Source organism: Benincasa hispida, chromosome 5 (assembly GCF_027475165.1).
Source record: "Benincasa hispida cultivar pf3 chromosome 5, pf3_genome.v1.1, whole genome shotgun sequence".
NCBI lineage: Eukaryota > Viridiplantae > Streptophyta > Magnoliopsida > Cucurbitales > Cucurbitaceae > Benincasa > Benincasa hispida.
The window spans coordinates 46,445,545-46,589,723 of record NC_143482.1 but is presented as its reverse complement, the minus strand read 5'-3'; the positions used below and the strand labels follow the sequence as shown (position 1 = coordinate 46,589,723).

General features: G+C 36.9%; 4 protein-coding genes and 2 non-coding genes across 7 annotated transcripts; 4 read left to right on the top strand and 2 right to left on the bottom strand.

Moving 5' to 3' along the window:
* Positions 1-15,150: 15,150 nt before the first annotated feature.
* On the bottom strand, positions 15,151-15,257 carry LOC120078831 (small nucleolar RNA R71). The gene has a single exon (XR_005482113.1). It is a non-coding gene; the product is annotated as a small nucleolar RNA R71 (small nucleolar RNA).
* Positions 15,258-85,679: 70,422 nt separating this feature from the next.
* EMB1273 (embryo defective 1273) lies at positions 85,680-90,022 on the top strand. The gene is made up of 4 exons (XM_039033136.2): positions 85,680-85,972; positions 87,245-87,664; positions 88,541-88,795; positions 89,630-90,022. Exons 1-3 carry the CDS (start codon positions 85,886-85,888, stop codon positions 88,763-88,765), a joined length of 732 nt encoding a protein of 243 aa, XP_038889064.1. The 5' UTR covers positions 85,680-85,885; the 3' UTR covers positions 88,766-88,795; positions 89,630-90,022.
* A 775-nt stretch (positions 90,023-90,797) lies between these two features.
* On the top strand, positions 90,798-97,509 carry LOC120077735 (uncharacterized). Its single transcript, XM_039031708.2, has 7 exons — positions 90,798-91,228; positions 94,525-94,601; positions 94,691-94,876; positions 94,957-95,052; positions 95,125-95,196; positions 95,917-96,033; positions 96,546-97,509. Exons 1-7 carry the CDS (start codon positions 91,018-91,020, stop codon positions 97,350-97,352), a joined length of 1,566 nt encoding a protein of 521 aa, XP_038887636.1. The 5' UTR covers positions 90,798-91,017; the 3' UTR covers positions 97,353-97,509.
* Positions 93,384-93,484, top strand: LOC120078859 (U6 spliceosomal RNA). The gene has a single exon (XR_005482139.1). It is a non-coding gene; the product is annotated as a U6 spliceosomal RNA (small nuclear RNA).
* Positions 97,510-97,528: 19 nt separating the features above from the next.
* Positions 97,529-101,245, bottom strand: OST1 (Protein kinase superfamily protein). 2 transcript variants are annotated; one of them, XM_039031710.2, is made up of 9 exons: positions 100,515-101,245; positions 99,559-99,633; positions 99,381-99,482; positions 99,252-99,305; positions 99,041-99,133; positions 98,651-98,743; positions 98,409-98,513; positions 98,223-98,321; positions 97,529-98,126 (listed from the first exon to the last, which is right to left on the bottom strand). In XM_039031710.2, the coding sequence occupies exons 1-9, from the start codon at positions 100,689-100,691 to the stop codon at positions 97,827-97,829; spliced, it is 1,098 nt and encodes a 365-aa protein (XP_038887638.1). In that variant the 5' UTR covers positions 100,692-101,245; the 3' UTR covers positions 97,529-97,826. The 2 variants fall into 2 exon arrangements, with proteins under 2 accessions (XP_038887638.1, XP_038887637.1); XM_039031709.1 differs by having other exon boundaries at positions 99,252-99,482; positions 100,515-101,187.
* Positions 101,246-118,396: 17,151 nt separating this feature from the next.
* Positions 118,397-120,833, top strand: LOC120077584 (transcription factor HHO6). The gene is made up of 5 exons (XM_039031522.2): positions 118,397-118,867; positions 118,996-119,207; positions 119,365-119,758; positions 120,022-120,098; positions 120,223-120,833. The coding sequence occupies exons 1-5, from the start codon at positions 118,687-118,689 to the stop codon at positions 120,511-120,513; spliced, it is 1,155 nt and encodes a 384-aa protein (XP_038887450.1). The 5' UTR covers positions 118,397-118,686; the 3' UTR covers positions 120,514-120,833.
* The last annotated feature ends 23,346 nt before the right edge of the window (positions 120,834-144,179 follow it).

The following is a 144,179-nucleotide window of genomic DNA, read 5'->3' as shown; positions in this document are numbered from 1 at the left end:
ATATTTTCTCCAATTCTATTTGATTCGAATTTGAACGTTTTAAATTAACTTATCACGCTACTCTAGAGCTAATCCATTTTCGAGCTAATAGGGGGACCTCATGGACCTACAGATCATGGGTTCCAACGATCCGAGATTAATCGGCTAAAGTCATTAGACCGATCTAACCCTCATTCGTTAACTAATGGGTCACTCCACTAAAGCCCATAGTTGAACTCCCCTTACTATAGATTTATTGTCTCCACTCGATATAACCATTATTAGTAAGTTAACCCTTTACAGGTTGTTCGTAATAACGGCTGGGGCAAATCTCTGTTTTACCCCCGAAATTACCTCATGTTCCTTAAGTCTCCACTGATCTCCTAATGAACAATTGTTTTGTGATCTGTTCAACAAAATCGAGTCCCTCACATGCCAAATGAGAGGGCGTGATCCCTTGTTCAAGCCCCAGAATCAGTACTTAAAGGAACAACCTATCTATTATCCCTAAAGCGGGTAGGAGTGAATTCCCTCTTGCATCCTATGTCCCCATCTATCTATCCAGTCTTACCCCTGAAATGGGAGTCTTATTGAGCCGGTACTGTTGAGCCAACCCTCACCTATACAAATCTAAGGGTAATTGATAACTTGTAGAAATACAAGTTATTTATGCTGTTTTATTTAGATATTTCAACAAAAAGAGAAGAAAGTTGCGTCGATAGTATAAGAATTGGCTGAGAAATACGAAAAATTATGAAATGTCGTAAACGCACTCACTAACACCATTGCGATGGTGAAATGGAATGTTTCAGTCTCTGTTTTGCAGGAAATAGATCACCACATGAGTTAATGGCTCAAAGACAAAATGTACAATGCATCTACATCGCATACGCCCATCAATCAAGAACGAAGAGATGATCAACGCAATGATTGCGTATGCGACAATCGATCATGAGCTTTAGCGATCAACGCATTTCAACCGCATGCGGTAATAAAAAACAAAACCGCATGTGGCGATAGATCGGAGATGTGAAGAGCAACGCATTCGCGAACGATTCTGACAAGTGTACAGCTTTTTGTTGTGCAATTCTGACATATTGATCGTGGAAAAGAAAGGAATTTTCCATTACGCCATCGTAGGAATTACTATAATTAACAGTGGGGACCACAAATTCAAAGAGCCAAGGTCTTGTCTATAAATAGCTTCCTCAAATTCGCTGAAAAATATACTAAAATAGGGAAAGAGGCTGGTCTGAAGAGACCTTACAGAGTAAATTTGGGAGAATTACGAGACAAGGCTGAAAGGTGAGTCTCCGAGCAAAGAATTCTTCCGATTCGCGAGGTTGAAGCTCTGTGCAAAAGGTCAATTCTACTGGGAAAGCAAGCCTGAGAGGGAAGCTTTCCTCTCCACCACATCCATACGTCTTCAAGCACAAGTCTCCAATCGGGATCTATGTCAAGACATTGACACTCTTTCCGTATTTTTTTCTATTCTCTAATTCATCTTCTGTGTTCATCTTCTTTAATCCCTCATTTAATAACAGGTATCAAACGCTTAATTTTAGAATTAAATGTTATCATTGTCATCGTTATCATCTCTTTATCTCTTTCCATACATTTATCATCCATTTTCTCCATGATGTGTTCTTAATCCCCGGGGTAAATAGCGAGAATTAAGCAAGTGAGTTAATCTGTGTCAAGGAATCAATTAAGTTTAGGTAAAGCATGCTCGATGGCATCTTCACCTGTGAGAGTAGAAGTGAAGATGTTATTCCGCCTATCGAGAAAAGGTTGGAAGAATGCGTTAACTAATGCGAGAAGTATTTCAAGAGATGGAAACAAGCGTTCATCACGTTCATCTCTGTTTCACCATAGATGTATGGGAACGCGGCCGATCACTGAAAGGTGTACACCAAGGGAAAGCGGAACCTTAGTTGCGTCCTTAACACGATTGACGAAATTGCGATGTTTTACTTTTTACTCATTCTATTTCTACTTCATTCATAAGACTTTTCATCGCATTCATTGATTCTTTTGTACAACTTCATAGCCAGTCCTTGACCCCTGTATCATGTATCATAATAGTTTAGGAATTTACTTTATCAATGCATTTTATTTACGACGCATTTTACTTTCAACGCAATTTTACTTCAGTGCAATTTATATTTCTGTACAAACCAAAATTCTTTATTTGTTATTATAACCGGTCACATGTATCATATAAGTATCGCATTTAACGACAATAATCCCCGTGTTTGACCTCGGATCATTCTGAGAAACTTGCATTGAAATTATACTTGGTTTCAACGCAAGGAAACTTGTGACACGCACTACTTCATCGCATACTACGAGCATATCACTATCAATACATACACTTAGAATGTAGTATCGCATAAAATGTCTTTATCGAAAGCACTTGAGTGCATACAGAGCATCATTCATTCATTCATCAGCGTAATAGATAGATAATTCATCATTGTCTATATGCTTTAAAGAACATTATTACATATTATTATAAATTTTAGTCAACAAGTTTATGGCGCCGTTGCCGGGGACATGAACTTGTATTATACATATTAAATTTTATCCTCACAAGGTTATGTCACCCCCAAATTTAGATATATGCTTGTCCTCAAGCATATCTTCAACTAAGGCAATTTCACTCAATTCCTATCCTAACTTTGCGTCGATTGGTTGCTCCGAATGCTCCACCTCTACAACATTACTTAACAATGCATTTTCCTTCTATCCTTTAGCAATTCATCAACATGCTCTACTTTATTCTTTTATACAACAAATCTCTACCCAAAAATTCCCTTCTTGTTTTGAGAAGAATGTTTACCTCTTCTTGTAAAAACAACTAGTTGCGTCTTTATGCGGTGGTCTGGTTTGCATCATTTTATTAGAGACTGTTGATCATGGTTACACCCTTCTTTTTGGCTTGCTCCCAGGGGTGTCATGCGAGCATCCAACTACGGTTGTGTACCAATCTCAACTTCAACTCTTGATTTTCAGCTAAGTTTTATTTTTGCTGGTCAGAGGAGTTGTCTCTTGTATTCTTATTCTCTCTTTTTTTTTTCTTTTCATATTGCGTCGATCTTGGAAACCTACCTTCGTTTTGACTTTCTCCCATGGGTGGCATGTGAACATCCAATTACGAGCAGGTTTCTTTCACGATTTAACTCTTATCAGGTTGGGATTTTCCCTTGCGTTGACATTGGAGTTTTTATGATTTTTTTTTTTTTTTTTTTTTGATAATGAACGCATTTTCCTGATAATGACCGCATCTGCTTGATAACATCTGCTCAGACCTTCCCCACCCCCAAATTTAGAGATGCGCAAGGTTCTTATTGCGTTGTCTTGGACAGAAAAGACAAAACACTTAGTCAAAATTTTGAAAAGAAGGTTTGAGCAGAGTCTTGAAATAGAAAAGGTAAAGTAGTACTATTGCTATGAATTATCTAAGTGTTAGTCAGAAAGTGCAAAGTGTAAGAAATGTTGCTAAGGGTATGCATACTACTCATCATGGCAGTGCAATTAATAACGCAAAATAAAAGACAAGGAATATCGCAATAATTGACAAAGGATGATAAGTAAACAGGCTAACACATAGTGAAAGAATAGTTACTCAGTTGTATTAAAATTAACTAAGTATACAAAGAATTACTCGCAACACAAAATTTAAGCATGTACAAAAAATCAAGGTATAGCTTCTATACATAAAAAAAATAATAATGAATGAAATAAAAGAATGGCCGCAACAAAAAATTACAGATTTATTGAGAAGGTGGCACACCCTAAAATTTAGAGTTGCGGCGGGGACTCTGGAGAAGGATTTTGTGGAGGAACTCGAGGAGCTTCTTCAAAATGCAGAGGTTGCTATAAATGGGAGGCACCGTGAGACCATGTAAATAGGCTGTTAAAAAGTTAAAGTACTCGTGGTTGTGCTCCGCCATTTGTCTTTAGTTCAGGTGGATCGTGAAGATATTGCGTTGAATATTGATCAGCACCTACTGCGTCATCGCAATACTGCGTTGCACCTCTGTGTGGCTCTCTTGTAACTTCTTTATTCTTTGGCAGAAGAATTCTTGTTGTTGAGAGAGAAGAGAATGCATCTCTGCTAGGTCAGCAGCCAGGGTTGTGGTGGTGGGATGCGCCTGCGATGTTTCACCATCAACAATTTGAGGTTGAGCAAAAGTGCCTTCACCCAAACCGTGTGGGTCGTCAACATGCTGCAATGGAGGAGAAAAATGCGGTGGAGATGGAGGGGAGGAAGATGCTGCTGGGAGTGCATTGGGTGAATCGGGAGCAAGGAGGAGATTTGTAAAGTGTTTATGGAGTGGGGAAAGGGATTCCGTAGGTGGGCTTGGAGGGCAAATAACAAAAGGTAAGGGTCCAAGGGTATTTGGTCTTGCATTGATTGCTCTTGGACTTTTCCCTTGCCTTTGTCATCTTGCGCGGCTTCTTTTCTTTGGCTGTTGCGGCACATTCAAATCGATAAGGGGCCGTTTAAGTGGAAGCTCGAGACAATGAGGAGAGTCCTTGAGAAGCATTCTCGAGATCTTTGTGTTGATGAGATCGTGGACTTTCGGCATTGGCTCTTCTTCAATACCTACATCCACAGAGAGGCATAAGCTCGAAACCGTCCAAGGAAAGAAATACTGGCCTCTCACACGCCCACAAAACCTCGAATTTTCTTTGTAATCAGTTGACCCACGTCAATAGGAATACCACACGCTATGCAATATGTGGCCATTACTCGATCCCTTGAAACTGTTTTGTTATGCGATGTAGGGATGAGTTGTCTTTTCACCAAATAAACCCAAAGACGCGCTTTTGGAAGCAGTTTGTTGGACGCAAGGGTCTTGATGCCTTTCAAGGATACCGACCACTGAGTGTCCGGTTGCGTTAATGTTCTCAGCGCATCCTCCATTTGCTCTTCTTCAAGATCATCAATAATTTTGTTACCCAATGCATTCGGGATGTCCTTCATCTTATATAATTCATTGATGTCCCTTGCGTTGAATGGCACTGTACACCCTTTCATGATCACTGCATCTTTGGTGCCATGAAGTCGTCCATTGTAAAAAGCTCTCACTACCGTTGGAATTATGATGGATGGGCACTGGCAGAATGTTTCCCACCCATTCTCCAGCACAACACTTGTAATTAAATCTGGTAGCGGCGTTGACGCAGGAAAGAACCTCATTTCCATCATCATGTCATCATTTTCCTTCTTCTTTGATGGGCCCTCTTTGGTCAACGCAGGCTCACTACTTTCAACTTTTGCTTTGCCCTTATATTTTGCCAACGCAAGGTGGGATCTTTGTCTTTGTTTGCGTTCTCATTCCTTGTGCTAATCTTCTTCTTCCCTTTTTCACTCCGCAACTTCTTTTCTTTTAGTCTCTCTAATGCGTTGCACGTTTGCTTTGTGCCATTTCTCCTTCTCTTCCTTCTTTTTCTTTCTTCCTCTTCTTCTTCTCTCATTTCTTTTTCAAATTGCTTCGAGGCCAGCAATATGTGCTATTCATCCTCGAGCCTCTTTCTCTCTTCTTTTTTCGAAATTGTGTTGTTACGGCGCACTTCCTCATCTTGGAGTTTTCTTTTCAAATTGCCTGCTGCGATGATTTGTTGCACTCGTAACATCTTTTCTTGTTTTTCCTCTTCTTTTCTTTTTCTCCTTTCCTTCTGTTCTGCTCGACTTTGCCAAAATTGTGGGTCGCTTGTTGAACCTTGCGGCGCATTCTTCTTGTGAGGCTGCATTAGAGGGGTGATGCTGGATCCTCTCGATCTTCAGTCGCAACCATTCTGATATGCGTTGTTGCCTCTTGAGGTTGTGCTGATTCTTTTTCTTGCATTGACACCCCCTCTTCCACGGGTGTGGTGGATTCTCCGTTAACATCTGGGCTTTTTGCCCTCTTCCTTTTTTCTTCCTTCTTTGGACATTCTCTTCTTGCCTGTACTCCCTTTTCTCACTCGACTTCTTTTCTTTCTTCTCCTTCTTTGGCGGGCCTCTTCATCTTCTCCTGCCCACTTACCTTTGCTTTTTCTTTTCTTCTTCCCTTCAGCCATCTCAGGCTTCTTCTTCGCTTCCACCTCCTCCAAAGAGACCTTGATGGGTCCCTCATAGGATTCTGTTTGAACAATTTCCTTAGGATCTACAACGGCCAAGGCGCTTCTCCGCGAAGCTTCCGACATCTCCTCCTTCGAAGGCAAAGGCTGATTAACAACTCCGGCTTCAGGTAGCCCTCCCTCTTTCCCCATGTTGCTTAGAATGCTCTGGAATACTTCTTTGTCATCTCTTCTTTTCTTCTAACTTTTCGATGACGGTACTGGGAGTGGGGCACTCTCCATGCTCGGCTCCTCTCGAATTTGGAGTGGTTTGGCTACAAAAGGTTTTCACCGTGGTTTTCTGGCGATTCTTTGGATGGGCTTCGGCTGGGCGGTGAGGTGGCGGCTTGTTGCGAGGAATGCCACCTCCATTGCGATGACTTGGGCTAGGGAAAGTGATGAAGGTAGGGAAGATGAATGTGAGGATTGCTCGGCCATGGTTTCGGTGAGTGATAGAGTTAGGAAAGTTCTTAGGACTTAGGAAGAAATTTCGAAGGTTGGGTATGTAGAGGATTTTCTTAGGGTTTTCTTTTTTGAAAAAGATTCAAATAGACTTCCTCAGATGAAGGAGGAGGGAATTTATAGATTGGGCCTTGATGGGCCCAATGCAAATTCTTCGTGGCAGGCTTCGAGATACTCAAAAATCCTGCCCGCCGTGCTCCTCGCATTTATGAATTAGCAGAAAAGGTGCCCTTTCATCTGCTAAGTCATCATTTCCTTGGAAGCCTAAGCGATTGGACTACTCTCTTGCAAAAAGAATTTATCTTTTGTATTTTATTCGGACGGGCTCAAGGTTAAAGATTAATGCAATGTATCCGTTAACGCAAATGCATATTTGCAGAGGACGGGCAACAACACATGCATTAGCGCAACACACCCCTCAACTCAGCGCATTTCTGGAGAATGAGCACACGGTATTTCTAATGGCGCAACATTACCTCGACATAGTGCGTTTTCACTAAGGACGGGCACAGAATACAAACGCACGCAACACACCCCTCAGCGCAATACATTTGTGTAAGATGGACGCAAAGTGTATCTTATCAGTGCAAGATGCACCCATCATCACAATGCATACCGGATGTTTATTAAAGTTTATTATTATTTTATTATTATTATTATTATTATTATTATTATTTTTTATTATTATTATTATTATTATTATTATTATTATTATTATTATTATTATTATTATTATTATTATTATTATTATTATTTTCATCAACAACGCAAGTTGCTAAGACTTTGCAGTGTTCATTTTCTTTTAGTCGGTCATTCACAGAGATTTAAAAACAACGCAAGTAATGCAGAAAAGTATGTAAATTGAACAAGGCATGGAAATAACGTAATTGAATTAAATTGAAAGTAAATTCATAAAGTAGTAAAGGTTAAATTTAGTAAACAGTAAATAACGCAATGCATAAAGCAGTAAAGGAAAGCTATAAAGAAAGCGATTAAGAAAGAGATAAAGATAGTTGTAGGGGTGCTGATTGAAAGAGGTTCTTCAGAGTTACTGCAATAGCATCCCTGCAAGAGGTCAATCCTGCTTGCCTAAGTCGATGGTCTCCATGCGTTGATTTCATTTGGTTCTAGTGACTGAGCCCACCTCCTTGCCTCATTCAGCAGTGTTTACAGGAAGAGATACAACCTAATTCCTTCGGGAGTCACACCAGGTATGGAGAATGTGTTGCACATTTCTACGAAGCTAGTCAAATGAGCATGTGGGTCTTCTCCTTGTAGACCTCCAAATTGCCCCGCGTTTTGTATCATCTGGATCATGACTGGTTTAATTTCAAAATGTGCATTCTCCTCAACCATTGGTCTTGAAATTCCGGGCGAGAAGTCATAAAGATTCGGTGCCGCATAGTTCCTCATTGGGATGTTGCGGTCGGCAGCAAGAAAAACAGGGTCTTGCGCTGGCCAATTTACCCCTTGATTCCCATCGGGCCTCTCATTATTATTTGCCATGTTTCTTCTTCGCTTAATTTGGTTCCGATGCAAATCTAAGGGTAATCCCGAATAAACAGGAGTTCATAGTTAGCTAAGGATTAAGGTCAAGTTACCTAGGTCATCGCTTTGAAATAGTTAGTCTTAAATAGTAAACAGCATTATAAAGTAAGAGTGACTCATTTCGTGGTCCGATCTTGTACAAACTCTTTTGCAATGGGAAACCCCCACTTTTCATGTCCAACATGAGCGAATTAGGATCACTTCGTTTGTAGCACTTTACAATTTCTTGTAACAACTACAGAGCAGGTCGTATCCAATAGTGTTACCAGAATAAGGTCCCCAACCTTATCCATATAATATAGATCATTTTGAAAATTTACTCGAAACTGATCCACCTTTATGTCTCCACATAAAGTTCAAGTACTCATCCAATAGTCAAGGGTCTTTTTCAAGCAATAGATTTATTCAATAACACCTTTATTGAATTTTCAGAATAAGTTCCATTGTTTACATATCACGAGTTTTAGGACATAAAACTCAACAGTAAGTCTCTAGTATCAACTGCGTTATATACAGACTCTAGTCATCTCGTGGACCAGTCTTGTACAAAGTCTTTGTATAGAACACCCCCACTCGCACATCTCCACATGAATGGTCAGGATCTACCTCTACAAAGCGGGCCGTATCCGTAGTGTCACTAGGATCAGGTATCCCACCTTAATCCTTATACTACAAACCTATTTAATTTATTAACTCGTAATGACATTTTGGGCTTCAGTCAAACCCATGTAGCGATCTGGTGGGTTCATAACCCTCACACTACATCGAGGCAGTCTCAACTCTTGAGTTGGTTGATTAGACGTTCCAGCCTCAACAACTCTTGTTGATCTATCGGCCTGTTCAACAACTCTTGTTGAACCCTCAGCAGTCTCAGTGTCACTAAATATCTCACGAAAAACATGCTTACTTCGTGGCTTATGATCCCTTATGTGATCTTCTTCCAAGAAGATAGCATTAGTGGAAACAAACACTTTGTTCTCACTTGGATCATAGAAGTATTCTCCTCTCATTTCCTTTGGGGTAGTCTACAAAGAGGCAAACCTTCGAACGCGGTTCCAACTTCTTTTGGTTAGTCGCTAGCACATGTGCCAGACAACCCTAAATCCTGAAGTGGCATAAACTACCTTTACGACATCTCCATAACTCAAATGGTGTATCAGAAACACTTTTCGAGGGAACGTTGTTTAAGATATAACAGGCAGTTTGCACTATATAACCCCAAAACGAGTCTGGAAGATGAGCATAACTCATCATAGTGATAACGGGCAAAAATGCACGTTATTACAACGGAAAGATATAAAACAATGTAGGATTGTGATGCGTTATTTTTTTTATGTGAAAATGTGGATGAAATGCGACGGTGAAAAATGCATTGAGCACTCAAGTTTTCTCAGCGGAATCCAAGTGTAAACTCCACTGAGTTTCTTGGTAAGTCTAGGATCGAACTCAGGGACTTTGGAAAATAGGTTGCGATGGTAATTTTTATGGTAACTTTTAGGAAAACTTTGCAGTAACCAAATAAATAAATAGTTGTTGAGGTTGTTGTTTGCGGTAATGGAAAATAAACAAATGCGGTGGAGTTTGAAAAGAGTTGAATAAACGGAAGATGTGATGAGTCTGCGGTGAATGGGTTGAGAAAAGTTTTGGCTAACACTTCATAAGATGCGTTCATGCTATACGATCATGCAACATGCATACAACAGTAAACCACCTCTCGGTGTGAATGCCATTTCTTCTAAGGCTAGAATGCATGCGATATATGCGATAAGTCTATAGGACCTACACATAAGCCTCTATTCTTATTTATGCGATGACAAAATGACACACACACAAATAAGGCGACCACATAATATCATTCCCATCTCTAGAATGCATGCAATGTAGGTTGACAAACAGAGCTTATCTCTAAGTCTCTATCACTTGTTTATGCGGTTCTAATCTTGCTCTCTCGAGTCTAGATTCTAACCTAGCTCTCTTGAGTCATTAGGTTCTTTCTTTAGACTCTCTCTCGAGTAGCTCTAAAGGGGTGTTAAGCACAACATAAAACAAGACAATCGCAAGCAATGAACTTCTTAAGTCATGTTAGCTTAGTTCTTCTCAACCCATTCGACTAGTTTAGTTACACATGCGTGCTAAGAGAGTGAACAGATGTAGAATAAGAACTTCCATTGTATAAATATAAAGATGAAGTGCAAAATAACAATGCAAGGATAGAATAAAGAGCATGGTAGCAATCTCTTACTGCCCAGGCTTTTACACTATTTTTCTACTAGAGTTCAAAAGATAATCTCGCTCTCGCGAGAGTCGGTCTGCTCTCTGCTTCTTCGCCTTAAGGTTCTCTCTCGAGTTGATCTGAGTGATCTCCGACGTTTTTATTCTTCTCGTGCTCCGCCTTAAAATAAAAAGGAAAAAAACTATGGATTGAGGCGTGCTAAGCTAACTGATGAATTTTCTAACTGGTGTACCCCTTTTCTGAAGAATGCCTTTGGTATTTATAGAGCTTCGGGGTGAAGGTGGCTTCTCTCTTATGATTGCACAGATGGGATGGCTTTAATTCTCTGATTGATGCGCCGATCATTTGTCACCAAAAAGCTGAATGTACTTGTTATCGTTAGCGGCTGTCAGCTTAATTCGGATTCGACCGTCATCAGCTTTCTGTCCCATTGCAATTAATTATGCTTTTCACCCAGATGCGCCCACCAAGTTGCAGCAATCCTTCTTGAGCAAATGTTTGCAAACACAATCACCGCAAAGTCTTGCGGTAATGTTGCGCTAGACCAATGATTTCCTATGATCACAATTTCCTCCTTGCGTCACGCATATTCTGCATAAAAACACAAAAATCAACTATTTATATGCGATGAACGCATGCGACCGTAATATTATGAAATTGATGCTTTTTGGACGCAATCTAACATCTTTTATCAAACAAAGCCAACATTGTTTAAGAACTTAGCACTATGATAACATGCATTTCTGCCCGTTATCAGATTGTGACAATAAAAATGTGTACAATCATGTCCAAAAGCAGTAAGTTAAGAACATTGTGATCGCATGCACCCATCGCATTAAAGCAGCTAATTTACATATTTTGTGCAGGAAAATGTGTTGGCGCAAGGCAGAATTGCGATCCAAGGAATTCAGCGTTTGAGCGCATTAGAAGATTGTGACCACAAAGCCATGCGATCGTATGCGTTCACGAAGATCTGCTCAAGAAGGTGGCCACATAGAGACGGCGCATCAAGGTGAAAGCTTAATAAATCACGATGGGACAGAAAGCTGATGACGATTGAATCCGAATTTAGTTGACAAGCCGTTAACGACACACTGTAACAAGTACACTCAACTTTTTGGTGACAATTAATCGGCGCATCAGACAGAGATTTAATGACATCCCATCAGTGCAATCATTTGAGAGAAAAGCCCTTCACCCTGAAACTCTATAGGCCACCTTCGTTGAGAGAGGTCAACAGTTGAGCAGTTCAGAATTTTGGAGTTCTTTTTCACCATATACATAGATAGCCGTAGTCTGTAATTTTTATATTTAAAAGGCGGAGGCGGGTGAAGAGAGAAGATGCCGAAAGTTCGTTCCTAGTTAGCTCAAGAGAGTGCCAGGAAGCGTTGAGAACGGAGAGAGGGCCGACTCTTGCGAAAGAAAGAACATTCTTTTCGGCAGAGTAGAGAAAAACATAGTGTAGAAGCCTTGGGAAGCAAGACATTGCTACTAGGCTTACTATCCCTACTTTTCATTGTCATTCCGTATTCTGATTTTATTTATAAAATGGAATTTGCATCTCTACATCTGTTCAATCTCTTTACATTACGCATGAGTAACTAAACTTTCGAATGGGTTGAGAAGCACTTAGCTAGCATGACCTAAGATCTTCATTTTATGCGATCATCTTGTCTTATATATGCATCCATCATCCTTTAGAGATAATTGAGAGAGAGTCTAAAGAAAGAACCTAGACTTGAGAGAGCTAGGTTAGAATCTAGGCTTGAGAAAGTCATATTAGAACCGCATAAGCAAGAGATAAAAACTTAGAGATAAGATCTGTTTGCTAACATGCATCGCATGCACCCTAGAAATAAAATATGATAGTATGCGGTCACCTTATGTATGTGTGTGTCATTCATCATTGCATAGACAAGAATAGAGGCTTAGACATAAGTCCTATAGATATCATCGTATACATCGCATGCGTCCTAAAATTAGGAGTGATAACTTGTAGAAATACAAGTTATTTATACTCTTTTATTTAAATATTGCGGCAAAAAGAAAGAAAAGTTGCATCGATAATATAGAAATTGGCTAAGAAATGCAAAAATTATAAATTGTCGTCAATACACCCACTAACACCATTGCGATGGTAGAATAGAATGCTTCAGCTTCTGTTTTGTAGGAAATCAGTCACCGCATGCGTTCATGGCTCAAAGATAAAATAAACAACGCATCTTGTCGCATTGCGCCCATTTCAGGAACTACCATAACCATACAGTGGGGACCAAAAAGTCAAAGAGCCAAGCTTCGCCTATAAATAGCCTCTGCAAATTCACTGAAAGATATACATGAATACATAGAGACGTGCATATATTGATACAAAGAGAGAGACTGGTCTGAAACGACTGTCCAGAGTAAATTCGAGAGAACCACGAGACAAGGCCGAGGGGTGAGTCTCCGAGTAGAGAATCATTCCGATCCCCGTAGCTAAAGCTCTGTGCAAAGGTCAATTCTACCGGGAAAGCAAGCTTGAGAGGGAAGCTTTCCTCTCCACTACTTCCACACGCCGACAAGCACAACCTCCATTCAGAATCTGTGTCAAGATGTTGACACTCTTTCTGTATTCGTTTCTAATCTCTATTTTCATTATCTGTATTCATCCTTTTTACTCTTTCATTCACAACATGTATCAGATGCTTAATCTTAGTATTAAATGCTATGATCATTGCCATTATCATCTCTTTATCTCTTTCCGTTCATCCATAATCCATTTTCTCCATGATGTTTTCCTAATTCCCTGGGTAAATAGCAAGAGTTAAGTGAGTAAGTTAATTTATGTTAAGAAAATAATTAAGTTTAGCTAAAGCATGCTCGATGGCATCTTCTCCTGTGAGAGCAAAAGTGAAGATGTTATTCCGCCTATCGAGAGAAGGTTAGAAGAATGTGTTAACTAAAGCAAGAAGTATTTTCAGAGATGGAAACAACCTTGCGTTCATCACGTTCATCCCTGTTTCACCATAGAGATATGAGAACGCGACCGATCACCGAGAGGTGTACGCCAAGGGAAAGCGGAACCTTAGTTGTATCTTTAATGCAATTGGCAAAGTTGCGTTGTTTTTACTATTTGCTCTTCCTCTTTCTGATTCATTCATAAAGACTTGCCATCGCATACACCGAATCTTTGTACAACTTCACAGTCAGTCTCGACCTCAGTATCATGTATCATGTATCTTGTATCTTGTATCTTGTATCTTGTATCATATTAGTTTAGGGTTTTATTTTATCAACGTAACTTTATTTTATCAACGCAATTTTATTTCATCACAATTTATATTCCTGTATAAACCCAATTCTTTATTCATTGTAAACACCGGTCGCATGTATCACAAAAGTAACACATTAATGAAAACAATCCCTGTGTTCGACCTCGGATTATTCTGAGAAACTTGAGTTGGAATTATACATGGTTTCAGCGCAAGGAAACTTGTGACACGCACTACTACATCGTATACTACGAGCATATCATTAACAATGCATATATTTAGACGTAGTATCGCATAAAATTGTCTTTATCGCAAAAGGATTGTTCATTCATTCACATTCATATTTGTTCACATGCTTAAAGATAAAGACTAAAATTATGTCATCAAGTTTACGGCACCGTTGTCGGGGACATGAGCTTGTAGCACATTATCTATCATCACAGTGCATGCATAACAAGGAATCTAATTTTTACCGTTACAAGGAGCTATAGCATTTGCATTGAGAGATGACCTACTATTGTATGTGTGTAGCATGATCACATAACTTGAACGCAATCTTAGGAAGTGTTAGCTAAATCCCTTCTCAACCCGTTCCTCGCATACTCATTGTAACCTTCGCTATTATTAACTCTTTTCTCAATTCCACCGCATAGGATTTACACTTTAACCAAAAATACCAACCAACTTATTGTTTTGTTTGTCACTGCAAAGGAATCTAAAATTACCGTCGCATATTGTCTCCACAGTCACTGTGTTCGACCCTGGGTTACCAGGCAACCTAGTAGGATATATACTTGGATTTTACTAGGAAAACTTGCTGTGCAACGCATACACAACCATCGTAATATACACCATTATTTCATCATATTCGCAACGCATCAAGTTTTTGGCACCGTTGCCCGGGACTACGGCAGTACATATTGTGCTAACGGTAACTTTTTTATTTTCTTTGTAGCTTTCCATCTCTGTGCACTGCCTCTCCTTTGGTAAGGGAAAATGCGGGCGTCGTATGACCGAAGGACAAATTCCTAAGCCTAATTACGACATAGAGATTGAGAGAACTTTCCGAAGAAGAAGAAAAGACAACCGCCTACATCAACAACAAGAGAGAATTCCAACATGGCGGAGCAAACAAAAGACAGAGCACCGAATGCAAATAATATCATGGCGAACCCCATTCTCTTGGTGAACGACTACAATAGACCCATCCGGGACTATGCGCCGCCCAACCTTTACGATTTCTCACCAGGAATCATGAGGCCAGCCTTAGACGGATTGAGGTTCGAGATGAAGCCGGTGATGCTGTAGATGATTCAAACTGCCGGACAATTTGGCGGTAGGCATGGAGAGGATCCGCACACCCACCTCCGGAGTTTTATTGAAATCTGCAATATGTTTGTGTTCCCAAACATCTCCGTTGAGGAGGTTCAACTAACGCTGTTCCCATTTTCATTGTGTGACCAAGCACAGAAATGGGCTTATTCTCTCGAACCAAGGGAGATTACATCGTGGGAACAGTTAGTTAAAAAGTTCATGAAGAAGTACTTCCCCCCGAAAGAAAACGAAAGACGGAGGAAGTTGATCACTAATTTTGAACAAGATATCGACGAATTGTTCTGTGACGACTGGGCGAGGTTTAAAAGACTGGTGCGAGATTGTCCGCACAATGGCTTACCCGATTGTCTCTAAATGGAAAATGTTTACCATGGTTTGAACCCTACATGGCAGACGGCTACCAATGCGGCAACAGCTGGAGGTCTACTCGACAAAACTTACGACGAGGCTAAGAATACACTTGATCGCATTTCAAAGAATCATGAAGACTAGAGAGAAAGCGATCAACGACTGAGAATTAAAGACAGTGACGCAAGCAATGAGACCATCACATCCCTACAAAACCAAATGAATGCGATGATGAATTTAATACAAGAAATCGCAATCAGTAGCCCAGGAACGCATAGGGGGCAGGTCAACGCAATCGATCAAACGAGTGCAAGTTGTGCCACTTGCGAAGAAGGCCATCCAATGGAAGAGTGTCCGAGGAACCCACAGTCTGTTTATTTCATGTAGAATGATCCTTTTTCCAATACTTACCACCCTGGGTGGAGAAACCACCCCAACTTCACATGGAAAAATCAACAACAAAATTTTCAACCAATGGCGCAAAAGGAAGGGCCACCAGGATTTTTCCTGCGAACAAATGGTCAACCACAAAATCAAGCTAGCAGTTCGCAGGCACCGCAATCTTCATCTTTGGAGAGCTTACCAAAGCAGTATATTGAGAAGAATGAAACAGTACTCCAGAATCAAGCAACGTCCATCTGCAATCTTGAAATTCAGATAGGACATACAACTCAGGGAGTACGAGAAAGGAGCAATGTCAAATTGTGACTTTGTGAAGTGGAAAGATAGTGGCGGGAGAGAAAAATGAGTCAAGCCGGACTATTCCAGTTACGATGGAAACACAGACCCCGTTGACTAAAGAAGAACTAGAAGAACAGAAGACAATGAAACCAGATATTGTGTCCACTTCTAAGTCGATAGAGCAGGAAACCATCAAAATACAACTGCCACCATTCCCTTAGAGACTTAAGAAGAAGAAAAATGATGAAGTGCAACATCATTGCTTCATGAACATGCTGAAACAATTACATATAAACATCCCTTTCACTGAAGCGATTGAACAAATGCCAAAGTATGCAAAGTTTCTGAAGGACATGGTGACGAAGAAAAAGAGCATAGGTAAGTTTGCAACGGTGGCGTTAACACAAAAGGCAAAAACCATTATTCCACCAAAAATGTGTGACCCCGGAAGTTTCACAATACCCTGCTCAATCGGCGGGTTATACATTGGTCAAACGCTTTGCGATCTCGGGGCCAGTATCAACTTAATGCCCCTTTCAATTTTTAAGCAGCTGAATGTGGGGTAGCTGGCGCCCACGATGGTAACTCTCCAGCTAGCTGACAGGTCTCTTGTTCATCTAGAAGGGAAGGTGAAAGACTTCCTGGTCTCGATTGACAAATTTATCTTACCTGCAGACTTCATCATCGATGATTATGAAGCGAATAAGGATGTACCCATCATTCTAGGACGACCATTTTTATCCACTGGTTACGCTCAGATTGATGTGTACAAGGAAGAGATCACATTGAGCGTGAATAGAAAGAGATCAGGTTTGATATTATTAGAGCCATGAAATAGCCGGAAGAAGAAGACCTCACAAATTCCGACAATGAACCTAGTGTGTATGAAGAAGAAAAGTCTGAAGATGAAGATGAAGGAGAGGATGTGACTGCATCCATAGTAACCTGCAATGCGATCGTAGAAACAACAACCAAAGAAGAAAAACTGACGATGAATGAAGAGAGAAAAGCATAAAAACCATCCTTGGAACAACCACCCACAGTAGAACTGAAAACCTTGCCAAACCACCTAAAGTATGCTTATTTGGGGCAAAATGAAACGCTGCCAGTGATAATTTCCTTTGCATTTCAAGAAGATCGAGAGAATGTGCTACTGAGCATCCTGAAAAAGTACATAAAAGCACTAGGCTAGACGCTAGCAGACATTAAAGGAATCAGCCCTGCATATTGCATGCATAGGATACGTCTCGAGGAAAATAAAAAAAGGAATCGATCGAACATCAACCCAGACTAAACTTTGCGATGAAGGAGGTCGTGAAGAAGAAGATGATCAAATGGTTGGATGCAGGGATTATCTATCCAATCGCCGACAGCACGTGGGTTAGCCCCGTGCAATGCATGCCGAAGAAATGAGGGATGACCGTAGTCCCAAATGCAAATAATGAACTAATACTAATGAGGATCGTTGATGACATGCAGAAATGCATGTCATCTTAGACCTTTTATTTAGAATTATGAGGGCTGTTAAGCAGAATATGCGGCAATTATGTTAGGAATTCATGAGAAAATGAGCTTGCGACGTTCAACATTGAGAATCTCGGCTAACCCATTATTATGCGTCATTATGCGTTCAATTGTCTATTTTTTAGCTAAAGCAGGAAGTGGATGCAAACGTGGAAGTCGAGTTACCGCATAGACGACCGCATGCGGAGAAACTCTCCATCGCAAAGGCGAACGCATACTATCAATGCATGGGTGTTGTGGTAATCAGGTGCATGCGTCCATCGCATAGGAGTTGCGATCGTCAAGGGATTGCGATCATCATGTAGAGTTGCGGTATTAAGTGAAGGCAGTCACTACACGATTGCAGCTACACGATAACGCATAGTAGTGGGATCAATGCAAGGTTGGTGGAATAAACGCATCAATGTATATCTAGGGAAAACCAAAAGATGATGTTCACATTTCACCTACCATGCCGTTAGCAGTAGAGATTCAGAAAAGGACTAACGTGCCACAAATGTTAGAATCAGGGCAGTCCATAAATGTTGTCGACGATCCAAGCTCTATATAAAAAAGCCGATGAGCAGAATTTCAACTTATCCAACGTTTTTTCCTGAGGTTTGCCTTAGGACGGATCCTTGTGATCTAGAAAAATGCATGAGAAGAAAGCTTGAGAGTTCTTCATTTCCTTCTTCCATTCCGAGTGACGACCAGAGCCTTTGACTGGAGTTAGATCTCGAGAGAGTCAGTTCCACCGCCTATCCATGGCACCACCGGCAGCCTTGACACACATTTGCTGGAAGCAAGACATTGCTTCCAGCTGATCATTTCATTTTCTCTTCTTTTCTTATATTGTATTGTATTACATTTTGGGATTAAGAAATTAATACATTATGTGTTCAATGCATTTCTGTGTTTCCTTCGATTCCATCTCCATCTTAACTTTCATTGCATCACTGAGTGAGATTGCTAGAGTATCGCATACTTAGTCATGTGGATTAGAGATATGAAGCATGTAGCAAACCACCGAGAGGTGTGTGTTGCGTGAGTGTGTGAAAAAACCTTATTTGCTTAGTGTGAAGTTGTAGCAACGCTTGTCTATAGGTGGACACAACACTTGTCTATGAGAAAAGTCAGCAATAACTAACTGCCTAGAAGGGTAAGTGGTTGGTCGCATTAAGTAATGTAAGCAAGTATTCACTAAAGATAGGAATAATCTTACGTCAGCCAAGTTTATGTGGTTACCTTGTCTTATGAGCGCATCATTCATCATTTAGGCATACTTGAGAGAGTAGTCTAAAATCCAAATCTAAGACTTGAGAGATCGGATTGGAACGCATAAGCAAGAATGGGGAACTTAGAGATAAGCTTCGTTTGCTATAACACAGTGTATTTTCCCTACGGATAGGATATTGCACGCATCCAGGAAGTAGATATAGTGGTATGCGGCCATCATGCTCATACGGCGAGAGCACGTGAGCGGGTTATGGAGGTTTAGACTGGCATGGGCTTCTCGACACTATCACATATACATCGCATACGTCCTAAGATTAGGCTCAAGTGTGTGAAGCATGATAGCATAGTTTACGTTGGCTGAGGTTGCCCTTGCGGTCAAGCTCAGTGTTGCAATGAAGACATCTCCACATTTTATCTATTTTCCATCCATTTACTTCCTTTCAATAGTTATCGTATCTCTATCTCTCATTCATATTCTCATTGCGTTGTCTGTTAGTTAGGAATAGAAGTAGTGTTATCTTAACAACCCTTCCATCATTCTTTTATTCAACCACCGCATGCACATTACTGCATACGTCTAGCTACAAGTCCCTGAGTTGAACCTCGAATCTCCCGAAAAACTTGTGTTCGCGTTATACTTGGCGTGAGCAAAAGAAAACTTGTGACAGGAACGCATGGTCATCGCATACATTTGTTAACGCATAGCCATTCCAACACATGACCACCGACACATGATAATCAATGCATACTTTAAGAACATGCATCGCATATTTCGTCCATGGAACTTTAGTTATTAAGTCCTCAATGATTTGGTAATCTAAATTTTCGTCATCAAGTTTTTGGCGTCGTTGCTGGGGACTTGGTAGCTAATTGTTTGTTGAGTTTTGTATCTCTGTAGGTAACCTTTTTATCTTGCGAGTATTGTAGCTTGTGCGACCAAGTTGCAACCAATATTGAAGTGTAGGCGATGCACCGAAAGCCAGTATTGACCCCAAGGTAGAAGGGAAATCAGTCGCAAAAGCTGAAGGTAATTCTAAGCACATGGTGGCCAACATGCACCCAACAATTGCCAGAAGTTCCAATGGTCAAGGCAACTTGACCTAAGCAGTTGAGAGTAATCTTCTGCATGGGAGACTCCTTGCGGTGACAACACTCCTATTTTTCTAAGGACGTCTTCTACTCTATCTTTACCTTGCTTTCATAGTTTAGTTTATTTTTATTGTTATTTTGGATATGCAGCTGCTTCCTTGGTTGTGGTGCATTTGCTCTTTGTAGGTGCAACAATAAGTCTCCTTGGTATGCAATGCAATGGAAGAATTCCTTTCATCCTTCAACGCATGGCTTCGATCGCGTGGATTCCAACGCATGATTGGTGACAGGAAATTAGTTGTCAAATTTACTCGACAACTAAAATTCCTTGGACTCGATATGCGATACATGTTCCTAAGATATGCGTTGATAGTCATGCGTCGATGGTCATGCATTGGAATGAATATGCATTAATAAATGTATGCGATGACCATACGTCCTGTCACAAGTTTTCTTGCACTCACGCTAAGTATACGCGAACGCAAGTTTCTCGGGTAATCCGAGGTCGAACATAGGGACTTGTAGCAAAATGAATGTGGTAATGTGCATGCGGCGGTTTAAATAAAATAGTGGAAGGGAGGTTGCTAAGTTAATCCTACTCCTACTCCTATCTAACAGACAATGTAATGAGAATATGCATGAGAGGTAGAGATACGACAACACTTGACATGAAATAAATGTATGGGTAAAGAGATAAAATGTGGAGATGATTTCATTGCAACCCTTAAGAGTGACTGCAAGGGCAACCTTAGTCAACGCAAACCATGCGATCATGCAACACACATACAATAGTAAACTACCTCTCGGTGCAAATGTTATGACTTCTAATGCTAGAACGCATGCGATATATGTGATAAGTCTATAGGACCTACACATAAGCCTCTATTCTTATTTATGTGATGACAAAATGACACACACAAATAAGACGACGACATAATATCATTCCTATTCCTAGAGTGCATGCGATGTAGGTTAACAAACGGAGCTTATCTCTAAGTTCCCTGTTCTTGTCTATGCGTTCCAATCCGCTCTCTTGAGTCTTAGATTTGGGTTTTAGACTACTCTCCCGAGTATGTCTAAATGATGAATGATGCGCTCATAGGACAAGGTAACCACATGAACTTGGTTGATGCAAGATTATTCATATCTCCAGTGAACAATGCATACATTGCTTAATGCGACCAGCCACTTACCCTGTCGGGCAGTTGGTTGTTGCTGACTTTGCTCATAGACAAGCAATGCATTAGCCTATAGACAGTCGTTGCCGCAGCTTCACACTAAGAAAATAAGGTTACTCACACACTTACGCAACGCACACCTCTCGGTAAATTGCTACATGCTTCATATCCCTAATCCATATGACTAAGTATGCAATACCCAAGCAATCTCACTAAGTGTTACAATGAAAGTAAAGATGCTAAGCGAAGAAAATGGAGATGGAGTCGAAGGAGACAGAGAAATGAATTGAAAACAAATTGTATTAATTCCTTAATCACAAAATGTCATACAATACAATATGAGAAAAGAAAGGGAAATGAAGTGACCGGTTGAAAGCAAAGACGTGCTTCCAATAGATGTGCGTCAAGGCTGCCGGTGGTGCCATGGATGGGCGGAGGCTAACTCTCTCGAGATGTAGCTCTGGTCGAGGGCTCTTGTCATCACTCGGAATGGATGAAGAAGGTGAAGAACTCTCAAACATCTTCTCACGCAGTTTGTCTGGATCATGGGGCGAATCCTCGGTTCACAAGGATCATCCCTGGATCACAAGGATCATCCCCGGATAGCTTGAATTTCTGCTCATCGGCTTCTATTTATAGAGCTTTTGGTTTTTCTCGAGGTAGATGCGTTGATGCGTTCATTCCACCAACCTTGCATTAAGCCCATTAGTATGCATTGTTGTGTAGCCGCAATCATTCAATGACCGCATTCGCTTAATACTACAACTCTACATGATGACCACAATCTCTTAACGAGCACAACTCCCATGTGATGGACGCATACGGCTAATTACCGCAACATCCATGCATTGATTGATGCGTTTTCCTTTGCGATGGAGAGTTTCTCCTCATGCGGTGGTCCGGTTTGCGCGTTTGCATCCATCTCTTGTTTTAGCTACAAAAATAGAACATTGAACGCATAATAACGGGTTAGCTTAGATTCAACATGCTGATCAACGCAAGCTCATTTTCTCATGAATTCCTATCATGATTGCCGCATATTTTGCCTAACAACCTTTATAATTTTAAGTGAAAGGCCTAAGATGACATGCATTTCTGCATGTCATCACACCCCTGACCATTACCGCAATGCTTTCCTCCACTGTGGCTGCTTCTTCAAAAAGATATTTTCTAAGTTTAGATCCAGCAAGCCTTTGCTCAAAAACTTTTATTCATTCACTGCAATTTTGTGTTTAGCTTTTGAGAATGCGTTCGTCAAAAATACTCCAAAACTTTGCGATGTCTTATTCAAATGCAGGGTTGAACCTGGTTACGCCCTTCATTTTGGTTTACCCCCACGTGTGTCATACGGGCATCCAACTTAGGTTGTGTTCCATATTCAACTCAACTCTTGTCTCGTTTGATTTGCCTTGCACCAGATAGAGGAGTTGTGTTAATGCGCTGATCCTGACGACTTGCCTTCGTTTTGGCTTGCCCCCACATGTGTCATACGGGCATCCCCGTGTGCCAGACGGTTTTGAGAATAGAGCTCGTTTTGTACCCCAATCGTCCCCCAAGGCAACGCAGGCTACCCTGAGGCATAATTTTTGTCTGCGAACCTTTCGGTGAGAAAAAGCGCGAAAACAGACCCAGGGGTTAAGAACTATGAAAGAAAGTTGTGCGCTTGACGGTTTTGGGAACAAAACTCGTTTGGTGCCCCAAACGACCTCGAGGGCCTACGGGTGTGCCATGGGGCCTCGCGACGCTGCCACAAGGCCCAAGTTGTGTGCGTGAACTTTTCGGCACGAAAAAATAGAAAACGGACACAGGGGTTAAGAAGTATGAAAAAAAAGGCTGTGTGCCAAATGGTTTTGGGAACGGAGCCTCTTTGGTGCCCCAAACGGCCCCTGAGGCCCAGTTTTTGTGTGTGAACCTTCTGCCATGAAAAAGCACGAAAACGGACCCAAGGGTTAAGAATTATGAAAAGAAGTTGTGTACTAGATTGTTTTGGGAACGGAGCTCGTTTGGTACCTCAAATGGACCCCGGGGCCCCGCAGGCTGCCCTTGGGCCCAATTTTTGTGTGTGAACCTTTCGGCACAAAAAAATGCAAAAACGAACCCAGGGGTTAAGAACAATGAAAAAATGTTGGGATTAATGTTCTAATTCTCTCGGAGTCTCGTTGTTTTTAATGATACACATTGTTTTATGAATAAAATAACTGTTATTTCATTCTGGCATTTACTCATATCCAATAAACAAAGCTCCATGGTTATCTTATGTAAAGTTAAGCATGTATATGTGATATACAAGTGGATCATGACTTAAGTGATGACCTAAATAGATTTGTAGTATAAGAATTAAGGTAGGATACCTGATCCTGATGACACTACAGATACGACCCGCTTTGTAGAAGTTTGCAAGTATTGTAAACTACTACAGATGATAAATCCTGACTATTCATGTGGAGACATGTGAGTGGGGGTGTCCTATACAAAGAGTTTTTATAAGACCGAACCACGAGATGACTAGACTCTGTATATAACGTCATTGATACTGGAGACTTACATCTCACCTAAATGACTATAGGTGACACAACCTCAATCCTGAGTGTTTTGGGAACTCTTGCCATTGAGGGCGGTCCTTTGATTAGTATGGGTGAGAGTGACCAGATTTTCAACTCAACATACCTACCTTTTTGGGGACCTATCTGATTCAGAGTTGGGAACTCAATACACAAGATGGAATTCACTCCTTCACTGAAACAAGGGTAAGTAAAGAGATTGCTCCCTTAAGGGCTGATTTCGGGGCTTGAACATAGTGGCCACAACTTCTCTTTGGAAGAGAGGACTCAGTCATAGTAGGACTATGACTTATGTTCATTAAAGGAATCAGTGGTACTTAAGGAGTTAGATGTAACTACAAGGGCATAACAACTATCGGCCGAGCAGTACTTACGATCGATCTGTGAAAGGTTATCCCACTACTGATTAATTAAGATGGACACATATTATATCTATGGTAAGGAGAGTTCAGTTGTTGATCTTTAGTGGAGTGCCTGACAGTTAACGGATGGTGGATCCCGTGACTAAAGAGTTTAGTCAATTATTCACGTACCGTGGGAGCTTCGAGCTATAGGTTCATAAGGTCCCCTTGGTAGCTCAATGGATTTAGTTGAGGATCAATTCTTGGTGTTGATTTGAAATGTTCAAATTGACAAGAGGTAATTTGATTATATATGATATGATCGGTATGATGTATGAGATACATCTAGTGGAGGATTAATGTAAATGAGATTTATATTAAATGCCATGGAATAGAAAAAGAGCTATGGTTTATATGTTTCATGACATGAAATATTTAAACTATTGGTTATAAATATATTATGGTAAGTTAGTTATCATTTATATTTATAATAATATTAATTATTGGATAATTAACTCTTTTTCTCAAATAACCAATTAAGTGGGACGTTATTGGTGGTTTCATGGTAACCGTGAGATAAAAAGGAAAAATGATTTCCTAATTTTAATAATGTTAAGTTTTGCAAAATTGTGTTTTGAGATTTTTTCTCTCTCGGAATCTCACGGAAGTTGTCATGTAAATAGGATTTACTAACGAAAGCTTGGATAAGGTAAACAATCGTGGAGTGTTTGAAGGCGACAAACACTTAGCTAAGCGATGAGCTAAACGATCGCATAGCTTTTGCTAGACGATCGTTTAGCTTTTGCTAAATGGTTGGGCATCGACCTATACGATAGGTTCTGCCATCTCCCACTTGTTCAATCGTTTACATGATTGTGTTTCCTCCGGTCTTCTTCCTCAAACCAAGTCCACACAGAGCCCACCCTCTGAATTCTCACACCGAGAATACCAAGGTAGCCTTCTTTATGGTGTCATACTTAACTCGACACTGTCGAGGTTCTGTGGAGGCCATTCACTGTGTTCGAGCGTCTGTGATCATGGAGCATGGCGATAATTCTACAAAAGTGTGTAGCTTTTGTCCTTGATCTTTTGTGTTACATGTTGTAATTTCTGTATTGAATGCATAATCATATGTTTCTGTTTATGACTGTAATTGTAAAGTTCATATATGATTGTAATTTGGAATGATCTTTCCACTGCTCATGGAAATCCTCGTTTCGATTTCCTTCAAAAAAGCTGTGTGCTAAACGGTTTTGAGAACGGAGCTCGTTTGGTATCCCAAATGGCCCCCGGGGCCCCGTGGGCTGCCCCGAGGCTCAATATTTGTGTACGGACCTTCCAGCTGGAAAAAGCGTGAAAACAGACCTAGGGGTTAAGAACTATGAAATTTTTTTTGTGCCAGACGGTTTTAGGAACGGAGCTCGTTTGGTGCCCGAAACGACCCCCAGGGCCCAATTTTTGTGTGCGAACCTTTCGCCGCAAAAAAGCACAAAAACGGTCCCAGGGTTAAGAACTATGAAAAAAAGCTATGCGCCAAACAATTTTGAGAACGGAGCTAGTTTGGTGCCCCAAACGGCCCCCGGGGCCCAATTTTTATGTGCAAACCCTACGGCGCAAAAAAAGCACGAAAACATACCAAGGGGTTAAGAACTATGACAAAAGCTTTGTGCCAGACGGTTTTGGGAACGGGGCTCGTTTGGTTCCCAAACGGCTCTCGGGGCCCCGCAGGCTGCCCTGGGAGCCCAATTTTTGTGCGCGAACCTTCCGGCACGAAAAAATGCGAAAACGGACCCAAGGTTAAGAACTATGAAAAAAAGTTGTGTGCCATACGGTTTTGGGAATGGAGCTCGTTTGGTGTCTTAAACAACCCCCAGGGCCCCGCGGGTTGCCTGAGGCCCAATTCTTGTGCGCGGATGTTCTGGTGCAAAAAAGCGTGAACATGAACCCAGGGGTTAAGAACTATGAAAAAAAGTTGTCTGCCAGACGGTTTTGGGAACGAAGCTCGTTTGGTGCCCCAAACAGCCCCTAGGGCCCCACGAGCTGCCATGGGGCCCAATTATTGTGTGCGAACCTTCCAACGTGAAAAAATGTGAAAACGTACCTAGGGGTTAAGAACTATGAAAAAAGTTGTGTGCCAGACGATTTTGGGAACAGAGCTTGTTCGGTGGCCAAAATGGCCCCTAGGGCCTCGCGGGGCTGCCACGGGACGTCGCGACGCTTCCATGGGGCCCCACAAGGCTACCCCGGGGCCCCGTGGTGTTGCCGCAGGGCCCAAGTTGTGCGGGCAAACCTTCCGGCGTGAAAAAGCTCAAAAATGGACCTAGGGGTTAAGAACTATGAAAAAAAGTTGTGTGCCAGACAATTTTGGGAATGGAGCTCGTTTGGTGGCCCAAACGTCCCCTAGGGCCCCGCGGGCCAAATTTTTGTGTGCGAACCTTCCGACGGAAAAAAGCGCGAAAATGGATGCAGGGGTTAAGAACTATGAAAAATAGTTGTGTGCCAGACGATTTTGGGAATGGAGCTCGTTCGGTGTCCCAAACAGCCCTCGGGGCCCAATTTTTGTGCGCTAACCTTCCGGCGCGAAAACAGACACAGGGGTTAAGAATGGAACAATCGCGGTAAAACGACTTTCCTCATTCACCTTCATCCATTCCGAGTCACAAGTTTTCTTGCGTTTACGCCAAGTATAACATGAACACAAGTTTCTCGGGTAATCCAAGGTCAAACACAGGGACTTGTAGCTATATGTATACGGAAATGTGCATGCGGCGGTTTGAATAAAAGAATGGAGGGGATGTTGCTAAGTTAATCCTACTCCTATCTAATAGACAACGTAATTAGAATATGCATGAGAGGTAGAGATACGACAACACTTGGCATGAAATAAATGTATGGGAAAATAGATAAAATGCGGAGATGAATTCATTGCAACCCTTAAGAGTGACCGCAAGGACAACCTTAGTCAACGCAAACCATGCGATTATGCGACACACACATGAACCTAACTTTAGGACGTATGCAGTGTATCTGCGATATTGCCGAGAAGCCTATGCCTACCTAGACCTCCATAACCAGCTCACTAGCTCTCGTCGCATGAGCATGGCTGCCGCATAACCCCTTATCCTACTTTCTGGATGCATGCAAATCCAATCTGTAGGGTGCATACATTGTGTGAAGCAAACAGAGCTTATCTCTAAGATCCCCATTTTTGCCTATGCGTTCCAATCCGTTCTCTCGAGTCTTAGATTTGGGTTTTAGACTACTCTCTCTAGTATGCCTAAAAGATGAAAGATGCGCTCATAGAAAAAGGTAATCGCATGAACTTGGCTGACCTAAGATTATTCCTATCTCTAGTGAACAATGCATACATTGCTTAATGCGATCAACCACTTACTCTCTCGGGCAGTTGGTTATTGCTGACTTTACTCATAGACAAGCAATGCGTTAGCCTATAGACAGGCGTTGCCACAACTTCATACTAAGTAAATAAGGTTACTCACACACTTACGCAACACACACCTCTCGGTGGGTTGCTACATGCTTCATATCCCTAATCCACATGACTAAGTATGCAATACCCAAGCAATCTCACTAAGTGTTGGAATGAAAGTAAAGATGTTAAGCAAAGAATATGGAGATGGAGTCGAAGGAACAGAGAAATGCATTGAAAAAAATTTGTATTAATTTCTTAATTCTAAAATGTCATACAATATAATATGAGAAAAGAAAGGAAAAGGAAATGACCGGCTGGAAGCAAAGATTTTCTCCCAACGGTTGTGCGTCAAGGCTGTTGGTGGTGCCATGGATGGGTGGAGGAACTGACTCTCTCGAGATCTAGCTTCGGTCGAAGGCTTCGGTCGTCACTCGGAATGGATGAAGGAAGTGAAGAACTCTCAGTCGTATTCTAACGCATTTTTCTGGATTGCGGGGAAAATTCCCAGATCACAAGGATCATCACCAGATCACTTGAATTTCTACTCATCGGCTTCTATTTATAGAGCTTGGGTTGGCGACAGCATTAATTGGACTGCTCTGAGTCTGACGTTCGGCACGTTAGTCCTTTCTGAACCTTTGCCACTATCGGCGTGGTAGGTGAAATGTCAGCATCATCTTTTGTTTTTTCTCGAGGTAGATGCGTTGATGCGTTCATTCCACCAATCTTGCGTTGATCCCATTAGCATGCGTTGTCGCGTAACTGCAATCATTCAATGACCGCATTCGCTTAATACCGTAACTCTACATGATGACCGCAATTGCTTGACGAGCGTAACTCTCATGCGATGGACGCATACGGCTGATTACCGAAATATCCATGTGTTGATTGATGCGTTTGCCTTTGCGATGGAGTGTTTCTCCACATGCGGTCGCCTATGCGGTGGTCCAGTTTTCGCATTTGCGTCCATTTCCTGTTTAGCTACAAAAATAGAACATTGAACGCATAATAACGTAAAATAACAGGTTAACTGAGATTCAACATGCTGATCGACGCAAACTCTTTTTCTCGTGAATTCCTAACATGATTGACGCATATTCTGCCTAACAACCTTCATAATTCTAAGTAAAAGGCCTAAGATGACATGCATTTCTACATATCATTAATCGCTTAGCTTTTCCTAAACGATTGGGCATCGACCTATACGATAGGTTCTTCCATCTCCCACTTGCTCAATCATTTACACGATTGTTGTTTCTTCTTCTTTCTGCCTCAAACCAAGTCCACATAGAGCCCACTCTCTGGATTCTCACATCGAGAATACCAAGGTAACCTTCTTGGTAGTGTCATACTCAACTCGACACTATTGAGGTTCTGTGGAGGCTGTTCGTGGTGTTCGGGGTGTTGTGACCTTGGCAATCTCTTAGTTCGAGCATGTGGTGTTCGTGCAATGTAGCAATCATGTTGGACGACCGTTCGTGTGTTGTTGTGTTGCAGTGATCGAGCGTTCATGATCAAGGAGCTTGAAGATGAGTCTGCAAAAGTGTGTTGCTCTTGTCCTTGATCTGTTGTACAACATGTTGTAATTTATGTATTTTATGCATAACCGTATGTTTCCGTTTGTGAATGTAATTGTAAAGTTCATATACGATTGTAATTTGGAATGATCCTTCCACTGCTCATGGAAATCCTCGTGTTCGATTTCCTTCAATTGGTATCAGAGCCAGGTTGTTCTGATATTCCAAATTTCAATTCTGTTTTGAACTTCTTTTACAGTCTTGGTGGGTTTTCTGCATTTGTGTTTAATTGTTAAGTGCATTTATGGATGGAGTTGATGAATGTTTTTGGATTTAATTGCCTTTGATTAAAGCTTTCTTCAATTACAAAGTGTTAATTTGTAAGGGTCCCTGTGTTTTTTGGCGTAATTAACTTGAAATCAATTCTATAATTCAAAGAGTTTGAGTTAGTCGAGTCGTTCATGATGAAGTTTCAAAGCATGGTGATGCGGTTCTCAATGAGGAAAAAGACCAAGAGTTGGTTGTATCAAGTAGCCTAAGGTAAACGATCGCTTGGATATATCTAAGCAATCGTGTAGATTTTTCTATACGATCGTGTAATATTTACTAAACCATCGTTTAGTAGACCAAGAGTTGGTCGTATCATGTAGCCTAAGGTAAACGATCGTTTGGATTTATCTAAGCGATCATATAGATTTTTTTATACGATCGTGTAGTATTTACTAAACCATCGTTTAGCAATGCTAAATGATGGGGTAAATCGTTTACTCTATCGCATAGCATTGGTTGCCCGATCACATAGACGCTGGAGGTAGAAAATCGTACTAGGAGCATTTGATGCTCATCATTTAGTAAAAGGCGCGTGCCAAACGATCGTGTAGTTAGCTTGCTTTATCGTTTAGTTACTACCTACACGATCTCGCGGTATACGATACGAAGGTGCTAGCTAAGCGATCATGTAGCCGATGGTGCTTTGCCGCATCGTAATCGTTTAGACGATCGTATAAGGCTGGCATTGTGCAGAGCGTGCTAGGCGATCGCATACCTCGGGCTTCATCGCTTAGTAAAAGGTACACAATCATTGGTATACAATCGTTTAGCTCTAGAAGCATTGGTAAACGATAGAGCGAAGTGTTTGTTCTTTCGTGTAGGCGATCGCAAGGAGTTTGGTACACGATGGTTAGAGACACGCTGCTTCGCCCAGACGGTTCAAAACCCGGTTCGCCTATTTGAATTGAAGACTCCTTGTTTTTGTAATAGTTAGCTTTATTTTTGTGAATTTGAGGCAATTCTACCCGGTTCATCAACACTTTATTTATTATACATGTGATGTATGGTGCTTATAGGGCAAAGTGTTTGACATATAGTTTAAAAACCCACCTTAGGTTGTGCAATTATTCATGCATCATGTATTATAAATGTTATAATCTAGCATGAAGAAATTACATGAAAGTATGCACATGCATCATGAAATATAAGAGTTATATTTTGCATACAGTGAGCATATTCATGCATCATCCTTTTATTATAAGTGTTAGTCTAAGGGTGAATGAAAGCATTTTTTGCTTGTTTCATTGCTGTTATATAAAAGAAGTCGCAATGAATGGACAATGCATTGAGCATGACACTTAGGCTGTTTATAATCGTTATGAATGCCTTGCACGTGTTAGCTTAGCATTGTGGTTTTAGTTGTTTCTGTTTATAAGTGTGATAAAGGAGATTAGACCTAAAATCGATAAGAAAGAGTTACATGCGGACTTAGGGTGAACTCAAGTTTTTTAAAAAGGTTTTAAAATTGGATTGAGATAGACCTATGTTCAAATGGTTCTAAAGAGTTTAGTAACCTAGATTAATCTTTTAAAATCAGTTTAATAGGATTAAATTGGATGGCATAAAAGATTAAATTTGTTTTAAATCTATCTATAAGGGACCTTTTGTCTAAGGCAGGTTCTGACTAGGTTGGGGTTCTTAAGCTGACGGAAATGGAACACCCCTATCTGGGAACCTACCTGGAAAGGTGAATTAGATAGATTTTCTACAAGCATGCGACAATTTGGTCAAAAACTCCGTTAAGAAGTTTAATGGATGATGATCAAAAGTTGTTTAACTGTCTAAGGTAAAAGTTACTCTTGGGCAAAATTAAAAATCACTTAGTTAAAATCCTTAGCCATGTTTTTTCTAAGTAAACTAAACCTTAGGTTATAAAATACTCAGTGAGAAGAAGAGATGTATCTGAAATGTCTATGATTCCACTCACGTTTCTCCCTGAATATTCACATCGTGAGATTCATGCTTGGCCTCGTGGTGCCCTGGGAGCATCTCCCTTCGGATAGTTTTTGTATGAGTCAATATCAAGGTGGACCAAGAGAATGTTTATAGTAAGTGGGTGAAGGGTTTGTGTCAACACGTCCTATGATCTCTGTCATTGGTTCACACTGTGAGATCATTTTGTACTCCCTCATGGCGCCCTAGAAGCGTCCCCCTTCGGATGGGTTTTGTGCAATTGGTCAAGATCAAGGTGAACTTCAGAAATGGATAGGGTCGCTTTAGGTTTTGCCCCAATTGGATTTTTCCCTTCGGATTGGCTGCTTGGGGCGGATCTCTAGGGCCTAAGCTAGCGGGTCACACTTACGGGAGATTATTAAGTAAGTTAATGATCTCTTGGCTAAATCAATTATGGCTAGTCGTTATAGGAGCAAGAGTTATTCTGGTATTAATGACTGGTTGAGAACTTCTCAATTCAAATAAGGGATAATTGACCTCCCTTCAATAGCTTTTGTCCTAAACCTTTGAAACGTCATTGCGAAACTAGATGTCAGACGGAGTTCATATTAGTTTTGCTAAAATCTTATTGGATGTTGTTTTGTTTTACAATGGGTATTTGCTTAAAACCTAACGTAGGTTAATGTGTCTTTCTTTTCAGTAACTCATTAGTATTTCCGTTTAGTGCTTTTACTATGACCGGTTACATACAGTGGAAAGAATCGTGTAAAACGTATTTTGTGGCAAACAACCTCGATTTTGTCATGGTCGAGGAGTGTCTTCAAATCCCGACTCTTGATGCACCACGAAGTGTTTGTAATGCATATGAGGTGTTGATGAAGACTAATTCATTGGCCCGTCTTCACATTTTGGCTAACATACCTGATGTTTTGGCCAAAAGGGTTGAGAACATGGTCATTGCACGCGAGATCATGGACTCGTTGCAAGAGATGTTTGAATGTCAGTTCTTACTTGTCGAGCACAAAGGGATGGATGATAAAACCAGTAGTGTTAGTTGTTCTGACACTAATCCCACAACTCTCCAAAAGAGGAGGAAAGACAGTAAATTTAATTTATTGGTCTTGGAGACGTGTTTAGTAGAGAATGATGATTCTGCCTGGATCCTTGATTCGGGTGCTACCAACCATGTCAGTTCCTCTTACCAAGGATTTAGTTCCTGGCAAATGTTACCACAGGGAGAGATGACTCTACGAGTCGGTACTAGTGAGGTAGTTTCAACTGTTACTGTAGGCAGGCAGGCTGAAGTTATTTGTTGACGAGAAATGTTATCTATTACTGGATAATGTTTTCGTAGTTCCTCATATTAAGAGGAACTTAATCTTGATTTCTTGTCTCATTGAGCAAGGGTATACTGTCTCCTTTTCTGAAAATAAAGTGTTTATTTTCAAGAATGGAACGGAGATTGGTTATGGTTCAATGGAAAGTAACTTATATGTACTAAGGCCGTTAGTCATAAAAGCCTTGTTTAGCACTGAAATGTTCAGTATGGCAATAACAGCTAAAAGACCAAAAGGTTTCTCCTAAGAAAAACGCTCATCTTTGGCATCTAAGGTTAGGTCACATCAACCTCAATGGGATTGAGAAGTTGGTGAAAAGTAGACTTCTAAAGAGTTTAGAAGAAAAATCCTTGCCGGCGTGTGAATCATGCCTCGAAGGCAAGATGACCAAACGACCTTTTACTGGAAAAGGTTACAGAGCTAAGAAAGCCTTGGAGCTTATACATTCAGACCTCTGTGGTTCGATGAATGTTAGAGCTTGAGGTGGGAAGGAATATTTCATCTCTTTCATAGATGATTATTCAAGGTTATGGTATCTCTACCTAATGCTACGTAAGTCTAAAGCCCTTGACAAGTACAAGGAGTATAAGGCTGAAGATGAAAACTTGTTAGGTAAGAAGATAAAAACACTACGATCTGATCATAGTAGAGAGTGTTGGGAATGTCCTAGAACTTGTAGTTCGTGTTAAACATTCTATTTTATCAATAATATTGACTTGTTGATTTTGCATCTTATTATGAAAATCCAATAAATGCATCATTGGCTATAGTCTGAATGTTGTAACTTTATGTAGTGACATAAACAGGATCAAGTTAACAGTATATAGCCTAAATGGTCTAATAAGTATACGGATGAAATTGGGTATCTCATCCTGGTAACACTATTAGATGCGGCCTACTCTATAGTTGTTACAAGAAATTGTAAGGTGCTACAAACGATGTGATCCATAAATCGTTCATGTTGATACATGAGAGTGGGGGCATCCTCTACAATGAGTTTTCATATAGACTGGACCACAAAAATAGTCACTTTTCTTTATAACGACCGTTTACTGTTAAAACTGACAATTTCATTTATTATGTTACCTAGGTTAACTCGATCTTAATCCTGAGCTAGCTATGAACTCCTGTTTGTTCAAGATTATCCTTTGATCTGCAAATGGTGAGAGTAGTCCAACAACACTGCTCAATAAGCTTACCTTTTTGGGGATAAGACCGGATGAATAGCTGGGGACATAGCCGTGCAAGATGGAATTCACTCCTACCCTATTTAGGGTTAGCAGATAGGTTGTTCTCTTAAGTACTAATTCCAAGTCTTGAACAATCGGGGCCCCGCCTTCTCATGATAGAGAAAGGATTTGATTCATAAAGATTATGAATTAGAATTTTTCATTAGAGTATCAGTAGGAACTTAAGGAATAAGTTGTATTCACAGAGGTAAAACGGTATTTTTGACCTAGTTGTGATTACGAACAACTTGTGAAGTATTGACTTACTGATTATGGTTATTAAGTGGACATAATATATCTACAGTGGAGGGAGTTCAACTATGGGCTATAGTGGAGTGTCCCATTAGTTAACGAATGAGGGTTAGATCGAGCTAATGAGTTTAGCCGATTAATCTCGAATCATTGGAGCCCATGATCTGTAGGTCCACGAGGTCCCCAACTAGCTCGTAAATGGATAAGCTTTAGAGTTGCTTGAGAAATTAATTTGAAACGTTCAAATTAAACGGAACATGAGAATATATATTTAAATATGATTTAAATATATGAAGATTATTATTGTGCAAAAATTGATTTAATATTTTATATTAAATTAATTAATTCTTTAAATTAATTTAAGAAATCATTTTTCAATTTTATTATTCAAAATGGTTTTGAAATCATTTTGTGTTTTTAAAAGAAAAATGAAAATCAGATTTTTCATGTTGAACAAAATGGAGAATGCATTTTTTCCATTATCTTTATCTTCTTGCTCACACAAAAGCCAGTAACTTCTCTTCATTAATTCTCTAAACATGAGCTACAAGCTATACATTTCACTTCTTTGCATGTTCATCTGCTATATATAAAGAAGTTTGGAGTCATTTGAGAAAAATTAATGCAGAAATTTTGAGAGAAAAATCTCTGTGAGAAGAAATTGTTCTTCTTGTTCGGCTGCTGTGTGTTCTTCATTGTTCTTCACCTTTTCAAGCTGTTCTTGAGTCCCACAACTCTGTCTAAAGCTCCAAGAGGATAGTAGGGAAGACTTTGAGGTGATTCACAGTGATTTCTAGTGAAGACAGCTGCTGTACGTTCGGATTCGTGGAGAGTTCATGAAAGGTATGATCTTGAAACCCTCTTTTTAGAAGAGCATGCTTTAGTTTCTGCCAAAATTAGTGAGTTTGAATGCTTATGGATCTTTGATACTTTCGTTGCATGTTATTTAACTCTTTCAAAGAGTATATGTGTTGGGTTTTATGTCCTAAAACTCGTGGTATGTAAACAATGGAACTTATTATGAAAATTCAATAAAGGTGTTATTGAATAGATCTATTACTTGAATAGAAATCCAATAAACCTAAAAGTCCCTTGACTATTGGATGAGTACTTGAACTTTATGTGGAGACACAAAAGGTGGATCAAGTTCGAGTAAATAGTCAAAATGATCTATAGTACATGGATAAGGTTGGGTACCTTATTCTGGTAACACTATTGGATACGGCTTGCTCTGTAGTTATTACAAGGAGTTGTAAAGTGCTACAAACGAAGTGATCCTAATTCGTTCATGTTGGACATGAGGAGTGGGGGTGTCCGTGTGCAAAATAGTTTGTACAAGATCGGGCCACGAAATGAGCCAGTCTTACTTTATAACGTTGTTTACTGTTTAAGACTAGTTATTTCAAAGCGATGACCTAGGTAACTTGACTTTAATCCTGAGCTAACTATGAACTCCTGTTTATTCGGGATTGCCCTTAGATTTGTATAGGTGAGGGTTGGCTCAACAGCGCTGGCCCAATATGACTGCCATTTCAGGGATGAGACTGGATAGATAGCTGGGAACATAGGGTGCAAGAGGGAATTCATTCCTACCCGCTTTAAGGATAGTAGAGAGGTTGTTCTCTTAAGTGCTGATTCTAGGGCTCGAATAAGGGATCCCGCCCTCTCATTTGGTATGAGAGGGACTCGGTTTTGTGATTGGATCACAAAACAATTGTTCATTAGGGGATCAGTGGGAGCTTAAGGAACAAGAGGTAATTTCAGGGGTAAAACAAAGATTTGACCCAGCTGTTATTACGAACAACCTGTGAAGGGTTAACTTACTAATCATGATTATATCGAGTGGACATAATATATCTACAGTGAGGGAAGTTTAACTATGGGCTTTAGTGGAGTGACCCATTAGTTAACAAATGGGGGTTAGATCGGTCTAATGAGTTTAGCTCTAGAGTAGCGTGATAAGTTAATTTGAAACGTTCAAATTAGAATCAAACGGAATTGAGAAAAATATATTTAAATGTGGTTTAAATATGTGAAGATGAATTTGTGTAAAAAAATAATTTAATATTATATATTAAATTAATTAGAATTATTTAAATTGTTTAAATAATTATTTATTAATTTTACTAGAAAATTAATTTTTGAAATTAATTTGTAAAATTAATAAATTTTGATTTTAGAAATAAAATATTATTTTAAAATCAATTTTGGTTTTTTGGAAAATGGAAAAATTACACAAACCTGAAAAAATGGGTTTTTCATCTTCAACTAGCTTACTTGGAACCCACCTCCTTTGCTTTACTCCAAGCATGAGCTGCATCCCATGTATCACATCTCTTTGTATGATAGTCTGCAATATATTGAAGAGATTGGAGTGAAGAAAGGCATGAGAACCGACTGAATTTTTGCTAAAAAATTCGGATGAAGAAGGTGTTCTTCAATGGGTTCTGTTCAGTGAGCTTTCTCCATATTCCCTTTGATTCTAGCTTATTTTGAGTCCCACAACTCAATCTAGAGGACCAACAAGATAGTAGAAAAGATCTTGTGGTGGTCTACACAAGGATTCGGAGGATTTTGTAGTTGGAAATGGAGATTTCATTGGTTTGGCCAAGGTATGTTCATGAAACCCTTTATACTCTATTTTTAGCATGTTTCTTTTCAACCAAAATTAATGAACTAGAGTGCTTATGGATCCTGATTTCTTCCGTTGCGTGTTGATCCAACTATTGGTATTAGAACATCTTATAAGCATTTAGTTCGGATTAATTCTGGTTTGGTGGGTGTTTTGTATGAAAATATGAAATTGTTGTAATGATATGGTTTTCTAAGTTTTGGCCTTTAATTTCTCTTTGATTTACCATTTAGATTTGTAATTGGCTCTTGCTTGATGAGCTTTAATGTCCCAAGAGTCTGTAATTTATTTGGAGTCATTAGAGTTGAAATTAAGCTGTAATTCAAAGAAACAAACGAAGGGGTCGAGTTGCAGATTCCAGACGATCAGCCTCTGTGTTGGATTTTATGTCCTAAAACTCGTAGTTTGTAACCTAATAAACATATTCTGTTTTGTTTTTTGATAAAGTTGTTATTGAAATTGTAATCTTGAATCCAATAAACTAAGGTCCCGAGGCTATTTAATGTAGTTTGAACTTTATGTAGTGACATAAATGTGGATCAAGTTCAAATATATAGCCAAAATGGTCTATAGTATATGAATAAAGTTGAGCGCCTTATTCTGGGGACATTATGAATGCGACCCACTTTGTAGTTAGTACAAACGATGTGATCCTAAATCGTTCATGTGGAGACATTAAAGTGGGGGCATCCTATGTAAAGAGTTTACATAAGACTGAACCATGAAATAGTCACTTTTTACGTTCTGAATGTCATTTTATGTATAAAACTAACTATTTCGTTAATTGATAACCTAGGTAACTTAATCTTAATTCTGAGCTAACTATGAACTCCTGTTCACTCAGAATTATCCTTAGATCTGCATAGATGAGGGCAACTCATTATTACTGGTCCAATAAGCCTCCCATTTCAGGGGTAAGATCAGGTGGATAGCTGGAAACATAGAGTGCAAGACAGAATTCACTCTTACTCGTTATAGGGATAGTAGATAGGTCGTTCCCTTTAGTACTGAATCCATGTCTTGAACAAAGGGGCCCCACCCTTTCCTTGGCCCGAGAGGGGTTAGGTTTATATGTTGGACCTTAAACTAATTGTTCATTAGAGGATCAGTGGAACTTAAGCAACAAGATGTAGTCTCGGGGGTAAAATGGTTTTTATGACCCAGCCGAGATTACGAACAACCTGTTAAGGATTAGCTTACTAATCATGGTTATATCAAATGGACACAAATATATCTATAGTGAGGGGAGTGCAACTACGGGACTATAGTGGAATGACTCATTAGTTAACGAATGTTGATTAGCTTCGTCTAAAAGAGTTTTAGCCAGCTAATCTCGGATCGTTGGAGCCCATGATCTATAGGTCCATTAGGTTCCTCTACTAGCTCATATGGAATAAACTTAGAAAAGTATGATAGAATAATTTGAATTGTTCGAACTAGGTGAAGAGAGAGAAACCGACAAGTATATATGATATAGTGGTCAGGTTTTCAGTTTAGAGATACAGTTTTAATGTTTAAATGTGATTTAAATATCAAGAATATGAATACGTTCATATTCGGAAGCTCGAAAATAATGGAAATGGTCAAAGATGTAAAACGTCAAAGAGTTGACTTTTGACTTTGAAAAGTCAAACTTTGACCAACCTTATATTCAAATGCGATTTGAATTTCGAGAAAATGAATGCAGATTCATGCTCAGGAGGTCAAAATTAGTCAACACGGAAAAAATCATAAAAATTCAAAATGTTGACTTTTTGGTCAAAGTTTGACTTTAACCAAATGACTATTTTGCCCTTTGACTAAAGTTAGTGGGAAAATCCAAACTTTTGTTGGATAATTCCACTAACAAAATAGAGGGCTAGGTGTTGGCTTATAGTGGAGACATTAAGCTCACTAAGATAGTGGATTATAGGTGTTGGGTTTTTATGGATTTGTTTCATGTAAATGTTGCATTATTTTTTTCTATAAAATGGGCTTTTCAATTTGGTTTAAAAACTTTTGTCAATTTTGTCAAATTTAGTTTGTCAAAATTGGGCTGAAAAAAGGAAAATCCAAAACCAAAATTCCATCTTTTTTTTCTCATCTCTTTCCCTCTCTCAGTTTTCTTCATCCATCGGGTCCCACAACCCGGTTCTGAGTCCAGAGGATAGTAGGTCAACTTTAGTGGTGGTCCGAAAGAATTCAGGTCGAGATTCAGCAAGGAAAAGTGGTTTTTGGGAGCTTCAAAGGTAATTCTAATTTCCTATTTTTCCTTCAAATTGCATGCTAATTTCCTTTAAATTAAAAGAAATTAGAGTATAATTAGATCCTTATTCCATTGCGTATGTCTCATGTTCTATCATTAGTGCCCCAAATGGCTATCGAGCCCAGCAGGGCTGCCCGGGGCCCAATTTTTTGTGCGCGAACTTTCCGGCGGGCGAAAACAGACCCAAGGGTTAAGAACGATGAAAAAAAACTGTGCGCCATACGGTTTTGCGAACAGAGCTGATTTTGTGCCTTAAATGGCTATCAGGCCCAGGCGGCTGTCCCTGGGTCCAATTTTTTGTGCTCGAACTTTTTGGCGGGCAAAAACGCGAAAATCGACCCAGGGGTTAAGAACGATGAAAAAAAGCTGTGCGCCATACGGTTTTGCAAACAAAACTCATTTGGTGCCCCAAATGGCTATCGGGCCCGACAAGGCTACTACGGGGAACAATTTTTTGCGAGTGAACTTTCCGTCGGGTGAAAATGCGAAAACGGACCCAGGGATTAAGAACGATGAAAAAAAGGTTTTCACCAGACGGTTTTGCAAACGTAGCTCATTTGGTGCCCCAAATGGCTATCGGGCCCGACGGGATGCCCTTAGGCCCAATTTTTTTTGTGCGAATCTTCTAGTGGACAAAAACGCGAAAACAGACCCAGGAGTTATGAACGATGAAAAAAAGCTATGCACAAGACGGTTTTGTGAACGGAGCTCATTTGGTGCCCTAAATGGCTATCGAGCCCAGCGGGGCTGCCCCAGGGACCAATTTTTTGTGTGCGAACTTTATGGCAAGCGAAAACGTGAAAACAGAGCTAGGGGTTAAGAACGATGAAAAAAAGCTGTGCGCCGGACGGTTTAGCGAACGGAGCTCATTTAGTGCTCAGAATGGCTATCGGGCATGGCGGGGCTACCCCGGGGCCCAATTTTTTCTGCGCGAACTTTCCAACGGGGCGAAAATATGAAAACGGACCCAGAAGTTGAGAACGATGAAAAAAAGTTGTGCGCCAGACTGTTTTGCGAACGACACTCATTTGGTGCACCAAATGGCTATCGGGCTCGACGCGGCTGCCCCGGGGCCAAATTTTTTGTGCGCTAACTTTCCGGCGAGCGAAAACACGAAAACGGACCCAGGGGTTAAGATCGATGAAAATAAGCTATACGCCAGGCGATTTCGTGAACGGAGTTCATTTGGTGCCCCAAATGGTTATCGAGCCCAGCGGGGCTGCCCCGGGGACCAATTTTTTGTGTGCGAACTTTGTGGCAGGAAAAAATGCGAAAATGATGCTAGGGGTTAAGAACGATGAAAAAAAGCTATGCGCTAGACGATTTTGCGAACGGAGCTCATTTGGTGCCCCAAATGGCTATCAGGCACGACGGGCTGTCCTAAGGCCCAATTTTTTATGCGCGAACTTTCCAGGGGGCAAAAATGCAAAAAAGGTCCCAGGAGTTAAAAACGATGAAAAAAAGTTGTGCACCAAACGATTTTGCGAACGGAGCTCATTTGGTACACCAAATGGCTATTGGGCCCGGCGGGGCTGCCTCGGGGCCAAATTTTTTATGTGCGAACTTTCTGGCGAGCATAAACGCGAAAATGGACCCAGGGGTTAAGAACGATGAAAAAAAGATGTGTACCATACGGTTTTGGGAACCGAGCTCATTTGGTGTCCCAAATGGCTATCGGGGCCCAATTTTTTGTGCGACAACTTTCCGGCGGGCGAAAATGCGAAAACTGACCCAGGGGTGAAGAACGATGAAAAAAAGTTATGTGTCAGATGGTTTTGCGAATGAAGCTCATTTGGTGCCCCAAATTGCTATCGGGCCCGGCGGGGCTGGCCCAAGGCCCAATTTTTTGTGCGCGAACTTTCCGGTGGGTGAAAACGCGAAAACGAACACAGGGGTTAAGAACGATGAAAAAAAGTTGTGTGCTAAACGGTTTTACGAACGAAACTCAATTGGTGGCCCAAATGGCTATTGAGCCCGACGGGGCTGCCCTGAGGCCCAATTGTTTTTTAGCAAAATTTTCGGCGGGCAAAAACGCAAAAAAAGACTCAGGGGTTAAGAACGATGGAAAAAAAGCTATGCGCCAGACGGTTTTGCGAACAGAGCTCATTTGGTGCTCCAAATGGCTATCGGACCTGACGGGGCTACCCCGGGGACCAATTTTTTGTGGGCAAACATTTTGGCAGGCTAAAGCATGAAAACGATGCTAGGGTTAAGAACGATGAAAAAAGGCTGTGCGCCGGACGGTTTTGCGAATGGAGCTCATTTGGTGCTCTAAATGCCTATCAAGCATGGCGGGGCTGCCCTAGAGCCAAATTTTTTGTGCACGAAAATGCAAAAACGGACCCAAGAGTTAAGAATGATGAAAAAAAGCTGTGGCTAGATGGTTTTGTGAACGGAGCTCATTTGGTTCCCCAAATGGCTATCGGGCCTAGGGGGCTATACCGGGGCCCAATTTTTTGTGCGCGAACTTTCCGACAGGCGAAAACGCAAAAATCGATCTAGGGGTTAAGAACAATGAAAAAAAGTTATGCGCCAGACGGTTATGCGAACGGAGCTCATTTGGTGCCCCAAATGGCTATCGGGCCTGGCAGGGCTGCTACGGGGACCCATTTTTTGAGCACGAACTTTCCGGCAGGCTAAAATGCGAAAACGAACCCAGTGGTTAAGAACGGAAAAAAAAGGTTTTCGCCAGACGGTTTTGCGAACGTAGCTCATTTGGTGCCCCAAATGGCTATCGGACCTGGCGGGGATGCCCCTAGGCCCAATTTCTTATGCGCGAACTTTCTAGCGGGCGAAAACGCGAATATGGTCCCAGGGGTTAAGAATGATGAAAAAAAACTGTGCGCAAGACGGTTTTGCAAATGGAGCTCATTTGGTGCCACAAATGGCTATCGGGCTAGCGGGGATGCCCCGGGGCCCAATTTTTTGTGCACAAACTTTTCGACGGACGAAAACGCGAAAACATGCCTAGGGGTTAAGAACGATAAAAAAAAAGGTTGTGCGCAAAATAGTTTTGTGAATGGAGCTCATTTGGTGACCCAAATGGCTATCGGGCACGGCGGGGCTACCCCGAGGCCCAATTTTTTTTTCTGCGAACTTTCCAGCGGATGAAAACGAGAAAACGGACCTAAAGTTTACGAACAATGGAATAAAAGCTGAGCGGTAGACAGTTTTGCGAACGGGGATTTTTTGGTGCCCCAAATGGCTATCGGGCATGGCGGGGCTGCCCTGGGGCCCAATTTTTTGTGCGCGAACTTTCCGGCGGGCAAAAATGTGTAAATGGACCCAGGGGTTAAGAACGATGAAAAAAAGGTTTTTCCTAGAGGGTTTGGCAAACGGAGCTCATTTCGGGCCCTGCGGGGCTGCTCCAAAGCCCAATTTTTTCTACGCAAACTTTCCCGCGAGCGAAAATGCGAAAACGGACCTAGGGGTTAAGAACGCTGAAAAAAGGCTGTGCGCTAGACTATTTTGAGAATAGAGCTCATTTGGTGCCCCAAATGGCTATCGAGCCCGGCGAGGTAGCCCCAGGTCCCAAATTTTTGTGCGCAAACTTTCCGACGAGCGAATACGCGAAAACGGACCCAGGGGTTAAGAATGATGAAAAAAAGCTGTGCGCCATACGGTTTTGCGAACGGAGCTCATTGGGTACCTCAAATGGATATCGAGCCCAGGGGGCTGTCCCGAGGCCCAATTTTTTATGCGCGAACTTCTCGGCGGGTGAAAACGCGAAAAGGGACCCAGGGATGAAGAATGATGAAAAAAAACTGTGCACCAGACAGTTCTGCGAACGGAGCTCATTTGGTGCTTCAAATGGCTATCGAGCCTGGCAGGGCTACCGCAGGGACCAATTTTTTGTGTGCGAACTTTTTGGCGGGCAAAAATGCGAAAATGGACCCAAGGGTTAAGAACAATGAAAAAAAGGTTTTCGCCAGACGGTTTTGCGAACGTAGCTCATTTGGTGCCCCAAATGGCTATCGGGCCCAGTGGGGCTGCCCTTGGGCTAAATTTTTTATTCTCGAACTTTCCGGCGGAAAAATGCAAAAATGGACCAAGGGGTTAAGAACGATGAAAAAAACTTTGTGCAAGACGGTTTTGAGAACGAAGCTCATTTATTACCCAAAATGGCTATCGGGGCCGACGGGGCTTCCCCCAGGGCCAAATTTTTTGTACGCGAACTTTTCGGCAGGCGAAAACGCGAAAACAGGCCTAGGGCTTAAGAACGATAAAAAAAAAAAAAAAAAAAAAAAGGTTGTGCATAAGAAGGTTTAGCGAATGGAGCTCATTTAGTGCCCCAAATGGCTATCGGGCCCAGTGGGGCTGCCCTTGGGCCCAATATTTTGTTTGCGAACTTTCCGGTTGGCAAAAACGCAAAAACGAACCCAAGGGTTAAGAACGATGAAAAAAATCTGTGCGTCAAATGGTTTTGTGAATGAAACTCGTTTGGTGCCTCAAATGGCTATCAGGCCCGGCGGGGCTACCCCGAGGCCCAAACTTTTGTGCGCGAAATTTTCAACGGGCAAAAACGTGAAAACAGACCCAGGGGTTAAGAACAATGAAAAAAAGTTGTGTGCCAAACGGTTTTGCGAACGGAGTTCATTTGGTGTCCCAAATGGCTATCTGGTCTAGCGAGGTTGCCCCATGGCCCAATTTTTAGTGCAGGAACTTTCTGGCCGGCGAAAATGCGAAAATGGACCCAGAGTTTAAGAACGATGAAAAAAAAGTTGTGCCTAGACAGTTTTGCGAACAGGGCTCATTTGGTGCCCCAAATGGCTATCGGGCTCGGCGAGGTTGCCACGGAGCCCAATTTATTGTGCGCGAACTTTCCGACGGACGATAACGCGAAAAAAAACTCAGGGGTTAAGAACGATGAAAAAAAGCTCTGCAACAAATGGTTTTGCGAACGGAGCTCATTTGGTGCCCCAAATGGCTATCATGCCTAGCAGGGCTGCCCCGGGGCCGAATCTTTTGTGCGCGAACATTCCGACGGGCAAAAATGCGAAAACGGACCCAAGGGTTAAGAACGATGAAAAAAAGTTGTGCGTCAGACGGCTTTGCGAAGGAAGCTCATTTGGTGCTCCAAATGGCTATTGGGTCGGCGAGGCTGCCCTGGGGCCTAATCTTTTGTACACAAACTTTCCGGCGGGCGAAAACACAAAAACGGTCCCAATGGTTAAGAACGATGAAAAAAAGCTGTGTGCCAGACGGTTTTGTGAACGGAGCTCATTTGGCGCCTTAAATGGCTATCAAGACCGGCGGGGCTGCCTTGAGGCCCAATCTTTTGTGTGCGACCTTTCCAACGGGCAAAAATGCGAAAACGGACCCAGGGGTTAAGAACGATGAAAAACAGCTATGCGCCAGACGGTTTTGCGAACGGAGCTCATTTGGTGCCCCAAATTGCTATCAGGCCTAGTGGGCTACCCCGGGGCCCAGTCTTTTAGGCGCAAACTTTCTGGCGGTCGAAAACGCGAAAATGGATCCAAGGGTTAAGAACGATGAAAAAAAGTTGGGCACCAGACGGTTTTGCGAATGAAGCTCATTTAGTGCCCCAAATGGCTATCGATTCCGACGAGGCTACCCCGGGGCCGAATCTTTTGTGCCTGAACTTTCTGGAAGGCGAAAATGCGAAAACGAAAAAACTTTGCACCAGGCGGTTTTGCGAACGGAGCTCAATTGGTACCCCACATGGCTATCGAACTTTCCGACGGACGAAAATGCGAAAATAGGCCTAGGGGTTAAGGACGATAAAAAAAGGTTGTGCACAAGACGGTTTTGCGAATGGAGCTCATTTGGTGACCCAAATGGCTATCGGGCCCGGCAGGGCTGCCCTAGGGCCCAATTTTTTTTGCACGAACTTTCCGACAGGCAAAAACGCGAAAACGGACCCAGGGGTTATGAACAATGGAAAAAAAGCTGAACGCCAGACAGTTTTGCGAATGAGGATCTTTTGGTGCCCCAAATGGCTATCGGGCACGACGAGGCTGCCCTTGGGCCAAATTTTTTGTGCACGAACTTTTCGGCGGGCAAAAATGCGAAAACGGACCCAGGGGTTAAGAACAATAAAAAAAAGGTTTTTGCCAGACGGTTTTGCGAACGGAGCTCATTTGGTGCCCATAATGGCTATCGGGCCCTGCGGGGCTGCCTCGAAGCCCAATTTTTTCTATGCAAACTTTCTGGCGGGCGAAAATTCGAAAACGGACCCAGGGGTTTAGAACACTGAAAAAAGGCTGTGCGCTAGACTATTTTGCGAATGGAGTTCATTTGGTGCCCCAAATAGCTATCGAGCCCAGCGGGGTAGCCCCAGGTCCCAATTTTTTCTACGTGAACTTTCCAGCGAGCGAATACGCGAAAACGGACCCAAGGGTTAAGAACGATAAAAAAAAAGTTGTGCGCCAGATGGTTTTGCGAACGGAGCTCATTTGGTGCCTCAAATAGCTATCGGGCCCAGTAGGGCTGCTCGGGGCCCAATTTTTTGTGGGCGAACTTTCCGGTAGGCGAAACACGAAAACGGACCCGAGAATTAAGAACGATGAAAAAAACTTGTGCGCTAGACGATTTTGGAAAACGGAGATCATTTGGTATCCCAAATGGCTATCGGGCTCGACGGGGCTGCTCCGGGGCCCAATTTTTTGTGCGTGAACTTTCTAGCGAGTGAAAACGCGAAAATGGACCTAGTGGTTAGGAACGATAAAAGAAAGTTGTGTGGCAGACAATTTTTCGAACGGAGCTCATTTGGTGCCCCAAATGGCTATCGAACCCGGCGAGGCTGCCCTGGGGCCCAATCTTTTGTGCGCGAACTTTTCGGCAGGCGAAAATGGACCCAGGGGTTAAGAACGATGAAAAAAAGTTGTGCGCCAGATGGTTTTGTGAACGCAGCTCATTTGGTGCCCCAAATGGCTATCTGGCCCGGTAGGGCTGCCCTGGGGCCGAATCTTTTATGCGCGAATTTTTCGACGGGTGAAAATGCGAAAACATACCCAGGGGTTAAGAACGATGAAAAAAAGCTGTGTGTCAGACGATTTTGCAAACAAAGCTCATTTGGTGCCCCAAATGGCTATCGGGACCGGCCAGGCTTCCTCGAGGCCCAATCTTTTGTGCATGACCTTTCCGGCAGGCGAAAACGGACCCAGTGTAAAGAACGATGAAAAAAAGTTGTGCGCCAGACGATTTTGCGAATGGAGCTCAATTGGTGCCCCAAATGGCTATCGGGCCTGGCGGGGCTACCTCGGGTCTCAATCTTTTGTGCGCGAACTTTCCAGCAGGCAAAAATGTGAAAATGGACCCAAGGGTTAAGAACAATGAAAAAAAGCTGTGTGCCATACGGTTTTACGAACGGAGCTCATTTGGTGCCTCAATTGCCTATCGGTTCCTACGGGGTTGCCCCGGAGCCAAATCTTTTGTGCACGAACTTTCCGGCGAGCGAAAATGTGAAAACGGACCCGGGAGTTAAGGACAATGAAAAAAGCTTTACGGCAGATGGATTTGCGAACGGAGCTCATTTGGTGCCCCAAATGGCTATCGGGCCCGGCGAGGTTGCCCCAAGGCCCAATCTTTTGTGCGCGAACTTTCCGGCGGGCGAAAATGCGAAAATAGACCTAGAGGTTAAGAACGTTGAAAAAAAGTTGTGCGCTAGACGGTTTTGCAAACAAAGCTCATTTGGTGGCCTAACTGGTTATCGGGTCCGGCAGGGCTACCCCAAAGCCCAATCTTTTGTGTGCAAACTTTCCGGCGGGCGAAAACGCGAAAATGGACCCAGAAGTTAAGAACGATGAAAAAAAGCTGTGCGACAGACGATTTTGCCAATAGAGCTCATTTGGTGCCCCAAATGTCTATGGGGCCCGTTGAAGCTGCTCCGAGGCCCAATTTCTTGTGCGCGAACCTTCCAAGATGAAAACACAAAAATGGACCCAGGGGTTAAGAACGATGAAAAAAAGTTGTGCGCTAGACGATTTTGCGAACAGAGTTGATTAGGTGCCCCAAATGGCTATTGGGCCTGGCGGGGCTGCCCCGAGGCCCAATTTTTTGTGAACGAACTTTCCGGCAAGCAAAAACGCGAAACGCGAAAATGGCCCCAGGGGTTAAGAACGATGAAAGAAAGTTGTGCGCCAGACGATTTTATGAACGGAGCTCAATTGGTGCCTCAAATGGCTATCAGGCCCGGTAGGCTGCCCCCGAGCCCAATTTTTGTGCGCAAACTTTACGACAAGCGAAAACACGAAAATAGACCCACGGGTTAAGAACGATGAAAAAAAGCTGTACGCCAGACTGTTTTGCAAATGGAGCTCATTTGGTTCCCCAGATGCCTATTGGGCCCAGCGGGGTTACCCCGGGGCCCAACTTTTGTGCGTGAACTTTCCGACAGGCGAAAATGCGAAAATGGACTCAGGGGTTAAGAACGATGAAAAAAGGTTGTGCGCCAGACTGTTTTTCAATTGGAGCTCATTTGGTGCCCCAAATGGACATTGGGCCCGACGGGGTTGCCCCGGGGCCCAATTTTTGTGCACAAACTTTCCGGTGGGTGAAAATGCGAAAACGGACCCAAGGGTTTGATGACGGACAAAAATGTACGTTATTATAGGACTTTTATTTAAAATTATGAGGGCTGATAAAAAGAATATACGACGATTATTCTAAGAATTTATCATAAAATGAGCTTGTGTCGATCAGAAATGAGAATCTCGGCTAACCCACTATTATGCGTTATTTTGCGTGTTATTGTCTATTTTGGTAGCTAACGTAGGAAACGATTGTATGCAGTGAATCTCGCCATCGCAGAGGCATCGCATATGCAATCGCATACATTCGACGTATGGATGTTGCGGCCATTAACTGCATGCGTCCATCACATAGAGGTTGCGGCTACAGAGTATAACCATAATAGAGGGATGATCACAAGGGTGGTGGAATGCGATGATACTCTGGTACCCAAGCATGAATGCATACCTCGGGAGTTTCAAAAGGCAATGTTGACATTTCACCTACCGCGCCGTTAGCAGCAAAGATTTAGAGTAGGTCCATCACGCGTTAGCAGCAGAAATTCAGGGAAGGACCATTAATGTTGTCGGCGATCAAGCTCTATAAATAGAAGCCTTAGAGCTCAACTTCAAATCATCTGGAGTTCTCTGCCTAAAGGCATCCGAGTTTCTGCCTTCGAGCAGATCCTTGTGATCCAGATGAAAACATGAGAAGATAGTCTTTAGAGTTCTTCATTCCTCCTACCATTCCGAGTGACGACTGGAGCTTCGCCGAAGATAAAACTCGAGAGAGACTACTCCACCGCCCATCCATGGCACTACCGGCAGCCTTGACATATATCTTATGGATGCAAGACATTGCTTCCATCTGGCCCTCCGTATCTCTTCTATCTCTATATTGTATTACATTGTGGCTTAAGAGATTAATACATTTTGTGATCAATGCATTTCTCTACTTCTTTCGATTCCATCTTCATTTTCTTATCATTCTTTACTTTCATCGGAAAGACCAAGTAAGATTGCTAGAGTATCGCATACTTAACCATGCGGCATAGACATATGAAGCATGTAGCAAACCACTAAGAGGTGTGTGTTGTGCGAGTGTTGTGAGAAAATCCTATTTGCTTAATGTGATGCTATAGCAATGCTTGTCTATGAGCTGATCAGCGATAGCTAACTGCCCAGGAGGGTAAGTGGTGGAAAGCATTAAGCAAAATAAGCAGTGTTCCTAGAGATAGGAATAATCTTATGTCAACCATGTTTATGTGATTACCTTGTCTTATGAGCGCATCATTCATCATTTAGGCATACTTGAGAGAGTATTCTAAAAACCAAATCTAGGCTTGAGAGAGTCAGATTACATCACATAGGCAAGAATAGAGGCTTAGAGATAAGCTCTGTTTGCAATTACATAGCGTATGCTCCCTATATATAGGATATGAAAGTATGCAATCACATCGCATGCGTCTAGAAGTAGGATACGGTGGTATGCGATCATCTTGTTTATGTGTGAGAGCATGTGAGCAAGAATAGAGACTTAGACATAAGGCCTCTCAACACTATCGCATATACATCGCATGCGTCTTTGTCAAGTGTGTGTAGCATAATCACATAGCTTGCATTGGCTGGGGTTACCCTTGTGATCAAGCTTATTGATGCGGTGAAGTCATCCCCACCATTTTATCTATTTTCCCATGCATCTTATTACGAGTGAACAGTTGTCGTGTCTCTATCTCTCACAGTCATACTTCCACTACTTAATCTGTTAGTTAGGAGTAGGAGTAGCACATAGCCTATAACCTTCAAATTCTTTTATTCTTTGCCACAAACACTTTACTTCAAAACATTTAACTACAAGTCCCAGAGTTCGACCTTGGATCACCCAAGAAACTTGCGATCTCGTTATACTTGGTGAGAAAGCAAGAAAACTTGTGGCAGGAACACATGGTCATCAAACACATATTGCATATTTCTTAGTCCAACGCATGACCAGTGATGCATGGAAAGTGAACAATGAACGCATATTTAGTTACCATTTTCCAGCCCATCAAGTTTTTGGCACCGTTGCCGGGGACTTGGCAGCTAATAGTTTATTGAGTTTTATGTTTTCGCAAGCACCCTTTTTACCTTGGGAGTATTGTAGCTTGTGTGACCAAGTTGCAAACAATATTTGAAGGTAAGTAATGCGCCGAAAGCCAGTATTGACCCCAAGATAGAAAGGCAATCAGTCGCATGATCTGAAAGCAGTTATAAGCTTGTGAAGGCCAACATGCGACCAACAATACTTGAAAGTTCCAATGGTCAGAGTGAGCCTCTTAAGTTAAGCAATTGAGATCAATCTCTTGCATGGAAGACTCCTTGTGGTGGCTTCACTCTAATTTCTCCAGGGACTTCTTCTACTCTATCTTTACCTTGCTTTCCTAGTTAGTTTTTTTTTATTATTATTTTGGATATGTTGTCACACCCTGCCCCAAACCACTCTCTTAGCCTAGGAAAGGGCGTGACTACAGCAGTTATCAACCTTGTGGCTAACACTTACTGCCTACTAACTGTTGTAGAATAACTCTGATACCAATATAAAACTCATATACAGCGGAATATCTTTAGGCCAAAATTTATTAATTCAGAAACATAACATATTTAGAGTCATTACAACACTAGATTCACAAGTCCCAAAACCCACAAACCCTAGTCTCTATATGAACAACAGTAACATGTGTACAATATTAACAGTAACCACCTAAACAGATGGGTACAAATCTTTTTATCTTTTAGTGGCAGAGTAGATGCAGAGCTATCTTCGGAGGATTTGACCGCTACCTGTGGGGGGGAAGAAAACATTTGAAAACGGGGTGAGCTTGCGCCCAGTGAGTGACTTAAGAAAGATAATTGATTCTCATGCAAAATCTCAATAAAGAGTTTAACTGAAATATAAGCTTCTACAGTACTTGTACTGCAGTATAAACATTTTCCAAGCATAAAACATATAAAGCCGTTTTAATCATAAAATAGTAAAACTATTTCTCAGTTGAACCCTTATTGTATATAAAACAATCCCAACACTAACTGCTAGTCAAGATAAGAATGAAATATCCTATTTATCAAGTCCATAAATACCGCAGGAGCATTTGTCAATCCAAACAGCATTACTAGGAACTCAAAATGTCCATATCTAGTTCTGAATGGAGTCTTTGGAACATCTATGTCCTTCACCTTCAATTGGTGATAACCCGATCTCAAATCTATCTTAGAGAACATTGTGGCTCCCTTTAACTGATCGAAGAGATCATCTATATGAGGCAATAGGTACTTATTCTTAATGGTCACCTTATTCAATTGTCTATAGTCTATGTATAATCTAAGAGTACCGTCTTTCTTCTTACAAACAAGACTAGCGCTCCCCAAGGCGACACATTGGGTGTAATGTACCCCTTATTCACAAGTTCCTATAACTAAACTTTTAACTCTTTCAGTTCCGTTGGTGCCATCCTATATGGTGCCTGGGATATAGGTGCTGTACCCGGAACCAACTCAATAGTAAACTCTATTTCCCTGTCAGGTGGTAAGCCTGATAATTCTTTAAGGAACACATCTAAGAATTCTTGTACCACATGTACATCCTCAGGCTTCAGTTTCTTATCTTGTGAAACTGTTACATAGGCTAAATAGGCTTCACATCCTTTACTCAACAATTTCCTAGCCTTTACTACTGATATTAAGCTTCCTGGAAGTATTCTTTTACTTCCCACCAGGGCTATTTCTTTTTCACCTGGTTTCTTAAACACTATTTCTCTCTTCAATCAATTCATAGTGGCATAGTGTTTACTTAGGAAATCCAGACCTAGGATAACATCAAACTCTATTAATTCTAATGGAATCAAGTCAACCCAAAAACTCTGATTTCCAAGAATTACTTCACAATTCCTGTAATACTCATGTACAACTAGAGTATCTCCTACAAGCGTAGAGATAAACAAATCCTCATTCATACGCTCAGGCACTCTATCTATATGTAATGCACACATGCTAGATATAAATGAGTGCGTAGCACCAGGATCAAATAAAGCATAAACGGATTGATTACATAAAGTTATCGTACCAGTTACGACATCTGGAGCCTCTTCTGCTTCCTGGTGTGTCATAGCGTATACTCTAATCGGAAGGGCATACTGAGATAACTCAGTAAATCTTTGCTCATACTCAGCCACCGTCATCATTCCCTGAGTTAGCCTAAGGAATTCCTCCCTCTTCGCTCTTTAAGAGAACTAGGGTAGTATTTATCCTCAAATACTTGTCTGAACTCAGACCAAGTCATAGTTTCCGAACTACTCCTTCTAGCCTCTATTACTTTCCACCACTTCTCAGCCCTTTTCTACAACAAGAATGCCGCTAACTCGACCTTACGGTCCTCAGGGCATCTCATAACCTTAAAACACTTCTCAATCAAGTCCAACCAGATCTCAGCATCTACTGGATCTGTGGCTCCATCGAACGTCGTGGCACCTAAAGCTTTCAGCCTCTCGATGCCGAATTTCTTTTCTAGATCATTCTGAATCGATCCTACACTCGCCGCCAATTTTTAAGTGATTCTATCGAATACTCAATCCTCCATCTAGGGCTCTACATCTACCCTTGGTGTACTCGACTCGTTTGCAAAAGTTGCTTCATGCTCTACTGAGTCTCTAACTCTTTTCCCCTTTGGATCTGGGTCCCGTCTAACATCAGGACCTCCGCTGGTAGGGTCAACATTCCTCTCCTCAGTCTGCTTGCTCCGCTTGCCACTTCTCCTTAGCATCTTTGCCTAATTATTAAGTACACATGTTAGGGACTTATCTATGGAACTTAATCTAATGCATGAACTCTCTCTTTCACCCAAAACCTTATGCTTTAATACTAAACTAGCTCAAACCTTTCCCATGTTTACGTATACCTTTGCTCTGATACCAAGTTGTCACATCCCGCCCCAGACCACCCTCTTAGCCTAGGAAAGGGCGTGACTGAAGCAGTTATCAACCCTGTGGCTGACACTTACTGCCTACTAACTGTTGCGGAATAACTCTGATACCAATATAAAACTCATATACAGTGGAATATCTTTAGGCCAAAATTTATTAATTCAGAAACATAACATATTTAGAGTCATTACAACACTAGATTCACAAGCCCAAAACCCACAAACCCTAGTCCCTATAGTAACATGTGTACAATATTAACAGTAACCACCTAAACAGTGGGTACAAATCTTTTTATCCTTTAATGGCAGAGTAGATGCAAAGCTATCTTCAGAGGATTTGACCGCTACCTGTAGGGGGGGAGGGGAAAGAAAACATTTGAAAACGGGGTGAGCTTGCGCCTAGTGAGTGACTTAAGAAAGATAATTGATTCTCATGCAAAATCTCAATAAAGAGTTTAACTGAAATATAAGCTTCTACAGTACTTGTACTGCAGTATAAACATTTTCCAAGCATAAAACATATAAAGTTGTTTTAATCATAAAACAGTAAAACTATTTCTCAGTTGAGAATAACCCTTATTGTAGATAAAACAATCCCAACACCAACTGCTAGTCAAGCGAGAACCCTTTTGCTCAATCTCTAACTCTAACTACCTACGTGCATATGGCCATACTAAATACCGTCATACCTTAGGTACTTTTGTACAGATACCTTCTCAAACGTCCTTCAGTATCTGGTTGGTTTGGTACCTTCTCAAATGTCCTTCAGTACCAATAGATACCTTCTCAAAGTCCTTCGGTATCTAGTTGGGTGGATACCTTCTTAAATGTCCTTCGGTATCGCGTTTTAAGTAAAACTAGTCATAAATGACTTTCTCTCTTTAAAGCATGTAAAGTATAACACATATAAAAACATGGCTTTAAAGGTACTAACGCATGTTGAGTATATTTAACACATATAAATCACTTTTCAACAATTTCTCGCACATGCATGCATTTAAAACATAACTCCTGGTTGGCTTGGAAATTACTTTGTAAAGCTAGCTGGCATGAGAATAATCTTCTTTAAAACATGCTTTCTATAACACGTTGTAATCAAACATTTTAAGCAAATGTTTTAGTCAAAATGTTTTAGCCACTCACCTTGATTGCTTAGGAGCTTTTCACTCTACTAGCTCCCTTTTCTACCTCGGGCTCCCTTTTCACCCCTAGAATCCAGATTCAACTTGCAGCTTAGATTACTCATAGTTCTAGACCTTATTTTGAGATACTTCCTTCTACAAACATATTATAAAGTGTCTAAGGCAGCTTACCCCAAAATTTGAGTTTATAACTTCTCGTGGTTTGGCCGGAATAACAGAATATTCATGATTGGCTTAAACTGATCTGACAGCCTGACCCTTCTATCCACTTCTCAGTTTCTAGCCTGATCCCTTCGAGCTTTTCCTCCGATAGCCCTACCTTGAAAACTAGACTTTTAGAGCTTTCAGGTGGCTTTAGAATCAATCCAAACTCACGAGTAAGTTGGGAGAACTTCTCATCCCAAATTGATACGTCATCTTCAGACTTCACTGTCCAATGCGTCCTCTTTGAAATTCTATGACCAACGCATGGATTTGGCTCCAACGTAAGGTTTGCTCAACTCTCCCACTCTTTTTATAGTATTTTTAAATTTTGATCTAAAAATGAAGTCTTTTGGCCCTATTTATAGGCGAACAAATCTTCTTCAAAGTTGACACCACCTACTTGGTTGCATGTCCAAGTGTCTCCTTCTCACCCCACCAACACAATGTTGTGATCAATGCAAGCTAAGTGTCTTCCTCCTATGTAGCCAACGCATGAGCTTCCAATCAGATGCCACCACCTTAAATTCTTAAGGCTTAAGGCTTTCCTCCCAAGAAGACACATGGTTTGATGAAGTTTCCCAGGTGATCTCATCCTTTGTATGTGTCCAACTCTTGGATGTTCAACGCATAGTCCATACTCAATGCCTAGCCTATCATCAACGCATAGTAAGCCAATTTACTACCATTACAATTCAACTTAGCCATCGCAATCTAATTTAGCCATCGCAACAATCTAACCATCACCAACGCATAGGGTGACTGTCCATCCTCGACGCATGGCTCACTAGGCAGCATCGCACGGCTTGCTTGGCATGGGCACATGGTGCTGACCATCAACGCATGGGCAGGCTGCATAGGCTGGCCGCTCAATGCATGGGCGGGCTGCATATATTGGATATGGGGGAATTGATACTTGATCTGTGAGAGAGACTGGTTGAGCGACTAATCAGAGTAGATCTGGGAAGAATCAAGAGACAAGGCCGAGAGGTGAGTCTCCGGGCCGAGAGGTGAATCAAGAGACAAGGCCGAGAGGTGAGTCTTCTATCAGACGAGCAAGCCTGAGAAGGAAGCTCTTCTCTATATCCATTCCACACACCGGCAAGAAAAACCTCCATCTAGATCTATGTCAAGACGTTGACACTCTTCTGTATTTGTTTCTATCTCTTTTTCTTCACTTGTACTCATCTTCTTCACTCTATCACTCACACCATGTATCAGACGCTTAATCTTAGTATTAATTATTACGATCATTTCCATTATCATCTCTCTATCTATTTCCATTCATCCATGATTCACTTTCTCCATGATGTTTTCTTAATTCCCTGGGTAATTAATAAGAATTAAGCAAGTAAATTAATCTGTGTTAAGGAAATAATTATGTTTAGCTAGAGCATGCTAGATGGCATCTTCACCTGTGAGAGCAGAAGTGAAGATATCATTCCGCCTATCGAGAGAGGGTTAGAAGAATGCATTAACTAAAGTGAGAAGTACTTCTAGAGATGGAAGCAACCTTGCATTCATCACGTTCATCCCTGTTTCACCATAGAGATATGGGAACGCGGCCGATCACCGAGAGGTGTATGCCAAGGAAAGTGGAACCTTAGTTACATCTTTAACGCAATTAACAAACTTGCAATGTTTTTACTAATTATTCTTTCTATTTCTGATTCATACATAAAGACTTGCCATTGCATACCACGATCCTTTGTATAACTTCACAGTCAGTCTTGAACTCAGTATCATGTATCATGTATCTTGTATCTTGTATCATGTTAGTTTAGGATTTGCCTTTTAATGCACTTTTAATTTTAACGCACTTTTAATTTCAACACAATTTTATTTTATCAACGCAATTTATGTTTATCACAATTTAAATTCATGTATAAACCAAATCTTTTATTAATTAACTGGTCGCATATATCACAAAAGTAACACATTAACGAAAACAATCCCTATATTCAACCTCGAATTATTCTGAGAAACTTGCATTGGAATTATACTTGGTTTCAGCGCAAGGAAACTTGTGACACGCATTACTCTATAGCATACTACAAGCATATCATTAACAACGCATATATAGAAGTAATGTGCATGAGCAATAACACAGCATGGCACTCCATTTCCATTTTTATGTCAGCAAGTTTATGGCAACATGAGCTTGTAGCACATTATCTATCATCACAGTGCATGCATAATAAGGAATCTAATGTTAGCGTAACAAGTTTATGGCACCGTTATCGGGGATTAGTAACGGTTAGTGTTGAATACTTTTGTGGTATTTTGCAGGACAGATCTCTTTGTACTGACTGTTTATCGCAAAGAGCAGTCTAATGGTTTATGAGTACTGGAGTGATCCAGAAATTCTAAGCTGCCCAGAGATATTCGCGCAAGAGCACATCAGAACCAAACTAAGCGCCGGAATTTCAAGACCTATGGTTGCGGAGAATGCAAGGTTTGAGAACTGTGCAACGAATTCTCCATACTTGGTGTGACTCCCGAAGGAATTAGATTACATCTCTTCCCGTACACACGACGGGATAAGGCAAGGAGGTGAACAATGTCCTTGATGACATTACGCAGGCAAGCTTGACTGCCTCCAGGGGATGCTATTGTGGTAATTCTGACAAACTTTTTTCAATCAGCATCCCTATATCTATGTTTAATCGCTTTCTTTACAGCTTTCTTTTATGGTTTTTTGCCTTGCGTTATTTACTGTTCACTAGAATAGCCTTTACTGCTTTATGAGTTTACTTTCAGTTTAATTCATTTGCGTTATTTCCATGCTTTGTTCGAGTTCCTTACTTTTCTGCATTAGTTGCGTGGTTCTTAAATTTCTGTGAATGACTGAATAAAAAGAAAATGTACACCGCAAAGTCTTAACGACTTGCGTGTTTGATGAAATAAAAAAAATAAAAATGAAAAATAAAATTTGGTATGCAATGCGATGATGGGTGCATCTCGTGACAACACGATACACTTTGCGTCCTCCGACCCAAATGCATTACGCTGAGGGGTGTGTTGCGCTCGTATGTATTGTTAGCCCGTCCTTAGCGAAAATGCACTATGTTGAGGTAGTGTTGCACTAGTAGAAGTACCGTGCGCCCATCCTCCAGAAATGTGTTCAGTTAAGGGGTGTGTTGCGATGATAAATGCATTGTTGCCCGTCCTGTAAATATGCATTTGTGTTAATGGAAGCGTGGTGTTAATTTTTAATCGTGCATCTGTCTTAATCAAATACAAAAGACAACTTCATTCATTATTTTTCTTTGTATAGAAGCTAATTCTTTGATTCTTTGTACATGATAAAAAAATTTGTATTGCATTATTTGTATTTCTTTGTATACTTAGTTAATTTTTATACAACTGAGTAGCAATTCTTTCCCTATGCCTTAGCCTCTTCTTTATCATCCTTTGTCATTATTTGCGATATTCTTGATCTTTTATTTTGCGTTATTCATTGCGCTGCCATGATGAGTTATATGCATACACTTAGTAACATTTCCTACACTTTGTATTTTCTGACTAACACTTAGTTAATTCGTGGCTATAGCACTATTTTATCTTTTATCCTTCAAAATTCTGCTCAAACCTTCTTTTCAAAATTTGTCTAAGTGTTTGTCTATTCTGTCCAAACAACGCAATGAGGACCTTGTGCATCTCTAAATTTGGGGGTGAGGAAGGTCTGAGCAGCGGCAATCAAGTGATGCGGTCATTAAGAAAATGCGTTCATGCCATTAAAAAAAATTAAATTCGAAAATATTTTGTTTTCATACAAAACTCCAATGTCAGCGCAAGGGAAATTTCAAAAAAAAAAAAAAAAACAATCCCAACCTGATAAGAGTTAAGTCGTGAAAGGAACCTGCTCGTAGTTAGATGTTCGCATGACACCCGTGGGAGCAAGCCAAAATGAAGATGGGTTTCCAAGAACGACGCAATATGAAAAGAGAAAAAAATGAGAAGAAGAAAAATAAAAGAATATAAGAGACAACTCCTCTAACCAGCAAAAGTTATATTTAGCTGAAATTCAAGAGTTCAAGTTGAGATTGGCACACAACTGTAGTTGGATGTTCGCATGACACCCGTTGGAACAAGCCAAAATGAAAAGTGTAACCATGATCAACAGTCTCTAAATGAATGACGCAAAATTTGACCACCGCATCCAAACACATCAAGTTGTTTTTGCAAGAAGAGGTAAACATTCTTTTTAAAACTAAAAAAACAGTTTTTAGTAGAAATTTGTTGTACAGAAGAATAAAGTAGGGCTTTGTTATGAATTATCAAGGATAGAAGAAAATTGTGTTGTTAAGTAATGTTGCCTAGGTGGAGCATTCAGAACAACCAATTGACGCAAAATTTAAGATAAGAATTGAGCAATATTGCCTTAGTAGAAGATATGCTTGAGGACAAGCATATCTAAATTTGGGGGTGTGATAACTTGTAGAATACAAGTTATTTATACTGTTTTATTTAGATATTGCAGCCAAAAGAAAGAAAAGTTACGTCGAAAGTATGGAAATTGGCTAAGAAATGCGAGAATTATACATTGTCATCAATACACCCACTAACACCATTATGATGGTATAATAGAATGTTTCAAGACTGTTTTGTAGGAAATCAAGTCACCACATGCGTTCATGGCTCAAAGATAAAATGAACAACGTATATACGTCCCATTGCGCCCATCAATCAATAATGAAGAGATGATCAACGCAATGTCGGTGCATGTGACAATCAATCAAGAGCTTTGCAATCAACGCAAGTTTAACCGCATGCAGTAATAAAAAACAACACCGCATACGGGCAAACGATCGAAGATGTAAAGAGCACTGCAATTGTGGAGGATTCAGACGTGTGTACAGCTGTCAGTTGTGCATCTCTGACAGGATTGATTGTGTAATAGAAGGAATATTCACTCCACCATTTCAGGAACTGCCTTAACAATAAAGTGGGGATCACAATGCAAAGAGTCAAAGCTTCGCCTATAAATAGCTTCTGCAATTCCATTGAAGAGATATACTAGATACGGGAGAATTGATACTTAATCAGTGAGAGAGACTGGTTGAGTGACTAATCAGAGTAGATTCGGAAAGAATCAAGAGACAAGGCCGAGAGGTGAGTCTCTGGGCAAAGAATCCTTTCAATCCCCACCGTTGAAGCTCTGTAACTTCTACCAGACGAGCAAGCCTGAGAGGGAAGCTCTTCTCTCCATCCATTCCACACACCGGTAAGCAAAACCTCCATCCAGATCTGTGTGAAGACATTAACACTCTTCTGTATTTATTTCTATCTCTTTTTCATCACTTGTACCCATCTTTAACGCAATTAACAAACTTGTGATGTTTTTAATAATTATTCTTTCTATTTCTGATTCATACATAAAGACTTGCCATCGCATACCACGATCCTTTGTATAACTTCACAGTCAGTCTTGAACTCAGTATCATGTATCATGTATCTTGTATCTTGTATCATGTTAGTTTAGGATTTACCTTTTAACGCACTTTTAATTTTAACGCACTTTTAATTTCAACGTAATTTTATTTTATCAACGCAATTTATGTTTATCGCAATTTAAATTCATGTACAAACCAAATCTTTTATTAATTAACCGGTCGCATATATCACAAAGTAACACATTAACGAAAACAATCCCTATATTCGACCTCGAATTATTCTGAGAAACTTGCATTGGAATTAAACTTAGTTTCAGCGCAAGGAAACTTGTGACACGCATTACTCTATAGCATACTACAAGAATATCATTAACAACGCATATTTAGAAGTAGTGTGCATGAGCAATAACATAGCATGACACTCCATTTCCATTTTTATGTCAGCAAGTTTATGGCAACATGAGCTTGTAGCACATTATCTATCATCACAGTGCATGCATAATAAGGAATCCAATGTTAGCGTAACAGACAACATTAATGGACCTTCTCTGAATTTGATACTCGTGGCGTAATGGTCCTTTTCTAAATCTCTTTCGCTCGCGGCATGGTAGGTGAAATGTCAACATCATCTTTTTTATAATCCCAGTGTATGCGTTCATGCTTGCATTCCACCAAACTTCTGATCGCCCTCCTATTATGGTTATTATTCTGTAGCCGCAATCTCTCTGCGATGACCGCATTCGCTCAATAGTTGCAACTTCTATGCGATAGACGCATGCAATTAATGGCCGCAACATCCATGCGTCGAATGTATGCGTTCGCCTCTGCGATGGAGAGATTCCCCGCGTGCGGTCGTCTTTGCGATAGCCTGGCTTTCGCGCATGCGATCGCTTCCTGCATTTGCTACAAAAATAGACAATTAAACGCATAATAACGCATAAAAGTGGGTTAGCTGAGATTCTTAATGCCGATCGACGCAAGCTCATTTTCTCATGAATTCTTAGTATAATCGCCATATCTTCTACTTAACAGCCTTCATAATTCTAAATAAAAGGCCTATAATGACGTGCATTTCTGCCCGTCATCACACCCCCAAACTTAGAATCATGCTTGTCCTCAAGCATGCTTTATACTTGGGAAATTCATAGTTCACCCTCTGGTTTTCCTTTGCGATGACCAGCCTCTCAGAATATAATTTACTCATACCTCTAACCATGGCAGCAACGCTCTTCTCTACTTCGGCTACTTCTTCAAAGAGATCTTTTCTAAGCTTAAATTTGGAAAGCCTCTACTCAAAAAAATTTTACTCATTCCCCGCAACTTTGCGTTTAGCTTTTAACAATGCGCCCGTTGAGACAATTCAAAGCTTTGCGATTTATTATTCGAATGCGGTGTTGAACCTGGTTACGCTCTTCGTTTTGGCTTGTCCCCATGTGTGTCATGCAAACAGCCAACTTCGGTTACGTGCCATATTCAACTCAACTCTTGTTTTGGCTTGATTTTGCGCTAGATAGAGGAGTTTCTCTTATGCGTTGATCTTGGCCACTTACTTTCGTTTTGGCTTACCTGCACGTGTGTCATGCGAAATATCCAACTACGGGTAAGTACCTTTCACAACTTAACTCTTATCAGCATGGGTTTCCTCATTGCATTGACAGTAGAGTTTTTATTTTCAGAAGATTTTTATTTTTTATTTTTTTTAATTGTTTATTTTTTTTTCAAAGCATCGCAATGTAGTGAATGCATTTCTTCGGGACCGCTGCCACTCCCAAACTTAGAGATTGGTAGCGCTCTCACCGCAAAGCTAAAGACAAACTCAACAGGAGTGCGGTAACAAATGTTTGAGTAAAAGTTTACACATAATAAAACTTAGACTGTCAAATTTTGAAGAAACTATTAAAAGTGAGGTGAGCTTTGCGATACTTAGTTAACGGATGTAGTGAATTATACATACCATCATAGATGCATCACAAAGGTAGGCAAGCGAACAAAAGAGAATTTCAAAAGGATAATGCATAAAAGATAACAAGAAAAGAACCTTTGAGTAAAATAACACTTGCGATCATGCTTCAGAATTCATATGGTTGAAGCCATGCGTTGAATGATGGAGAGGATTCTTGCATTGTAACTGCGCACCGAAGAGAATTATTGTTGCACCTACAAGGAGAAAATGCATCGCACCTAAGAAAGCAGTCGCATATCCAAAATAACAACAAAAATAAACTAAACTAGAAAAGCAAGGTAAAGATAGAGTAGAAGACGTCCCTGGAGAAATTGAAGTAAGGTTACCGCAAGGAGTCTTCCATGCAGGAGATTGTTCTCAACTGCTTAGGTCAAGGGCTCGCCCTGACCATTGGAACATCCAGCAATTGTTGGGCGCATGTTGGCCACCATGCGCTTATAACCACCTTCAGCTCATGCGACTGATTGCCCTTCTATCCTGGGGTCAATACTGGCTTTCGGCACATCGCCTACACTTCAAATATTGTTTGCAACTTGGTCGCACAAGCTATAATACTCCCAGGGTAAAAAGGTTGCCTGCAAAAACATAAAACTCAACAAACTATTAGCTACCAAGTCTCTGACAACGGCGCCAAAAACTTAGTGATGAAAATTCTGAACGGAGTTATGTTGCATGTCTTAAGCTATGCGTTCGTTTTCATGTGTCGGTGGTCATGCATTTGAATGGAAAGTATGCGTTAATCTCATATGCAATGACCATACGTTCCTATCACAAGTTTTCTTGCACTCTCGCCAAGTATAACAAGATCGCAAGTTTCTCAGGTGACCCGTGGTCAAACTCAGGGACTTGTAGCTAAATGTCATGAAGTAATGTGTTTGCAGCAAAGAATAAAAGAATGTTGAGGATGATGAACTATGCACTACTTCTACTCCTAACTTATAGATAAAGCAATGGAAGTATGACTAAGAGGTAGAGACACGACAATTGTTAACGCGTAGTAAGATGTATGGGAAAAATAGATAAAATGGCGATGATGTCTTCACCACAATACTAAGCTTGACCGCAAGGGTAACCCCAGCCAACGCATGCTATGCGATCATGCTATGCACACTTGACGTAGACGCATGCGGTGTATATGTGATAGTGTCGAAAGGCCTTATTTCTAAGTCTCTATTCCCACTCACGTGTTTTCACACATAAGCAAGATGACTGCATACCATCATATCCTACTTAAAGGGTGCATACGTTGTGTAGTAGCAAACAGAGCTTATTCCTAAGTCCCCATTCTTGCTTATGCGATCCAACCTGCTCTCCCGAGTCTCGATTTGGATTTTAGACTACTCTCCTGAGTATGCCTAAATGATGAATGATGCGCTCATAAGACAAGGTAATCGCATAAAACATGGTTGACGTAAGATTATTCCTATCTCTAACAAACACTTACTTACATTGCTTAATGCGATCAACTACTTACCCTCCCGGGTAGTTGGTTTCTACTGATTCTACTCATAGACAAGCATTACGTCTGCTTATAGACAAGCGTTGCTATAGCTTCACATTAAGCAAATGGGATTTTCTCGCAACACTCACGCAATGCACACCTCCCGGTGGTTTGTTACATGCTTCATATGTTTATGCCGCATGATTAAGTATGCGATACTCTAGCAGTCTTACTTAGTATTGCAATGAAAGCAAAGGATGCTAAGTAAATGAAGAAGGGTTGTCAAATTAAACTTTTATCTTATTCAGAGAAACATTCATTTGAAAAGGTATGAAGTTCTTCGGAAGAGACTCCATGATAAAGCTAACCTGATTTGCCTCGTCGATGGCGCCACCATTTACTTCAGCAATATTGAAGTGGACCATCATGTCCAAGACATGTTCTCTAACAGAGATCCCTTCCTTCATATGCTTATTGTAAATGTACTTAATTGCCTCGTGTCTTAGGATTGATGACGGTTGCCCGAACATCTCTTTTAATGAATCCATGATAGCCTTAGCTATGCCCAAGGATTCGTATTTTTTTCACCAATACATCAGTCATGCTGGCAAGAATATAGACACGGGCTTTATCATTGACCTTAATCCATCGATCATGAGCATCCCGACTAGTTCGGCTAGCATTTAAGGTAGGGGCCTGAGGACATTTCTCAGTTAAGACAAATCTGGTCATCTATTACTAGTATTGTATTCATATTTGTTTTCCATCTTGAGTAGTTTTTGCCGTTAAGTTTTTCAGAAGCTAATAGTTGAACTAAAGAGCTAGTCATGCTGAAAAGAAAAACATATCCTTTTTAGTAAAAAACATTAATCTTTAAAATCCAATCAAGTTTAGCAAAAAATAATGTACCCATCATTTTTATATTTGCAACGATATTTCAATGGTTTAGAATAACCTTCACTGAGGAGTGATCGACTATTCCTTCGTTGAACCAAGACTATCTTGATTAGATATTATCACCAGAATAACTCTTATTCCTATAGTAACTTAGTTATCGCTACTTTGGTCAAGAATTTACTAACACTTGGTAATTCTTGTAAGTGTGACCCTCCATTTTCAGACCTCAAAGAACGAAATCATTATGCTCTCGAAGTTAGAAAGACAAGAATGAAAATAGACCTAAGAGACCTTATCAATTTCTAGAGTTCGTGAAGTTTCGAATACAACCCTCCGATTGGTAAGGTTGATTCAAGGCAGACATGCAGGCGCATTATAGGAATCTCATGGTGCGACCTAATGGAAGAGACTGTAGGATGTGTTAACACACTTCCTTCTCCCACTTACTATGAACAACTTCCTCTATTCACCTTGGTATTGACTCATGAAAACACTCTTCGAATGGAGTCCGCTCCTAGGGCGGCCCAAAGCCAAGCATGAATCTCATGGTATGAACTCTTAGGGACGCTAGAGCTAAAAGTACATTACTTCTCTCCAGCTGAAGTATTCTAGACGGTTAGGGTATAAAATACTTAACGATACATTTCGGCTAACTTAAACATATCCTAAGTCTAGATGAGTCATTCGAGTATAACTTTTATACTAGATTTTTAACCTATGATGTCTAGGTGATAAACAAATTTTATTACTTCACACCGCTCACGCATGCTCATAAAACCGGTTTAACCTAATGCCGACTCGATCTCCAGGTAGTAGGTGTTCCGTGAACCGTCAACTTAAAAACCTTCAACCTTAGTCATTTTATCTGACTTTTTTCCAAGATCTTGTCAGGTGAGTTTTCTTGTAACTTTGGTTTTACAAGATATCGACCTATTTTCTATGAAAATTGAGATTGCTCGATGGTTAACCCTAAGTGAGCGTGCATCTTATCTTTATTATAGATTTTAGAAGTCTAGGTTATTTTATAACAATTATAAAATAAATTATAAAAATTATAACCCTAGAGCATTCATCTATAACATGCTTCCTTCAAACAAAGATGCTTTAATATAACACTTATATTAAAACTAAGCATGCATAGTATATATTTTATAACACTTATAACATATAACAAATGCATGTCACATGCTTTTCCTATGGTGGGGCTTTAAAACTATATGTCATACTATATGCACACATAATCAAACAACATTACATCACATACATAATAGGTAAACAAGTTGATCGATTTTGGCATTAAAAACAAACAAATAACTAATTTATTACAAAAATCAACAACCAGCTTCCCGAAATCGGCTTCAAACAATTTGAACCATCTGGAACCGCTCAAAAACCACTCGAACTGGCCCAAAAACACCAAAAACCAAGTTGGACTGGTCAAACTGGCTCAACCAGGTCAAACTGACCGATCCAGACCGTCTGGACCAGCTAGTCAACGCGTGCTGGCACGGTCAACGGAAGCGTGGGGTGGGTCGGGTCGACAGAAAGCGTACGAGTTACGGAGGCGGGAGCGAGCGATCGAAAACGGGTCAAAGACTTCGTCGACAGCTGGCGCATGTGGGGCTACTCACAACTGGGTCGGACCTCAGGCTGGCGGGGGGGTCATCGGGTCTGGTGGCTAAAACGGGTCTGGAATCAAAATTTCTTTAATTTTTGAAGTTTTCCACTCTCTCGGAACCCAGCAATTACAACCTAATTTCAACTCTAATGACTCTAACAAATTTACAGACCCTTTTCCACACATTAATGCTCATAAACATGTGAGCAATTACAAATTTCCACAAGAAATTTAAAGAAAAATAATGCCAAAACCGTAATATATCCACTTTAGTCCACATTTCATTCAACATTTGAATAGAAAGGAAAAAACTACCCACCAAAAGCAATTGAGCGTAATTAAAGCATGCTTTGATACCACATGATGGAACACGAGACATATGCAGCGGAATAAGGATCTAATTACACTCTAATTGCTTCTAATTAAAAGGAAATTAGCATGCAAAGGAAAAAAAAAACAGTAAACTAAAAGTGATAGTGTACAACCTTTGTAGCTCCCGAAAAATGATTTTTCTCGCTGAATCTCAACCCGAACTCTACCGGACCACCACTAGAGTTTCCTTGCTATTCTCTAAACTCAGAATCGGGTTGTGGGACCCGGTGAATGAAGAAATGAAAAGAGAAGAACGAGAGGTTCAAGGTTAATGTGAGAAAAAAGGCAGTTTTGGTGAGAGTTTGGAAACCAAAAATTATAGAAAATTCAGCTTGCTAAAGGAAAAAGAAGCAGCTTATTTCAAAAGAAAACTTTCTTTTATAAAATAATTACATGCATCTAATGCATGTAAAAAACTCACCAAAGATCAACACCTCACAAAGCACTAAACCAAAGTGGGCTACGTGTCATTCTATAATGTTTACACATAGTCCACTTAAGTTAGTGGGATTATCATACAAAAATGTTGGATAATTCTACTAACTCTATTCAAGGGCAATTCCATTTGGTCAAAATCAAACTTTGACTTTTCCGAGCGAAAAAGTCAACCCTTTGACTTTTTATAGTTTTGACCCTCTTGACTAATTTTGACCTCCTAAACATGAATCTGCATTCATATTTTCAAAATTCAAATCACATTTGAATATAGAGCGCCATACAAAAAACCGATAGCGATATCACATATACTTGTCAATTTTAATCCCTTTTCCTAATTAGAACAATTCGAATTAATCCAACATACTGTTCTAAGTTTAATCCATATGAGCTAGCAGGGGGATCTAATGGACCTACAGATCATGGGCTCTAACAATCCGAGATTAACCGATAAAACTCTTTAACCTAATTAATCAACATTTGTTAACTAATGGGTCATTCCACTAAAGTCCCGTAGTTGCACTCCCCTCACTGTAGATATATTTCTGTCCATTTGATATAACCATAACCAGTAAGTCAATCTTTCACAGGTTGTTCGTGGTCTTGGCTGGGTCAAAATATCGTTTTACCCCCAAGAACACTTCTTGTTCCTTCAGTCCAACTGAACCTCTAAAGAACAATTGATTTGTGGTCCAACCAACAAACTGAGTCCCTCTCAGCCTAGTGAGAGGGTGGGGCTCCTTGTTCTAATTCCGAAGTCAGCACTTAAGGGAACAACCTATCTACTATCACTAGAGACGGGTAGGAGTGAAGTCCGTCTTGCACCCTATGACCCCAGCTATTTACCCGGTCTTACCCCTAAAATAGGAGGCTTATTAAGCTAGCGCTGTTGAGCTGCTCTCACCCATGTAGATCTAAGGATAATCCCGAATAAACAGGAGTTCATAGTTAGTTCCGGATTGAGATCGAGTTACCTAGGTCATCAAATTTGAATTAGTCAATTTTATACAGTAAACGGTGTTATAAAGCAAAAGTGACTAAGTCGTGGTCCAGTCTTATACAAACTCATTGCATAGGATGCCCCCACTCACATATCTCTATATGAACGATTCAAGATCACATCATTTGTACTAACTACAAAGTAGGTCGCACCCATTGTGTCCCCAGAACAAAGTGCCCAACCTTATCACTATACTATAGACCATTTTAGGCTATATACTCGAGCTTGATCCATGTTTTATTTCATCACATAAAGTTCAAGTCTACATTAAATAGCCTCAGGACCTTAGTTTATTGGATTCAAGATTACAATTTCAATAACAATTTTATTGAAAAACAAAACAGAATATGCTTATCAATTTACAAACTACGAGTTTTAGGACATAAAATCCAACACTCGTTTGGTGCCCAAATGACCTCTGGGGCCCCACGGGCTACCCGAGGGCCCAATTTTTTTGCGTGAACCTTCCGATACGAAAAAACGTGAAAACGAACCCAGGGGTTAAGAACTACATAAAAAAGTCGTGTGCCAGACGGTTTTGAGAACAGAACTCGTTTGGTGCCCCAAACGGCTTCCCTAGGAACCCACTGTGCTGCCGCGGGGCCCAAGTATTGCGCGAGAACCTTCGGCGTGAAAATGAACCTAAGGGTTAAAAACTATGAAAAAAAGCTGTGTGCCAGACGATTTTAGTAACGGAGCTTGTTTGGTGCCCCAAACGGCCCCCGGGACCCAATTTTTGCATGCGAAACTTTCGGCACGAAAACGGCCTAGACGAAAAAAAAAACTATGTGTCAGATGGTTTTGGGAACGTAGCTCGTTTGGTGCCCCAAATGGCCCCCGGGACAACGCAGGCTGCCTCGGGGCCTAATTTTTGTGCTCGAACCTTACGATGCTAAAGAACGCAAAAATGGATCCAAGGGTTAAGAACTATGAAAAAAAGTTGTGTACCAGACGATTTTGGGAACGGAGTTCGTTTGGTGCCCCAAATAGCCCCCGATGCCCCGTCGGCTGCCCCGGGGACCAATTTTTTTTTGCACGAACCTTCCAATGCGAAAAAGCACGAAAACGGACCCAGGGGTTAAGATTTATAAAACAAAAATTCCATGTGTCAGACGATTTTGGGAATGGAGCTCCTTTGGTGCCCCAAACGGCCCCTAGGGCCCCGTGGGCTGCCCCGGGGCCCAATTTTCGTACGAAAATCTTCAGGCACGAAAAAGCGCGAAACAGACCCAGGGGTTAAGAACTATGAAGAAAAGCTTTGTGTCAGACAGATTTCAGAACGGAGCTCGTTTGTTGCCCCAAATGTCCTCTGGGGCCTCGAAGGCTGCCTTGGGGCCCAATTTTTGTGCGCAAACCTTCCGACGCGAAAATATGCATAAATGGACCTAGAGGTTGAGAACTATGAAAAAAATCATGTGCCAAACGATTTTGGGAATGGAGCTCGTTTGGTGTCCCAAACGGTCCCCAGGGCCTCACAGGGCTGCCATGGGACCTTGCAGTGCTGTTGCGGGGCCCAAGTTTTGTGCGCAAACTTTCCAGTGGGAAATAGCATGAAAACAGACCCAGGGGTTAAGAACTATGAAAAAAAGTTGTGTGCCAGACGGTTTTAGGAACAGAGCTCATTTGGTGCCCCAAACGGACCTCAAGGCCCCACGGGTTACCCTACGATCCATGTTTTGTGCGCGAACTTTCTGTCGCGAAATAGCATGAAAACAGACCCAAGGGTAAAGAACTATGAAAAGAAGCTATGTGCCAGACGTGAGGACTGTATCAACAGCAGCAGAAGCACAAGAATCATATAAGCACTCAAATTCACTAATTTTGACATAATATAAAGCATGCTTCTGTAGAAAAATGGGTTTCAACACATACCTCTTGTAAAACTTCTTCAAAGTTCCTTCTTCAACTGCAATCTTCTCCATATCTTATTGTAGACCACCTCAAGATCTTCCCCACTATTCTTTTGATATTCTAGATTGAGTTGTGGGACACAAAATAAGCTTGAATCAAGAGATGAAGGAGAAAAGCCCACTACAGCAACCTTTGTTGAAGAACCTTTCTTCAAACCAAATTTTCTCTCAAAATTCTGTAGATTGCATGCCTGATTTTCACTCCAATCTTCTCATTATATTGCAGATCAACATACAAAGAGAGGAGTTGTATGAGTTGCAGCTCATGCTTGGAGAAGACAAGGCTAACACAACGCAATATGTGTGAGCTACTTAGTGATGGATAATGAAAAAATCCATTTTTCCATTTCTAGTTTTTGTTTTCCAATTTTTTCAATTTTATCGAAAAAAATTTATTTAAAAAATCTATTTTATTTTTAAAATGAAAAATTAATTAATTTCATAAATTAATTATTAAATAAAACTTAATTAATTTAATATCAAATATTAAACTAATTTTAACACATATCCATCTTTATATATTTAAATCATATTTAAATATATAAATTCTCCTATTCCGTTTAATTTTAAAATTAAACATAATTATATCTCATATAATTACTAATTCCCTTAATTCTAATTTGAACGTTTCAAATTAACTTATCACGCTAATCTAGAGCTAGTCCGTTACAAGCTAGTAAGGGGACCTCGCGGACCTACAGATCATGGGCTCCAACGATTCGAGATTAATTAGCTAAACTCATTAGACCAAATTAATCTCCATTCGTTAACTAATGGGTCACTCCACTAAAGCCCATAGTTGCACTCCCCTCACTGTAGATATATTATATCCACATGATTTAACCATAATCAGCAAGTCGACCCTTCACAGGTTGTTCATAATAACGGCTGGGTCAAATATCTATTTTACCCCCGAGATTACATCTTATTCCTCAAGTCCCTACTGATCCTCTACTGAACAACTGGTTTGTGATCCAATCACCAAACCAAACTCTCTCGGCCTATTAAGAGGGTGGGGCCCCTTGTTCAAGACTTGGATTCAATATTTGAGAGAACAACCTTTCTCCTACCCCTAAATCGGGTAGGCATGAACTCCGTCTTGCACCCTATGTCCCCAGCTATCTATCCAAACTTACCCCTGAAATAGAAGTCTTATTGAGCCCACGGGCTGCCATAGGGCCCAATTTTTGTGTGTGAACGTTCCAACGCGAAAAAGCGCGAAAATGAACCTAGGGGTTAAGAACTATGAAAAAAAAAGTTATGTGCCAGAAGGTTTTGGGAACAAAGCTCATTTGGTGCCCCAAACGACCCACAGGCTGCCCCGGGACCCAATTTTTGTGCGCGAACCTTCCGGTGCAAAAAGCGCGAAAACGTACCTAGGAGTTAAGAACTATGAAAAAAAGCCATGTGCCAGATGGTTTTGGGAACGGAGCTCGTTTGGTGCCCTCAAACGACCCCCGAGCTGCCCGGGACCCACTTTTTAGCGCGAACCTTCCAGTGTGAAAAAGCATAAAAACGGACCCAGGGATTAAGAACTATGAAAAAAAACTATGTGTCATATGGTTTTGGGAACGAAGTTCATTTGATGCCCCAAACGGCCCTGCGGGCTACCCCGAGGCCCAATTTTTGTGCGCGTACCTTCCGACACGAAAAAGCACAGAAATGGACCAAGGGGTTAAGAACTATGAAAAAAAACTGTATGCTAGACAGTTTTGGCAATGGAGCTTGTTTGGTGCCCCAAACGGCCCCCGAGGCCCAATTTTTGTGCGTGAACCTTCTGGCGTGAAAACGGACCCAGGGGTTAAGAACTATGAAAAAAAGCAGTGTGCCAGATGGCTTTGAGAACAGAGCTTCTTTGGTGCCCCAAACAGCCTTCGGGGCCCCACGGGTTAAACCGTGGCCCAATTTTTGTGCGCAAACCTTCCGACGCGAAAAAGTGCGAAAACAGACCCAGAGGTTAAGAACTATGAAAAAAAGCCTAAGAACTAACATTCAAACAATTCTTGCAACGAGTACATGATCTCACGTGCAATGACCATGTTCTCAACCCTTTTGGCCAAAGCATCAGGTATGCTAGCCAATTGTGAAGTTGGGCCAATGAATTAGCCTTCATCCACAACTCATATGCATTACGAACACTTCGTAGTGCAACAAGGTTAGGGACTTGAGGACACTCCTCAACCATGACAAACTCGAGGTCGTTAACCACAAAATATGTTTTAATGGACTCTTTCCATTGTATGAAATCGGTCAAACTAGAGGCATTTAACGCAAAATCAAACATGTTGCTGAAAAAAACAAACACATTGACCTATGTTAGGTTTTAGCAAATACTCATTGAAAAACATACAACATCCAATATGGTTTAGCAAAACTGAAATGAACCTCGTGTGCCATCTAGTTTCACAATGACGCTTCAAAGGTTAGGACAAAAGCCGCCTTAGGGTGGTTAATTTATCCCTCCTCTGAATTGAGACATTCTCAACTAGTCATTAATACCAGAACAACTCTTGCTCCTACAACGACTAGCCATCATTGATTTGGTCAAGAAATCATTAACTTAACAATTTCCCGTAAGTGTAACTTGTCATTTTAGGCCCTCGAGTTCCACCCCAAGCAGCCAATCTGAAGGGAAAAAATCTGATTGGGGCAAAAACTAAAGTGACCCTATCCATTTCTGGAGTTCACATTGATATTGACCAACTGCACAAAACCCATCCGAAGGGGGTTGCTCCTAGGGAGCCACGAGGGAGTGTAAGAATGATATCATGGTGCGAACCAATGAAGGAGACTGCAGGACATGTTGACACACACCTTTCACCCACTTACAATAAATACTCTCTCCGTTCACCTTGATATTGACTCATGCAAACACCCTCCGAAGGGGGATGCTCCTAGGGCGAATCTCACGACGTGAACATTCAGGGAGAAACCTGAGTGGAATCATTGACATATCATATATATCTCTTCCTGCCACTAAGTATTTTATAACCTAAGGTTTAGTTTACTTAGAAAAAACACGACTAAGGATTTTAACTAAGTGACTTTTAAGGTTTACCCAAAAGTAACTTTTACCTTGGAAAGTTGAACAACTTTTGATTATCATCCATTAAACTCTTTAATGGAGTCTTTGATCAACTGTCGCATGCTTGCAGAAAATCTATCTAATTCACCTTTCCAAGTAGGTTCCCAAGTAGGGGTGTTCCGTTTCTGTAAGCTTAAGTATCCCAGCTTAGACAGAACCCGCCTTAGACAAAAGATCCCTTATAGATAGATTTAATACAATTTTAATCTTTTATGCCAATCAATTTAATCCTATTAAATCGATTTAAAAAGATTAAACTTAGGTTGTTAATCCTATTAGAACCTTCAACTTAGGTCTATCTCAATTCAATTTTAAAATCCTTTTAAAACATGAGTTCACCTAAGTCCACATGCAACTCTTTCTTATTGATTTTAGTTCTAATTTTCATTATAACACTTATAACAGAAACAACCAAAATGATCCACAACGCAAAACAAACATATACAAGGCATTCATAACGCTTACAAATTAGTCTAATTGTCATGCTCCATGCATTGTTCATTCATTGTTACTTTTATATAACACTTATACAACCAAGCAAACATGGTTCCATTCACCCTTATATTATAACTCTTACAATATAAAGATGATGCATGTGTTCGGATTGGTGTCCTAATTCTCCCGGAGTCTCATTTTTTTGTAAAGATACACATTGTTTGATGAATAAAATAATTGTTATTTAATTTTGGCATTTACTCATATCCAATAAACAAAACTCCTTGGTTATCTTATGTGAACTTAAACATGTATATGTGATATATAAGTGGATCATGCCTTAAGTGATAACCTAAATAGGTTTGTAGTATAAGGATTAAGGTGGGATGCCTGATCCTTGTGACACTACGGATACGGTCCGTTTTGTAGAGGTTTGCAAGTGTTGTAAACTACTACAGATGGTAGATCCTGACCATTCATGTGGAGACATGCGAGTGGGGGTGTCCTATACAAAAAGTTTGTATAATACCTAGACCACAGGATGATTAGACTTTGTATATAACGCGGTTGATACTAGAGACTTGCATCTCACCTAAACGACCATACACGACCTCAATCCTGAATGTTTTGGGAACTCCTACCTTTGATGGCGGTCCTTTGATTAGTATGGGTGAGAGTGGCCAGATTGCCATCTCAACATGCCTACCTTTTTGGGGACTTGTCTAATCTGGGAGCTGGGAACTCAATCCACAAGATGGAATTCACTTCTTTCCTGAAGCAGGGATAAGTAAAGAGATTGCTCCCTTAAGAGTTGATTCCAGGGCTTGAACATAGTGGCCACAGCTTCTCTTTGGAAGAGAGGACTCAGTCATAGTAATACTATGACTTATTAAGAGGGATCAATGGTACTTAAGGAGTTAGATGTAACTACAAGGGTATAATGGTTATTGGCCCAACTGTACTTACGAGCGATCTGTGAAGGGTAAGATGAACACATAATATATTTGTGGTAAGGAAAGTTTAGCTGTCGGTCTTTATTGCAGTGTCTGGTAGTTAACGGATGGTGGATCCCATGACTAAAGAGTTTAGTAAGTTATTTATGTACTGTTGGAGCTTCGAGCTACAGGTCCATAAGGTCACCTTGGTAGCTCAATGGATTCAGTTGAAGATTAGTTCTTGGTATTGATTTAAAATGTTCAAATTGACAAGAGGTATTTTAATTATATATTATATAATCGGTATGATCTATGAGATACATCTAGTGGAGGATTAATGTAAATGAGATTTACATTAAGTACCATGGAATAGAAAAAGAACTATGGTTTATTCGTTTCATGAGATGAAATATTACAACTATAGGTTATAAATAGAGTATGATAAGTTGGTTATCAATTATATTTATAATAATATTAATTATTGGATAATTAAATATTTTTCTCTATTAACGAATTGAGTGGGAAGTTATTGGTGGTTCATGGTAACTATGAGATAAAAGGAAAATTGTTTTCCTAATTTTAGTAAGCTTTTTTTGGCAAAAATGTTTTGAGATTTCTCTCAGAAAAAGAATCTTATGGAGCTTGTCAAGTAAATACAGATTTACTAAGTAACAACTTGTTTTAGTAAACGATCGTGTAATGTTTGTAGGCAACAGACACTGAGCTAAAGATGAGCTAAATGATCGCTTAGCTTTTGCTAGACGATCGCTTAGCTTTAGCTAAACGATTGGGCATCGACCTATACGATAGGTTTCTATCTTCTCCCACTTGCCCAATCGTGTACACGATTGTTCATTCCTCCTTCATCTGCCTCATACCAAGTCCTAACAAAGCCCACCCTTTGGATTCTCACACCGAGAATACCAAGGTACTCTTCTTGGTGGTGTCATACTCAACTCGACACCATCGAGGTTCTGTGGAGGCCATTCGTGTTGCTAGGGAGTTCATGACTGAGGCGATCACTGAGGACGAGCGAAAAGTGTTTGTGCACTGTTGCGGATTGAAGTGTTCAAGGTTGCTGTGTTTGAGCGTTCATGAGCAAGGAGTGTAGAGACGAGTCGACAAACATTCGTAGCTTTTCTCCTTGTTCAATTCTTGTTTCATGCTGTAATTTCTATATTGATTGCATAACTGTATGTTTTGTTTACGACTATAATTTGTAATGTTCATTCATGATTGTAATTTGGAATAATCTATTTTCCGCTGCTCATGGAAATCTCGAGTTTGATTTCCTTCAACATGAATATGTTTACTGCATGCATAAATATAACTCTTATGTTTCATAATGCATGTGCATGCTCTCTTATAATTTCATCATGCCAAAATCTATATTATAACACTTATAATATATGATGCATGAATAATTGCATAACCTAAGGTGGGTTTTAAATCTATATGTCATACACTATGCCATATAGACCAATATACATCACATGTACATTAAACAAAAAGTTGATGAACTGGGATAATTAGCCTCAAATCCTCAAAACCAAAGCTAACTATTACAAATAGCAAAGAGTCTCTAGTTCAAATAGACGAACTGGATCTTAAACCATCCGGTCGAAGTCCACGTCTCCTTGATCATCTACCAAATTCCCTGTGATTGATTACACGAAAGAGTAAACGCTTTACTCAATCATTTACCAACTCTTCCTGAGCTAAACGATCGTTTAGCAATGATCGTGTACCTTTACTATGCGATGAAGCATGAGGCACGCGATCGTGCAGCGCGCAACATACAATGCAAACCTTAAATAATCATCTAACGACAACGATGCGATGAAGCACAATCGTCTAAACGATCGCTGAGCGAGCGCAAGGTATCACATACGAGTGATCGTGTAGTCAGTGACTATGCGAGGAAGCATGCTAACTACACGATCATTTAGTGGACGCGCCTTTTGTTAAACGATGAGCATCAAATGCTCTATACGATCGTCTACCTCCAGTGTCCACATGATTGGGCAACAAACGCTACACAATAGAGCAAACACTTTACCCCATCATTTAGCTATCCTAAACGATCGTTTAGTAAATACTACACGATCGAGCAGAACATTTCTATGCAGTCGTTTAGTAAAAACTCAACTATAGTTTACCTTAGGCTACACGATACGACCAACTTTGGTCCTCTTCCTTGCTGAGATCTACATCTCCATGCTTCGAAACTTCATCACGAACGACTCAACAAACTCAAACACTTTGAATTACATACTCGATTGCTTGTTAATTATGCCCAAAAATGCGAGGGCCCTTACAAATTAACACTTTGTAACTTCAAAGAAAGCTTTAAATAGAGGCAATTAACCCGTAAACATTCATCACACATCCACAAACGCATTTAACACTTAAACGCAATGCAGAAAACCTTAAAACCCACCACGATTGTAAAAGCAGTTCAAAACAAAAGTGAAATTTAGAATATCAGAACAACCTGGCTCTGATACCAATTGAAGGAAATTAGACATGAGGATTTCCATGAGCAATGGAAGGATCGTTCCAAATTCCATTCGAAATTGAACACTAACAATTACAGTCAATAAATGGAAACTAACAAGTCATGCAAACAAGAAATTACAGCATGCTAAGATGATATCAAGGGATAGAGTATGTGTACCTTTGAAAAACCATTCTTCAAACTCCCTCAATCAATCTCCAATCGTCCAAGAACAGCAACTCAGCCTTCGAACGCAACGACCAGTGCACAACATGATCAACAGCACGAACACAAGGATCACGAACCCAACAAATGGCCTCCAGAACCTCGAATCAATCGACTTGTGTGAGGACACCACCACAATGATTATCTTGGTATTCTCGGTGTGAGAATCCAGGAGTTGTGAGCTATGTATGAACTTGGCTTGAGGAAGAGACAGGAGGACAATGATCGTGTAGACGATCGAGCAAATGGGAGATGACACAGTCTATCGTATAGACGAATGCTCGATCGTATAGTAAATGGCAGCCTATCATATAGACAAAGCCACGCGATCGTTTAGCTACGACCAGCTGAACAGACTATTGTATAGTCAATGTGCACAATTGTTTAGTCTCTTTATAAGCTATCGCTTAGTGAAACACTTTCACTTGATAGCTTTTCCGTGAGAAAATTTCTGAATCAAGTAATATCCAATTTTTGGAAAACATTTTTCCTTTTATCTCACGGTTACCATAAAACCACCAATAACCTCTCACTCAATTGGTTATTAGAAAAATAGAGATAATTATCAAATAATTAATATTATTATAAATAAATATGATATTTAACTTACCATATTATATTTATAACCTATAGTTTTTGGTATTTCATCTCATGAAACATACAAACCATAGTTCTTTTTCTATTTTATGGCATTTAATGTAAATCATATTTATATAAATCCTCCACTTGATGTATCTCATACACATATATAATTGAATTTTCTCTTGTCAATTTGAACATTTCAAATCAACTCCAAGAACTGATTCTCAACTTGAATCCATTAAGCTACCAAGGGGACCTTATGAACCTGTAGCTTGAAGCTCCAACGGTACGTGAATAACTGACTAAACTCGTTAGTCACGGGATCCACCATTCGTGAACTGTCAGACACTTCATTAAAGACCGACAGCTGCACTCTTCTCACTACAGATATATTTTATCTCCATATCAACCAATCAACGGTGTGATAACCCTTCACAGATCGCTTGTAAGTATAGCTAGGCTAGTTTACTGTTTTGCCCTTGTAGTTACATCTAACTTCTTAAGTACCACTGATTCCTCTAATAAACATAAATCATAGTCCTACTATAACTAAGTCCTTTCTTCCAAAGAGAGACTGTGGCCACTATGTTCAAGACCCGGAATCAACCCTTAGGGAGCAATCTATCTACTTACCCCTACTTCGGGGAAGGAGTGAATTTCGCCTTGTGTAACTGAGTTTCCAGCTCCCCAATCAGACAAATCCCTAAAAGGTAGGCTTGTTAAGTTGGCAATATGGCCCCTCGCACCCATACTAATCAAAGGACCACCCTCAAAGGCAGGAGTTCCCAAAACACTCAGGATTGAGGTCGTGTATCTATGGTCGTTTAGGTAAGATGCGAGTCTCTAGTATCAACGACATTATATACAAAGTCTAATCAGCTCGTGGTCTAGGTCTTATACAAACTCTTTGTATAGGACACCCATGCTCGCACGTCTCCACATGAATGGTCAGGATCTACCATCTATAGTAGTTTACAACAGTTGCAAATCTCTACAAAGCGAGTCGTATCCGTAGTGTCACCAGGCTCGCCACAAAGAAGGATGCGATCACAAATAATGCGGGCGACAGAGCAAATTTTGGGGTTGCATCTTTCCTTCACTTTTTTTTATTTCAAATTTTGCACTCTCGCATCTCATTTTAACTTTGATAATGTTATCATCGCATCCTCTTTAGTCGGCACAATCATTAAAAATTGATTACTTTAGTAAGTCACCGCATTGTTTTTCTATGCCAATTATGATTTCAATGATGAAACGCATGCCTCTATTCTTCATCACATGCACTAGAGTCAACTTAATTTTAGGGCAATCAATTCATGAAATATTTCTAGAAGTTAGTGGTCCACCAGCTTTCTTTCAAACTAACTTTTACGAAACCTCCTAAGAACATCGCATGAATTCTTTCAATCTTTCAGCAATGAGGACATTGTTGCGGTTAAATTTGGGGTGCGGTATTTATTTTCAACCTTGTTATTTTTAGGCACTCTCTAAAAAAACATCTAAAAAAAATCATAACGTTGCGATCGAATCCTACTCATAGTTGGATGTTCGCATGACACACATGAGGGCAAGTCAAAATGAAGGTAGGAATCGTGATCAACGCAGAAATAAAATTATCGCAACTCTGCTGCCAAATGCGCATGAGTTTAGACAGAGAAAGAGTGTCTTGTTCATAGTTGGATGCTCACATGACACACGTGGGAGCAAGCGAAAGCGAAGGCTAGGCACTTGTATCAGCGCAAGGTCATAGAAAGAACACCAAAATTACGCAAGGATAAAAATCATTTGAAAACACCTCAGTTGAAAAGTTTTTTTTTTTTTTTTTTTTGAAATAAATCATGTGATGCCTGGAAACAAGTAAAAGTCTTTTTGAAGGTTAAACTTGTGGTCCCTAAATTTTAGAAATATTTTAAGAAGATACCTGGATAGGAATTAAGGAGATTTTGGTACATAGGATTTGAATAAGGCAACCTTGAGAAATCTAGGAAAGAAGAAGGCGGTCGACTTTCTAGAGAAAATCTTTAGTTTATGCTTGAGGACAAGCATTGTTTTAAATTTGGGGGGTGTGATAACGGGCAGAAATGCACATTATTACAATGCAAAGATATAAAACAATCAAGGATTGCGACGATAAAATATGTACAAACGTGTCCAAAAGCAGTAAGTATAGAACATTGTGATCGCATGCGTCCATCGCATTAAAGCAGCTAATTTACGTATTTTGTGCAGGAAAATGCATTGGTGCAAGGTAGAATTGCGATCCATGGAATTCAGCATCCGAACGCATTAAAAGATTGCAACCGCAAGGCTATGTGAACGTATGCGTTCGCGAAAATCTGCTCAAGAAGGTGGCCACATAGAGACGGCGCATCAAGGTGGAAGCTTAATAAATCACGATGAGACAGAAAGTTGAAGACAGTCGAATCCGAATTAAGTTGACAAGCCTTTAACGACACACTATAGCACACTCAACTTTTCGGTGACAATTAATCGGCGCATTAGATAGAGAATTAATGACATCCCATCAGTGCAATCATTTGAGAGAAAAAGCTCTTCACCTTGAAGCTCTATAAATACTGAAGGCCACCTTCATTAAAGGGGTTCCACTATTCAGAATTTGAGAACTCTTCTTCACCATATACATAGATAGTCATAGTCTGTAATTGTATATACTTAGAAGGCGAAGGCGAGAGAAGAGAGAAGACGTTGAAAGATCATCCTGGTTAGCTCGGAAGAGTGCCGGGAAGCATTGAAAATGGAGAGAGGGTCGACTCTTGCTTGCAAGAACATTCTTTTGGGCAGAGTAAAGAAAAACTCAGTGTAAAAGCCTTGGGAAGCAAGGCATTGCTATCAGGCTCTCTATCCCTATTTTCCATTGTCAAGTATTCTGATCTTATTTATAAAATAAAATTTGCATCTCTACATCTGTTTACTCTCTTTACATTACGCATGAGTAACTAAATTGTCAAATGGGTTGAGAAGAACTTAGCTAGCATAACCTGAGATCTTCACTTTATGCGATCATCTTGTATTATATATGCGTCATTCGTCCTTTAGAGATGCTCGAGAGGGTGGTCTAAGGATAGAATCTAGGCCTGGGAAAGTCAAATTAGAATCTAGACTCGAGAGAGTCAGATTAGAACCGCATAATCAAGAGATAGAAACTTAGGAATAAGTTCTATTTGTTATTAACGCATCGTATGCACCCTAGAGATAGGATATGATAGTATGCGGTCACCTTATATATGTGTGCATCATTCATCATCGCATAGACAAGAATAGAGACTTAGGAATAAGTCCTATCGACATCATTGCATACATCGCATGCGTCCTAGAAATAGGAGCTATGGCATTTACATTGGAAGATGAATTGCTGCTCTGTGTGTGTAGCATGATCGCATAGCTTGAACGCAATCTCAGGAAGCGCTAGCTAAATCCCTTCTCAACCCGTTCCCCCGCATACTCATTGTAACTTTCGTTGTTATTAACTCTTTTCTCAATTCCGCCACATAGAATCTATACCTTAAACAAACATACCAACCAACTTATTGTTTTATTTGTCAACGCAAAGTAATCTGAAATTACCATCGCATACTGTCTCCATAGTCTCTGTGTTTGACCCTAGGCTTACCAGGCAACCTAGTAGGATTTATACTTGGATTTTGCTAGGAAAACTTGCATGCACAATGCATACACCACCATTGCAATATATATCATTATTCCATCATATTAACAACACATCTAGGACACCCCCGCTCGCATGTTTCCACATGAATGGTCAGGATCAGACCATATGTAGTAGTTCATAACACTTGTAAACCTCTACAAAGCGGGTCGTATCCGTAGTGTCACCAGGATAAGGTATTCCTCCTTAATCTGTATACTACAAACCTTTTAGGTTATCATTTAAGGCATGATCCAGTTGTATATCTCATATACATGCTTAAGTTTACATACAATAACCATGGATCTATGTTCATTGGATATGAGTAAATGCAAAATAAAATAACTCTTATTTTATTCATAACAATGTGTACAATGTTTACAAACTATGAGATTTCGGAAGTATTAGGACACCAATCCCAACAGAACCGACCCCCAATCGATCTTATGCCAATTTTCTCCTCTTCTCACCTCTCCACTTGTATTTTTCTCCCTTTTTCTCCCCATCTCATGTTGGAGTGATGTCGGGATTTGTCTTCTCCATCTCCATGGGAAGGTAAGTTCTAGCTATTTTCTAGTTTAGGGGATTTTGAAACAATGTAGTTTTTGGGAGTTTTGTTTGAATGTAATCTTTTTATTCTTGTCTATGCGTTTCAATCCGAATTTAGTGTTCATGAATTGCATGATTTTTATTATTGATTGACAACCAATGACTTTGTGGTGTAATTCTAATGCTTGGAGATAACTTGTAATATGTGACATGAAATTATAGGTTAATCCTATTAGAAGCAATAAGTTAGTTAGGCTTGCGATTCATTAGGCCTGAGATATGTTGCCTAAAAAGAATAGTATTGCTCCTATCAACCTAGAGAGAAATCATAGTCATACATTCATCCTAGCGTTATCCCTAAAACTTAATGTGATTCGTTAATTTGTATGAAACGGATTTGTTTTCTATGTATGTTGATTAATTAGTTAATTAGGACCATTGATTGGGATTCCAATCAATTGGGCTAGGCATAATCAAGAAACTAAACTTGCATTTAAACAACTCGATGAACAAGAATTACATTGGTCAAATCCAATTCCCTTAAGCTAGGACGTTTCCCTTAATTGCATTTCTATCTTTTATTTTCTCATATTTTATTTTCATGCACTTTCAACTATCAATCCACACCAACCCCCCTCCCCCCTCCAATTTATCTCTTTAACTAAAAACGAGCTTCGATGAACTAATCTTCTACGCTTCTCTGATATTCGACCTTGGACTTGCCGTTTGTACTACCAGTTAATATAAGCAGTTAATTCGGTGATTTATAAATATTACTTGTGTAGCGAGGGTTTATGGGCGATGATAAACTTAACCCTACCAGCTGAATGAGTGCGCTTGACTTGAAGAAGCGAAGCGTCGAATATTTTTGAAGTAGAAGCCTTGGAAGAGTGTTTGTACCTCCAAAGGGGCTTGTGTCTTTAAGAAGTGTGCAGCTTCGGGAGTTTAGGAGTCTTCTGCTTGTTGGTGAAGTCTCTCTAGGCTCCCTGAAATGTAGAATTGTTGACCTCTATGAATGAGGAGAGCTTCTCTATTTATAGAGTTCTTAGACGGGCTTCATAGGCTTGGGCTTGTTGACCCGCGGGTCTGACTCTAGAGCCCAATTAGTTGGATTTGGGCTTGGTTGATCCATGAGTATAGCTCTTAGGTTCAATTAGTTGGATTTGGGTTTGATTTGACATCTGGGTCAAATTCAACCTATTTTTGGGTTTAGAGACTTTAACCCAAATAATAATAATATTAAATTGGACCAAGTTAATTTTATCTAATTCAACGGTCATGATGAAACCACATGACGTCATCAAAATTCGTCTTCAACTTCGATTTGGGGCCACTGTCAACTCCTAATTGGTCCCAAATTTAATATTTTGGAATTTCATCATTAATTTAGTAAACGACGTGGCAATTTGTGGTTGGTCCAAAATTTCTCCTTCAACAGTCAAAAAGACAAATTAATGGTATAATAATATAATAAGATGATAATGAGTACAAGGTGATTAAAAAAATACAAAAAATGATAAAATTTAAATGAAATATATCGTTTATTAGATGATAATATGTATAAAATATTAAGTAAAATCCTAACCATGATAAAAAAAAATTAATCTGAATTTAAAATAATAAAAAAATTTAAAATCTAAAGATATATTACTAAATTAAAATCAAAGTGGTGATAAATAAATTAAAGACCGATTAATTATGAATATTTTCGAAAAGTGATTAAATCAAATTAAAATAGTTATGAAACCGCCAATTCAAATTTTAAACTGGGAGAAAAATCTAACATCTTTATCTCTTGAATCCATTAGGTTTCCTCATTAGGAACATGTGGTTCGGTATTACCAAAAATTAGAAACCGCAAAATTTACATAGTGAAGAAAGGCAAAAGCTCTTACTCGAATGTGTGACCAACAGTTGCATTTGACCAAGTTAAAGCAACATATCCTCTTATATCTGACAATTCCCTTTACACTGTATTTCTATTGAGAATTGATATACAGTCTCATAATAGACGATTCCATTTATACTATATATCTATTGAGAATTTATACACGGTATAACAATTAAACAATACTCAAAAAAACTGTTAATCAACCATACCAGGGGAAATTTGAAGATTAAAAAAAAATATATGTCATGTGCATAGTGTTGGATTTTATGTTCTAAAACTCGTGGTTTGGAAACAATAAAACTTATTCTGAAAATTCAATAAGTTGTTATTGAAAATATGAATTGCTTATTTTGTTTTAGAAATAAATCAAATAAACTAAAAGATCCATGACTATTATATGAGTACTTGAACTTTATGTGGAGACATAAAAGTGGACCAGGTTCGAGTAAATAGTCAAAATGATTTATAGTATATAAATAAGATTGGGTGCCTTATTCTGGTAACACTATTGGATGTGGCCCACTCTATAGTTGTTACAAGGAGTTGTAAAGTGCTACAGATGATGTGATCTTAATTCGTACATGTTATGACATAAGGAGTGGGGGTGTCCTGTGGAATGGGTTTGTATAAGATCGGACCATGAAATCAGTGACTCTTACTTTATAATGTTGTTTATTGTTAAGACTGACTATATTAAAGCGATGACCTAGGTAACTTGACCTTAATTCTGAGCTAACTATGAACTCCTGTTTATTCGGGATTATCCTTAGATTTGCATAGGTGAGAGTTAGATCAATAATGTCGGCTCAATAAACCTCCATTTCAGGGGTAAGAATGGGTAGATAGATGGGGACATAGGGTGCAAGATGGAATCCACTCCTACCTATTTTTAGGGATAATAAAGAGGTTGTTCCCTTAAGTGTTGACTCCGGGTCTTGAACAAGGGGCCCCACCCTCTCATTGACCCGAGAGGGGCTCGTTTTGTTGATCGGATCACATACCAATTATTTATTAGAAGATTAGTGAGACTTAAGGAACAAGAGGTAATCTCGGGGGTAAAACAGATATTTGACCCAACCGTTATTATGAACAACCTGTAAAGGGAATCATGGTTATATCGAGTGAACATAATATATTTACAGTAAGGGAAGTGCAACTCTGGGCTTTAGTGGAGTGACCCAGTAGTTAACGAATGGGAATTAATTCGGTGTAAAGAGTTTAGTCAATTAATCTCGAATCGTTGGAGCCCATAATATGTAGGTTCACAAGGTCCCCCTACTAGCTCGTAAATGGATTAGCCTTAGAGTAGCATGATAAGTTAATTTGAAATGTTCAAATTAGAATTAAGGGAATTAGTAATTATATGTGATATAATTACACATTTAATTTTGGAATTAAACGAAATTGGAGAATCAATTAATATTTAAATAAGATTTAAATATTAAATTCATGAATAGAGATTCATGATGGAGAAATTTGTGTAAAATTAATTTAATATTTGATATTAAATTATTTATTTATTTATTTATTTATTATTAATTTTATTAGAAAATTAATTAATGAATTACTGTAAACTTAATAAATTTTTTGATTTTTGAAAACAAAATTGATCTTGGAAATCAAAATTTGTAAAACAAAATTAGAAACTTGAAAATGGAAAAAGTGGGAGATCTCCACCATCTAACCAAGAAGCTCACTCATTTCCCTATAACACGCTTTTATCATAAATCTTATTATTTTTGTTTTTTTTGACAAAAATCAAAAGACATCTCTGATTTTGCTATTTCCTCCAATTTTCCAAAAATCAAATAATTACGAAAGAACAGTTCAATAAAAAGGGGAAGAGTATGTGGGCCTCCCTAGAACATTGGGCTCTTGGGCTTTGCTCATGTATTCCAAGATCATATGTTTGAAGATTTCCTTTGGTTTCTCTTTACTAAAAGCCTCTCTTTCCTAGGTTGCACATAGTTGGTTAAGGCTTGTTGAAACTTCTTTCACTTGAATTACAACTTCTTGAAACAAAATGCTAAGTGATTAATATCTTCTTACATTTTTTTTATGGGTTAAAAAATCAATTGATCTTATGGTTTTTAATTTTTTGAGCTTGGTCCATTTGGTAGGCTAAAATTGATTATACCAAAAAAAAAAAAAAAAAATTTACTGTTTTCTAATGAAATTGTGATATTCTCAGTTTTTTCATAGTTAAATGTCATATTTAACTTTTTTTAACAAGTATTTTACTTTCAAATACTACAATTTAAGTAAGAATTCAAACTGTTGTCTTAAAAGAAATATCCATCTCTTAATTAATTGAATGGTGTTTAGATCAATAACTATATAAAACTTGAAAATATAATAGAAAATCTTACTTTTTATTCTTGAACTTAGATGATTAAGTCAATTTTAATAAACTTTCATTCCTATTAATATAAACTTTGAACTCAAAGAAGTATTACACTTGATACCTCCTCAAAACTAAATTTAATTGTTCATAAACCAACCAATATGTCATATCATAACTAACAAAAACATTCGAACACATGTCAAACAAAATGCTCAAACCAAATTTAAAAAGGAGAGAGAAAGAGAGTCAAATCTAGCCACAAAATCAAACATATAAGAAACATGTGAACATATAACAACAAATATTCGAATCAAATAAATTCGATGTCAAATATTCAAATCAAATAATTTAAAATCATCGAAGACAATTAGAAAAATAATATCGACATAAATAACCTATTCCAAATCTTAAAGTGCACAGACAGTTTTAGATTTATTCAATTATAAAATTTAAAGTCATATTTACGAATTCATAATTAAAATAGTTGCAATCATAATAAGGTTACATTCATGTATCAATTGTAATGAGTCTCAATCACAAGGAGAATGAAATTCTTTTGATTGTGTTTATTACACATTGATATAATAGTAATAAAAAATCTATTGGTATTGTTTACTTCTATAGGTTAACATAATGAAAAGGGTCAATGATGAAAAATTAGTAAAAAAGAAGATACGTCTCACGTAATAATCAAAGTAATTAGATTGATGATTCTCACTTCCGCAATAGAATTATGTTTGTTGATTACGAATTTCATGGTGAGACCTATATTTCATTACAAATATAATTATAGAACATTGATAAATAACCACAAACATAATTAAATAGGTCATAAGTGAGACTCAACTTTTCAAATTAAGTTGATGGATTACATAAGTAAACATGACCTAAATTCAACACATATTCAAGTTTATAGTTTAAATACATAAGATGACCCATTTTTCAAACAAAGCCCCAATAAAAGCTTGCATTCTTCCTTGTTACCCTGGGGGAGCCGGCAGCGTATTTGGGTCCCGCTATCTTAAACCCTTTCTATCCAAGTTCAGGTTTGCGTCTTGCTGGAGCTGATCCTCCCAGAAATTTTTGGTTTCTAAGAAGAAACCCTCCTATCAAAATTGTGTTTTATTCATAAAAAGCTTCGATTGAGGCCAGCTATGGCGACCCACCTTCTTTCTCCGCCCACCCACCTTCAAACTTCCATTAAAATGGCCCTTCACGTCCCGCTTCTTCTAGCGCCCAGTGTAAGCTCGACGACCCTTTCTTCCTTTTCTCTTTCTGAAGAATTTTCTGTCATGCTTGAGTTAGTGGGTGGGGTTTTAATTCGAGAATGCATTTGTTTTGTTTTCCATTGTGGATGAAGTTAATTGGTAATTGAGAAACTTTTTTGATTGAATTGATGGAAGAACCCTGGTATGAATTTGAGGGTGATGGTGATTTGAAAACTCAATTTGAAGGAGATGGTGTTGTCATGAAAGAAAGGAGGGACCATTCAAGAGGGAAGAGTGCGGATGATAGTTATCATAGGAGTGTAACCATGTGGAGAATATATAGAAGGATCAAGTTTATCCTAAGTGCGGATGATAGTTATCATAGGGGTGTATCCATGTGGAGAATATATAGAAGGATCAAGTTTATCCTAACTGATTAGCTTAAATTTTTGGGTTTAGTGTTACTTGAATGTGATGATAAGGTAGGGGCTCTCAGTTCAAACTCCTGTCATGGTATTTCCCTAGGAAGCATAAACACTTTAGTTTGATTAGCATGTCCATATCTGACACGTGTCGGACGCTTGGACACTCAACACTTATTGGACACGTATCTGACATTTGGTAGTGTAACAAATGTGATTGACATGCATAGCTACTTGTTGAGTAGATTAAAGACACATATATGATAATAATAATAGATTTGGAGAGCAAAATACATCAAACTAAGTTCTTTAAGCATATAAATGCATCATCTATTTACTTTGATTTTTCTTTTGATATAAAAATGATATATATTTTTATAAACGTGTCTTTGTCGTGTTGTGTCCTAGATTTTTAAAATCTGATGTGTCGTTGTGTCTGTGTTGTATCGTATCCGTGTCTCGTATCTATATCCGTGCTTCTTAGGTATTTCCTCTTTATTCCACATTAATGGTATATGTGTTAAAACTATCTGGGTGAAGTGGTATGAGAATATTTGAAATGATTGAACAGTTGAAGAAGGAGATGAGAATATTTGAAATGATTGAATTTGCTCTAGTTTGTTGACTAATTTTTGTGGGTGAAGTGGTATTTTAGTCAATGAAGAATGGATAATATATCTTCTGCCTTTAAATTTTAGCTTGTGCAGTGTTTAACATTTCTTGTTGACTGTCAAACGGACTTGAGGCTTTGCTTACCCTGTTGCCTTTCCACCCCCACCCACCCCCCCCGCCAATTGATATATCCAAATTTATACGTCATGACATTGTTGGTTGAGTCAAGCTATCTCAAGCAATTTGTTTACAAAATTCATTCTTACTGTAGCGTCGGAAACCAGAATGCAGCCACATAATGAGTTTGGAACCACATAAAAGATTTCAGAATGCTAGATCTGTGGTCTCTTGTGCTATGAATATGACTGCAGGACAATCAGATGATTCAGGAAGGGTAAGTTGGGATAGTTTGAAGAACAGGGTAAAACAGCTCTGGGACAACTCACCAGAGCCAGTGAAGTGCTTCCCTTGGAATGAGGCATTGGATAACTTCATCCAGCTTATTGCTGATCTCATCTTGACGGTTATCAAATACTTGTGTGTACCATTACTCGTCGTTACCTCCCTTAGCGAGATGTCCTACTGTGCTCATGAAAAGAAGCTTCTTATTGTCCCATTTCCATTTATAATTGGCTTCTCCATTGCTGAGGTCATGAGACAGACAGCTTTAAGTCTCTCTCCAATTCTTAAGGTAAGAGTTCAGGATCACCTCTTCATTATGTTCAAGACATTAGTTGAATGGATCGTCATGGTGGTTTAGACAAATCATTGGTCTTGTATCCTCCATTTTAGTTATGTTTTTATGTCATCCTTGTTGAAGCTTTGATAATAACGTTTTCTACTATTTATGGATTAGTTAAATAACTCTTATTTATGTGTGAGGCAAGTTTTTCAACTATCTGATGTAGCACTTGTTATTTCATTTTAGGTGTTCTTTCGTAACTTTCCTTATTGTTTCTTTTGGTTAACTCCTCCATGTTCTTCGTCGTCTTTGTAGCATTTTTTTCATTTGAAATGGTAGTCATTTTTGAAATGCTATAAGCTAGGAATGCTTAAACATGTTTTATTGGTCTTCCCATTGCTTATTTTTCTTTGAAACACACTCTAGAATACATTTTAAAGAGCTGTTTGAAGTTCTTCATTGACTTCTAGTTTCCTACAATCTACATTGTCTATGAGGAAACCTTAAATTATAGTGTCAAGTAGCATGTTAGGAACCAAGGTAGTATGAGCTACCTTTGTCCCACATTGGTTAGAATGGGATGACCAATGTGGTGCTTAAGTGACTTGGCTTTCCCACCTCAATAGCTGGCTTTTGGGGTGTTGTTCTCCAAGGTGCTTAAATAATAATGATCTGTGGGGGAAATTTAGTAGGTTGCTGAGGCATTGTCTTTTTAGTCACGGATGAATTCCTCTTCTGATCATTTCGTAACAATTAAATTGCTGAGGCATGGTAATTGTTTTTGTTGTTTTTTGTTTTCTTCTGTTTTGTTTTGTTTTTCTGAAATAGAGTGACAAGTTAGAAGTTTTGTTCTTTTCTATTAACCACCTTTTCCCTCTTTTACAGGATCTAGAAGTCCCATGGCATTTGATCACCATTGCAATATTCTTCACTCTCATTAAACTGCCTGGCCCATACTATCCATATTGGGGTCGCATATTCATTCCCCATTTCACAAATGGAGGTTTATTCAGAACTTTCTGGTCTTTGTTTCTCTGGTTTAGAAGACCCCGAAAGACATCAATGTTATTGAAGCATAACAAGAATCACCTGGATACGAAGAGGAATTAATTGAAAAAGGCATAGAGAACATTGGACCAGGTATTACTACTAGGAGAGAGAGAGAAAAAAGTACTGTAGCTCAATGCTTGTTAGAGTCTAATTTCATTCTCATGCCTCTATTTGAGGACTAATTATGACTTGGGTACCTCAAATACTGAGGCCAAATTTAATAGTAGCTATTTTATAGGAATGTTATTGGTAATAATCAATATTAGTAGGGTATCAAAGGTATGTCAATAATTAGTTAGGAGAGTTGTTATTGTGGGTGGGAAAAGGTAAAGCGTAAATGTATGGATTGATTTAGTTGGTTTAGGTTCGAGTGATCTTAAGAAAAGGAGGGTCCAAGTACCACAATTTTATTTTATAATAATTATTTTTTAAAATAAAATCTGGAGTTAAACATGCAGAGGTTGGGGATCTGAACCTCTAGCGGACAGTTTATGCTTTAAGCAGTTGAACAATACTTAGGTTGGCTGTAGTTCTTTATTTTTTATATTTCAATATTGTCTTAGTTTTCTTTGGCTTCTTTCGTTTTGTCTCTCATATCGGTTATCGATTACGCGTGAATTTGTTGTTAAATAAGGTTCTTGTTCTTGATTGATGAATTGTAACAAATACAAACTAAGAGATGAATCAAATAGTTCCAGAACAAATGGTTAAACAGAAACACGATAAACATCACCACCATATTTGTATTGTTTTACATCTGTGTAATGAGATCCAATTATCTGGCTCTGGCACTAGCAGATGCAATTTGTTCCGTGCTTGAAATTTTACACTCTTGTCTATGTAGGATTTCCTGGCATGTCTTGTAATCTTGTTCTCTTTCCATTGTTAAAACGCTGTCAATCAATTATCTTTTTTCTTGTGCAGATGACATTGCTGGCTTCATCAGAATGAAGTGATCAATCGAGCAAGTGAGCGAGCGAACTGATCGAGAGCTTCTTATAGCACGAGACAGATTCTTTTTCATTGAAGGATCATTTTCCTGATGGACAGTTCCAGATTAAGCTTTAAATGAAACCCAATGTATTTCCAATTTCCTTCTTTCTTTCATGTAGCACAGAAAGCTTTGGAGGCCATGTTTACACTTCAATTCCTTCCTAAACTTTAAGAAAATTAGTAAGGATGGTGTGTGTGAGAACAACTGTAAAACAACCCCACATCACCACAACTTTTTTCTTTTTCTTTTTCTTTTTAGTTCATTGCAGGACAGAGATTGAACCCTCGACCATTGATATAGTAATTGGTATCTTTATTAGCTCAGATGGACCATAATCTTGGGGTTAATCTTCTGTGTAGAAGTGGAATGAATGGTTTTTTAAACCAAGTAATCCATCCCAAAAGCTTTTTCACGTCCTAGAGAATTAAGGGGGAATTGTAAGTGATGCATAAAAAAATATTGGTGAAAATACCAATTTGGTTTCTATACTTTGAAGTTTGTTTAATTTTAGTTCATATATTTTCAAAATTTCAATTTTAATTCAGGTACGAACTAAACTCAAAAGCATAAAATAGACAAGCAAAACATTGCCTTAACCTAATTTCTTTTTAGATAAAAATAACTCGAGATGACTACAGGACTAAAGTAGTATTTGAACTTAAAAGTTGATAAAAAAATGATTTTAAGATTTTTTTTTCTAAATTGCATAGATTAAACTTGAATGTTTGAATGTATCAAGATAATTTGAATCTTTGATTTTTTAGAAAGGTAAATAATGTTTTTTTTACAATATGGTAGAGGAGATCAAGCCTTGACTTCAACGTAAATAATGTTGCAATTAGTTGAACTATCCCTATGTCAACATAAATTTACAAAATTGTAATTCGTGTTATTCTAACATTAACACAAATTTATAGAATGATCTTTTGCATCTAAAAAATGTGAAAGTAATCTAACCACCATCATGGTTTAAACTCGTATTCAAATCTTATATTTTTGTCTTTTAGTTCTACAATGACGAAAGTGAGATCGAATCATCAACTCAACGATGGATATATTTTTTTAGTAGAATAAAAATGGATATTTATCTACTCATGTATGTTGGAATGTGCATGTTACAAATCTCTAAACTTGAGAAAAGGTTGACTTTGGAAGAAAGACTTTTGGAATCCAATTTGGTTTTAAAAGCCCTACCACCGTTCGTCGTAACAAACCCCTCCACTCCCGGCCGCGCCATTTTCCCTTTTCCACCAACACCACACTGAATTTTGAAACCCCCTTTTTCAGTCTCTGCGGATTTTCCATCATTCCGACCGCCATGAAAGACCACGAGGATGGCGAAGAGCTTCACTCGGACACTAACAAGCGCAAGCTCGAAGAGAATATTCAATTGGCTAAGCAAAAAGCTCAGGAAATCGTTGCTAAGCTAGTTAGCAATGCCGAGTCCAAACGCCCTCGTTTTGAGTACGAATCCCCCGCTACCGCCCCTGCGCCACAAAACCCACCATTATCCTCCTCGACATTTCCTGGTAAGCCTTAGAAATATCTTCAATTCCTTTGCATCTAGGGTTTTCTTTTTTCTTTTTTTTTTTTCCTTTTTTTTTTTTTTTTTTGCTTGAATAAGAAATTAGGTTAAGATAATGTTCTGCTTGTCTATTTATGCTTTTGAGTTTAGTTTTTTTTTTTCTTTTACTCATTTGTGGTTGGATTTAGACTGCTTTGGTAGCATAAAATTATGCCTAAGTTGGGTATATGGATGAACTATTAACTTGTTTAATTTGTTGGACAAAAGGGAATTGGAGTGGGCCTTTATGGAGTCCTCTTGGGCACCGAGAGGAGTCATTTTGTGAAACAAAAGGGTAGTTTTTGTGATGAAAGTTCGAAGAAGCTTTCTCACGGTTTATCATATCAAATCTTGTTTTAAAGTTTGTCTAATTTGTGGGGGTGACATCAATTCATCGGCCATCTTATCCAAGGGTTGAGAAATCAATTTTGGAGAGAATTATGGAGTTTGTACTGATTAGAGCCTTATGGTGTAGGCATGCTTCTTATTGTAGTCTCTCTCTTTATGGGAACATGTGGTTTAATGCAAATGGAAATTTCCCTTTCACGTTTAACAATACGTAGTACCATGTTTTTACAAGTCGGCCTCAAGCTTGGGGATCTTTTGGATCAATCTTGCTTGTGTTTTGTGATCATTTGAAGCAAATATGGGAGAGAGAAAACAGGTTGGTACACAAAAGGTAGCTGACCTTTTTTCTAAAAAAAAATAATAATAAGGAACCAAAACTTGAGAACATATATGAAACAATAGAAGGGTATCCAAAAGAACTAGCTCACAAAAGGAAGTTCCACTGAAGAAAGGTACTCCAATCAAGTAGTTACAAAAAAAATGGTAAAGATACATAGAATCTAGCGAGGGACCATACGTCATAAGGGCCCATCTCCACTCTAAAGGTTCTACTGTTCCTTCCTCCACAAACCCCACAACATCACACAAACTTGGCTTTCCACAGAAACCTCCCCTTTTATTGAAGCGGTGAATGGCGAAGTAACTTCTTGATCATCTTCCTGTAATTTTGGTGTCTGGAAACCTAAAAGCAAAAATGCAAGCAATAGCTACATCATAATTCAGTATAAAGTGTAGCTCCAAAGGATATTGTCTAGGTCTTCCTCCGCCTTCCGACAAAGAATGCAACGAAATGACCTGACCAAAGAGAGTAGTTTCCTCATAAATCATAATCCAATATAAAGTGTAACACCTTCCACAAAAACGAAAAAAAAAATTCACCAAAAGGAAAATGGTTGAACAAGCAGTGAAAAAACGAGCTACAGAAAAGCCCACAATAGGGGCAGGACTCCAAAGGCAAATATCCCTTCTCCCGTTCTAAGCTCAAACTCCTCAACAAGTGATAAGAGAGCCATGTCATGTGTCATTTACCCATTGGGCAACAAATGATGAAAACAAAGTGATAAAGGAGAGCTCCCAGAGAGAACAAAGACATCGGCCATAAAATGATTTTGCATAGAAATCAAATGATATAAATGGGGCAACGTAAAGCTATAGATCGAGTGAGAAAAAGAAGACAGCTCATTGGAGCTTATTTCACAGTGGAAGACCCCCTTGTTGGTCTATAAGGAAACTAGGAGTGCAAATGAAAACTGATTAAACTGACTGAAGTGACTGTCGGTTCGGGTTAAAATCAGTTTAATTATTGAAATAAGAAAAATCGAAATTATTCAGTTGGTTGTGGGGTTACCAAGTATGAACTGAATATGCCCCGAACCGACCAATTGTATAATATGTGTGTTTGTGTCCGTGGGTATATATAATCTTACTGAATTTCAAAACATGATGGTGGTATAGCTGGTTAAAAAAGCGCCCTTTAACCTTTGGGTCTTGTGTTGATTCCCGTAAGTATACTTTTTGGTATGTATTACTGATTTTCCTTCTGTCCAACATAACCCATGGTCTAGGCCTAGCCTGCACGCCACTGTAGTTATACAAGGGGTAAACCGCCAGATGGAGTCAAATAAACCACCAGTTTGTTGGTTTAGAGCGGTTTGGTTGTGTATCTTTACGGTTTCGGTTCAGTTTTCTGATTTTCTTAACAAATATGGCGGTGGTTTTGGTTTGACACTCAAACTAGCCCGAATCGAACCACTTACACCTCTGAACGAAACTAAGTTGTCACTTGCGAAGGTTTTTTGGAACGATATAGAGAAGATTAGCATGGGCCCTACGCAAGGAATAAAATTAGGAATGATAGGAGACCTCCTTTTTGGTTGATGTTTGGATTGTATAGGAGCTAGTCACTACTCAATTCCTGATTAATGGTGATTATCTATGTAGTTGGTACAACAAGAAATTGGTTAGTTGCAATGTGTTGGATGGTGAGACTTTTTTGTGCAACATCACTGCTAGAAGGAACTTGTTGGAGGCAGAAATGGAAGATTTTGAGGCTTTGACAGGATGAAGATAGAAGAATATGGAACATTTAGAATTCAGATAACCTCTTCTTGAAGTCTTTATTCCTAAACCTGATTGTAAGTTCCTTTCTTCTGTGAGAGCTTCAATCTACAATCATCCTTCCATTCAACTATAACTAAAACATTTCATAATTGGTTTGCGGCCACGGTAAAAAAGAAGACAAAGATCCTTAACACTATTGACTATTGAGGTAGGCTTATGGAGTTTTATGAACAGAAGGAAACAATTGTGTTCAACGACAAGATTAGTGGGTGGGTTGATGTTATAGATCTAGCAAAGAGAAATTGTTCTTGTTGGATTTCCTTAATACCTTCATGTAGTATAGACAAAGAATATCTGTTTCTTTATTCAACAACAAAAGCATAGTAGTTTAAAAAATAATATAAATGATTCTTCAATTTGAGGCTGTATATTGTACAATCTCTCTGGGTTTGTCACTGAAAATCCTTTATTTTTTTTCCTTTTCTTCTATGTTTGTTTGTCTACAATAATGGATTGTGTAACTCTTCTTTACAAAGAACTAATTGTATTAGTTTTTAGACGTATAACTATGACATTGATGTAGTCTCAATTCCATAATTATTGCCTGTTACTTGAGATTCTTTTTTGGCATGTTTAATATGCTTAATAGTTCTGGTTTTATTAATCATACTCAAATAACTTTGCTTCATGTCGTGTTCACTTCTTGCATTAAGACATGTCAACATGCTTGGGCATCCTTGAGATTCACGCTGCTTTTTGTATTCTTTAAATACTGAAACTTATAGTTACACTTTCTATTGAAAAGAAACACAAATTTCCCATGCTAGATTTTGCTAACTTTCTAGTGTTCAGTTTCTTCTGGTGCTCAAGCAGGTCAATATCATGGTTTTCAAACTACGAGTAAGAAAATAAATATTCCAAATATTAAGGTACTTGGTTTTGCCATCTTGTTTGTCAGATAGATTACCATTTGACTACTGCTGACAAAGGTGATTTTTCCCCCCAAATCTGTTTGTAGGTTGGATTGATTATTGGGAAAGGTGGAGAAACAATCAAATACCTTCAACTTCAATCAGGGGCTAAAATCCAGATCACTAGAGATTTTGAAGCTGATCCACAGTCTTTGACTAGGGATGTCGAATTAATGGGAACTTCAGAACAAGTTAGCAGGGCAGAACAGCTTATCAATGAAGTAATTGCGGAGGTAAAGCACTGATTAGAATGCTATCATTGTCAACTTTTGTTTTGGAATGTGAAGCTAATTTAGGCACCTTAATGTAACAGGCAGATTCTGGGGGTTCTGCCTCAACCACAAATCAGGCAATGAACTCAAGTCAACCTGGAGTTGAGCAGTTTGTAATGAAGATTCCTAATAATAAGGTAATTGCTTTCATTGTGTTTTATCTACCCTTGAAGGTAAAGCTAATATTATGATAATAATCTTGTTTATAGGTTGCACTTGTCATTGGAAAGGGAGGTGAAACTATAAAGAGTATACAGAGCAAGTCAGCTGCTCGTGTTCAGGTATTATTTTAACATGTGTGAACTAGAGACTACTGAACTGTTTCGAATGCAATTATCGCTGGACGAAAAACAGCCATTTCTAAAATTAGCAACTGTGAAGGAATATACTGTTCAAATCTGTTTGGGGGAGTTTGGGGGCAAAAAGTGGAATAGTGAGCTCCAAGGAGTTGTGAACTTTTGGGGCCCACCATGTAAGAAGTTGATAAGGTATAAAATTGATGTTTTCTAGTAGTAGGACCCACAAACTCCTTAGACCAAACAAGGAGTAGAGTTCACAACTCCTAATTCCCAACTCCTACCTCTCAACTCCTTGGACCAAACACATCCTTTAGTTTTGTTAGATTTGTAACTTTGACTTGTCAGAATGGTTCGATGTCACATATTGTTTTCCTTCTCTTCTCTCTTCAACTTTTGAATTTGATAGAAATGAGTACTTAAAGGAAAACAAAAATCTCCATCTCATCATTCCAACATCTTAGTTTCCTTAACTCTGTTTATCCCCCACTCTGAAGAGTGCAGACGGGTTTGTATTAAAAAAATTCAAAATTGCTTAGTTGTCTTAGCTTGGTCGTCTTAGCCCTTAGGACGACATTATATGGCTCATTGCACTGTTCACATTGTACTCTTAATACTAAATGTGCTTTTGCTTCTTCATTTGGAACCCAATATGCAAGGTCATGCCGGGTATCTTAATCCGGAATGCTATTAATCATTTTACAGATTATCCCGTTGCACCTCCCTCCTGGAGATACATCAACAGAGAGAAGTGTTTATATTAATGGGCTGAAGGAGCAGATTGAGTCAGCCAAAGAGCTGATTAACGAAGTCATAAGTGGGGTAAGTCCTCAGGTACCTGTATTGTTCTTTGCATGTTTTTTTTATCAGAGGATGATTTCCTTTCCTAGTTCCTAAAGTTCTAAATGGAGCATGAGCAAATAACATCTGAACTGTCAACTTTTTTTCTAAGCTATGATCCTGATTTTTTCTGGCTTTACTAATTTTCTGCTGAGCTTCCTGTGGTTCGTTTATCTGTTATATTAACATGTCTGATGCCTGATTGAGAATCTGGACTGTGCATGAAAATCCATAGTATATTTCTCTACGTTTGGTCCAATTAATTTTAAAACAATATATTTGTTTAATTTATTTAGTACCTCTAACTAATGGATCTAGTGATTTGCTTTTTGTAATTTTCTTGGCAAGCGTTTTTGAACATTTGGCTCGTCTTTTAGCTAAGTTCAACTGCAAATTGTTCTCGTGTCCCTCAATAAGAGTGCTGAAGGATTTATTTCATTTTTTTGAAGAGATTGGCATACACTTTAAATGTTGATTATGCTCCCTCTCTGTAGAAACGTTTGGTATCTGAAACTACTAGCTATGCGCAACCGACTTACCCGCCTGCCAACAATTGGTCTCAAGCTGGACAACCTCCATTGCAGCAGCAGCAGCCACCGCCTCAATATGGATATGCACCAGGAACCTATCCCCCGCCTCCGGGGCCACCGTATTATAGCAACTATCCAACTCAAGTAGGAAGCTGGGATCAGGCGAATCAATCGACCATTCAGCCATCAGACCAAAGTACAGGATATAATTACTATGGCCAACAGTCTCAGGTCGGATCAGCTCCTCCTCCATATCATGACTATAGCTATGGTCAGCCAGCCTCAAGTGGTTATGATCAAAGCTACTCCCAACAAGCACCAAGTTATGGCCAAAATTTCTCAGGCCAGATTCCACCGAGTTATGATCAGCAGAACATGTACCTTAACTCAGGAGGTCCACCACCTGCTCTGCCACCAACAAATGGAACCTCTGAAGGTATATATCCCGGTGCAGCATACCAAGTTTCCACTGGGTACTGGACTTACCCAACCGACCCGACCCAGTCGCTTCCTCAGGCAGCAAATGACCAGTCTGGGTCTTATCAAATCGTTAGCGGGGGACATGCACAGCCTCCTGTGTATGGGCAGAGTGTGTACCCTTCTCCACCAGGCGTGTATTCTCAGGGAGTAACCCCCTCGGCTCCGGTTCCTCCACAGACAGTGGCTCAAAACCAATCACAACTACCATCAGTTCGCAGAGTTGAAACATCTGGAGATGGAAATTCGAACGGAGGGCAAAGCTCTGCAGAAACTGCCGATTCAGGAAGTTGATCATGGAGCAGGTCGCGTGTAGTTATATCAAAGGCTATTTTTGTTCGTCGTGCATTTTTTATAACTGATATAGATATAACATATTTTAAGAGTCATTTTAGAACCTCTGTAATGAATTTCACTCATTAAATGCGAATTTTACTATCTTTCCTATTCATATTTATTGGATGCAGATGTGAAAACAAAGGATCGACAAGCAGTTCAAATATTTGCTACAGAAAATTTACAACTGTTGAACATGGGGAGTGTGCGTGTAAGGTGATAGACAAATTATACAGACAGCACTTTGTAAAAGGTGATAATCAATAAAACCCCAAACCAGAGAAAAGCTATATATAGGAACAGATGGATTCACTGACTCGGTTCACAATTCTATTGATAAAACCTCTATCCAATGGCCTCGAGATCTCTCCAGCTTTCATTGTCCAAGCGTGTGCTACTATGCGTGTTTACTCCTTTCAATCCTATTAACAATTACATTGCATAGACAACTTCTCCACTGCTGTCGATATCAAGATCAAGATCAGGATCACTCTCTTCGTCATCCTCCATCTCATCATCGATATCAAGGCTGCCAGTAAGGTATTGGTTGAGACTCTGTGTCCCGGCAGCCGGAAGGCCAGCTTCAGCTATTATCTGCATGATTTCTTCACTGGTTTGCATTGGTTGATCTGGCTCTTCGTATTGGTTGTTCATTGCCTTTTCGTCTACGAGATCAGCTGGAAGATTCTTCAGAAACCACTCATGATTTCTTATCTCCGGAATTGTAATCCTCTATCCCAGGTGATTTTAGTTAACATCAAATCATGTCATAATGGAACTTTATCGGCCATTTAGAAAGGAATGTGAAACAAGATTCTAGAGTCTAACCTTAGTTGGGTCGGCAACAAAAATTCTAGAGATCAGATGGCGACACTCGGGAGAGATAAGAACATAATCAGGAATTGAGTACTGTACATTCAGGATTCGCTGCAACAAACAATCAAATGTTATAACCCCAAAAATAAAATATTGGACTTAAAACTATAAAATTCAGCGAGTCTAGACCCTATTTACCTGAATTGTTTTGCGAAAGTTTTTTGGATCCTCGGGGTCCTCAAAGGGGTATGCACCAACCAACATGACGTATAAGGTCACCCCACATGACCACACGTCCGCAATCTGAAATGCACCATCGATGTACACAAAAAAGAGAAAATCTCAAACCTTAAAACACATCATGACATAGAACGGCATATTGATGCGTATATGCATTATCTTGTAACTTTAGGTAGAAGATGGGATAGCCATAACATTACCTTGCCATCATACTCTTTCTTAAGTAACACCTCAGGAGCAATATATGCAGGGGTGCCAACCGTTGATTTTGGCTGTGAATGCAGCACAGAAGACTGAAAGGAAGACACCAAATCAGAATGTGCAAGCAAAAGAAGATAGAACTAGATGCCAGAACAAACAACGGAAACAATACAAATACAGTTGAATCAACTAAGTTTTCTATTCCACAATGAACAAGATCCCATCAAGTAAAACACAGGATATGTAGTGGAATAGTTTATTATTGTCACAAGTATACAAGTTCAAACTATCTTAAAATTTTAGTCCCTACAAGATGGGTCATCGTTAGTATCTAACTTAATTCAAGATTAAGGAAGCATTTGCACAGAAACACAAGAAGCAAGGTCTACCTTTGAGTATCCAAAATCACAAATCTTCAAACGAGGAGCAGGACTTCCATCCAGTAATGTATTCTCCAATTTCAAATCACGATGACATACTTGCTGCAGAAAATGAGTAAAGAATAACAATTACTTAAATTCCTGTATTTGTAGCAGCGATTTGCGCTTCTGGGGGCACAAAGGAAATGATAAAGACACAAAATAGAAATTATTTACATACCATTGCATGACAATAGCTGACACCAGATATAAGTTGCTGGAAGAAGAAACGTGCCTGCAGATCGATGTAACTTAAGGTAACGATGGTAGGAGATTCTAAATCAAGAATTTTTATGCATCTAAAAGAAACCTCATCCTCGCTGAACCGTCCGGCATTACAGATCCGTTCAAAGAGCTCTCCTCCAGATGCATATTCCATCACAATTGCAAGATGGGTTGGGGTCAAGATCACCTGTTTCCATGTCATACATTTGGTGAAAACATTCTGCCTGGATAAGGATGAAGCCAAATTTAAGGATAAAACAAACCTCTTTGAATCTGACAATGTTCGGATGCCTTAAAGATCTGTGGTTTATTATCTCCCGCTTCACATTCGCATCTATCTGTCAAATGGAATGGAACTGGTAAATCACCATGTGATGAAGAATTTTGATTATAGTTAAATATTGTATGCATTTGCTTACATGTTGTCACTAAACTAACCCTGTTGCTAGCACCTTTTTCCCCCTAAATAGGATTCCATATCTATAAAAAAATTATACATATTTACAAATTAAGTTACTGATCATTTTTAATCATCTCTTTACATTAAATTCAAATAATTAAAACTAAATTTACAGATATTGTGTACAAGACAACTCTCAGATAACATGATCATAACTCAAAGATTAAGGCATTTCCTCACCTCCACGTGTTGTAATATTCTAAAAAATAATACTAATAATTAAATGTCTTGAAATTCATAATATACTAATGTTTGTTAATTTATCTAACTTCTACATTATATGTATGGCATTTCCATGTTCTCTGTCATTTAAGTGATTTATATTCAAATCGTAAATCTGTTATTCTTTCAATGTTAACGTACAACATCTTTTGTCATACTAAATCTCATAACCCATATTATAAATTGATAGTGATTGACGGAAATGGTAAAGACTTGAAAGATTAGAAATGAAATTTAAAAATATCACAAACAAGAACAAAAGAAACAAAACTTCAGGTGTCTTCAGAATTGTAGTACAAAGAAAGAACTACAATTCTCTCAAATCAACAACAAGAACAAAAGAAAACCATCTCCAAGCAATTCTACAAATCTAAACACAAGAAACACGTAAAATGTATACTATTAGAAGCAGGTTCCAATTATTCAGCCTAATTCACGAAAATCAAAGAAGGGTGGAAGGAACAATCCTCACTCAAATTCAGAGAAATTTCCAGAGATGACATAATATATAGCAATGGCAGTTAACAGCTGACTAACCTTCTCACCTCTCTCGATGTACTTGACGGCAACGAGCTCTCCAGTCTGCTTATCCCTCATCAATCTAGCAATTCCAAAGTTTCCAGAGCCAATGTCGCGCACAAGCTCATAACGATCGCTATCGTGCATGATCGGAATGTCCATTCCCGGTCCAACAGTGAGTGCCGACCGATCCATCTCTTATCGCTATTATATGAAACGCTTGTCGTAGCGAAAGAAATCCCGAAGCAATACGTAAAAGAAAAACAAAATGGAGAAGGAAGAAGAAGAAAGAAATTGATTGATGTGGCGAGAGGAGAGCCAGTGAAAATGGAAGGGAAAAAACAGAGCACGTGAAAGTTCACCAAACCTACTGGCCTTATCAGCAGAGAAATTATTATAAATCACACTGAGAAAATTCCTTTATATCTGTCTCCTTCAAGTAAAAATTCAATCAATCGGGGTTTCTAGGGTTTCTGAAAAGAGGCGGTGATGATGATGATGATGATGAAGAAGATGATCAGAACTCGTGAATCGAACTAAAATTTTTCTCTCTTTCTTTCTCTCTCTCTCTCTGTCTAATGGGGCTTTTCTTTCAGCTCCAAAAATCTCTTCTGAGCATAAGGAATTGGAGTTATTTCTTTTCTCTTTCTTCCTTTAAAGAAAAATTCAGTGGGTGAAGAAGATGATGAAATGATGATGCTGCCATTTTTATCCTCTAAAACTCAGTGAAACTTTGACTCAAATGACTTAACTACCCTCCTTTTTCCCTATCTTTTATTATTCATGGGCCTCTATGGGCCATCATAGGCCCATGGAAATAAATGGCTTTGTCTAACTAGTTGTGGTTTTTATGGGCTTGAATCTATGAATGTAAAATTATGCCCTTCTTAATTGGGTGAGTCTCAGGATTTAGTCTCAACAAAATTGATAATGATTTAGTCTGTATATTTAAATCGGTAACGATTTAATCCTTCAATTTTAATAAATAATAGTGAAAATTTTAGTTGATAATGATTTACATCTATATATATTCAAATCTATTCAAATCTGTAACAATTTAGTTCTTCAATTTTAATAAATAATATTTTAATCTATATATTTTACGATTTGTAATAATTTAGTTCTTAATGTAAAAGTATTATTAAGATTTAATGAAATTTCTTACACATGTAAACCGAAAAGGAGATCGAGAATCAAAGTGTTTTCAAAAACTAAAAAATTAATTGGTTACGTGATAAAAGTTGACACTTAGTTTTGAAGAGATTTTTCATGATAGAGATTAAATGGGTATAAAAACTAAGGTTTTGGTAACCATTTTATTTTTTATTTTTTTATTTTTGAAAATTAAGTCTATTTCTTCCTATTTTTCTATCATGATTTGCATCTTTCTTAAATACGATGGTTGAATTCATAGCCAGATTCAAAAAGTAAAATCAAATTTTTAAAAGCTATTTTTTTTTAGTTTTGAAAATTTTGCATTTTTTTCTAAACTATTGGTAAAAAAATAGATAACAAAGAAAGAAATTTGGAAGTGAAAATAGTGTCTATAGGTTTAATTTTCTAAACCAAAAACTTAAAACCCATATCGTTTCCAAATAGGGCCAAAAATTGTTATAGCTTTGAAAATTAAATCTATAGACACTATTTAATCTCAACTAAAGTTCAAAATGGGGCTAAAAATTAAACCCATATCGTTTCCAAATGAGGCCAAAAATTGTTATAGCTTTGAAAGTATATGACTAGATCGTTACCAACTAAAGTTCAAAGGCTAAATAATTACTTTTATACAAGTTTAGAGACTAAAAGTATCTTTAAACCAAAATTAAATGATTATAGTTTTAAAAAGGTTTATATTATATAATGTCGATACACAGGTTGTATGTGTTTCTAACCATTTGATACAAAGTAAAAAATGCATTGTTCTAGCCTCCAATAATTTTCCAGGGTCAATTTGATTTATGCTCAAGTAGCTAGCGACAATTTAACTTCGTAACAAGTTAATTGTTGATGGTGACAAATAACATGAAGGTTTTATCATATTAACAAATTTTATTATTTTTTTTAATAGTTTCTTTAACATTTAACTGCAATCTCTTCGTTGGAGAGACCTGTTTTCTTGAAGTGTGTTGTGTGAATTTTTTATCTACGTGTTTAGATGTTTTCTTTGTCTTTTAATTTGTATTAATTGTGATTTGTTTTTATTTTTACCTCAGATTGTGAGATCATTTTTTCTTTATTGTAATTCAATATCTTTAAATCCTACAAATTAGTTGATTTGAGATTTTGTTAATTTTCACAATAGAAAACATTTGATAAATTTTAATCAAATGATAGTAAACAATCATGAAAGTTTTAAATAATATAACTACATTACCATAGTAGAGGTACAAATTAATATAATTAATCAAAACTATATAGTACATATACTTCAAAACAAAATTCAAATATTTTAATAATTGATCATTGGCATTTATAAATTATATGCATTGAACCATAAAGTTTTTTGTTTCCATGTGTATTAGGCACTTTATTTAGAATTCTTCATAAAAATTAATTTTCAAACTAAAATACTATTGTTTTCAAAGAAAATAGGCAGACATTGAATTATTTCAAGCAATATACAATTAACACCTAAACAAGATCCAACCTAAGAATGTCCAATCTTGTGACCTTTGTTCACATATGGCTATAAATTTTTTAGAAAAAAATGTCAAATTATTTATAGAAATAGTAAAACAATATTGATAAACACTGCTAGACTTCTATCAACGTCAATCAGTGATAAACTTTTATTAATTTTTATCATCGATAAACATTGATAGACTTCTATCCGTCCCTATCAAATAATATTAAAATTTTATTATTTTAAGTAAATAATTTCTCTTATTTTTCTATTTTTAAAATCTCCCAATTCTTATTTATATTAAAAACATTATATATATATATATGTTTTATGAGTTGAATAACAAATGCCACCAAGTGGTGCACACAATCACATTGACATTCTTAATTGGATATTATATATTTCAAAATGTCCATGAAAATTAAAGAAAAATATACTTATCGTAGATATGTTGGTGAGGTGCATTGTTCGGTTTTCTAGCCAACATGAGTATGTATATATATAGCTCAATTGGTTAAGGTTGCATGTACTCTTAATTAAAAATTAAAAAAACTGTCAGTTCAAAGACCAAACAAACACAAAATTAAAAATAAATCGATCTATTAGATACTTTTGAAAGTTCAAGTATCAAATTATAAACCCAAATTTAAAAGTTTAAGAACTATACTTATAATTTAACGTGAAAATTTTAAGGAATATTAATTCGGTACATTCTCACCTAATAAATAATGAGTTATTATTTTTTATTGGTTTAAATATTAAACTTAAATAAGGGTCGACGATTATTTGAAAATATAGGACCAGAATTACAAATCCTTTTACCAATTGAATCATGCCCAATTGGATTAGCAATTATTCAATTCTAAGCATCATTGATTCATAAAATCAATGAGGAAAATAATATAATCAAGTTTGAGAGTTATTTGGAAAAAGGAGTCCAATCTAATTACCTCAACATTAATAAAAACGATGAATTTTTTTTTCTTTGATCAACGAATCAACCATCAAGAAAATTCGTCATATCAAATGAGGTGACTGGAATTGGGTTTATCCAACCCATTTGAGTCACTTTCTTACGTCTTATAAAATAATTGTAATAGATAACATTTTTAAGATTAATAATTAAGTGTATACTAATATTTTTAAATAATCCTAAATATAACAAAATTTATCAGTGATAGACTCTACTATTGATAGATTCTGATTCCTATGAGAAATATGATCTATCACGGATAGATTTCTACTAGTGATATGATCGATCTATCACTGCTAGACTTCGAGAGTCAATCTAAATTTTGTTGTTGTTGAATGAGAAATTTTGGACCAATCACAAATTGTTACGTCATTTACTAAATTAATGACGAAATTTCAAATCATTAAATTTGGGCTATATTAGAAGTTGACATATGTCCTGAATTAATGTTTGAACGACAAATTTTGATGACGCTACGTGGTTTTTAATCAGATAAGATTAATTTGGCCCAATTTGATATTATTATTTGGGTCAAAGTTCAACTAAGCCCAAAAATAGATTGAATTTGACCCAAACGTCAAATCAAGATTAATTGGGCCCAAAGGCTAGATCCATGGACCAACTAAGCCCAAGTCCAACTAATTTGGTCCAAAAGCTAGACCCATGGATCAACCAAGCCCAAGACCACCTATGAACCCTATAAATAGAGAAGCTCTCCAATCAGCAATTCTATGGGAATTCCATTTGGAAAACTAGATTCCTTTCAAGATACAAGCATTCTACTCCTGACTCCTCCCTTCCAAGAACACTCTTCCAAGACTTCTACTTCAAAAATGTTCGGTGCTTTTCTTCAAAAACGTTCAACCACATAGCATCAAATCAACCTCAACATCAACACCAACTCAAGTTCAACTCCACAAAACAAGTTTCTCCAGAAACCTCGTGTAAACACTAATCCAGGAAGATCAACAAGTCCAAAGGCCGATCACCCAAGAAGATCAAAAAGCCCAAAGGCCGATCATTCAAAAGATCAACCAACTTTAAAGATTATAGTTTATTATGAAAGCATCAAAATCCTATGTATTAGAGATTGTACTCGCTTTCCACAAAATTAATACAAATACAAAGTACAAGTTCCACGAAATAAATTTCTTTTGAAATCTCGTGCGAACAGTTGCATTTGTAAATTATTTTAATTTGCATTGTGTTATATTTGCTAATACGTTGGGCATGATTGCTATATTTGCAATTTCTCCTTTAATTTATTTTTGTTAAATTACAATTTTGGTTCTAATTTTTTAAGTTTGTAAATATTTGGTCCTTGAATTTTCAAAAGTATCTAATAAGTTTATGAATTTTTCATTAATACACCTAATATATAAGTCCTTAACACCAATTTTTTGTGTATAACAAATCTTTGACACACTTAACTTTTTAAAATTAATTAATCTATTAGATATAAAATTGAATTTTATGTTTAAAAAAAAAAAAGAAAAATTATGTATGATGAGATCTCAACTAATTTCAATATTTTGTCTAGTAGGTTTGTGAATTTTTAAAAAAGTCAAATAGTATAAGGACCCTATTAGACATAATATTGAAACTTCATATATCTATTATTGAAAATAAAATTGAAAGTTTAAAGGTCTGTAATATACTTTGAACGTTCAGAGGCTAAATTTATAATTTATAATTTTGTAATTAGTTCAACAAGTAAAGTAAGAGATTGAATCATCAACCTTTGAGATGGTAATTAATATTTATCTATAGAGTCATTTGAGCTACTCTAGCATGATATGAAATATTTTGTATCAACCTTAGCATGATATGAAATATTTTGTTAGGAGTATACATAAGTTGGATTGGATCAAGAGTGTTTTTTGTATCAATCCGAAAATTCGTGTTGGTTGGGTTGGCAACCCAAAAAATCCAAATAAAGTCTCCAATCCAACCCAACCCTTAAAATTCGAATTAGGTTGGGTTGAGTTGTCTTGTTGAGTTATCACTTTTTTTTAAGCTAAAAATATGTAAATTTATCTACAACACATGACTAATAACTAAAATCTCATAAAATTCTAATGTTAAATACCAAATATCTATGATCTTTATTACAAACTTTAAACAAAAATAAATATCATAACAATTTTAAAAGAAAAATATTAAAAATTCACAAATTGATCAATATAAAGTAATCAAACTTTAGATAATATATATGTGTGTATAATTTGGGTTGGATTATGGGTCAACCCAATTTTCTTTTAGCCAACCCGGATCCAACTCAACCCAACAAAAATAGAAAAAGTTTAACCCAACCTAACCCAACCTTCACATTTTGGATTGTGTAGTCCGAATTATTTAGGTTGTCGAATTATTTGAACACCCCCTATATCTATATCTAGTAATTTAATCAAATCAACATTATATTGCTTGAATGATATATCAAAACTTACATTTATTAATATTATATGTACTTATCAATCATTATATTTCTTCAAATATTCCATGGGAATATATTATTAGCATCCATCATATCACAAGGAAAAATCACATGTCAAATAGTGTAGATGGGTGCATGTAGCACACACTTTTACTAAGAAATAACAAACATTTTTTAAGAATTGGACATTGGTACCCTAAAAGCTTCTTTTAATAATGTGAAATGAGTGTGGGTAACATGTCCTTCATCATGAAAAGTGAAAAGGAGAAAGGTTTTAAAGCCATTTTTATTAGTGTGACAAGCCAATTCAATTCTCTTTTTTAAAAAATAATGTGACTAATGTATAAATTCTATTTTTTTAGTAACTTTACAAATGTGAGAGTGAATATCGAATATATGAATCTTTAAGTTATAAAAGATGTTATTATGCCTGAATTTTTGCTCAATTTAAATTGTGTAGCCAATTTTAACATAACTTCATTGGTTGTCAAGACATTAATTCATTAGTTAAGGGACGTAAAATTGATAAAAGATTGCATTTTATTCGACTATTAACTAGTTCTAAGAATGAAGATTTAATTTGTTCATTTCATGAAATCATCACTTAACCGTTGGACTACGTTCGTGTTAGCAATGACTTTTTTCTTTATAAGTATGTTATATAAAAAGAAAATTTAAATAAAAAATAACTAAAATCACCTTTTTTTTTTCTTTGCATCTAATAAATGTGGAAACAGAGACTCGAATCTTCTATCTATAAAATGAAAACAATAGATATCTTGTCCACTTAACTTATTCTATCATCTATGCTTATTTAATACATGTGAAAGTGGCCAATCAAAAGTTGGTTATGTTTCTATACATTATTCCCCACTTTTGCCCTTTTTCTTAAATTCTTTATAATTGACCAAAAAGTGTGTTAAGGATTGAGTGACTCAAAGGTCAAGCATTGCATTCCCTTTGAATGGCTCAAGAGTATTTTCTTAAAATATTACTCTTATTATGGGTCAAAAGAGTGCATAAGATTCTCCAATAGCATTTCCTTCCAATCCCAACCATTAAGCACCAAGAGCTAATTAAAATGACTAAAATGTCCTAATTCATATTCATTAGTTTTTCTTAAAGATGTTATTTATATAAGTTTACTTTCAATATTATAATATTTGGATATCAAAACAAAGTTTTAGTCTCTACCATGAGAATAATGTCTTTAAAAATAGTTTGAAGTTCACAAATTCAACTTGAAAATGTTAAGGATAAAGATTTAGTGAAAAAGTTTAAGAAGTTAGTTCGAGTTTAATCAATTGTATTTAGAGTTCTAATATGAGGAGCTTGATTTTTAAACCATATGAATTTAATTTCTTTTTTTTTAAAAAAAAAAACTAGATTCGACATCTTATGTCTCATTTGGTAACCATTTCGTGATTTTTGTTTTTGAAAATTAAGCCCATACATATTACTTCCACCTTCAAATTTGTTAATTTATTTACTTTTTATCGATGGTTTAAACAATCAAGCCAAAATCTGAAAAGAAAAAAAGAAGTAACTTTTAAAAATTTGTTTTGTTTTTTAAATTTGGCTAATAATTCAATTATTGTACTTAGAAAATATGCAAATCATGATAGAAAATGGAAATAAACTAGATTTAATTTTTAAAAACAAAAACAAAAATAAAAACGTAATGATTATCAAATGGGGCTTAGTTACTGTCACTCAAACAAAATCTCTCACTACCTTAAACATCCTCTTTCAACTTTATATGCAAAACACTTTTTTGTGTGTTTTGAACATTATGTTAAACACTTAATATTAATGAAATGCTTAGACGACGTGTTTATTTAATCTATTTAATATACTAATTTAACTAATAGGTTATGCATTTAGTTAATTAAATTTAGTTAAAATATCATTTTGGTCTCTATACTTTGATTGTTGTTCAACTTTACTTCAACTACTTTCAAATATCAAATTTTATTCTTCATACTTCAATAAATCTTAAAATTAGTCCCTATAAGTAGTTATTGTTGGTTTTTTTCAAAAAAAATCTAAAAAATTAAAAACATATTCACCTATTGTATTTTCTTGAATAAAAAATATTATTATTATTTAATCAATTTTTTATTAAAAATAATTTTAAAATACTAGATTTCAAATTTATCGAAAATACTAGGACTAAAATTGAAAAATATCCAATAGTATTTATGCAATTAGATTCATTACTATCTATTTCTTGTATGAAAAAGGGTATATATTTATTGAAAAAGGAATTTGGAGACCAAGCAAAAAGAGTTCAAATGAATCAAAAACAAAAAACCGGTAAAGTGTTGGGATTTTTTCCCCTCTTTCTTAAATTATTAAAGAAAGAATGAAGAGAGAATCTTTAGGTAGAAGCATCCGACAAAGGTTGATTCAAGTGGTGGGAAACTGACTTGGACGATTGAATATTTATCCATCCAAATGCCACGTTTTAAATATATTTTTTTAAGTGACATTTTATTACATTTGAAAATATTTTCAGTAATTTTATTATTTAAAATAATTAATTTAATAATTAAAATTTATGATTTTTTAACACGTTTGGTTGCTAATGAGTCTATCGATTGACACATAAAAAATATACTCACTAGATTTGAACAATATTTCTCTTTATAAGAATAGATTGTTAAAATACTTTAAAGTCCACTATTTGGATTATAACATATTGAAATTCGAAAATTAAATTGTTACAAGAATGAAAAGACAATGAATTAATTATTACAAATTAAAGTTCATGAGCTAAGTTGCTAACGTTATAAAAAAAAATGGTTGAATTACAAATTTACTTTCTAAGCTTTAAGATTTGTGTCTATTTGATTTTTAAACTTTTAAAATTATAAATTTAGTCACAAAATTTTAATAATTTTTTAAAATAAAATAAATTTATCTCTAGTTAATGAATTAATTTTTTTTTTTTAAAAAAAACTTTTAAATTTGTCAAGAATATGTTATTCATGGCTAGACTTATAATTTAAGTATAAAAAGTTAAAAATTATTTTTGGCTCCTACATTTGTATTAAAGTAACCATTTAGTTGGTAAACTTTAGTTTGTAGTGTTTTGGTCCATATACTTTCAGATTTATAGCAATTTAATTTTTATATTTCCAAATTTGTAACAATTTAGTTTTTTAAATTTTAATAAATATTAATTTAGTCCTTGTACTTTATGAGTTGTAACTAGTTGGTCCTTATCGTGAAACATATTTTTAAAATCTAATGAATTTTATTACACGTGTAGTTGACTAATAAATTTATTAAGAGTCAAATTTGTTTGTAAATTATAAATACTAAGTTTTTACATAATAATTTTGATGAGATTTTTCATGATAGAGACTAAATTGTTACAAACTTGAAAGTAAGATGACTAAATTGTTACATGCTAAAGTTAAATAACAAATTATCACAAATTCTAAAATACAAGGACTAAATTATTACAAATCAAAATTCATTGACCAAAAGTTATTTTTAATCATAATAAAAATCCTAGTACTTTAACACAAAAAAGAGATTAAAATATCATTTTAGTTCAAGTACTTTGAAGTTTGTTCAATTTTAGTCATTGATTAATTTTCACTAAAATTGATTAAAAAAAAATAATGTTTGGGCAAAGAAATATCATATGTGAATATGTTTTTGAAATTTATTGAAAAACGTTAATCGATAAAAAATAAAAAATAGGCTAAGTTTAAGATTTATTAAAAAGTACATATTAAAATTAGGCAATTGAAATTACATAAATCAAAATCGACTAAAGTTTAAAGTATAGAGACCAAAATTGTATTATGATTAAGGTTTAAAATTTCGATGTCAATACAAATATTGAGGTCTCAATTTTACAAAAATGTCAATAGAAATATAGATGAATATTGATATTGATGGAAATTTTTGAGAAAAAAAATATAAAAATAAAAATTCAAATAAATTATTTAAACTTATAAATAAGCGTATATTTAGCGCGAAAAAAAAAATTGAAAACAAGTGATTTAAGGAAAACAAAGTTGTATTTCATGTTTTTCATATATGTGTAGTAGATTCATAAATGGAATTCTAATTTAAGCAATTGTTTAAAATATGTTTGATACTATACATACAAATCATAAACCTAATTATAGTTATTGACTAAATAATATTTGAAAATAAAACCATCATTAATTTAGTTATGAACATGTTTTATATTAATTTTTTTTGGTATAATTATTATTTTATAATAATATATAATACATTACATAGTAATATAATTTAATTTTAAGAAAATGAATTGAACTTATAACATAACATAGTGTATTTTAAATGTTTTTACCATTATTTAATAAAATTCCACATTTTAAAATTTAAAATTCAAAATATGAATACAATGAAAATATAATATTTTTAGAATATTCACTAAATCTAAATCAATCTGAATGGTCGGCTAAATATATATTTATTAAATTAAGTAAATTTAAAAAATATAAAACAAAAAAGGTATAAACATCGAAGAAAATATGAAAGAAATTTCATAAAAAAATGGTAAGAATGGAAATGGAGAGAAGAGTGGGAAAAGAAGGGAATCTAATTGGGGAGTGTGGGTTTGAATAGAAAGGAAAAAGAGGGCGGTGTCGTTTTGGAGTCGTCAACGACAGCACCTTCGACACGACTCAGGTTTCCAGCTGACATCTCTTTCCCTACAAATTTTCAATTACTTTTGTTCCACTCTCTTTCCAATCCCCACTCTATTCTCCCTCTTTCCCCCCCCCCCACTCGCCCTCATAGCGCGTGCTCTCCACTTCCATTATCGTTATCTTCCTCATCCTATTCCTAAATAACATCATTCTATTCCGCTTGAAATTGATGTGACTTTTTAAATAATTGTTGTTAAATATGTTTTTGAAGAAAATTAATATTAATATAAAATAAATAAAAATTTGTGTTAAATTAAGTTGAATTCAACTATAATTGACATGTTAAACAGAAAAGATAACTCTTCCCGAGGCCCCCGCCGACGTCTCCGGAATCCCTAACGTTGCCGTCAGCCGCCGTGGCGCGGCTCAACAAAGAAGCCACGCCGTCCTACCTATTTAAAGTTTGAGAATAGGTCGAGGGCGTTGCGCCCCCGATGCCTCTAATCATTGGCTTTACCCGATAGAACTCGTCCGCGGGCTCCAGCTATCCTGAGGGAAACTTCGGAGGGAACATAGTCTTCTTCTTTATATTCGATCCTTTATTTTTGACATTATTGTATTCATAAAAAAAAATCGTAACTTTCAAATCTAAAAGTGAAAGTTAGTTAGAAGAGTTGTTGCAATTTTTTTTAAGTATTAATTCCAAAAGTTACATATCTATTTGATAAGTTTTTTTTTTAATTTTTTGTTTTTGAAATTTATGTTTGCTTTCCTTGCAATTTTTTTCCTATGGTTTTTAGCTTTATCTTAGAATAAATATTAAATTCTAAGTCAAATTACTAAAATAAAAATAAATTTTTAACAACTTTATTTTTTTTTTAAACTTGACTCTTTTTTTCCAAAAAATATTGGTAGAAAGTTAACAACAAAGCAAATAAATTTATAGGTGAAAGTAATGTTTTTAAGTTTAAATTTGAAAAATTAAATGGTTATCAAAATTAGTTTAAATAATCTAGTTTTTACAAATCAATGACGTTTAAAACATTATTTTTCTTTGGTTTAATTAATAATTAGTTTGATCATGCATTCAATTAAAGATTTAAAGTTCTCACTTAATCACTTTTTAGCACCTCCAAAATCAATGTAAAAGTTGATATATGGTTTCATTATGCATTGATATAATGTTGTACAATTCCTCCTATCAATTTAATCTTTTACATAGGATTATACTAATAGTTATAGTTATCTTTCTCTCTATATATATTTTTGTTACCTCAATGTCACCATTAGAGATAATGTGAACTTTGTGATATTTCCACACGTTTAGGTACCAAAATTTTAGTTAACCTTAGCAAGAAAATTTTAAATTGTGTATTATTTTGAAAAAGAAATGACTTCATTTTATTTATCATTGAATGTGTTGCATAACATTTGATTTCACTATACCAATACAATTGGGTGTTTGTCTGAAAAACGTATGACCTTTCGAGTATGATATGAATGTGCATCAATTATATTATAAATATCAATTGCATAGCATATTAAAATTTGTTATTTTTCTAATATCTTTACTTAAATGTTTTTTTTTTCTCAAATAATAAAATTTAATCATTTTAAACTTCTATTGCTAATAGACTTTTATCAACCCTTATCAAGACAGAATTCTATCCGTTTCTATCACTGATAGATGCTGATTGAAGTTTATCACTATTAGTCTATTTGTGTTTTTTTTTTTTTTTGGTTATTTCTGTAAATAGTTTGACATTTTTTATGTAAAAATTTCCATAAATAAACATATCTCTTTAAGTTAAGAATATGTCATTTTGTTGTTTTGCTAAGGAGATATCTAAAATAGATAGAAAATTAACGGAAATGCCTATTGTTTTCAATTCAAAAAGAGGTGAGAAGATTTGAATCACATTCCTCTTAAGTGTTAAAAAATCTATGCGAGTTAAATTATGCTTGTTTTGTATATGTATTTGTAGAATTGTAAAAGGAACTTGAAGACTAGAGAGAAAAAAAAATGAAAAAAAAGAGGAAATACCTACCAGCACAATGAAGTAGAAAAAAATACAAAAACAAAACATGCGAAAGTATTTACAAACGTTTTTTTTTTTTTTAAAAAAAAGGCAATGAAAAATTGGGAGCATGGTTTGGGCAAATTTAAAGAAAAAATTTAGATTCTCAAATCCTTTGATCTAAATAAAAGAGGGAAATTATTTCAAAACGTAAAATTGTTGAAAATATTTACAACATATAGTAAAATTTTAGAACTATCAATTATAGACGTTGACACAGTCTATTAATGTCTTTCAACGTCTATCATTGATAATTCTAAAATTTGATATATTTTATAAATATTTTTATTCATTTTCTATATTTAAATACAATCCATAAAAAATAAAGAAATAAAAACATAAAAAATTTATATTTAAATTAAAAGGAGGAAAAGAGACATTTTTTCCACAATAAATAATAATATTGTGTCTCTAAATTATGTGATGACCTTTTTTAAATCAACATATATAATTAGGAGAGCTTTAGACCTATTACTCAAAGGATATGTGTTTAGATTAGTTGTGCTATGCTTAGTTCAACATGCCATGACATATATTTGGTACGGCAAAAAAGTCTAGAAGTCCCATTTTAAAAATGACATACAAATTCTTAACTAACCTCGATGGAGAAAGGATTTTTGGGTTTTAAACTTAACTTAAAATGATTTTTGAAAGATTATCAATGGATTTGTTTGCAATTTTTTTTCTATGAACAATTCAAATATATTTTATACATATGGATGAGAACTTGAATTGATTAATCTTTTAAAGAAAAAAAATTATGTAAATCAAGGGATAAAATTCATCCACTTAAACTTTATATTAGGGCAAATTCATTATATATGAGACATAAATATTTTGAACTTACTACATAAGGTGGTGAATATTTCCTTCCGTTTTTGTCCAGTCGAATAATTCAATGTCCACTACATTGTTTATGAAGTTTGTTTTGCGTCTTATTTTTTAATTAGAGTCTATCTTTTTCACTAAAAGATGTTTTTTTTTATGAATTATTTTCCTTATTAAAGAGGTGATTGTACATAATTTTCTTTGTTTATCGATGAAATTCTTTAAAAAAAAATAAAAAACCTTAAAAAGACAATTATATTACCTAGTCTATTAAAGTCGGCGGGTAAATTCAAATTTAAATAAAATCAAATAAAGATCAATTCACTTTTTTTATTTGCTACATAATATTTAAAATAAGTTTATAAACAAATAATAATAGAAAACAATAGCAAATTCATTTTTTAAAATATTTTCTTTGTTGCATTATATATATTAATTAAGCTTTTAATATGCAAAACATTCAACAATTGAATTTCACCATGCCACAATTGTAATTACTCCAAAGAACTAAATAACATGATCACATGCACGCAAAAAAATCCACAAACAAAATACTCAAAATCAAGTACATGAAAAATAAATAAATAAATAAAACCAAGTTACAAACTACAAAATATCAGATTTGATCAAATGAACTAAAAGAATCATATCATTTTTTTTACTATAAATTGGTCCAAAGCAAGAAAAAAATCCTACTGTTCAATTTTATATAAAAAAAATTCCGTATATAATAAAACTAATTTTTTTTAGGGATTAAAATGGATTAAAACCGATTTGTCTTTAAATTTAAAATTTTCATAATTAAAATGGAAACACAAATTGAATTTACATAATTTGGGTAAAGGCACACCCACCACAACTTGAGCTTGGGTTTAGGAATCCCTTTAGAAGCAGAAGATTCCCTTGGAAATTTGAAAAGGAAAATTTGCACAAACAACAAATAAGAATCTTCACACTGGTATAAAAAAAAAAAAAAAGGAAAAAAAAGAAAAGAGCCCCCTCATATTGTAAATTTCAAGAGAGGCATAAAATATTAGAGTCAATTACCAAAATGGGGTCATGACTAAAAAGAAATAAATTTTAAATAAGTAATAAACAATGGAGGTGAAGAAAAAAAAGAAAAAAAGGTCATGCTCATAAATTATTATTTATTTAGTGTGGGAATCTCAATAAACTTTTGTCTCAAAATGGTAAATTCCACTTTGGTGGGCTGCATTTTAAAAGAAATTGTTATGCAAATTAATTTAATTTTTTAAAATTTAAATGGAAAAGTAGGACTTCAAATATATTAGGTGAAAGTTTTATCTGTCAAACCATGTCTTATCTCACAACATTGACCACATTTTAGTGCCTGTTTTTAGGTTTAAAATGCTCATTATTGCTTGGGATTCCTTTTGCAAATCCAAATTCCAAATTCTAATAAATAAATATAGAGTTAAATTCATAATTAATTCCTTATTTAATAATAAATTTTATGTGAATAAGAAATTGGCTAAATTATAAAAAAAAAACTCTTTATTTAAAAAACATCATTACTCTTTCAATATTCACAATATTACATTTAATTGGTTTATACAAAATTTTTAAACCTACCCTTGAAATATCCATTCAATTTGTGATTGAAACTTAGGACCTACCTAGAATGAATATAGTGCTGGTCTGAAACGGTGCAGTGACGTTCGAGTTTCAATATTTTAGACACATCCGCATAAATTCTTACTCCAGTAATCATTATGAAACATTTGTAAAGATCAAAGGTTATGTTATAAATTTTTTTGTAAATAAAAAAAAGAAGATATATTTAAGTAAAGATAAGATAATAAATTCTAATATGTTGTGCAACTAATATATATAAGTATAATTGACGCACATTCGTATCATACTTAGAAAGGTCATATATTTGTAATAGTAGTTGATTTTGAATACAATAGTCTTTATTGTCAATAAAATTAATTACGAAAAAAAAATCCAATTTACTTTCTAACCAATAATTTGATTCTTGTGATAGTTGACATGTATTACTTCCGTGAGGTGAAATGTCCAAATATCCCAAGACTTCGTTTATTTTACTAAAAAACAATAATTTAACTCTTTCTTTAACCTCCCCTTGTTAGCTTTAAAAATGAATATTTAATAAACTTAGTATTATTTAACCATCATGGGTTAACCTAATGATAAAAAACTTGAGTTTCATGAAGGATTGAGGGAATGAGTTCAATCAATGGTGACTATTTATCAAAGATCTAATATCATAAGTTTTTTAATTTATTTTTTATTTTTTATTTTTTATTTTTTATTTTTAATGTCAAACCAATTGTCCTGCCAAATTAGCCAAATATGTAAGTTATTCTGAACATTCATGGAGATAAAAATAGATTTTGTTTATTATTTTTTAATAGATTATTGGAAGATCTAACCTCCAATTTTAGAGACGGGAGTATATGTTAACTATAGTCAGGATGATATTTGTACGTTTTCACTTTGTGATTAAAGAAAACAATTTTTTGTATTATTTGTTATGAAACTATTTTTGTTTATAAACTTATTTTTTTTTTAAAAAAAATAAATTGATTATTAAACTAGTTCTAATTTTTTTTTTGAAACTTGCACCCCTAAGACAGAAATAACCTAATGAATGCATATTTTGGCTGTTAACCCTCATGTAACAAAATTAAAATTTCGAGAAAGATAAACAATTCAAAATTTATAAATTTATTAGTATTCAGAACAAAAAGAAAAGACTAAATTTAGTTATTTAAGCTTAAAAAGAGGTTAATTTATAAAAAAATATTATTAAATTATGAAGTTAGTTGTTGGAAATATCTAGTCAACTAGTCCAATGATTTGTCATAAAATTAGTAGAAGATTTCTAAATGTATTTTCATATTTAACTTAAATTTGAAAATGATTTTCTGTATTTAATTTAGATATGAAATATTTTTCTATTTAATTTAGATATAAAATATTTTTTAATTTAATTAAGATTTGAAACGTTTTCTATGTTTAATTTAGAAAAATGTTTTCTATATTTAATTTGGAATTTCGATTCTTATAAAAAAAAATGATTGTTTTAATCAAGTTTTGACATTAAAGTTTTCGCTCGATTCTAATACTTTCTCGACAAGTTAATATCGGAGAATGGTGCTTGGGAAGTAACCAACTTATAACAAAATAGTACCAAGGTTTCGCTTGTTTTGCTTTCAAGGCAGTGGATCTTCCACGGCATAACAATAATTGAGATCCAAAATTAATGATGACTATCAATAGTTTCAATTATACCTTCAATATATTAAAAGTTTCAATTTGATCCTTCAAATTTGTTTCAAAAACAACTTTTGTAGGCTCTTGTCATTCAATTTCGTATAGACAAAAAAGTTTATTTTTGCTTAGATGAACAATCTAAAGACATACATAAAAAATAATAATTATAATAATAAAGACGCGTGACCCATTTGTGAACCATATATATTGTAGCTTACTCTTTTCGACGTCATACCTTTATTTTTTTGTTCTACCATTTATGATTTTTTTCACTAACTCTAACTCTCAAATGTTCTTGGTGTGTTTAGATTTATTCACTTAAGTTATACATAAACAAACACGATTTAACCAATAAGAATAAAAATAAGGTTAAAAAATACTTTTGGTTTTTGGATTTTCATGAAAGTAACAATTTAATTTATAAACTTTAGTTGGTAACGATGTAATTCTTATATTTTTAAATTTTTAGCAATTTAGTCGTTGAACTTTAATCAGTAACAATTTAATCTCTATACCTTACATCAATTTTTTTTTTAATAAATTACAAAGATTAAGCCATTATGTAATTGAAAACCACCACTTAATTTTGATGAGATTTTTCATTATAGTGACTAGATTGTAACTTTTGAGTTTAAGATGGGCACATGATTGAACTAGGATCATATTTGAATTAGAGAGATCTTGAGGTTATGAAATGCTTAAAAAAATATTTACTACCTATACCAACAAGGTTCACATCCTTTTCCTGTGACTCAATCATAGAAACTCCAAAATTAACTTAGGTTGAAGCAATTTTACGAGTACAAAACATCTTGAAAGACTCGACCTAATATTGATGATGTTGTCAAAGATGCATGAGAATATTGGGAGGTATTTGAAGATTTGTTACAAATTTAAAAATAAATATAAGAACTAATTTATTTTAAATAAAAAATAAACGATCAATTATTATCCTTATGAAAATTTTGAAGTTGTTACTTTTACGAATGTTTTAAAAGCGCACTAATTTTTAACCTAAAAATAGCAATAACTAGTAAAATTAAATTAAATGAAAAGAAAAAACGCGACGACACGAGAGTGGGTGTTTTTCTTTTTGTAGAGGGGCGTTCGAATCTGCGTCTAAAACCGGCGATGCGTTCTCTGCATCTGCAAGGCAGAATCTCCGCGTCTTATTCTTATTTTTCTTTGCTTCTTCCATTGATACTCCTCTCTTCTCCTCTTTCTTCAAACCCTTAAAATTCCCTTTCTAAATCCTTCTCTTTCCCATGCTCTTTCATCCCTTTCTTCTTCTTCTTCCCAATTTCTGAATCCCCACCTCAAATCCCCATCTGGGTTCTTTCAATCTCATTCCCAATGCCTTCTATTTCCCCTCCCAACACCATCGCTAACTTTCTCCGCCAGATTTCCTCGCTTCCCAATCCCTCAGACCGTGCCTCCAGACTCGATTCTTTTATCAGCAGCTTGGAGGATGAAATGAAGAAGATCGATGCCTTCAAGCGCGAGCTTCCCTTATGTATGCTTCTATTGAACGATGGTTAGTTTCTTTTCACTGTTAATTTGATTTTGCGAGATGGATTTTTGGAATTTGTTCGATTGGTTCTTGTTTTTGTGAGATGGGTTTTGGGATTCTCTGAATAAACGTTTTTTCTTTCTGGTATTTAGCTATCCTTGCTTTGAAAGACTCTACACTGCAATGTGCTTCTTCTTGTTCTTCCCCAAAATCCAAGCCGGTTTTGGAGGAATTCCTGTCATTGAACAAAGATTCTTCTGATCAGAATGAGAAAGACGAGGATTGTAGAGATAAGAAGGAATGGATGAGCTCTGTTCAGCTTTGGAAGACTGATGAGTTTCAAAATACCCAAATCAAAACCAAGGTAGATAATGATAAGACTAACTCTGTGATGTTTTTTGCATTATCTATCTGGAAATGAAACAGTAAATGTCTTGTTTGTTGATGGGTTTTGTGAAATATGGCCAATTCGATTAGTGGGAATGTTATTGAAGAGTTTTTCTCTTTGTTTTGTTTGATAGAGAAATGAGGGGTGGGGTTATGTCGCTGCTGCTGAAGATCGGTTTCAGCTATGTCGAAAGAAGAATGAAGAAAGATTATTTGCTGGGTTCAAGTCATCTTCTGCTGCTTTTCCAGCCATGGCTGCTGTGAAGAAGGAAGAGAAGATTGAATCTCCCATTTGTGCACTTTCTTTGGTCACTCCTAGCTTGAAGAATACTAGAGAAGAATTGGTTTCCTGTGTTTTGCGGTCGAGTGGCAACCGTGCAACTTCGACTTCTGCTGCCGATATTCAATCAAATTTGCGGACAGTGTTGCCACCGCAGCAGCAGCCTGCCCGGAAGCAGAGAAGGTGCTGGTCGCCAGAGTTGCATCGGCGGTTTGAGAATGCATTGCAGCAACTTGGAGGTTCACAAGGTGAGAATTATACATGAGATCATGAAAAGTATTTATCTTGCTTTACATGTTTGAATCAATTGCAAGCTGGTTTTCAGTTTTGATCACTTTTCTGTTGGTTACTCAAATGAGTTTTTGGGTGAATGGATGAATCAAATCAATTCAACCAAGCTAAATTAGATGATGATAAGCATTTTGCTTGAAGAAGAGCCGTTGGATCATCTTTCTTGAAAACTTTTGGCACTCAAGCTGTCTCTAATTTGAGCGTTTTCAATCAAATGCAGTTGCAACGCCGAAGCAAATAAGAGAGTTGATGCAAGTAGATGGCCTGACCAATGATGAAGTAAAAAGTCATTTACAAGTAAGGACTCAAAAACATAAACATTCTGATCTGCAATTCATTTTCATGAAAGCTTGATGACATTTTGAAACTTCTAAAATCATCAATGATGATAACAAGAACAATTGGTTGCTTGTCGATGCAGAAATACCGTCTTCATACTCGGCGACTTCCATCAACTCCAGCTGGCCGAGCAACAGACCAATCTCCTGTTGTTCTAGGAGATTTATGGATGTCCCAAGATGGGTGTGGTGAATCCTCAAAGGTGAGCAGCTCTCAGTCAGCATCACCGCAAGGTCCACTCCAGTTCGCAGGAAACGGAGGGTATTCCACAACCGGAGGCGACAGTGTGGAGGACGAGGAAGATACTAAATCGGAAAGCTATGACTACTGGAAATCTCAGGCTGACACTGGCAAAAGATGTATAAAGATTTGAAGCATAAAATACAATACATTGGAGTTTGAAATTACTGAAGGATTGTTCTACATAGTACATAAAAAAGAATGAGAAGATGAGAAAAAAGAAGATGGATATCAAACATAGAGAGAATCTGAGAGGCTGTGAATTATTTTTGCAGGATTAGTTTTTTTTTTCCTTTTTTTTGGAGAGAATCCGAGTTTTTTTAAACTTTTAATCCCCTTTTCCTTTCATCTTTTGGGGATTTTGAGATTATAGTTTCTCAAGATGTTGTTTGTATTGATAAAAACTGATATATTTCATCTCTTCATTTTTAACAAATTTACAATTTCTTACAAGTTCATATTTCTCTGTTACTCTCTCATGTTATAGGAAGTTTGTGTTTCCACTGGGACCAAGAATGATATCGTTTTTAGCTTGTTGAACTAAGCTATCGATTTAAGAACTCAAAATCAGAACTAAAAACCGATTAAAACACGAACTGAGATCGAAATGGTTTGAAATACTTTTGGTTTTAAAGTTTGATTGAGGTGATAATTTGTTTACTCAAATGATGTTTTGTACTGTATTCTTTTCCAATTTAGGAAAAATGTTAGCAAAAAGTTACCACTTTTTCATGATAAAAGAAAAAAGAAAAAAAGAAACAACATTATTAATGTTCCATGTGATTTGAATTCTCTGATTAGGAAACAAGTATTCAATGCTCCATGTGATTGTAATGAGACAGTTTTTTATTTTTATTTTGTAAGAAAAACAGAATTAAAAACCATAAAAAAAACAAAAAAAAGGACCCACTTTTAGCCATTCTTACCCCCAAATCAATTTATTTCATTTTTTAAATAAGAAGAGAAAGAGAAGAAAGTGACTACAAAGATAACTCATGAATATACATCATTAATTTTTTATTTTATTTTTTTCTTTCAAAAACATCTAGAAGTACAAAAGAGAAAATTTTTTCTTAAAAAAAAATTTGAGATTAATAATACATATTTTATTCGGGTTGAACGATACATATTTTGACCAAAAAAAAAAAGAATTTGAAGTTTGACGATGTATATATATGTTTATATATTTTTAATTTTTCCATCTAATTTCCAATTTTTTTCAATGGGCGGAATCATATTTGATTCATTGAACCTTGACCTAACTTTATTTTCTTATAGATACCTAATTTTTCTAATGTAAGAGGGGAGGGATAAGGAATTTAGAAAACCATTTGAGAAAAAAAAAAAAAGATTTGGTGTTGACAGAACAAGATCCGAACTTATCATATGAAAAATAAAATAAGAATATTTGAAATAATGTGTATTTTTTATAATTATTTTTTGGGATTATATTGTTTGATGTAAAGGAGATAAGTGATGGGGACATTATCCTTCCCAATTTAGATTACTTTAACTTGAAAAAGTATCCAACTTTGTACTTCTCTCCCAAGGGACTGTTTGTTTTGGTTTTAGAACAAAGAAAAATGATTGTGGGAAAACTTTGGTGACAATCTTTGATCTTCATATATGTACACACCCACTTTTCTTTTTAAATCTAAAAGGAGATAAATTGTCTTTCATCAATCCGGAAAGTTAGGTGAATCTGATATAGAAGCACAATACTATAACAAAACAATCGACAAGTAGACAAGTTAAATAATAAATAGAGACAGAGAAACATATAGATTATTAACCTCTAGTTTGGTGTAACTTCGCTTATTCTGTGAGGTAATGTATTAGGTGGAAAGAAACTTCACTACTCAAAGAGTTAAGACCCTGTTTGGTAACCATTTTGTTTTTTGTTTTTGTTTTTGAAAATTAAGCCTATGAACACTAATTCTACCTTCAAATTTCTTCATTTCTTATTACTTTTCACCAATGTTTTAAAAAATCAAACCAAATTTTGAGAACAAAAAAAGTAGCTTTCAAAAAATTGTTTTATTTTTGGAATTTGGCTAAGAATTCAATCATTGTACTTAAGAAAGATGCAAATCATTATAAGAAATGTGGATGAAAAAGACCTAATTTAAAAAAAAAATGGTTACTAATCCGAGTCTAAGCAATTACAACAAAGTCCTTATCTAGTAGACTTCTTCTACTGCAGTAACTCTACAACCCACTCTTTAGTTTCTGCTCTAATATGCACAAGCGCACGCATCAAGTGATAATTATATAGTAAACAATCAAGAGATCGAGTATCGACGTTAGGAAATCAAGAATCTAATTCTGTTAGCTATCAGAAACTTGTTCCAATTTTACTTAGGAACTTAAAACTTTGATGGTGAAACTTATTATAGAATTAAGAAAGTTAATAAACAAGTTGATTTAGGATAAACACTTAATTAGGAACGTCTTAGAGTTTGACTGCATTCATTAAAGATGTGGAATCAAACAATTATTGTTAGATCAATTAAACCATTAGCCTAGGTCTAGAAGTCTAAAATAGAGGTTTTCTCTCTCGAGGTCAACCCATTCAAATACCTAGTTGTTGATTCTATTTTCATGCAACCAAGTAATTTAGGCACAACATTATTGAGACCTTTCATGACTGGCCTCTATTGTTTTCCTATCATTCTCATGTATAATTCAACAATAGCCTAGCATGCGAGTTCAAGCCTAAAACACACTCTCTCAAGCAAGATTCAAGACCTAATAACAATTAAAATGGTGATCAAACATTCAATTAATAAATCACACAAATATACTAAAAAACTAATCATATTAATATAATCAAACTACTTCAATATATTCATCCACATTCTAGAGAAAAGTAAGAGATTAGTTGACGATCCACTCCGTTACCAGCACCACATTAACGTTATGCTCTGGATCTTGCTCCAATCAATCTCTTAGAATACCTCTATTCAACATCTCTTACCTCTATGAAAACTCCAAAATCAAACCTCCTCGATCATAGAGAAATAAGGAGTCAATTGAAGAAATCCTCGATAACATCGTGACGTTGGTAAGTAGCGTTGGATATTGAAGCTTTTAGCCCTTAGTGTGCTGCAACGCAAAGTAGCGTTGCTGGCGAGTTATATTAGTAGTGTCCCGATGCTACCTTATTTTGAAGTTCTCAAGTCTTAAGCATCAAGCATAGAATTGTAAAGTATTTTTCATTGCTTTTTGGCCACCTTTTTTAGCCCCTTTCTCTCTCTCATCAAGCCTTAGGTCAACTTTGACCTCCCTAAGCCTTTTCTTCAATTTTATTTTGTCGCAATTAACCGTTTTGATTCAGATTCTTGGTTCCTATAAATTCAACAAATAAACATATTAATGAACAAAACTAACTAAATTCTTAGCTTAAGAAAGTGCTTTTGGAGTGTTTTTCAGGTTTCCTCTAAATTTAAGATCCCTCACTTCCATAAATGTTCCATTCTCAAACTTTGTTTGAGATCTCTTCAAACAAACTTACTTAATCCCCTCCTAAGCGTGAACTCCACTTATCTTTATGAAACGGCTTTTCTCAAACTAAGTATGAGATCCCCTCAATACAATAAAACTTAATTAGGCTTCTCTAAATATGAGATAAACTTTTTTCACTTACAACGAAAGATAAAAAATAAACATACGTCTACCCAATCTAAATGACTGTTAGCAACATTTCTCTACAATGAGGTTCACATAGCTATTCTAGTAGTACATCAGATAAAATTTCTTCCAAAAATATTTTTAACACAACACAATGACAATAATCAATGGAAGGGCTAAACCTAAATGAGAATAACCCACTCAATATTCATGATAAGAACTGTGACCATAGTGATAGTAGCAAATATTCATGATGAGAACTGTGAAGGTAGAAGGAAGGAAGGTTCCATGTGGATGACGGTTGCACATGGGTTAGTCAATCTTAAGAGACGAGAGAAGATTGGAGTAATGATTAACAGGGGATAGTCGACTATGTATTTGTATTTTATGTCAGAAGTAATATTATTCTTGAATTTATGAAAAACGAGCAACTGGAGAACCATTTGTCAAAGACTATTCTTGTGTCCACCATCAACAATGCCAATCAAGAATTGATGAACTATGTACATATTAACAACTTTGAGTTTAATTATTAAAATTAAAATTGTTTAACAAATCATTCTGCCTAACTACTGATGAGAACTGTGATCAAATGGTTAGAGAAGGCGACTTTTGTATACATTCAAATTATTCTAGGATTATTTTGCAACTTCCAAATCTTTAAAGATAGAATCATTTCAATTAATTATTTGAAAAATAGACCATGCATGAATAAAAATAAAGAAGGCACTATATATATATATAAGAATATTCACTAAATAAATCAAGCTTTTCACTGATTTTTATTTTAAAATACAACATCCATATATCTACCCAAACAAAAAAGAATATCATGACTCATGCATGCACTTAATCAATTGCAAGATGCATTATATTTCCTCTCCATTAGAAAAATGGCAAAAAAACAAAAAAACAATAAAACAATAAAACAAAAAAACGAAAAAACGAAAAAACGAAAAAAAACAAACAAAAACGTGTTAGAAAATTTTCATTTAAATTTTGATTTAAATTCTATTTTGTCCTTATCCATGATGTTCTCTTGAATCATTTTGATGTCCATTTGCAAAATTTTAACAAAAATTTTAGACACGATGGAAGAAGCATCCTAACACAATTATGATAAGATTTGGGTCATCGTAATATTTTAGTCCTTATACTTTAATGTTTGTTCAATTTTAGTTTATGTATTTTCAATAAATCTTAAATTTAGTCTAGATTTTTCTTTTAATAAAACTTTTTGTTACCTATAACATTTTTACTAAAAAATATTAAAACATCTTCACAAATTTTATTTTTGGTATGAAAATCATTATTATTATTTAATTAACTTCGATGATAAGATTTTGGTTACAGTAATATTTTGGTTTTTTATATTTTGAAGTTTATTCAATTTTAGTCAATGTACTTTTAATAAATTTTAAATTTAGTTTTCAATACTAATTTATTGTTGATATTTTTAAAAAGAACCTTTTGTTACCTACGATATTTTTACTAAAAAGTTTGAAAACATCTTCACAAATTTTATTTTCTTGTATGAATTAACTTTGAGGAACTGAATTTGAGATTTAATGAAAGTTGAAAGTGTAGAAGACTAAAATTAAACAAATTTCAAAGTATGGAGATCAAAATTATATTTTAACCTAAGATTTGACTTTGCGTTGTGTTAAGATTGTTACTGAAAAATCAAATTAAATGAATTAAAATAGCCAGTTTTAATATAGATGTTTAAAAACTTTAAAGTATAAACATAAAAATATTTTTTTTGAAAAAGTAGAAGGACATTTAAATTTTTTAGTTTGTATACATCATGTTTACCTAGCTAACATTTAGATCCGACTCTACTCAAACCTATAGAGTTTATATGCAATTGTAAGAGTAAAAGAAAAATAAACTTTCATCAAATTTCAACATTTTTTACCCTTTACATGGCAGAAGACAAAATTATGAACAAATGGTCAAAATTTACAGCACAACCAAAAGAAATTCATAATGAATTAATTAAAAGAAAAAAGATATAAATATGTGGATGGGATTTGAACCATAAATCATGGTGAAAAGCTCTCTTGATTGGTCAACTAATTATTAAAAATAATTATAGTATTTTTAATTAGCTGCAATGTTTGTTTGTTTGTTTTTGTTTTTGTTTTTTTTAATGATGAAAAGGGTGTTTATTGTCATTCTTATAAAGTAAAGCAATTGGGAGAATCTTAGGGAGACATGGTATCATGAGGGAAAACAGCCCCACTTTCAAAGACAAGACATTTCCCCCTTCAATTTTTATTTTAAAGAGAGAAAGATTCCTTTGTGGGAAAAAAAATTTAATTAATTTTTTTTTTTAAAAAAAAATAAAGATGCATGACATTATGTTATTATTAGATGTCTATTTTTTTTTTTTTTTAAAGAAAACTAAAAAGATTAAAAACCACTTTTAATTCCTAAATTTTCATTGAAGTAATAATTTAATCTTTAACTTTTAGTTGTAATAATTAAGCTTCTGTACTTTCAATTTTATAACAATTTAATCCTTAAATTTTACTATATAACAATTTAGTCATTGTAATTTAAAAGTTGTAACGATTTAATCTTTATCATAGTAATTAATGTTGAGATTTAATGAGATTTTTTACATAAATAAACTGATAAACTAACTAGAGACTCAATATTTTTATAAAATACGAAGTCCACATCATAAAATAATAATAAAAAAGATTCCATCTAATTTTGATGAATTTTTTATGTAAGGATCTAAATTGTATAAATTTTAAAATACAAGAGTTAAGTTGTTAAGATTAAAGTTCATGGATTAAATTGCACAATTGAAAGTGTAAGAACTAAATCGTTACAAACCAAAATTCAACGACTGAATTTTACTTTCATAAAAGTTTGGAGACCAAAAATATTATTTAACAAAAAGAATTTGAACCTTCAAGCTTTAGATGAAAAGTAATGCAACCTTGATTAAGTTATAAAGTATAAGGACTATTATTTTTCTATCTTATACCAATTCTTAATGAATTTTGAGATGAATTTTAATTTAAATATATCTGCAAAAATTTTTAAATCAATTTTAGACACTTTAAGATATACTTTTTCTAATTCTAAAATCTGTTTTTAACTCTTTTTTACTCTCTAAAAAAATTTTAATATATATTTTAACTCGAGCGTGTTTGTTCGGAGTGGGTTGAGGCAAGATCTTTTTGAGGGAAGAAATTCAACTAATTTTAGATGTGGGACTCCCTCTTCACTTAACAGATATTGACTCCAAAATTATTTAGGGACATATTGATGAATCGAGAGCTTCATTATAATGAAATAAAGTATGTGATTGGACATTTCCAAATCTTCCTAGGATCCAACGACTTTGGCATTTTCTGTTTACCCATCGAGACGAAAATGTAGTAGTCCATACTTTTCGCAACCCGTACTCGATAGGAGTATTTAAATAACCCAACAACCTGAACAACCTAGACTACCCAACCTAAAATGTAAGAGTTGGGTTGAGTTAGTTTTGTTCTTGGATTAGATTGATTCAATTTTTCTATTTATATTGGGTTGGGTTGGGTTTTGGGTTGGCTAAAAAATTTTGGATTGACCCCAACTTAACCTGAAATTTGTATATATATATATATATATATATATTCTTCTTTGTTTAAAGTTTGATTTCTTTGTATTGATTAATTTTTGAATTTTTAATATTTTTCTTTTAAAATTGTTATGATATTTATCTTTGTTTAAAGTTTACCATAAATATCATAGATATTTGGCATTTAGCATCTTAATTTTATAAGATTTTAGTTATTAGTCACGTGTTGTATATAAATTTACATATCTTTCATTAAAAATAAAAAAATAAGTTATAACCCAACAACTCAACCCAATCCAACCCAACCCAAGTTTTAAGGGTTGGATTGGGTTGAAAACTTTATTTGGATAGTTAGGGTTGCCAATCAAACCCATCCAAATTTTTAGGTTGGTCCAAAAAATACGTTCAACTCAACTCATGTATATCCCTAATGCTCGACATATAAAGTACTAAAAAAATGGATAAGAAACACATCCACTTTGAATCAATTGCATATACCCTACCACGTTTGAATGAATCTCTTTAGTTCTTTGATTTTTTTTTTTTACTTTTTTCCTAGAACACAAAAATCGAAAGTGTTAGATATTTACTGAATCAAATTAATAGTGAAGTAATATTTGATTTAGAATATGTCAAAGGTCCCAAAAAAAACCACCCACCATAGGCAAGACTCATGAGCCTTGCAGTGAATTGAAGATTTGAAAATGAAAAAGAAATTATGTTTGATTTGAAAGGCTATCTGTTTGCCAATAAAAAACTGGCAAGTTTCACCAACTAAAGTTAGCAGTTCAGAAAAACAAAATGTTTCACCAACTAATTAAAATCTATTTCATTTTTACACCACCTTGTCCTTTTTATTTTTATTTTTTTTACTTTTAATAATAATTTGACTTTTTAATCACATGGCCCACATAATTCATATATGAAACAAAAGGTAATCTTTTCAATTTTCCTCACTCAACAACCCTCAATACTTGTCGGTGTGCCTCACATTTGTGCTTAAACAATATAATCTTTGTGATTAATTTAATCTAATGTATATATGGGACTCCAAATAAGGTGTGGATTCTCCGTTTAGCGGAAATGGAAAAGGAGTGGAAGAAAAATTTTCCAAAAATTAAATAGGGAATAGGGATATAAGTTTATGAAAGGATCAAAAGGACATGTGTTCTCTCACATTGTGTCGTTTTACATATACATATGTATATATATTTTTTATTTTTTAAAAATTAAAAACAGACGCACGCCCGCACGTGTGCACACGTCACTCTCACACACAAATTTTAATTCCATTTTATTTTTTTCTCACATGTGCACATATACAAAATTTTTTTAAAATTTTAGGCCTGTTAGATAACTATTTGGTTATTAGTTTTAGTTTTTAAAAATTAAAGTAAATAAACACCATTTTTACATTATTATTATTATTATTTTGCTTTGTTATTTACTTTACCGTTATTTTAAAATTATATTAAGTTAGAACAAGTTTAATCTATAGTTTCTAAAATTATAACTAATAAACATCAAAACTTTCAATTTTAACTTTAATAAGTCCTTGAAAAATGTTTACTAGATATATAAATTTTTAATTAGTATTTAAAAATCTCATAAAATATTAGAAATGGTTAAAAATTAACCGTTGCATTAGATTAAAAAATACATATTTTTGTTTCTAACTTAACCTCAAATTTTCGATTTTGCAGTCAATAATTACATTTTTTTTTTAAAAAAATGTATGGTATGTTGGTTTACAGAAACATACAGTGGAAGAAAATAGAATCATTAAACATTCTAATTCCTCAATTTTGACATCAAAATAAGCATGTTCGAGGGCTTCATTACATACCTTTGAAGATCCCCTTCAAACTTGAAATTCAGCTGCAATCTTCTCTAATTCTTGCTGTGGACTACCACTAGAGCTTTCTTACTACTCTAGGAGCCTTAGATTGAGTCATGTGACTCAAAACAAGCTTGACTTAGGGAATTGAAGGAGATGTTTTCTGGTTTTTCAGTTTTGTTGAAGAACAACTTCTTCAACCTAAACTCAGCAATTCAGTAATTGCATTAGCTTTTCCACTCAATCAAAAGTGGTTTTATTACATGACTATCATGCAAAGCTGATCACTTGAACTGATTCCAGCTACTCCTTGAATTCGGTTGTGGAATTGTGTGTAAGAAGGTGACTAACCTTCTTGTTTGAAAGTGGAAAAATTCCACATTGGGATTTTTCTCCATTTTTAATTTTTTTTTGAATTTTGATTTTCAAAATAAAAACTTTTTCAATTTTAATTCTTAATTAAAATTGAAATTTTATTAATTTTACAAAAATTAATTCAATAACCAATTTTTCTAATAAAATTAATAATTGATAATTAGTTAAACAATTTAATTAATTCTATTAATTTAATATTAAATACTAAATTAATTTATCACCAGTTCCATTACCATGAATCCCTATTCATGAAATTAATATTTAAATCATATTTATATATTAATCAATTCTCCAATTACGTTTAATTCCAAAATTAAACGTGTAATTATATCACATATAATTACTAATTCCAAAATTAAATGTGTAATTATATCACCATGAATCTCTATTCATGAAATTAATATTTAAATCATGAATTAATTAATTCGAATTTGAATGTTTCAAATCAACTTATAACGTTATTCTAAAGCTAATCCATTTGTAAGTTAGTAGAGGAACCTAATAAACCTAGGGCTCCAACAATCCGAGATTAATTGGCTAAACTCTTTACATCGAATTAACCTCATTAGTTAACTATCAGGCCACTCCACTAAAGCCCAGTAGTTGCACTCCTCTCACTGTAGGTATATTGTATCCACTCGATATAACCATAATTAGTAAGTTAACCCTTCACAGGTTGTTCGTAATAACGGTTGGGTCAAAAGGCTGTTTTATCCCTGAGATTATCTCTTGTTCCTTAAGTACCACTGATCTTCTAATGAACAATTGGTCTGTGATGGGGCCCGTTGTTTAAGACTCAGAGTCAACATTTAAGGAAACAACCTCTCTACTATCCCTAAAAGCAGGTATGAGTAAATTTCATATTGCACCCTATGTCCCTAGCTATCTACCCAGTCTTACCCCTGAAATGGGAGATTTATTGAGCCGGTGCTGTTAAGCCAACCCTCACCTATGAAAATTTAAGGACAATCCCGAATAAACAGAAGTTCATAGTTAGCTCAGGATTAAGGTAAAGTTACCTAGGTCATCTTTATGAAATAGTCGGTCTTAAACAGTAAACAACATATAAAGTAAGAGTAACTTATTTCTTGGTTCGAGCTTAGGCAAACTCATTGCACAGGACACCCCAACTTCTCATGTCACCATATGAACGAATCAGGATCACTAGCTTCGTTTGTAGCACTTTACAACTCTTTGTAACAACTATAGAGTGGGTCGCATCTGATAGTGTTACCAGAATAAGGCACCCAATCTTATTCATATACTATAGATCATTTTGACTATTTACTCTAACTTGATCCACTCTTATATCTCCACATAAAGCTCAAGTACTCATGTAATAGTCATGGATCTTTTAGTTTATTGGATTTATTTCTAAAACGAAATAAGCAATTCATATATTCAATAACAACTTTATCGATTTATAGAATGAGTTTATTATTTACAAACCACGAGTTTTAGGACATAAAACCCAACATAGTACTACGTAGTAGACACATAATCGAGAAGTCAGTGATCTATTATATATTTTCTAAAGTTTAAAAACTATATGTGACACACATTTAGAAGTTAGTAGCCTAAAATTTTAACCTTATACAGTTTTGCAACCTCATATGAAATTCTAAATCTACCACTATTCCTATGCTAGTTAGCTATGCTCGTTTTGACAATATTATACGATTTGAATATTTTATCAATACAACTAAAATTATATTTATATGAAGTTGTGTTCCCCCTAACATAAAATCTTAGATCTACCATTGAGTGAGGGAATGTTGGGAATGTCTTAGAACTCACAGTTTGTGTTAAACATTCTATTTTATAATAATGACTTGTTGATTTTGCATCTTATTTTGAAAATCCAATAAACGCATCTTTGGCCATAGTCTGAATGCTGTAACTTTATGTAGTGACATAAACAGGATCAAGTTGACAGTATATAGCCTAAATAGTCTAATAAGTATATGGATAAAATTGGGTATCTCATCCTAGTAACACTATTGGATGCGACCCACTCTATAGTTGTTACAAGAAGTTGTATGGTGCTACAAATGATGTGATCCACAAATCGTTCATGTTGAGACATGTGGGTGGAGGCATCCTATGCAATGAATTTTCATATAGACTAGACCACGAAAATAGTTACTTTTCTTTATAACGACCGTTTACTGTTGAAACTGACTATTTCATTTATCATATAACCTAGGTTAACTCGATCTTAGTCTTGAGCTAGCTATGTACTCCTGATTGTTCGGGATTATCCTTTGATCTGCAAATGGAGAGAGTAGTCCAACAATACTGCTCAATAAGTTTACCATTTTGGGGATAAGACCGGATGAATAGCTGGGGACATAGCCTTGCAAGATAGAATTCACTCCTACCCTATTTTAGGGTTAGTAGATAGGTTGTTCTCTTAAGTACTGATTTCAGGTCTTGAACAATCGGGGTCTGCCTTCTCATGATAGAGAAAGATTTGATTCATAGAGATTATGAATCAAAATTGCTCATTAGAGGATCAGTAGGAACTGAAGGAACCAGATGTATTTACAGGGGTAAAACGATATTTTTGACCTATCTGTGATTATGAACAACTTGTGAAGGATCGACTTATTGATTATGGTTATTAAGTGGACATAATATATCTACAGTGAGGGGAGTTCAACTATGGGCTATAGTGGAGTGTCCCATTAATTAACGAATGGGGGTTAGATTAGACTAATGAGTTTAGCCGACTAATCTCGAATCGTTGGAGCCCATGATCTGTCGGTCTGCTAGGTCCTCCTACTAGCTCGTAAATGGATAAGCTTTAGAGTAGCTTGAGAGATTAATTTGAAACGTTCAAATTAAACGGAACAGGAGAATATATATTTAAATATCACTTAAATATATGAAGATGATTATTGGGCAAAAATTTATTTAATATTTGATATTAAATTAATTATTATTCTAAATTAATTTAGAAAATCATTTTTCAATTTTAATAATCAAAATGGTCTTGAAATCATTTTTTAATTTTAAAAGAAAAATGAAAAATGATTTTTGCACGCCATACAAAAATGGAAAATGCTGTATTTCCATTATCATTTTCATTATGCTCACATAAACCCCACCTCCTTCTCTCCATTAACACTCCAAGCATGAGCTGCAAGCCATGCAATTTACTTCTTTGCATGTTCATCTGCAATAAATAAAGAAGTTTGGAGTGTTTTGAGAAGAGCAAATGCATAAATTTTGAGGAAAATCTCTGTGAGAAGAAAGAGCTCTTCCATTTGGGCTGTTGTGTGTTCTTCACTATTCTTCATTGATTCAAACTGTTCTTGAGTCCCAAGACTCTGTCTAAAGCTCCAAGAGGATAGTGGGAAAGACCTTGAGGTGGTTCACAGTGATCTTTTGTGAAGACTGTTGCTGTACAATCAAAATCTTGGAGAGTTCTTCAAAGGTATGATCTTAAAACCTTCTTTTTAGAAAAACGTGCTTTAGTTTCTGCAAAAAAAAAGGATATGTTTGAATTCTAATAAATCTAGACTGTGTATATGATTAATTTGATAGATAATTATTTCGTTCAACTTGAAATTGTGAGTAGTTTTCTCTTTAAATTCTAATTGTCCATGTGAAACTGATCATATAAAAGCTAACCATTTAATTAAAATTTTTCCATAATAGTTATTTATGCTAATTGATTTTTTAAAAAATCATATCGGAAAAAAAAAATTTCTACTAGGAACCCGATCCTACAAATTTTCCATGGGGATCTCTGCCCGATCCCTTGAGGAATTTAACGGGTACGGGGAATAAAATGGAAAATAAGGAAGAGGAGCAAGGAAGCCATCCTCGACCTTACTCCACCCCATGGACATCTTTATACATATCTATGAGTAGGAGAGCAATTATCACTGATAGCACAAAAAAGTGCTATTTTCCTCTGCTTAATTCTAGATCGTTACTATGTTTAATGTGTTTATATGATGATTTTGTAGGTATTGAGCATCTCGGAGATAGAATCATTCGTTACGAACTATTTGGGGTTAATTTGGAGCAATTAGGAGCTAATTTGAGTAACTGAGCTTCAAAGGAACGTGAACAGACGAAAACACCCCTAGACGGGTGTTGTAATGCTCAAACGTGCGTTGCGCAATGCTGTAAGGCAGTAGCATTGCAACGCTACGAGCATCATGACGGACGTGCGCGCAAGGTAGTGCAACACTACTTGCAGCGTTGCGACCAACCCCTATATATATGTTTCTTCCCTTTAGGTTAGAAGGATGCACCCACTTTCGACCTTCAGTCGATTTTCCCCTCTCTTCCCTCATCCACTTGTTTGGGCGTTTCTTTAGTAATTTATTGAGTAGATGCCGGATTGTAGCTTCTTATCCTCTATGGGAAGGTAAAATTTTGGTTTCTTAGTTTAGAGATTCAAAGGAGCTCGATGTAATCTTGTGAGATTTCAATTTAATGATGTATACAAACTTGTTTATGGGTGTTGATTCGAATTTATATTTATGAGTTGCATGATTTTAATTGTTGATTGACGCCCAATAATTTTGTCGTGTGATTCTAATGCTTTGAGATTACCTTGTAATATCTGACACATATTTATAAGTTAATCTCATTGGAAGCTATAGGTTAGTTAGGCAAAAAGGACTGCTCCTAGCAACTTAGAGAAAAACCGTACTGATTGTTTAATTAGATGTTGGAAGTTAAACACTCATCTTAGCATGATCCCTAGAACTTAATGTGATTTGTTAATTTATATGGAGTGGATTCGTTTCCTGTGCATTTTGATTAATTAGATAATTAAGACCATTGGTTGGATTCCAATTAGTTAGGCTAAGAATAAACAAGAAGTTTAAGTCAGAAATTGGGTTGATGATCTAAATTACATTGGGTAAATCTATTCCTCTAAGCTAAGATATCTCGATTAATTGCGCTTCTATCTTTTATTTTCTTGTACTTTATTTTATGCAATTTCAATTATCCGTCCACACCAAACACCTCATTTATCCCTTTAACTAAAAACGAACTTTGATGAACTAATCTTTTGCGCTTCCCTGAGGTTCGACCTCGGACTTACCACTTGTGCTACCAGTTAGTATAAATAGTTTGTCTTGTGATTTATAAATATTGCATAGGCGCGGTTTTACGGGTGTGTTACCTAATTGGTGTCGTTCCCAAGGAAGCCAATTAGTTCTTCTTAGATAGTTTTTAGTTAAAGCTTCTTTTTCTTTGATTAGTTTTCTTTTTGTGTCAGTTAAGCATGGCAGGATTTCCAAATGATTCTTCGATGTCCAAAAGTCAAGCTGCAAATTTTGATGGCGAGGTAAGTGGCCTACTCTACAAGCTTGCCGAGTTGACTTCCTTGGTTGGCCACTTAAAGAAGATCGCAACAAGTAGAGGTATGTAGGAGTTGCCTACTCGAGAGGCATCCCATGCAAGCATATCTGAGGTTGCAGTGGATGTCAACACCATGTGGATTCGTTAAGGAGGGGTATTATGGTCCTTGGGACTACGAGCTTCACCATTCTTGGCGGGGGGAGTCCTTTGACCATGGATACTCAAAATGGCAACAAAGCTTTGGCAGCCAAGATTTCACAGCATCACACTAGTCGACTCACGCTCAGTCTTCAGAGTCAAATATGTCTTTAGAGGCTTTGGTTATGAAGCTTTCTAATAGAGCTTTTAAGTTTGAACATGACAACCTCCATAGGCAGCAAGAATTCAAACACATCCAGCAGGAGAGTCTTTGCCCCGAGGCAGAGGATAGAACTAACTTGCAAGGTCTGAGTGACCTTGTTGACCAGTTTGCATTCAGTTGGGAGGCCAGACGAGCCATTGTTAGACCATTCCTTTGATTTTTTTAGAGGCCCAGAGGCATGAGGTAGTCCATGGCGACATGGTGGAGGAGCAGGAACCACTTTCTAGAGATTCGTGCCCAGGTATGACTTTGGAGTTTTTAGTTTCTGAACTTGCTAATAGTACTTCTCAGTTTTAGCAGGATATAAAGAATTTTCAGCAGGATTATCAAGCTTGGCTGCAAGGATTGATCACCGATGTTGCCCAACTAACAGAGGCCATGCAGGGACTGGAGAACACATCAGAGCAGCCCATCGTCCATACCTCAGAGGTTGAGTTCCTTGCGGAGTGCTACTACTCCAGTGATGATAAGGATGTCACTCTGTGCTTGACAATTTATGAGGTTAAGGAGAATTATGAGCCTAAATTTGACGACATCCAGGTGATAGAGTTAGATGTCAAAAGACCTTTCCCTGTTCTGGCTCCTAATATTTCATGTATATTCGAGTTTTGTTCCCCTAGCCTTCATGAGTCTGTTGTGTTTTTTCTTTCTTTCGACTCTTTTGAGTTACTTGAGTCTTTTGATTCTTTTTTTTTTACCTCGTTTACCATATTCGAAAAAACCAAAATTTGACCTGTCTGGTTCTCTTTAGAAGATGAGAAACCTTATAGCCTCACCAGGCTATATTGACTCATCCAAGAAGGGACCAGAGTAACACGAGAATTTCTTTGTACCTTGACAGGGAACAGGTCATGTCGAGCCGCTGACGTTAAAAATTTGCGCTTCTTGGAGGCAGCCGGGTTTTCTAATTTTTCCTTTTTTTTTAGCTTGGGTTTTTATTTACTTATTTTATTTCTTTTTTTAAGGGCAGAGTTTTTCCTTATTGATAACAGCCAGAAATGCACGTTATCATAGTGCTAAGTTCTTAAACAATGTTGACTTGCGTTGATAAAACATATTAAATTGTGTCCATTAAGCATCAATTTCATAATATTGCGGTCGCATGCGTTCATTGCATTATAACAGTCCTTTTTTGTATTTTTGTGCAGAATATGCGTTGACGCAAGGCGAACTTTGCGATCATAAGGAAATCATCGGTCGAGCGCAACTTCATCGCAAGGCTTTGCGGTGATTGTGTTCGCAAATATCTGCCCGAGGGCCATTAGGAAAAGAAAATGAACCGCAGCAAGGATTGTCGTAACTTGGTCAGCACAACATGGTGAGCGTATCTGGGTGAAAGGCTAATTGATCGCGATGGGACAGAAAGCTGATGACAGTCGAATCCGAATTAAGTTGACAGTCGATAACGATCACAAGTACATTCAGCTTTTCGGTGACAAATATTCGACGCATCAGTCAGGAATTAAAGCCGTCCCATCTGTACAATCATGAGAGAGAAGTCGTCGTTCACCTTGGATGTTCTATAAATACCAGAGGCATCCTTCAGAAAAGGGGCTCACCATTCATTAGTTCGAAATTCATACGTTCGCACGTCTTTGTTCATAGTTTTCCTTTCATTTTAAGGCGGACGGGAGAGAGGAGGTTGTGCCGACAGATTGTTTCGATAAGCTTAGGAGAGTGTCGAAAGCTTCAAGGACAGAGAGAGGGCCGACGCATGTGAAAGCAGGAACATCTTTGGAACCAAATAGAGATTTACAGTGTAAAAGCCTCGGTTAGCAAGGAATTTCTACGAGGCTCTCTACCTTTAACTTCCATTGTAATTTTGTACTCCACTCATTTACCAAAATGGAATTCACTTCTCTATATCTGTTCACTCTTTGTTATTTATGCATGAGTAGCTAAATCAGTTGAATGGGTTGAGAAGCATTTAGCTAGCGAAACTAGGGAATCTTCATTCTATGCGATTATCTTGTATTATGTATGCTTCATTCGCCCATTAGAGATACTCGGGAGGGTAGTCTGAGGGCAGGATCTAGGCTTGGGAAGGTCAGGTTAGAATCTAAGCTCGGGAGAGTTAGATTAGAATGCATAATCAAGAGATAGAAGCTTAGGAATAAGCACTATTTGTTATCAACGCATCATATACATCCTAGAGATATGATATGATTGTATGCGGTCACCTTGCCTTTATGCATTTTGCATCATCGCATAGGACAAGAGTAGAGACTTAGGGATAAGCTCCATGGACACTTTTGCATTCAACACATGCGTCCTAGACTTAGGAGCATCGCATTTGCATTGAAAAATTAATTGTTGTGCATGGTTGTAGCATGATCACATAGTTTAACGCATTCCCAAGTAAGCTAGCTAAAGATCTTCTCAACCCGTTCATCCGCATACTCATTGTATCTATCACACAACTAACTTTTCTCAAATCCACCACATTTGTTTATTTTTCATTAACGCAATCAACAACAAATCAAAAATTAATTGAGTTACCGGTTACCGCAAAGTTTTCCTTAAAATTACCAACACAACCTGTTTTCACAAGTCCCTGAGTTCGACCCTGGACTTACTAGGAAACCCAGTGGAATTTACACTTGGATTCCGCTGAGGAAACTTGAGTGCTCAACGCAATTTCATCAATGTATATCATCCATAATTCACTTCATAAAAATAAGCATCACTTATCTTTTATTTTTTTTTTTTAAAAAAGGATAAAATTCAGAAATTAGGGCATAGCGTCACAACGTTGCAAGGCAGAACAACGTTATAACACTGTTCAGCCCGTGCAGCTCCACCTTCTCCTTCGTTTTTCTCTCAACGTCGAGCACCCCCACCATGATTTTCTCTCTACTTCTTCTTCATTTTGCTTCCTAAACATGTTTTTTCCCTTCAATCTTGTCCAAACCCCCACGGTATTATCTAGATTTATAGCCATTTTTGTGGGCTTTTCTCAAAACGTAAAAATCTAGCAAGACCTTAGTATTTTCATATTTTTCCATTTTGAAGGTAAGTTTTTTTCCATTCCCATCTTGTTATTGCATATTGTTGGTGGATGGTAGAAGATTTCTTGATTTTACATAGATCCTTGCCTGATTTTTGTATGATTGGAAGATTTGGATATTGTGGATATTGAATATGTATATGAATTGTTGGGATTTTTCTGCGTGCAGGTTGAATTTTGGTTGAGTGTTAAGAGTTGGGGTGGTTTGTGAGCTGAAAATTAAGAAGAAGAGTTGTGTGAGTGTCTAGGATACCAAATTTTGTGTGTTTACCATTTTGGAAAATTTTTTAGAATGGGTCCTAAGAGAGTAGGGAGAAGTGAGGCCAATTCTAGTGGGGCCAGACAAAACCCCGAGCTAATGTTTGGGCACCCCAGGTTTAGTTCTCAAGAGGCTTAGATACCATTATGTAGTGTCTTCTAGGAAGCTTGTTCCAGAGAGAGCCTTAACCCTGGAGGTTAATTACTATCCACACATCACTGATGGGATTCAAGAGAGAGGGTGGGAGTCTTTAGCCGGCCGTCCTAGCGAGGTGGTTGTTCCCCTAGTTGGATCTATATGCCAACATCGAAGAGAGTAGGGACTACTCATTGGTTAGGGTATTAGGGTCCCCTTTTCATCGTCCCGCATCAACGAAGTTTACGATTTACATGACTTTAATGATAAGTACAATGAATTTTGCTCCCTTCAGTTTCTAGAGGAGGAGGTGATTCAGACTTTGTGTGGTCCAGGAGTTCAGTGGGCCAGGTTTAAGGGAATGGCAGTGAGATTCAAGAGCACAGACATGTCCATCTCTGGCCAAATCTGGCATGCATTCGTGTGTTCTAGGTTGATACCAGTGTTACGCCTCATCGAAGTCACGAAGGATCGGGCCAAACTCCTTTACTATCTTTTCCAGGGGATGTTCATTAATGTCAGACGAGTCATTAGGGATTCGATCCACCGTTGTAGATGTTGTTCCACCACCACCAGTCTAGGGTACCCGAGCCTGATTATGGAGTTTTGCCGGAGGTCCAGGGTGGAGATTCCGGAGGAAGAGGAGAGGATGGGGAATTGTGCTCCCATATGTAGGTCTTCAATTGCCGCTTTTCGCAGGATTTCCGCAGGAAAGGAGTAAACCAGCCAGATGAGGACGATGACGAGGATGATGGAGAGGATGAGAAGGCTCCCACGATAGAGGAAATCCCCCATGTTGGTCCCCAGGATCAGATCGATTTACCAGTAGCAGGGGAGTCCTAAGCGGAGCAGGCATTGAGGATGTCCACTGAAGTGCTCAGGGTAGCCATTGAGTCGCTGAGAATGATTCAGGAGACTGCTTGTTGGGCGAGGCATATGGAAAAGATGGTGAACTTCATCGCTGAGGAGAACCATCTCTAGACTCTCTACTATGCTAGCATCGATTTCCAGAGTGATTTTTAGAGGGATTGAGACTCTCTAGATTCCGACTGAGGTTAGTCTTTTCTTTCTACTATGTGCCCTCGGTTTTATCTTTTCTATTCTTTTTCCTTTGTTTTTCTTTCTTTTTAGTGGGATTTTTTTTTTTTATTTTGTAGGTTTTGTTTTGTAGTTTATCTTTGTTTTTTTTTTTTTTTCTTTTGTAGGATCTTTCCTTCTACCCTAAAGAAGAAGAAGATCGACTTAACAACCCTCTTACCACCATCCCATGTGTAGAAATGTCATCAAGGGAGGTTTTCTCTTCCCTTGATTATTTTATTTTATTGAGCTTTATTTGAAAATACATTGGGGACAATGTATTATTTTAAGTTGAAGGTGGGGGTATGGGTGGTTGTTGGGGTTTTTGAGCGTTGTGCTCGAACAATGTTTGTGAAGGAAATTAAACACGAGGATTTCCATGAGCAGTGGAAGGGAACGTTCCAAATTCCATTCAAATTGAACACAAAACAAGTACAGCCTTAAAATGGAAACTAACGTCATGCACAACACGAAATTAAATCATCCGTAACATGTGATAAAAGGGATAGAGGATGCATACCTTTGAAGAACCATTCTTCACGAATCCCTCAATCAATCTCCAAGTGTCACAACAACTCTTGAATGTAACGAATAGACTGTTACCAACAACACGAACACAGCGAATGACTCCTCGAACCCAATCGAGTCTTACTCGATCCATGAACTGAGTGAGGACACCACCATAATGGTTACTTTGGTATTCTCGGTGTGAGAATCCAAAAGTTGTGGGCTCTGTATGTTCTTGGCTTGAGGAAGAGACTGGAGGATTACAATTGAGTAGATGATTGAGGAATTGGGAGATAATATGTTGTCTATCGTATAGACGATGTGCTCGATCGTGTAGTAAACACCAACCTATTGTATAGACTTGCCATTCGATCGTTTAGCTACGATCAGCTGAATGATTATTATATAGTCAAAGTTGCACGATCGTTTATTCTCTGTCAGCTATTGCTTAGTGAAACTTTTTCACTTGATAGCATATCACCGTGAGTTCTTTTCCGAATCAGGAAACTCCTATAATTAAGAAAACAATTTTCCTTTTATCTCACGGTTACCATAAAACTGTCAATAACCTCTCACTCAATTGGTTATTAGAGAAAAAGATTTAACTATCATATAATTAATATATTATAAATAAATATGACAACCAACTTACCATATTATATTTATAACCTATAGTTTTAATATTTCATCTCATAAAACATAAAAACCATAGGTTTTTTTATTTTATTTTATGGTACTTAATGTAAATCATATTTACATTAATTCCTCCACTTGATGTATCTTATACATCACACCAATTATATCATATATAATTGAATTTGCTCTTGTTAATTTGAATACTTCAAACTAACCCCAAGAACCGATTCTCAACTTGAATCCATTGAGCTACCAAGGGGACCTTATGGACCTGTAGCTTGAAGCTCCAACGGTACGTGAATAACTGACTAAATTCTTTAGTCACGGGATCCACTATTCTTTAACTGCCAGACACTCCACTAAAGATCCACAACTGCACTCTTCTTACTACAAATATATTTTTGTATCCATATCAACCAATCAACAGTGCAATAATCCTTCACAGATCGCTTGTAAGTACAACTAGGCCAATTTACCGTTTTGCCCCTATAGTTACATCTAACTCCTTAAATACCACTAATTCTTCTAATGAATAATAAGTCATAGTCCTACTATGACTAGGTCCTCTCTTCCAAAGAGAGGATGTGACAACTATGTTCAAGATCCGTAATCAGCCCTTAAAGGAGCAATCTATCTACTTATGCTTCGGGGAAGGAGTGAATTCCATCTTGTGTACCTAAGTTCCTAGCTCCCCAATAAGACGAATTCCCAAAAAGGTAGGCTTGTTGAGTTGGTAATTTGGCTACTCTCATCCATACTAATCAAATGATCACCCTCATAAGCAGAAGTTCCCAAAACATTCAGGATTAAGGTTATGTCACCTATGGTCATTTAAGTGAGACGTACGCCTCAATTATCAACGATGTTATATAAAGAGAGTAATCATCTCGTAGTCCAGTCTTATACAAACTCTTTGTATAGGACACCCTCGCACACATGTCTCCACATGAATGGTCAGGATCAGACCATCTGTAGTAGCTCACAACATTTGTAAACCTCTACAAAGCGGGTCGTATCTGTAGTGTCACTAGGATAAGGCATCCATCATTTATCCTTATACTATAGACCTTTTAGGTTATTACTTAAAGCATGATTCACTAGTATATCTCATATACATGCTTAAGTTTACATATAATAACCAGGGATCTTTATTTATTGGATATGAGTAAATGCAAATAAAATAACTCTTATTTTATTAATAACAATGTGTACAAAGTTTACAAACTACGAGACTCCGAGAGAATTAGGACACCAATCTCAATAGTTTGTGTGCTTAATTTGCTTGTTTTCTCTCTTTATTGGTTTGTTACGATGAAGTAGTTGATGACATACCATTTTTGTGATTAGGTTTGCATGAAACTATGTTTAAAGAGCATGATCATGATTTTTAGCCCGTTTTAAAAAAAAAAAAATTCTTATCTCTCATGCATCTTTAAATCCCTTGTCCAACGAAATTAGGACTTGCATGCTTAGAGTGGTATTATGGGGCTTATATTTTTGTTTTCACCCTGAAAGGCCCAGGTAATACGTATTAAGTGACTGAAGCTCAACCTAGTAATGCATGCCTAAGTTTTTGCCAAAATCATGTTTTGTATTGTAAAAACCAAGTGTAGAGTATGTAAAAAGAAAGTTTATAAAAGGAAAAGTGTGTTGTAAAGTAAAAGCAATTTTGTATGATATTTTTGAAGGGGGTTGCTCCTCTTTCCTGGGATATGATTAACCTGGAGCGGCTATGACACCCGTAGTTTCCCTTTGAGCTAAAGTACCTCGAGGAATGAGTAAGCTTCGGCACTTTGTTAGGAAACATTGCTCGTAGTTGGATGACTCGCATGATACCCGTGTGGGCAAGCCAAAATGAAGGTGATGTGTCTAAATAAGGCTTCCTCTTTTGTATAAATAATAATAAATAATAATAAAAGTTTGGTTTCCTTAAGCGTGCCATTACAAAGTTGAGTCTAGGAAGCTTGGCTCTTGAACCTTCAAGCTAGTGTAGAGGGAAAATGATTTGAGGGTCTTATAAAATCATTCTGGGTTTTGCGAGCATAATTAGAAGGGTTTTTGACTCACTCATGCATGAGAAGTTTATAATCATTTTTGAAATGTACTGCATTTAATCATTGTAATCAGATTTCATTTTTTTATTGCAAATCTCATCTTTATAAACTGTTGAGGCTAGAGTAACGACCCTTGAGCAAGAATAATTTTCGGTGTGAATGTGTGATTCTACCTTGCTCGAGGACGATCAAGAATTAAGTTGGGGGTATTTGATAACACCAAAAATGTGTTATTTTCCTCTGCTTAATTCTAGGTCGTTATTATGTTTAATATGTTTATTTGATGATTTTGTAGGTATTGAGCATCTTAGAGGTAGAATCAGCCGTTACGAGCTATTTGGGGTTAATTTGGAGCAATTAGAAGCTAATTTGAGCAACCAGACTTCAAAGGAACGTGAACGGACGAAAACACCCCTAGGGAGAGCGTTGCAACGCTCAAACATGCGTTGTGCAATGCTATAAGGCAGTAGCTGCCTATATTGGAAAAAACAGGGCAACATTGCAGTGCTGAATGTAGCGTTGCAACGCTGCCATCATCATGACGAACGTGCGTGCAAGGCAGTGTTGCAACGCTGCAACCAAACCCTATATATATGTTTCTTGCCTTTAGGTCAGGAGGATGTGCCCACCTTCGGCTTCCAGCCAATTTTTTTCCCCTCTTCCATGGTGAGAGTTAAAAAACTAATATTCATGTATGATTTTTAAAGACTAAGCAAGACATTAAGCTCCTTCTCTAAATGACCATTAAGCAACCATATACTTATATTTTAGGATTTATAAATACTCATGCAAATGTCATGTTCTTATTCAAGTCTCAAACTTCCCAGCCAAAATAAAATCAAAGATCATTTATTAAATAACTAAAATAACAAAAGCATTGAGCATTCAATTTACGTGCAAGACAATTGCAACATGAAATTTTTTAACTAAAGTTAAGTAATAAATTCAAAACATAAATCCATAAAATTAGAATTCCATAACTCAAAATCACCATCTAAAAATTATAA

Bases quoted from the DNA above. Each gene is read 5' to 3' on its own strand.
- EMB1273 (XM_039033136.2), top strand. From the start codon at position 85,886: ATGGCGACCCACCTTCTTTCTCCGCCCACCCACCTTCAAACTTCCATT. The intron at 85,973-87,244 runs GTAAGCTCGACG...TTCTTACTGTAG, and splicing joins CGCTTCTTCTAGCGCCCAGT to CGTCGGAAACCAGAATGCAG. The intron at 87,665-88,540 runs GTAAGAGTTCAG...CCTCTTTTACAG, and splicing joins GTCTCTCTCCAATTCTTAAG to GATCTAGAAGTCCCATGGCA.
- LOC120077735 (XM_039031708.2), top strand. From the start codon at position 91,018: ATGAAAGACCACGAGGATGGCGAAGAGCTTCACTCGGACACTAACAAG. The intron at 91,229-94,524 runs GTAAGCCTTAGA...TCTAGTGTTCAG, and splicing joins ATCCTCCTCGACATTTCCTG to TTTCTTCTGGTGCTCAAGCA. The intron at 95,197-95,916 runs GTATTATTTTAA...ATCATTTTACAG, and splicing joins AGTCAGCTGCTCGTGTTCAG to ATTATCCCGTTGCACCTCCC.
- OST1 (XM_039031709.1), bottom strand. From the start codon at position 100,691: ATGGATCGGTCGGCACTCACTGTTGGACCGGGAATGGACATTCCGATC. The intron at 99,634-100,514 runs GTTAGTCAGCTG...TCCATTTGACAG, and splicing joins ACATCGAGAGAGGTGAGAAG to ATAGATGCGAATGTGAAGCG. The intron at 98,127-98,222 runs GTTAGACTCTAG...CACCTGGGATAG, and splicing joins TTGTTGCCGACCCAACTAAG to AGGATTACAATTCCGGAGAT.
- LOC120077584 (XM_039031522.2), top strand. From the start codon at position 118,687: ATGCCTTCTATTTCCCCTCCCAACACCATCGCTAACTTTCTCCGCCAG. The intron at 118,868-118,995 runs GTTAGTTTCTTT...TCTGGTATTTAG, and splicing joins TATGCTTCTATTGAACGATG to CTATCCTTGCTTTGAAAGAC. The intron at 119,759-120,021 runs GTGAGAATTATA...AATCAAATGCAG, and splicing joins GCAACTTGGAGGTTCACAAG to TTGCAACGCCGAAGCAAATA.